Raw genomic sequence first — 121,896 nt, forward strand, 5'->3', positions numbered from 1 at the left:
CACAGAAGGACTGCATATGTCTGGGAAATGAGTACTACTTTCTGCTTGCGAACCCTGTATTTTGACAGGCCATATTGTCTTGAGATAAAACGTCGGAAAAAGAATGAATAATTTAATCAGAAATAAATGAGACAAATTGTATAAGGGACAGTACATGGATTTCCTTCTTGAAAGCTGAAGTCTAACCATGCTTCACATGACTGGACAACCATTCCACGCTAAACAGTGAGCTGATCAGAATGAGGTTTCTTCCTGCTAGTTTTTAAACCAAATAAATAAAATATTCAGATTGCTGGCAGATGCAGGGAGATATTCTGTGGATTTAAGGAGGCACACAGCTTTTAACGCCCTTACTAAACTCTGCAAGGTGATTTTAAAATTAAAACTATTACCCAACTGATTTGAAAAATTTTAAGAGTTTCTTTTTTATTCAACAAAACAATGAAAAGGATAGGTTTCACTTCTATAAAAATATTACAAGACTTACTTTTTGTATGCAAGTTTTTATCTGAAATAATATTCCATACAACTTGATATTCTGAAAAAATTGAATACTTCTGTACTTCATTAGACATCTCCCTTCTCTTCCTCAGCAGCATGAAAAGCTGTAGCACAGGATTATTTTTAGATGGAGTGAGCAGCATGACAAAATCTGTGCCTTATTTAGGAAAAAATACATATATTAAGAATTAAATGTGAATGGTCTCTTTTGATCAAAAGAGTTGGAATAAGCATGTGGGCCACAAATGTCTGATGTCGAGGCATGCTATTCCCGAATTTCCTAACTGTTCTTTCATATTTCAAACGCTGTTTTATTTCATCTTCACGTTAGGACATACTGAGTGATAGGGTTAGAGAGAACTAGTGGTTTTAAATTTGCACGTGTAAACCCTGTTTATTGATATTTTGCTGACATCTAGTGGTGACAAACCTGTTAGCCAGATTTCTGTCCTGTGCTGATGTAGCAGGATCATCGCTTTATGAAGAATGTTTATAACTGAGGGTTTAAAACTGGCATTTCATAAGCTGCAAACAAAAATGCTCAGCAACCATCCTCTTCTTTTACTGACTAATCAAAGGGAACTGCTAACTTCTGGTACTTTCAAATACAAAGGAACAGTTATTCTTGTAGATTGTTTTTGAATTTCAAAGTCAGGTTCCATTAACATTGTCCAAAGCAGTAGCAAAATAGAAAACTAGAACCGGGGTTAGATGGTGCCGTAGAGAAACCTTGATAGCCAGCCTGTTCTTCAGTCTCCACCTGCTGCCAACAAGTTAAAAATATTGTGTGCAAATTGGAAGTGTTTGCCTGCAATAAAGAAATACCTGGTGCTGACAGAGTCGCATGGTGGTTTGGGATGTGTCTAAATCAAAGAGAACAAATCTCAGCTGCCCTAGTTGTGAATACTAAACCAGTTACATATATTAGATAGCTGCCTTTGTTAGAATTCACATCCATATCTGCAAAATCAGTCTCAGGCCCAATGTATGCAATAAAATAAAAAAAGGAATCAAGCTGTGAGAATTCTCTTTTCTCTCCCTCAGAGAATTAGTGTTGAATAGAGATACTTTGGTTGAACAGCACTATTTTCTACAACACAAATGTTTTATTTTTAATAAATATTTATGAGGAGTTGGCAGGGGAGAAAGAGGTTATATTTTGATGATTAGAAAAAACAGTGATTCAGTAAATGACATTAAGCTACTGGCTTTTCTGCTTTTGTTTCAAAACTATGAATATGTAGTGAGAGAGCGTGTGAGTGAGTGTGTGTGTGTGTGTGTGTGTGTGTGTGTGTGTGTTTGAAAGAGAGTGTGTGAGACAGGTGGCAGCAGGGTTGCTATAGCAATTACTTGTCACTAATGATAGGAGGGTAATTACTGCAGCAAATTCCCACATAGCTATTCAGCATACAACTTAGACTATTTCCCATCCTAAAATATTCTTTCTGTATGTGCAAGATTACCTTTTTCACCAGATGGCTACCCAGCTACATTTCTAAAATTTATAATAGTGTAAAACCAGAAGTTCATTAATTATGGTCTGAATGGAATCAGAATATAGCCACCACCATCAATTTTGAAAGATGTAGTGTCTTTTGGGGTATACTTTTCTTTAGATGCAACACAAAATTTTGTTTGTTGGAACGCTTTTCATAAGTTCAATGTCAAAAGCATATTGAGGTCACCTTCAATGCTGCATTCAAGAAATTGAGATTAGTACGTGATTGAGGCTGACTCATTTAATTGCACAAGATGTAAATCAGGTTTTTCTGCAGTGAACTAATAAAATTAAACTATTAATAACTGTACAAACAACTCCAAATCGGGCCATGTTTGAAGGAAAATAGATTCAGGCACTGAGAGAGTCATTGGGAGAGTTTCTTTGCAACATCATCATTAGTATATTTTTCATTTCCTCTCTTTCCATTATTTGTAGCTTAACAGTGGCTTATCATCTCCTGCAAATCAGAAAAAACGCTACATTTCTCTTCATCTTTAGGCTGCTTCAATCTGCAGTGTTAGAAACATTTCCAAACTAATAGAACTGAAGCAACTTCTTTCCTAATATATATAATGAAAACACTTATGTTGTGTAATCAGCACTAATAAAATGGTCTCAAAGGTGTCTATCTAATTTACACAAAAATATGATGTTACCTGAGCCACAGTATTCCTTAATGATTCTCTTTTCTTTAATGATTCTCTTCATCCTTTTATTGCCTTTGAAATGAAAATATGGTTTACGGGCATTACCTCTTAATTAACTGCTGGCAAATATGTAGAATTACAAGCTACTGTAGGGAGTTCATTTTTGCCCCCCAGTTGGCTGGACTGTGATGACTTCAGAGAATACGTAATATTTTCTCTCTTTCCAAGATGAAGTAATGAATTTCAGAACTAGGAGCTGGAGAGACAGCACTTAGGCTTCCTAGGTGGATGAGATTATCTACTATGCCATAATTAACAACCATTTCATGCATTCCTAAAGTGTATTTCTCTTTGATTCACTTGTTATGAAAAAACTGTGCATCTCTGGCTATTCATATTAAAAACAGTACAAATCTGCTTACCTAGGCTTTGCTCATTTTCCATCCATCAAAAAAAGTATTGATAATTTTTTTGTATCTGCAACAGTTAATTTTATTAATGCAAAAAAAGATAACTTTCATTTGGTGTACTAAAATTGCTAGAAAAAACCCTTAAAAAATGCAACTGTTTTCAGATATTTTTTAGTACTATTGAGTTATTTCAATTCCTTGATAAAAGTAGGTGAATATGCTGAAAGTTAAAATCCACTTGTCAGCTGCTGACCTTGTACAGTAAGTAAAATAGTACTTGCTGTTACAATATAAATAATTGTATAAATAGGTATTGTTTAAATAGGGACTATCACAATTTTGTTTCTTTTATTTATGTCTCAGATGAAGGTTGATTTATAATCTGCTTCTGATGTGTAAATCAGTAAATCTTATGAATCATTTTATCCTCAAAGACAGCACTTGAATTCCAAGAATTTAATGAAAAGCATTTTCCATTTTTCTCACTAAAAATACATAGCTTGGTGCCAATTAAAATTCAGTGCACAGTGTATCCGGTAACCCTGATAATCAGTAAAAACATGTCAGAGAGCAAAATGGTTTCTCCAACTGAATGGAAATTTCAGTGAGCAGTTAAACTACAATAGGAAGAAATTCATTACTGGAATACCTTGCTGCCTTACAGCAGTTGAAAAGGTGATTAAAGAAATAAGGACACGAAACCATATAAAATCCTGGCAAAAGTGGCAGCGAGGACAATGACACATATTTCAGCTTGTACCAATACTTACTTTGGCTCAGAACATCAACACAACATATTGATCCAACTGCTACATGTTAGATCAGTGTACAAGAATGACAATTTCTCCCCTGAACCCCCACACTGGTTTTATTTTTTCAGCTCTTTGACTCTTGTGGACTTGAGTTCAAGTCCCAAATGGATTTCTGATCAGCAGGGTAGCTGATTTCAGAATACAGAGAGAGAGAAAATGTGTAAACTTCGTGAAGTACTCCACAAGCTCCAGCTTGCAAAGCTCACAGAGATTGCAGCCCATCCAGCTCACAAGCTCTCACCTAATACAACATGCTGTAAGTTGTGAAGAAATGTGTTTAAGTATAAATAGTCTCTACTGGCTTCAGGAAGTAAAACTGTTCCCTTAGTTTAGTCAACACATTGCTTGCTGGGGAAGCTGAGAGGCCGATGTCCTAGGCTCACCAGCAATTTCTCCCTGTAAAATGAAAGTTAGCAATAATTGTGTGTATAATATTGTCTATTAGGTGGTGCATAAGGGCTTGCATTGTATGTACATACTGTAATTGTATAGAAAACATTACAGAGTGAGCCTGCTTTTAGCTTGATGCCTCATACAGTGGTAATTAAGGAGAACAGTCTTTCGATTTGCTACTATTTGCAGTTCTGCAGGAAAACTAGGTTTAGGCTATCTTGTGCTGTGCATTGTTGCCATGTTTAATCTTCTGATTCTCTATGAACAATTACATGTGACACCTATGGGGAATTTAATTGCTCTGCTCCTGCCTCTATGGCAATTGTAATTATGGTGCAGTACTATTGGGGGGGGGAGGGGTGGAGCAGGGAGGAGAGAAAAAAATGGTGTTTTTTTAGAATATAGCACTGAATAATGCCAAGGTTATATTTATACAACAGCATAGCTCCAAGAATTAGCTTCCAGAATTAACCCTGTGTTTCTTTTCATGAGAGGCCAGACAAAATAAAAGCATTGGTTATTGCGGATATTCTCATGTAAAGCTTTCCATTCAAGCCTATCAAATGCGTGTATCCTCCCAACATATGTGGGAGTTATCACAGCTTCTTTTTTTCCCCCCTCCTTCTCCAGCTGAGGAAACTAAGGCACAGAAATGTTCTGCCTGATTTGTCTTTATGAAAAATCCAAAGGAGAGCAAATTAGTATGTGAGAAATTTTGAATTTCTAGCATTTCCAAGCTCCTTTTTCTTTTAGTGGATGCAGCTTTGAAGGAAACATAATGGGCAAAACACATGGCTTTTTAAGCTATAGGACCTTAAAAAAGTCTGTGAAATGGAACATTATAAATGCATAAATGTTGCTGTGCACTCTTCTGCGGATAAATCCTGTTGAGCAGAATTGAAGATGTCATTGTCTGAATCACACTGTATGATCCCAACCAAAGGAAGTTGTAGACAGTGTTATGCTATTGCATTCTGAAGGAAATTTTAAAGAGAATCCAAAAAGCAGTGCTGTATTAGAACTTCTTTTGTTCCTTATAAAAAAAGGAAAAAATTATCTCTGCTTCATTTGCAGCAAGGCCTTTTGATTTCTTTTATCATCTTGATGATTTTCAGAACTGATCTTGATGGCAATTCAGTTAGAAATTAAACTGTCATCGAGGAGTCCTCCAGTGGCTTTACAAGTTAACACTCTTGGAGAAGTGGTGTACAGATTAAATCAGGACAAATGCTCCACGGAATAGAGGCCATTCTGGCTAAAGACCTCATTTAATAATAATGCAGAGGCTTATTTGTCTTAAATAAACACTAACCATGCAGAAGTGAAATGCACTCACAATTCTTCATAAACCACCTGTTCACCTTCAGCACCTGTAATAGTCCCCCTAAAATGAAACAAAACATGGCCAAATGTAACCTATAGATAGCAAAAAGCCAACCCACAGCTTTGGTATAATTATACTGTACAAGAAATACAGATTTAAGATAACTACTAGGTTTTTCTCTTTGCAGTCTAACCAACATAAGTTTAGTCATGCCAGAGAAGGTATAATGCTATAATTGCCTGTATGAATCTTGGTAGACAATGTGCTGCAGAAGTGAAGGTGCACAGTACATACCCCTGCAGATCTGCTGCTGTGATTAACCTGAGAAATTTTTTATGAAAAAGAAAGTAACTAAGAGAAATGTGTTTTCTTCAGATAATTATCAACTTCTTTTGATACTGACATCAACAGAACTGACAAGATCTCTTTGAACATCAAGATTACCTTTCTGTGCATTCTTTCTTATCAAAAGAAAAAAATACCTACATTGACATGTTAAGCTTTTCCCAATTTTCCTCTTAAAGAAGCAAAGGAGTTGGTGGAAGATCTTTTCTAGACCAAAGGGAATGATTCTTTTACAAGAGCCAGTCTAATTTTTTCCACAAAATACCTTTTTTTTCTCTCAGTTATGAAAACAGCTAGCCTTTTCACTGAATAGTAGTTCCATGTGTGAACTACGCATATCCATTCTCCCCACTGTGTATTTAAGTTGTAAAAGACTTCTGGACTGGTACAAGACCAGTCAGGTTTTCCACTCAGAAAACAATCTGTGTGTTCACAGCCAATGTGATTATCTCCTTGAGAAGTCAGCACATGGGAACTGTCATTTGAAGACCTGCATTTTGCCACCATCTGGCCAAACAACATTGAATAAGTCACTTGCAGTCTTTGTTCTTTGAATTTCTCATTTATAAAGCTATTATCAACAAATATTTGCACAAATTCTATTGTGCTTCTGTTGTACATTTAAAGTCATTTTTGTCTTTAAAGTCATTAAATGCCTTAAAACCATTTTCTGGCCTTGTTTTCTCCAAATTTACATATCTAACCCTCAGTCTAGCCCGAACTGCATCCCTTGTTTTGCAATGCGAACAGCGCAGGTATAGTACAAAAGAGAAGAGACTCCAAACAGTGAATCTGAATGCACTTTTAAACATACTTTTCCATTGCAGATATTTACAAATGAAACCCTGTAATTCAGCATTTAATTCCCACAAGAAGTGTTATACTCATTATATCTTCTGTCCGTATACAAGCTTCTGCTGTGTTAGTTGTATTGCCATTTTCAGCAGGGACTCAGAAGAGAGAAAGGATAGGAACTCAGACAGAATTACTAAACTGAAACACAAAGATAATGAACTCTAATGCAACAGGACAGCAAATTAAAAGACTGGGAAGTTGTTAGCCCTTGCAAAAATAGGAAGAAAAAGAGCTTTATTCCATACTTTTGAAGCATTCTTCAAAGCTCAGAGAGCCTACTAAACGAAGCAGTCCAGTTAATCTGCCTAGAGCTCCTCAGTTTGGCTCTCTTTACAAAAGAAATTCAAGCAGACATTTTTAAGAGCAATTATTTTTTTATGAAAAGGAAATAACTAAGACCTAGAAAGGCACATTAGGGGCTACAAGACACACCAATCAGGAAATGGTTTAAGATGCCCATTCAGCTCAATTTGTTTTAAAGTATTTCAAACCCCCTGAATACAGCAAATTCTACAAATAACCAAGTGGCTGGGAGACATAGTGCATACTGCCAAGCAGATTTAAATGCAAAACCAAGACTCCTGTTTCCCAAAGCTGTGGAGGGTGATTATAACATTGTCTAGTCTTAAGGCAAAATTAGTCTCTCTGTTTCTCTGTATTTCCCTACCAGAGTCCTAATGTTCCCCTTCTGTGCAAATATATCTACAAAAGAACAAACTTATATAGAAAATTGGTAGTTCCAAAAATGGCATGGATTTGGCAAAATTGTGCCCTGGTTCACAACATTATCAGATAGAAATAGTCAAGCATTAAAAAACACCTCCTGTCCTTTCCTTTGGGATCAAAATTAAAAATACTTAAAATTATGCGTTTAATAACATTTTCCAATTTTATTTACTTTTCATTTTGAAAACCTTATGAAAATCTTTATAACACCTTAATTTTTTTTAGAAATATGGAGTCTATGAATCTGTCTTTTATTTTAAAAAATCCTCAGATTCCCTCTCTATCCAAATAATTTTAGCAGCTGAAATATACAGAAATGCATCATGTATCACAAGGCTGTGAAAAAAAAATGGAAGATGACAATATTGGATCCATTCCCTGCACTTTAGTTCCATTGTTCCAGAAGTTTATGGGTACTGTCATATGAAAGGGTACAAACCTATTATAATACTGACTTTTCAAGTAACTAGCGTTCTGAAAATGTTCTGACACTTACCTGGGACTGGGGGAATTTTCTTTTTATTCTGGAAAAAATAAATTCTCTAAATCTCTTAGTCTGGATAGGAACTTAAGAACTAAAAGAAATTAAGGCAATGTTTCCAGATTTTTGTAGGGGGAAAAAAAAAGAACTATCACTCAGAAAATCAGATACTCAGCTGTGTCTGCAGGTTATGGAAAGCTACAACATAATCTTTCTGCAGAATGAGAGTCCTTTGCAAGGCTTGCAAGACAGAATAATTCAGAATATTTCTAAGAGTATTGATTTTCTTTCCTATTACCCACATTTCTGATTTTAAAAGCCTACACAATAATGGTGAAATATATGAGGCTTAAAACCCAGTAAAAGCTGCATAAGGAATCCCTGATTTCTGATCAAAGGCAAGCTATTTGAGAAATGTCATGAGCAACCGCAACTATTTGAAAGATAAACTAAAACCGTCTATTGAGAGATAACATGTGAAATAACATCTTTTAAATAAAAAATACTAAATGGGCTTTAAAGCAGAATATGAATATAGTTAAATGACAAATATCAGATTTGTTTCTAAGACATAGGGAAACAATTCCAGCGATTTTCAGCGAAGAAGCACAGAGTGACACATAATAAAAGCAGTCAGCTTCCACATTTCAGCACAAGTTTCACCATATAATGCAAAGAATAGAAGGAATGTATTAATAAGCATGTAACTACAAGACAAAGCTGTTGTGATGACTGCAGTTGTGCAGAAAAAGATTCTTTATTGGATTTCATAAAAATCAAAAATAAAAAGTTGTTCTTCAGATCACATATGTGTGATATAGGAAGCAAATTAATATCAAAGATGGGTCAGGAAATATGATGATCTGGTGGAAAAAGGTAGAATTGTGCCTCTTTTATATGTCAGTGCATGTTGCAAATTCACAGTGGCCCTTTTCTAGAATACTGTCCATCCTTTTGATTGTGAGACAAAAGTTTCTGAGGGGAAAACCCAAAGTGCGTTCTCATTATCTGAAGAAAAATGTGAGGAAGAAAAACACCTTAACTAGCTTAATGACATCCAAAATTACAATATGTAGAATATGTATAATACTGAAAACCTTGTGAAACACCTGTATTACATGTAAGATTTCATAACCATTCACAGTACGTAAAAGCTCACCATGACTGAATTCTCAATCATGTGACTGGAATATCAGTGTTTGCCACAATAAAGTGAACTATTCAAGAAGAGCTCTAAGTGAACACTTTTCCTTACACAGAATAGCTGCTACCAAGGATAAGGGACTAAACTTTCCACCCCAACAGGTAGAACACAGTTACCAGACATGGGTGTGAAAACAGAACTACAGCAAGAATTATAATTGCGTGTAGAAGAAAAGTTGTGACTTTAACCTTTCAAAGTAATAGTGAAGTGATTCATTCCATGGTCATGATAGCTATTCTTGCATAACAGTATGGTCACACTCATTCCTGAGGATCAGTCCTGCAGAAAACACCAAAGCTAAAGAAAACTAAAGCTTACAATGTTTACAGATAAGTCAGGATACTCAAAATACTACAGCCCAAGTTCCTTCACTGAGAAATTGTTCCCTTATCACTAACAGCAAAAGTCATGGCACACACAGCAAAGAAACGCTACGATAGAAGCCTAGATGGTTTGGATTCAATATTTAAACCCTATGAACAAATGTACAGTGGAACATAGAATCACTTTGGCTACAAATATGCCTGTCTGCGGGATAGTTATATCGAAGTGATTTTATTGGGTATTTGTTGCTATTTCTATCTGGCATTATGTTTAGGTTTCACTTGCAGTAAATGGTAAGCAGAAAGAAGCCTCAACTTAAATGTTCAATTAGTTTTATTTAAGCATTAAAAGAATTTCCTGATTCATGGAATCTAGTTTCATTTGAGCCAGATTTTATATATATTTGTCATTATCTTTTCCCATCCTTCAAATAATGTTTCAAGAAAAATGTTTATAAAACCTCATTTTGTTCTGCTAACCCTGCAAACTAAATATGTTTCATTTATTTTTAAATTAAGTGAAAATTAGCCAGGTGTGATAGATAAGTTTTCTATACACAGGTCTAAATATTGACAAAAGGAGACGTGTCACTGGAAAAATCATCAGTCTAGCAATTATCACGTTATCATGTTAAGTGGAAAAAGATGTGAAACTTCCAAATGTGTCAATACAGATTATTTCATTTCTACCAGCTATCAGCTATACTGTGAACATCAGTGCCTTAGCGTCTACTCAGAAGCAAGTCGGTTTCTGCAAGTAAATATCTTAATGTGACATCAGGAATTGTCAAATCTCTGGCAAAACCATGCATATGCTCTTCAGAAATGGTCTGCCAAGCAAATATTAGACATTTCTAGAAGGTCAGACAGTACAGAGGTAGAGCCAGAGGCCCAGAACTGGAACATCCAGACTGCAAGAGCTGTCTTTCTCACGGGCATGGCAATGATTTTCAGCTCCAAATGTGAGTAGAGAGGGAACAGAGGAGAAGGAGCTGCTCACCATGTCCCCATAGAGGAAGTAGCAGCAAAAACGTGCTACAACTTCTTTTAATAGCAAGTCCAAAAGCCAGCTGTGATTTTGACAGCTGGTTCTTCCAAATTAAATTACAACTCCTTCAGCACAGTCTTGGCAGTTTTATATTTCCTTCCCTAAAACTTCAAATTTTGGCAGCCACAAAAGAAAGCCTTTCCTCACCTTCTTCCGATCTCTGCTACTCATTTCAGATTCCCTACACATTAATAATTTCTCCTATGTGGAATGTATTTGTCATTTTCATAATCTAGTTGAAATCACATTATTTGCAAGTCAGTTTAACCTTTTCTACCACTGCTGTCCATCAAAAAATGTTTCAAGAAGTTAAATTAAGGTGCATTGATTAAAGAGCAGCTGACAAAGCAAGGAAGATAGAATGACGATCCTTGTAGCTGAACAGGGTGCATTTAAAACACATAATTTTCTTTACAATGTAAATAATTAATTTCAAGAGCCCTGAGTAGACTAGTGTCTAAACTAGTGTTCAAGTTTCAACTCTTTCTCTTATCAATAATAGCACTGATAATTTCATAGCAGCTTATGAGAGCCACAACTCACAGAATTCATTATTTTGGAGGGAGGTCTTAGAGAAAGTTCTCAACCCAGTGAGAAAAAACAGCATGATAACAGGACACTTGAGACAAATAACACTTTCTTGCAAGGATCTTGCAATGTTGCAAAATGTTGGATCTTGAAAAAAACCTCTCTCAATGATTTTTGAGTGGTCTTGGAGAGGTCCCAGCTGACTGGAAGCTGGCAAATGTTACTCCAATTTTCAAGAAGGGCAAGAAGGAGGAGCCTAGAAAATACAGGCCTGTCAGTCTCATTTCAGAGCCTGGTAAAGTTAAGGAAACATTATTCTGGAGCCATTGAAAAACACTTGAAAGACAACACAGTCACTGGTCACAGCCAGCACAGCTTCATGAGAAGAAGGACCTGTTTATCAAGCCTGATTTCCTTTTATGACAAGGTAACCCACCCAGTTGATCAAGGGCAGCCAGTTGATGTAATCCTTTTGGATTTCAGTAAAGCTTTCAGTACAGTCTGTCACAGAATCCTTCTGGACAAAATGTCCAGCACACAGCTGGATAAACACATCATGGGATGGGTGAGCAGCTGGCTCATGGGTTGGGCACGAAGGGTTACAGTGAATGAGGTGACATCAGACTGTCACTAGTGGGGTTCCACAGGGCTCCATCCTCAGCCCTGTGCTCTTCAACATCTTCTTAAGTGATTTGGAAACAGGACTAGAAGGGATATTGAGCAAGTCTGCACAAAGTACAACACTGGGAGGGGGTGTTGACACCCTCAAGGAGAGGCCCTGCAGAGTGACTTTGACAAGTTAGAGAGCTGGGAAATCACCAACCATATGAAGATCAGCAAGGGAAAGTGCTGGATTCTGCACCTGAGACAGGGTAATCCTGGACGTACAGACAGGCTGGGGAATGAGATGCTGGAGAGCAGTGCCATGGAAAGGGACCTGGGGGTTCTGGTCAATGGCAAGTTGAACATGAGCCAGCAGTGCCCCGGCAGCCAGGAGGGCCAAGCGTGTCCTGGGGGGCATCAGGCACAGCATCACCAGCCGGGCAAGGGAGGGGATTGTCCCACTCTGCTCTGCACTGGGGCAGCCTCACCTCCAGTGCTGGGGACAGTTTTGGGTCCCACAATAAAAAAAAGGCATTAAGCTATTAGAGAGCATTCAAAGAAGGGCAACAGAGATGGTGAAGGGCCTGGAGGGGAAGCCGTATGGGGAGCAGCTGAGGTCACTTGTTCTGTTCAGCCTGGAGAAGAGGAGGCTGAGGGGAGACCTCACTGCAGTTACAACTTCCTCTTTAGGGGAAGAGGAGGGGCAGGCACTGATCTCTTCTCTGTGATGACCAGTGACAGGACCCAAGGGAATGGCCTGAAGCTGTGAATGGGGAAGGTTTAGGTTGGTTATTAGAAAAATGTTCTTCACCCAGAGGGTGGTTGGGCACTGGAAGAGGCTCCCCAGGGCAGTGGTCACAGCACCAGCCTGACAGAGCTCAAGAATCGTTTGAACAGTATTCTCAGGCACAGGGTGTGACTGTTAAGGTGTCCTGTGCAGGGATAAGAGTTGGATTTGACTATCTTTGTGGGACCCTTCCAACTCAGCATATTCTGTGATTCTGTAATCTCATATAATCTAAGAATTTTTAATACAACTTTTAAAAATTACTTTTAGAAATCCAGCGTTGCATTGATGTGTGCTGAAAACATCAGATATTCTTGGTAATAATTAATCCGGTAAGTATTAATATAAGGTAAGCAGAATGGGCAGTGCTTCAGACAAAGTCTGGGGACATCTATAGAGAGAACACCACCCATTTCAGTGACATTGGGCCAGACCATTACTGAATGACTCCAAGCCACAAGTTCAATTTGTATGGGTAGTTTTGTAAAGAGCTACAGTACACCAGTATTATTTTCTGGCTGAATTATGTCCCACCTTTGCAACTCCTTGAGGAGGCCTTCTAGAATGCATGTGGGCAAGACAGAATTTGTGACATAGTTAGATCACAGAAATCCAGTTACTGAAGTGCTGATCTTGCTTATAACAGCATTCATTATACCACGGTCTAATAGACCTTTTTAGGTGAAGAACAACAGTATCTTCTTAATTTTATTTGCACTGCTTTTTCCTTAGAAGCATCCTTATTTGATATTTTAAGCGTCTTTTGCATTAGAAGTGCATTATGCAGGCTGCTGGTGTGATAATGCAAGCATTATTCAAAGTTTTAAACTATTTGTCCAAGGAAATAAATCTGCATTTGCTAAGTTCTAATAAGCACTAACATTTTATTAAGATCTACTGCCTTCCCATTTATTTCCTTCAAAATTTACTATTCTTTGACTTCTAAGCAAGAATTCTCAAACACATAAAACAGTGACAGATTACTTTCATACAAATATCATAATTTTTATGTAAAATGCCTCAATGAACAAATAGGTTTTTCTTATTTTTAATGGCAAACAGTTTGCATGGTATTAAATTTAAGATATTGCAATCATCCCATTCTTCTCTTTTTCAATGTTCTCAGGAGTCCACGACTTGAAATCTCCTTTAGTATTGAATTTAAGATAAAATTTCAGTAGCCAACAAGAAAGATATTTTAGTATTTCATTTATATCATTTTTACTCTCCCTTGGTGCTCAGCATCAAGCAAGATTTGGCCCCAAGTTGTGGAGATTTTAGGCAATAGCTTCCCCATGCTTAAATTTTAAAAGTAGTTGCCATAGCAACTGCCAGACACGGCATATGGTGTGTCTGTTACCTCCAAGATAACAGAGCAAGTTCTAAAGAATTTTCTTTACAATATGTTATGAACCTTTGTACTTTTTACAATTTTTCAGAGTGCAGTATAAGGTACTGTTGTTCCCTGACATTCTCTTCAAGTTGAATGCTCATTTTGTAATTCTCTCTTTCATATTAGGGAAATATTTCCCCCTCTCACTTGTATTTTTATTCAGCAAAACAAGAAAGAATAAGGTGAGGAAATGGAGACATTTATTAAGTTTTATCTAAAGATTCTACTTAGTTTTGCTACCGTGTTCCCTTTCCTTCACAGTGACAATCCAAAAGACAAAAATACAGAAAAAGACAGAAATCTTGTTAAAAATTCTCTATTATATAGTTGCTGGGCATGCAAGCATTTTGCAGAACTCTATACAGCCTTTCAACCCTTTGACTCCCATACCCGTTCAGCTTTCATCTCAAATGAAGAATTAATATCTGTGCAAAGTGGCCTCAAACAAGAGGAACTCAGAAACACACCTGTCACGTCCTGTTTGGTAGTAGTACATATCCCTTGTATAGCAAAGATTTATGTCCACATCCCTTTCCAAAATGGTTTTTCACTGCTGTGTGTAGTTCCTAAAAAGAAAAACCCCTAGAACAGCTTGTGGGTGGGATGACACCACCTACCTTCCCCCACACACCAAGAAGATGCCTCTGTCCATCAGGGCTCCCAGAAGTTCAGCCTTTCAATGCCTGCCTTGCTTTGCAGAATCACATCTAGATTTGAGAAATAAGGGTAATAGGCCTTTATTCCTCCTTCTGCACCTCTGTGGTTGTATAGGCTGAAACAGGATTAAAAGAATAGTTACTAGGATACATAATAATGTTCTGCTCTATAATTTTCTGTCCCCCGAGTCCTTCATTCTGACAACTTTCTGCAATTCAGGCACCTTCTGCAAAAATCTTCTAAAAAATTAAAAAATAAAACTCCACCAAAACAAGATGTAAGAGTGCACATTTAATTCTCCCCCTGAGGAGAAGCTAAGGAAGGCAATGAACTATTCATTATACACTTAGTTTAATGCACAACTACAAGATGGTGACACTACTCTGATGAAGACACAAGATAGTGTAAGAGCAGAGTAAAATATTTTAAAGGGAACTTTGCATGTTTGTGGGTAGGTTTTTCCTTTATTTACTCTTATTTTACCATGGTTACTTCTCAAGGAAGGGGTAGTCATTCAGTAATTGGAACTGTGTGTTGTTACCTTCAAGAAATACTTGGTCAAATGTCTTGCAAAGAAATGTTGTATTTATTTAACAAGTTGCAAGGTTCATTACAGCAATTATTAGTGTAGATGTATTTTTTTTAAATCCTCTTTGCTGCCTGATCAAGGGGAGAAAGAGACTAAAGAGCATAGCAGCAGGTACTATTTCTGGACACTATCTTTCAGTGTAGCTTTCAGTAAAGGCTGAATGATTCTACTGTGGGAAAAAAAAAAAGAAGACATTTTTGCTGCTAAAAAGAGACTAGTGGAAGCATTTTTTTTTCCTAGTAATAGCAGTTGAAATTAACTAATAACCACAGTTTCAGGAAAAGCAATGGTAGAAACTTCAGGTTTTAGCTACTAAATGGCATGTAACAGAGAAGAAATATCATGTGAGTTTCACCTCATCTCGGTCATGCATTAACAGTTTATTAGTCTGGAGCATTTAGGAGAAGAAAATTACTCCTGATGTCCCAATGATAGAAGAATGGTGAGAAAATATGGTAAATATGTTAATTTTTGAAAATATTGTATTTATTATATATAATATAAAATATTATAAAAGTTACAACAGATTTTATTAAGATTATATTAAATATATGAATAATATATTTAAAATTATATAATATAAAAATCTTTATTACATGAATATTCTGTCATGTCGGAAGACATAGCTGTCACCCACCATGCCCCACTTTTATTTGTGCTGTAGGCAATATCAGAGTACATAGAATATCAGTTTAAATCACTTCAATACCCATGAATGCCATGTTTCTCCTAAATTTCAATTTCATAGATTCATATGGCTTAGTTTTCCTTGCCAGCTCATGGACAGCATTATTTTTTGCATTGGACATAAACTTGATATTAAGGTCTCCACAAGCTCCTAAGGGAACAGCTGATGTCTCATACTTATTGACTTCCTTCTTCTGAAACCACTTTCTTCCACTTAATCCTGAATTTTTCTAGTTCTGCTCTTAGCAACCAACCATTTCCATGGGCACTGGCAGTTTGTACCAGCCAGCCACCAGGCCACACAGTGTACAAGAAGGGGCTGAAAGAGGTGGGTTTGTTCCATCCTACGAAGAATAACCAAAGGGGAGATCTTAGTGATCTTCTTGCTGTTTACTGCTTACTAGGAGGGTCTGGAAGAACAGAGGCAAACTCCTTATAGGGAGCACAGTTACAGCATGAGAGTTGGTGAGCACAGATTGCAACATGGGAAATTCCAGCTAGATCCTAGGAAAAATGCTTTCATCATAGTCAAACAGTGGAACAGGTTTCCCAGAGAAGTTGTGGCATTGCCACCACTCAAAACTCAATCAGGCAAGGTATTGAGTAACCCAGTGAAGTTGATCCTGCTTTGAGTGAAGCCAGATGACCTCAAAAGTTCTCTTCCAACCTAAACTATGTGGTGATTCTGTGATTGTATTCAGTTCAGGAAAGCTCAGCAGGCAGTGTTTACTGCTGAAAAAACTACTTTAATTGAAAACCTGAGTATCCCTGAGAGTTTTAAGTGAAAGGGTGTGATTTATCCAAAGTAGTTTGTGCCACACAGGGAGAGGCTGTTATTGTTCTCTTTTGGATGGCTTTTTTCTTTATTACCATAGAGTATGTTGAATTTAGTAAAGTTATTCCTGGTGAAAACACAAATAGCAGAGAATCAACTCCTAAATACGAATGCACCAAAAATAAAATAACTGATAAGTTTCCTTTCAGCGTGGCTTATTCTATTTCAGGAAACATAGAACCCAATAAAATACATGCAAAGCCCCTCTGTAATTAAGTGTCACTGAAGTATATTGCTACAGTGTATTAGTGACTCCATATAAACATATTTCCTCCTGAATGGTTATAAACAGGCACACCATAACCTCGTTTTTAGCTTTTTTTCCACATTATAAATTCATTTTTCTCTTTGCAAAATGTCACTTTCTTTCCAGCAGGTTAATCCCAGGAGGTCTGGTAACTACAATTACTCCATTTAAATATTCCACAGATCTGTCAAGACTCAAAAGAATTCTGTAGTGTCAGTTTAAATATAAATATATATAATTCTAGTTAATAATCATCACTTCAAGTCTGTTATGAAAACTGTATTACTCATTCAGAGTGTGTGTGATGTTGTGTATGTATGCAGCATTTGTTGCAGCATTGTCATTGATTTAATTGTTAAAAAACCAACCATACTAATGGCAACACATCAATGACCTCATGCAGATAACAACATTGCTTTTAACGAGGTTAACTGGTCTATAAGCGTTTTTTTCTAATTACTTAAGGAAAAAACATGAGAAATTTTCTAGCTTTTCATTTAGAGTATGTACTATTGTAAAAGCAAATACCAGCAAAACATATTCTATGCTTTTAATTTCTATAATATTTCCATCTGAAGAAAATACTTTCATTTACCAGTTACCAGAACTCTTTTTTTTTTTCTTGATGGTGGGCAGAGAGGTTTGGAGAAGTCAACAATTTTCTGCTACCTTATAAATAGCCCAGAACACTACAGTTAGAAGAAAACCTTCTTAATGGCTTCAAAACAAAAACTGTTATGTTGATCAAAAATAGAAAACAGTTTATTTTTTTTAAGTCCCAATGTGCCCATTGGATCTTCATTTACTTGTCCTGCTAGAATAGCTCTTGCAATACAGGTAGAAATGTAGCTCTTTACAACAAAAGTTTCAGGGTAGCAGAACGAATATGCCCTTATGCCCAGCAAACTAATACCAACAAATAGCATTTTGAAGCTTTTAATCTCCATGACAACCCACCTCAGATTCTTCAATAAAATGTCACAAACATACTGATTTATGCACACCTACCATGTGTTCATAAATATCACCAGTGTTGTTCATCTTACAAACATATATAATGCCATTGATCTCTTACTCTTGGAAAACTCATCAATCAGCACTCCAGCTAAAACTTCATTTGTATCCTTCTATTTATATTAAGTGTTGAGTAAACAGTTCAGTTAAATAAAAAGACAAAGAGATACATACAAAATATGTCTCAAACATATAAGGACATTCCTTGAGTTTGACAATCATCAGGAAAAATACCTGATGTATAAATAAAGTGGAGGAATTACTTCAAATATCTACAAAACAGAATCAGAATTCATACAGCAGAACTTTTCAAAGTACTCCTTCTGCCTCAAAAAGGAAATAGTTGACTTAAATATTATAAGCAGAGTATTCACTAAGCTGTGTGAGTAAGGATCTAATTATTGATATTAGTCACATTCTGATGTAAATGCTGCTTATGCTAATGCTGGAAAAATCACGACAAATGTTCAAAGAAACTGTCCCAAGACCAAAGTTCAATTCAAGCCACTCTGGGAAATGGGACATTACAGACATCTACCTATGTAAAGAAAACAGATACTCGCTGCAATTTACTCAGCACTCACAAAATTCACCAATTACAGTCCATTATCCTCCATGTTTTCAGGACTGGTTCCCTGGACCAGCCCTGCTGCCCCAGCTGTAACATACCTGCCGGGGGCATGCACGGCATCGATGCAGAATTCAGTACTGTTGCAAACCAAAGAGCAATGTATGCTCAGGCCTGCACGCAAGCCTGCCACACTTGGCTATGCATGGCCTGAATGGCTCACCATAGCTGCCACCATACCTCCCTCCCAAAGCCTCTGCCCCCTGCCCCAATCCTCTGGAGCCTCTGCTCCAGCACATTTTGACAGCATTTCCACATAACCAGTTTTAACAATCTCTCATATCTAACACCTGACCCAACCACATAGACTTTATTATTCATGGTTGATTGAACATATTTCAAGTACAATTTATATCTGTTTAGTCATTCTGCAAGGTAATAACTGACAAACTGGGCAGATTTCTTTTTCCTCGCTTCTCCAGGGACTGTCAAAGGGTAGCCTACCATCAGTATCAATTTTGGGAAAAGCACTTTTCTCCACACACACCAAAAAAAAAAAAGAACCAATAGAAAAAGTCAGACATCAGCCTTCTCTGTGGCACCCCAGGCCATCCTTCACTTTGTCATGAGTCTGCTTATCACAAGGCCTTTTATCCCAATTGGAAGCACAGCTGATAAACTCAGGTGAGAGATCTCTGAAACACCATCAGGTATCTTTTGGGATAGACATGAACAAAAATTCTCAGCATTCTCCTCTTCTCCAATCCTTTCCACCATCCCTGCACTGAGCTCTACTACAGAACAATACCATACATCCATTTAGAGAGGAGCAAAGGCCACTTCAGCATACGTGTATTTCCATGGTATTTCACAGGCCCTGAAGGGCTTAGGATGGACTCAGGACATGTTGAAGACCTTCAGCATACATGTGCATGTCTTGATCCCAAAAAGAGTCTCAGAAAGCATCATGGATGCAGGCCGGTTGGTTCCTATTTCGCTAGACACGTAACAGCAATGTGCTTCAGAAAACGTGAGGGGGCAGAGCAGGAGGGCTTCTTTGCAGTCTTGGAGTAACCCATTCAGCACTGTCTGGCTATTCTGCAGACATCCTCCAGCAGTAACCCATCAGATATGTAGACTCTACCTTATTCACTTAAGATTAGCTGTGAACTCTGTAATAAAAGTGCCAGCTTTAATATCAGCAGAGAATTCTGCTTTTGCTCTACATGTCCATCCAAAAACAAAAGCTTCCTGCAGCCAAGTACATCCTATAATGTATCAATACTAACAACGCTGTCTGTCCCAAAAACCTCCAGTTTTGCCACCCCCCTTTGTATGACTATCAATAGTGAAGACATATTGTGCATTCTGAAATGGCATTGCATTATACTATAAAATAAAGGTAACTTTCTTAAGTTTCATGGATAAGTGCCAAATTATGTTTATTTTCAGATTTCAGCACAGGAAGTCTGCAGTCCATTTCACTGCAAGCCAACAAAATGAGTCTGTCAAGATGTATTCCTCAAAATTTGTTGCTCTGCTCTGTAACTGCTTCATATAATACTTTCCCTGCTTGAGAAACTGCAAAACAAGACAGAAACTCATCTGCCTTTTAATTAGCCATTTATGCTCAGCCTAAACCTGGAAAAGGGACAGAATGTCTGAAAAGCCAAAACCTAATATTTTCCCTAAGAAGACTTTAATATTTTCCCTAAAGAAGACTTCCAGTATTTTCTCATACTAAAAAGGTTCCAGGGTGACAGGGTTATATATAAGAGCATACAAGACAAAACGAAATGCTACTACAAAAAAGGTATCTTGAAATTCTTCCTCTTCTAGCCTTTCCTCGCTTACGGCCAGTTGCATCACTTCCAAGTTTTCATTATCTCCCTGCATTAAAATGACAATGTAAGTTACCAAAAGACAATGTATAACATACATAATCAGCTTTCATGTAAGTTGAATGCCACATGCAGCATCAAAATACTAATGCTTAATTGTCTAGATTTGTCTACCTGTCTAGATTGACCATCTAAATTTCATACTTAAGAGTTCCCTTGAAATGCTTTATTCCATAAACCAGTGCTGATGGTGCCAAAAGGGCTCAACAACATTATTTAGGTACTCATTACTTAAACACAACAAAAGGTAGGAGTTATCTTTTACCTGTAGACAGCCCAAGGTTGGAGAGCTAGAGCCACCGCTAGAGCATGAATCTTTGTAGAACATAAACCCATAGAGATTAGCCTTATTATTTTCTCACTATTTCTTTAAGGCATTGTTAAATTAAAAGACAGTGAGCTGGACTTCTCATGGCACCTGAATATAGATGAGAGTAGATTGAGAAAGTCACAAGTTCAGAGACACTAACCCTTATTAATCATAGTTATTTTTTACTTTACAGAAACCTCCTGGGTAACAACTTCATTTTAGATAAAAAACTTTCACTGCTCCATGTGTTTCTAAAGGAAATCTAATACAGGGAACTCAGGTTTTATATGGCTTTAGCAGAGCTTTTGAGCTGTCAAGACTCAATGCAGGCTATTAGAAGATTTAGCCAGGCAACTCATAGAAAAAATAAGCACCGTCTTCCAACTGAATAAGTTTAAGTTTTAAACCAATACTTCACTTTTTAAAAAAATGTTTTATCTGTTCATTTTATAACTACTGCACCACACAGTTAATTCTCAAGTCCAAAATACCACTTGTCTAGAATCCTAATGACATTTACAGGGTCTACAATTAAATAAACAAAAGATATGTTACCATCTCTCAGTGGCTTGTCCCTGTAAAAATTACATACTGCACTTCTATAGAAATGTATCATTTCTTCTATTTAGTTTATTAGCTACAGAGAAGAAGTTTTAGGTATTTTTATGTCTTGTAGCAGTAGTCTCTAAACTATATGCAAGTACTTTCAATGAAAAGAGAAAAAACTATAGTGGGAATAGCTTTATTGTCATATTTTTACTAGTGGGTGTGAAAAGTGATTTAACTTACAGGTACTGATTATTTAATTGTATTGATATAGAGCATAGAGCCTACCATGACTAGTGAATCATTCAGACTGACAAGAGGAGGTGTAAAAACTCTTCTTATTTCTATTCTGCCACATCCTTCCAGCTTTACAAAAGAAAAAGCTTTATTCACAGGTGGGGGTTAGTAAGCCATTAAAGTTCTTGATAACAGCTATGAATACATAAAACAAACAGGTCAAATCCACACAGTATAATTCTGTAATTCATTGGATAATGAAGCAAATTATTCCAAGAGATGACTATAACATCAGATGCACAATATAACTGACTCTGAGCCTACATATGGTTTAAAAATAATCTTTGTAAACTTTACAAAATTAAGCTTATATAGTGTGTTCCATTTCATTTGTTAGTGTGTGACCTTTATTCAACACAGTTTTATAAACCCATATACTTGTTTAGATGTGAAAAGATACCACAAACTATTAAAGTCTTAGCTGCATTGTATGAAAGATATTGTCCTTTGTATTTTTAAGCCTATAGGCCTGCAGCAGTAGTTGATTAAAAGAACATGAATTTAGTCTGTAAATAATTGTGCTTTCAACAATAGTTAACCAAAAATTAATCTGAGTCAGCAGTGCCCTGGCAGCCAGGAAAGCCACCTGTGTCCCGGGGGCATCAGGCACAGCATCACCAGCCGGGCAAGGGAGGGGATTGTCCCTCTCTGCTCTGCACTGGGACAGCCTCACCTCCAGTGCTGGGGACAGTTTTGGGTGCTGCAAAATAAGAAGGATGCAAAGTTGTTAGAGAGCATCCAAAGAAGGGCAACAGAGATGGCGAAGGGCCTGGAGGGGAAGCCGTATGGGGAGCAGCTGAGGTCACTTGTTCTGTTCAGCCTGGAGAAGAGGAGGCTGAGGGGAGACCTCACTGCAGTTACAGCTTCCTCTTTAGGGGAAGAGGAGGAGCAGGGACTGATCTCTTCACTCTGGTGACCAGTGACAGGACCCAAGGGAATGGCCTGCAGCTGTGTCAGGGGAGGTTTAGGTTGGATACTAGAAAAATGTTCTTCACTCAGAGAAGTGGTTGGGCACTGAAAGAGGTTCCCCAGGGCAGCGATAACAGCACCAGCCTAACAGAGTTCAAGAAGCATTTCAACAACGCACTCAGGAACATGGTCTTGGGGCTGTTCTGTGCAGGGCCAGGAGCTGGACTCAATGATCCTTGTAGGTCCATTTCCAACTCAGGGTATTCTATGATTCTATGCAAAATAATTAGCAGAATTTAGATAAATTCTCAGTCTGGCTTTCGGCAATATGAATAGAAAAAGCTACCTATAGATAGGTCTGAATATGACTATTTGTGTCAGATTTTAGAAGTATAACAAAGCACAGGTTTGGAATCAAAAAGTCTGTTTTTCTTTTCTTCCTCATCAGTTCTATGTTTTTCACTAAACTCAGGATGCTGAAAAGCAAGCAAGTAAGGGATTCAGATAAATCTCTTCATTTCTTTCCAATATCACTTTATGATGAGGATAATTTAAAAAAAAAAAAATGCAAGCTATCTGCTTTTCCTTAAATACTTATAATTTTGATTTTTTTTTTTACAGCCAGCAGTAGATTTTAAAATTATACTTTTCTCATTGTTTTTCCTATAGTATTTAAATAACACATACCTTTCTGTTTGTGTGGGTTTTTCACTATGTATTATACATATCCAAAATTTTTATCTTCTATTTTTGGTATCATTAATATTTCCTTTATTAGTATAAATGAATATTCTTGGAAGATGGGTAAAAGTAATACACTGAAGGCATTAACTAATTTGCCTAGTAACAGAAACATTAACTGTAAGGTGAGGTTTTTATTTTTATTACTTTTTTCCTTGCTATTATCAGAAGAAACAAAATAAGGTAAGAGCTGTATTAGATAAGATTCAGTGCTATTAAAAGAGTTCTGAATTAGTGATCATATTCACTAAAAGGTGGAAGAGTTCCTTTTAAGTACTGTCATGTATTTGTTTTGCAAGAAATTGTTTCTTCAACAAAACACTAAAAATCTGCCTGTTACTAGTAGTGCAATACTGAAGGGAAATCTTATCTCCGTTTTTCATTTTGTACAAAAGACAACTGCAATGAGTCTGAATGCAAGACAAAATCATACAAAAATGAAGTTGAGAATGGTTGTGTATCCCGCAAAATTTCAGAGACAACACATAAGTAATGGCCCATTGGAAGAAAGCTGGAACATCTGGACAACTCTTTAGTGAAAACAAGTTTTATTTTACAGAATAAAAGTTAATGACATTTCTGACTGGCTAGCTATCTTCAGATAAGGAAGACAGACTTTACTAAGTAATGCAACATGAAAAAAATATTACAGTAATCCTGGTCTGAGGTGAAGTTTGCAGGTCCTAACAGAATAATCTTTGTGCTTGTAAATTTAGCACAGCTTACTCTTAACAACTGACATCTCATGATTGTTGATGACATCCAAGCTGCTTTTCAGAACAATGCATAACAGTATTTTTATTTAAGCATGAACTAAAAATTATGTCTGGCAATTCACCCTACTTGTCAATTTCTAATTAATAAAAAGGATGAAACCACTAGAATTGAACTTACCCTGCGAAATGACAGGATTGAAGAGAATCATAAGAACAACTTAGAGACATGAATAGCAAAAGTGAGCACTGATACAGGATGTTGTAAGTCTGATAAAGAATCCTATTAAGATATTGTTATTCAGCACCAAATTGTAAAAAATCTTTTTAGATGAACTGAAAAATCATAGAATTGTAAAGTTCAAAGAACAGATAATGCAATTATAACAGGATACAGGTGAGCTACTTAAATTATCATATTCCACTTATCTCAGTGATCATAATCATTTTGCAACTCTATTATATTGAGCTATGTAGAATAATTTAGAAAATCATTGACTCCATCTAGTGGTAATTTTCTGCAATTTTTTACTTGCAACTGCATCAATAGAGAAATCAATTCCAAATTTTCATTTTAATTTGTTACAAGTCAAGAAACATCAACAGATGACAATTTTCTTGATATTTAACAATCAAGAAGATCGGCCTACACCTCTTGAAAGAACAGTGCTCAAAATATTCTGCAAAGAAAGTCAACATCATTTTTCATACATTATAATTTAGGAAGCTGAGACAGAGGGAAATGAGACAATTTTGGCCAGTGGCAGAATATGGACAAGAACTTCAGCTTCCCCAACCACAAGGCTGTCCCCCAGGGAACCAGGATGAGGGAGGCAATCTTTGTCCTTAGATATCTTTGCCTCAGATTACCAGTAGACTACTGGTGGCTGGTATTCGGAATGGAATGGAATGGAATGGTATTTTTCCTTTTCATAACTTAGAAGAGGGAGGCATATCACTGCAGCCAGCACCTTAGCCATGACAAGCAACCACATTTGCAGCACGCTGAGACAAAATAAAGAATCAGACCTCAGAACATGCTCTCCTTACTCAGCACCCACAATGTACAGTTTAATCAAAGTGGCAGCATGGTATGAAGAAATTTACACTGCAACTCCCTAATGATCTAGCTTATTCCATAAAATTAAAAAACAACAACAACAAAAAAAACCTACAACAGGTCAAGTCTCCAGGTCAATAGCTGTAATTTTTTTTTTTTTTTTTTTTTTTTTTTTTAGTTTTTCAAAAATTTTTCAAAAGCATTTAATCTAGATGAAGTAAATTTGGATCATCTTGTTTATGTAACTACTAAAATGTAAGTCTGCTGGAGAAGCCTGAGACATGGAAAGCCACATGTTTATTCAGGGTCATTGAAAGAAAAATTAAGTTCAAAGTGATCAGAATAAAAGGAACTATAGAGAAAAGTGATTTTAACATTGTGAAGCATTGGGGTTTGGGGGGAATGTGGATATCAAAAAAGGTCAATTTTTATTCCTTTTTTTACAAAAGTACTTCTAAATTCAAGCAATATAGTGGACCCCAGGAGGGAGACACAGTGTTCATCTCCAGAGTTTCCATGACAGGGCAACAAAAATGTCACTGTTCCAGTCTATGTAAAGTCAAACACATTACACTTCCCAATTAATAATTTGGAAAACTGTCAATAAATTCTGAACTGATCGACAGATATGAGGAAAATATCAACTACTGATAGGAATAAACATCATTCCATAAGCAGGATGAACGGAGTTCAACTCTAGCTTGAGCTGATTGACACTACCTTGTCAGCCACAGTCTGCACAGCCAAAAGAGCTATGACACTGAGCGACGGATTAACACTATAGTGACCTGGGCTTTCAGAGCTAAAATTTGAATGTTGAAAGCATTCACTGGTGAAATTATCCAAAGATTATTTTGAGGAAGTAAACTTGGCAAACACAGTGCTCTCCTAAAAGCAGTATAATTGTACATGTCAATGAAGAAGCTTACTTCCACTCCGCTGGTTTTAATCAACCACAGTTGATTCACAGAATTTCTACCACTAAACCCCATCCCACTCAAACCTATCTTCTCTTTGACAAGAGTACTAGTGAAAGTTCACTGGATTGAAGAAATTCTTAGCTACTAACACTTGTTCTCCCAAGCCATTATGTTCAGTGTTCAGTACACTTCTTCCAGGACAAAGTAGAAGTATTCTATATGCTGTCCTTATCAACACCTATGGACAAACAGAGCATTGTTAAATAATTCTCTAGAAAATCGAGTGATTCCATAGCTAGTCAGTTTAAAAATGCTGTAATTTCATAGAATAGTTATCTCTCAGACATGATTACCAAAACAAAACATGTGAGGAAAAGTTCTTTTCAAATTTTCAAGTAATGGAGATAGAAGGTGACTTCAGATCTTCATATGAGCTAATTGCAGCCTTGTAAGAGATCTGTCAGCTAGGATATATTACACCCTCCACAGCATCTGATTAATATTTTGGTATTCATAAATAAGATGTAGATCAACAAAATAAATGCAGTACTTGAAACAAATACAGTAACTGTATTTTTCGTTGTAAGCGATGCAGCAAACAGAGTTCTAAGTAACACAATAATGTGTTAAAAATAACAATCTCAGGTACTGGCACTTTTCTATTTCCCTTTAAAATTATACCATAGAGATGATCCCCAGTGCATAGCTCTAATACTGTGGTCTTATAGCTGCATATTAGAACTTTCTTCTCCTATTACAATCATACCTTAGAGAAAAGAAAAATGTCTGAACAGACTTTTTAATAGGAATAATTTTCCATGCTTCTAGTTTAAAAACTATCCATTTTATAATAAAATTCTTTATTTGTAACTATTTGTACTTTTGAAAAAATAAAGGCTGTTTTCCCTTGATAGTCATTCAAGTATTCCAGGAATTAAGTAATCACCTGCTATTTTTAATCTTTTGTCTAGCCAATTTTCAGATCCTGGGCAATTTGCAAAATGTGAGAAGTCTGGATAATCACAGATTGTGGTAGTGAATTTCAGCTCTAAATTTCTGCAATGAGATAACACTTAAGAGACAACATCTCAATCTAAATTGTTTCTGTTCTCCAAAGCAGGTCTTCCTCAAGAGGAAGAATTTGTAGAGGATAGTAGTATAAACACAGAACGCCTATGTAAGCATACCACAGATAAAGTCAGGTGCAGAATATATCATAATCATTAAAACAGTCAAGATTTCAGGTTGTCTAGCCATTTTAGAGCTGAGAATTTAATCTCATCTCAGCACTTGAGAAGAAATAATAGAGACGTTTATGATCAAATTTCCTTTCTCTGTAAATACATAAGAAATCACTGATAACGAATACAAAAATCAGGACTCAGACTCATTTGTCACCAGGAAATGATGCTTCCTTGGCTGTTTTTAGCTCATCTGGTATTTTCCTTACATCTATCTGTGAACTTTGTAAGAGCAGTGCATAAGTCTTTCCCCCCCAGACTCTTAATTGCGGCAAACAAAGTGTAGGTGTTGTGACCTCCCTGATACCTTCCTGCTTTTTACTTGTTGCGGGTCGGCCCTGGCTGCATGCCAGGTACTCATCAAAGCTGCTCTATCACTCTAGTCCCCTTTTCAACAGGACAGGGGAGGGAAAAAGTATAATAAAACGTGCGTGAGTTGTGATAAGGGTAGGGGAAATCACTTACCAAACACTGTCACAGGCAAAACAAACTCGACTTGGGGATATTAATTGAATTTATTACCAATCAAAAGCAGAGAAGGATAATGAGAATAAAACAAATCTTAAAAGCACCTTCCCACCACCCTCCCTCCTTCCTCAGGGTTCTATCTCCTTCCCCCCTCATACTCCCTGACATGACCCAGGGAGACAGGGAATTGGGGTTATGGTCAGTTCCTGCCACTGCTCAGGGAGAGGAGTCCTTCCCCTGCTCCAGTATGGGGTTCCTCCCACAGGAAACACCTCTCCACAAATTTCTCCAGTGTGAGTCCTTCCCAAAGGCTACGGTTCTTCACAAACTGCTCCAATGTGGGTACTTTCCCACGGGGTGCAGTCCTTCAAGAACAGCCTGCTCCAGTGTGGATCCTCCGAAGGGTCACAAGTCCTAACAGGAGACCTGCTCCAGCATGGGCTCCTCTTGATGTTGACATCTTCAAAAGTCACCAAAAAGGTTAACAATTTGCCCAGAGAGTTACAGGGAATGAGAAGGGTTTATGAAAGAGAGTCCTGCCTTATTCTTGCAAAATGTGGAATACGTAAAAATTTTCTTAAGAAAGGGTGTTCGTTGATGTTTGATCTTTGTATACTTTCAAGCCTAACCAACAACAAAGATTTAATCTGTGAAACAGATAGCAGCCAACAATCAAGCTCTAAGTGATGTCCAGGTGTTAGAAAAGCAAATTACTTGTTTGCCTTGTTACAGTTTAGGGCTTGACATGCTCTAATGATCTCAGACCCTAAAGGGAGGTTAAACAAAGCTTGGGAAGAAGGGTAAACTACAAAGAATGCATAATTTATGGGCCACAAGGACATTTGGCAGAACATCCAAGATAAGGAAGAAACTAATAAAACCAACCCAGCAACTGTGCTGAATCAGCTCCAACTGTGTAAAAGGTAATTCCGGCAGAGGGAACTCTGCAGCCACCAACGCACAGACCACCAACCCAGGAAACCCACTGATTCTAAAGAAGAGATAGACTGAGCATGCAGACTAATTAGCATGAGAAGCAAAAGAATCATTAACCAATAGAAAATAGGCTATTAATTAATAAGAGAATTATGTAATTAATAGCCAATAAATTATTGCCTTTGTTTGATGAAATATATAAATATTAAAAATATATATATAAATATTAAATATATAAATATTAATATTTATAAATATAATATATAATATATATTATATATTATATAATATAAATATAATATATAAAATATATATTAAATATTAAATATATAAATATTAAAAATTTTTGATAGTTGGTGTGCTTGATTTATGGAAACCTTGCACCCTCCACAGAATAAACAATTTCTCCTTTCTAAACTAGACTCTGTGTCTGTGTTTGGAGAGCTCCCAAAATTGGCAACACTCCCTCCACAGGTCTGCAGGTCCCTGCCAGCCCGCTGAAGTGCAGGCTTCCCAAGGATTCACAGTCCTCTCTTGGGCATCCACCTGCTCCAGTGTGGGTCTCCTCCATGGGCTGCAGGTGGATTTCTGCATTCCGGTGGTCCTCCATGGGCTGCAGGAGCACAGCCTGACTCACCATAGTCTTCACCATGGGCTGCAGGGGAATCTCAGCTGTGGCAGCTGGAACATCTGCCGTCCTGCCTTCTCCATTGACCTCGGTGTCTACAGAGTTGTTCCTCTCACATTTTCTCACTCCACTCTTCTCTGGCCGCAGAGATGTGTTACATCTGCACAATAACATTTTCTTCTTAAATATGTTATCACAGAGGTACTACTGCCATCACTGATGGACTTTTCCTCGGCCAGCAGCGGGTCCATCCTGGAGTCAGCTGGCATTGGCTCTGCCAGACATGGAGAAATTTCTGGCAGCTTCTCACAACCCTGTAGCCACCCCCAGCCCCAAAATCTGGCCACACAAACCCCATAAATACTTAAGTAAAATACATCAGCAGAGCAATCACTGAGGCCATCACCGTTTTTCTTCTGCTTTTGTCAGACTCCAGAACTAAGCTTTTGTGGCAAAATTCCTATATTAGTATCTAAATCTTTTTAAAGAGATTAACTGTTACAAATCAACAAAGTTGCCAACAGACATTCTGGATCTTGGAGCTGAGATCTTCATTCTTATGTAATTCAAAGGTATTTGTCCTGCAAAGGACAATTACACCCTCGGGGTGCACCAGTGGTTTCATGTGGGAGTGGACCTGTATTTCTGTCTTGTCTGGGTCTGATGGAAAAAAAATGTTTGCATAGTGCACTGAAGGATGATTCACCATTGCCCAAGAAGGCAAAATTAGCATCTTGATTGTCACAGTTAAACACAAAAGTCTTAAAAAGTACATATTTTTAAAAACCCTACCACTCATTTTTGTAAGGGCAGATTCCTTTTCAGATTTGTCCTTGTATCTGTAAAAATTTGTGAATGATATTCAGGGCATCATTATGAAAGGAAAAGAAAATATGATTGACTGGATACTAGATGAAAGGAATTTAGAGTCAACTCTGAATGATGGTCAGCCCTCAATGACAATTCCGGGGTATGTTTCTAAATGCTTCCATGCTTTCCAAACCCTGGGTCTCTTTCTGACATTTTCACTGAAGAGCAGCATAAGTCCTAGACTATTAAGAAAGAAAAACTAGTACTAATCACCTCTTCAGTAGGGGGTCTCCGTAAGATTTTGGCAGAAGTAACATGCGAAGGGGAAAACAGACAGAAACCTTCAAATTTAAGAAAAAAACCCATCATCTAACACGCACTTTTGATTGATTTCAAGGTTTGAATTTTGACTGATTTCTGTGTCCCCTGACTGCCCCCCCATCTGAGTCTTCTTGGATTGCTTAAGGTAAGCTCTTTCGCTCTGCTCGTTTAGTTACTACTGGATGAGTAAGCTGGCTACAGTCTATCCAACTGAAAAGCTTTGGTTCAGCAGATTTCAGCTAAGTTTGCTCACTTCTGCTTATTTATAAAACCTATAAGATTTCCACAATAAATTAAACAGAAAATACCAGCCCTTAAAGGAACAACCCCTGTCCACCTTTAAAATAAATATTTATTTAAATGCTCAAAGAAAATGTGTTATATTCTACTTTACCTTTATAAGATTCTTGCCTGAGGTGGATTAGGAATTTCATAAACAAGCCTACTTATCTCCCAAATTATGCTAAGTATCTGTATGCTCAAACAAACATCTCAAGAAACATTAACCTATTTTAAAGGTTTAAGAAATACTGGAAGGCTTCAACATTCAGAGAACTAAGTGGCAATAGAATATCAAAACATTTTCCCAACTAACTATTTTCCCTAAAGCTACTTACCATGCAAAAATAGTATTATTTTCTTTTGGAATATTTTATAAGTGTCTGAATCAAAAGTATTTCATCAGCCTCACCCACAATCGACTCTACAAAATGCTTTCTACAAGGCAAGTATTAGCTGATACTTAAATATAACTTTCAAACATAAAACAAAACATGAACTATTGAAGTAAACCAGCACATTCGCATCTACAGACTAGAGTTTGTTCATTTGGATTGGGAGAAGTGGAAGTTTTTCTGACTCTTACTTACAGGAAGAAAAAGGAAAAACTTTTAAAGTTTTTTTTACTGAATCTAAAAATATCCACAAACTATCATGTAAAAAATCAGATATATATAAACTATAGCTGGTCATCACATGTAGAAGGATAATTTTAAAGTGCTTTGTCAGCTTCAGGAAGGATAACTGATACGGTGTGTGCAATCACTTTCACTCAGTAAATGCAGTTGTTTTCCCCCACCCCGGTTCTTATAAGTGTCCAGATACAAAAAGACCCATTTATAGTTTTAGCTTGGGGAGGGAAAATTGTAAGCAATTTTTCTTAGGTCCCATCTGAAAAGCCAAGGAGTGGAACAGTGCTGTTGCATTTGTACAGGCCCATCAGGCTGCTGACCCGGAATGAACACAGCAATGAAGGCAGCAGATGATCTCTGCGGGGTGAAGCCCCGCTGTCTCACAGCAGGAGAAATATCACCCCAACCACTGCTGTTCACACACCTGCCTGTTACCAGAGCAACCCAGGACCAGGAGATCTGAAACTGCTTTTTTGTGAGGAAATTTCTGCTGCCAAGAGGTTGTATGCTTGAGTTTAACAGACCCCAAGAACAGTGAGAAGTGATTTCAGATCAAACATTCAAACAAGAATGAGAAAATATAATGGGGAGAACTAGGAAAACAAAACACTTGTGTTTTGTGGTAAATAGTAAGCTAGTACTTTTTAAAGGGTTATGTGAGAACAAAAGAATAAGGCAGTCCATGATTAAAAAACACATATATATATATAAATTTTATGGTAACCTGGCCACCTTTCTTTTAAAAACAATTAAAGAATAAGGACTTTATTAGTTATTATGTTAATTTTATTATTATATTGATTATAACATGCTGAAATAACATGTAAATTGATTATAACATGCTGCCATCATGATTAGGTCCTGAATACCTTTTAAGCTAGGACATGATTACTGAGTGTCTCCATATGTGATTTGGAGTTTTAGACAGCTTACCGTACTTCAGTACATTTAGAGGATGTACTGCTTGTCAGAGTTTTACATAAATATAGAAATACGTTTGAGGCTGTCTCATTAAATAAAAAAAAAATAATTCATAAAACCCAGCAAAACACACAGATATATTCAAATGTTAATTCTTCCTTTAGAGCTCTTTCTCCCTTATGGGTAGGACTACCTGACTGATAAAGACTGAACAAAAACAAAAATGTTCCGGTTTTTTTCTGACTGAGAATAATAACAATAATAATAATAATAATTTTCATAACTAACAGAACTTAACAGCTGAACCAAAATGAAATATTCTGTATTTGGAATCATATAGCATACATAACTGTATACTGTATAGGTATACGTATACTGTATTCTGTAATATAGACCAGAAATAGTGCTATCTATTACAAAAGATGGAGGTAGTATAATAATAACATCCTTTATTCAGCAGACCGTTACTTGGGACACATATATCAACAATGTGGCAGACTGGGATCAGCCTCTCCAAAGACAACATTAAGGCTTATCATTCCCATTGGCAGTGTGACAATTCCTTTTATATATTTGAATAGTCAGCAAGCCGGACAGGGTACGGACAAGAATGATACTGTACACTTCTTGAAAATGTGCATTTGAATCCATGTAGGAGAATGGAAGCTCTTCTGGGTACCAGGTAGGTCATCAGTTATCGGATAAAATGGGATACCCCCCATACTGAGGTACATTTAGGAAAATCAACATAATTTGTCAAAAATAATTTAACATGCAAGACTTGGGCAACACACAGAAGAAGTAGGTAAGCCCCAGATACACAAACCCAGGAGATAACAGACTAAGACAAAGACCAGGCCTCTGATAGGAGCCATTGAAGGAACCATTCCATCCTCTGGAGATTAAACTGGAACTTTCTAACTGATGAGGGGGAAAGATGATCACAAATTTGTCAGGAAAGAACGCACTCATTATGGGGTATTTTAGGTTATTTATATGATTGCGCAAAATGTGTTACGCGATGTTTAGGGGAACGGGTGTGATGAAGGTACATGACAAGCAAACAAGCACAGGAAAATTGAGAGGTAGTGGGACAATGGGGCCAGTTGTGTGGAAACAAGCTGCCGGTCAGCACACCTGCCTAACCAACTCCAGATCCCAGATAACCTCTCTGTTCCGTCTCTGTGTGCCGCTAGAGAACTTCCAGCCACGGCCAGTGACCGGGGATGTAGCTTGGCTCTGGGAGTTCTTCAGAGACTCCGGGCTCAACAGCCAAGTTACCAGGGGGAATAAAGGTCTGGACCAGGTGTTGGAGAGACCAGCCTGGGTAGCGCGGGGATGAGCGGCTCTGCAGAGGGTGGGTGTTGACCTGATACCCGCTCAGCATTCCCACCGCATGGACCTCGGGACTGCAGCATTCCAGCTCTACTGGACAGGGAACGAGCACTCGCCTGCATCCTAAAGCCGCTGGAATGAGCTCCCTTGTGACACAGTGCACCACCAGTGGCGTTCCAATGGAAAAACATCAGCACAAACATCAAATACAGAGCTTTATTGAGAAACTCCATTTTATTGCAGCTATGGGGGGGAAAGGGTCAGCACTGCTGCCTTACACTGTGACACCTTAGGCCCCTCGAGAACAAGCTGCAGAAGATAGAAATTTAAAAAAAAAAAAAAAAAAAAAAAAAAAAAAAGTGGTTTTCCTACAAAAGCCTCAACTTCCTGTTTCCTCAGGTAAATCCCCCCAAAGGGGCTTGTGGGGAGGCTGCCCGCTGTTCCGGGGCCGCAGGGCCGCTGGGCGGGGCGGGCCGGGCCGCGCTTCCGGCAGGGGGCGGATGTTGGGGTTTGAATCGGCCGTCGGTTGGCGCGCGGCGCGGCCTGAGCGGTGAGTGCCGCCCCCGGGCTCCGCGGCGTGCGGAGGCGAGTGCCGCCCGGCCAGGGGCCGCGAGGGGCGGTGGGGCGCTCCGGGGGCTGTGTGGGCTGCCGGGGCAGGGAGGCGGGAGCCCCTTTCTGCGCCGTGCCGGGAGCGACGTGCGGCAGCCTCCCAGCCCGTGCTTTGGGGAGCCGCCGCTGCTTGGCTCCCGCCGCTCGGAGGGGCAGGAGCTCCGGGAGTCGCTGACCAAAGCGAACGTGCTCCCTTTCAGCTCCACGCGAGCGGGAGACGGGCGGCATGCCGGGGAGACGCGGCAGTGCGGCCGCGGGAGGGGAGCGGGCGGCGTCGCGCACAGGACCTGCCGTGGCCCCTGTGCCGGGCGGGGGTGGCGGCTGAGCCCTGCGGGGCGCGGGGGGGCGCGGCCGCCTGAGCCCCATCACGGGGCTCCTCGGGACGTGCCGGGGGCTGGATGCCGAGGGACGGCTCTTTTCTCGGGACACGGAGCCGGGCAGTAACCGCGGGGTGACCTGGAGGCCCCGCCGTGTGGAAATTCAGGACACACAGCGTGCACAAATGAATCCGGGAGGGTTCCTTTGTTCCTGTGCTGGGGGAACGTGTGCCTGATACCGTGCCTCTTGGGGCTGGCTTCGTTTTTTCTTTTTTCAACATATAGTTAAAACAATCCTAAAATGCCTTACGTTCTGGAGCAGTAAAAAATTACAGAATTTTGCAAAATCTAAACACCCACTCTGAGGACTTTTCTAGCCTGTTTAGGCAAAGTAGGTACATTTTATTTACACCAGTTTTCTAGACACTGGGCGATGATGTGTTCGTTCCTGTCTTGCAAACAGACTGATGGGAATTGCTTTGTTCTGTGAAAAGCCCTATAGGACTTATGCAGGGAGCCTCAATGGTTGATCCGTGTATCTTTTAACTTGTAAATTTGAACTTTGGATTCACTTCCCTGAAAGAATTTGAGAAAAGTAGAAGGAATTAGGGGTGGGGGTGGTGTAGCTGTTTGTTTTTTCCTTTCTTTTTTACTAGAGCCAAGGAAAGGTGGGAAGGTGGTTTTCTTGTTTGCAGCCACATATGTGCTTTGTCGACCTGTAGGGCTTTCTACCAAAACGGCTTGTGTGGCCGTGTATAGGTAGCTTCTTTGTTGTAGTACCGCAGGAGCTTGAGAATGGTGAAACTGACAGTGACCATCCTGGGGAAATCCTGAAGAAAGGGAATGTGTGTGAGCTCTGTGCTTGTCTTTTGCTCCCTTTGAATATTTATTCCTTTAGGAAAAGGGAAGTGTGTTTCTGGGAAAACAGTAATCACTTATTTCATTTGACTGTCAGTTCGGTGTGTCTTTAGAAGCCTCATCACCTAATTTAGTGGCGGTGCTTTTTGGTTTGTTTTCCTTTTAGATTGTTTTCTGGCCAAGGTCTTTCGTGCAGCTACTCAGGTTCTTAGTGGTATAGGCAATTGCCTTGTGCCTGAGACTTCTGCCTCTCTTTCTTTTCCTTTCTCAATACAGTTCTCCTTCCCTAAATCTCCAGTAAAATTGCTACAGTGCTTTATTTGCAATAGTTTGGATTAGCCTCAAGTTTGTTCCTGAAGCTGATATCTGGCAGTCATCAAAACTGTAAATACCAGACCGCATAGCTCGCAGTCTGACAGGCATCTGGTATGGACCTTGGATTTGTTACTGGTTGCTCCCCTGTTTGCTTCAGCATGTGAGAGGGAGTTGTTTGCCTACCTGAGATATAGCCTGGAGATTCAGGCAATCACCCATGATTCTTGGCTTGCAGAACTTAGGTAATGCCTTCTTCAGCTTCCTAAGGGAAGGCAAGTCAGAGATCTACAGATGTGTTCCTAGAAGGATTCTGAGAAAGAATAATCATCTTGGTGCTGTGGTGAAGAAACTGGGGATTATTTGGTTTGGGTTGGGTTTTTTTTGTCCAGGGTGGGATAGGGTGCATGGCATGGCACACAGTGGAGGGCAGTTCACATGATGTTTGAAAGAAATGCAAGTTAGATCAGTGTTTCTAAATAAATTACTTTGCACTTCAGAATTTAAAATACATAGTCCTACATGGTGTAAATTCCCTTGTATGCATGTCCCAGTTTTGGATTCCTCACCCTTTTTGGGGTGGGGTTTTTTCTGTTTGGCTTTTTTGTGGATCGGGATTTCTCTGATTAGGCCAGGATCCTGCATTTTCTCCAAAGAGTGGAGACTATATTCATAGTTACATCACTACTCTACACAGCTAGTTTTTGTTTCCAACTTCTTTGTATTAGTATAACCTTTATTTGAGCAGAAGTCACAGCTACTCCATAGATGGTCTGTGGGCCATTATTTCTGACAAGTAAGAACTCTTCTGTACAGTTAAGTTTGTACATAACTAGGTGTTTCATTGGACTTTATTTTCTCTTCTGAAAATAAAATACATTGTTTGTTAGTTTGGGGAGATAGGTAAAAGTTGCTGTATCTTTCATTGGTCTAGGAATTTTTTTTCTGGACATTTCCATCCTGCTTTCTGAACCCCTATCTCTCACAATAACAGTTGAATTATAATTCAATTATAATTCAATTATAATTATAATTCAAGTCCTAATCCTGCTTTTAGTTTATTGAGTTTATGTGCTTTTTTTTTCAGGTTTAAATAAAACATAAAAGAGGTATATAATGTTCATTAATGTACTGGATGTATTTAATACCTCATTTCTTTTGCATGACAGCCAGAAGAACTCAGGATGAGTAAACCAAATAATTTTGATGTTCAAAGTACATGTGAGTAAAGTTTTTATTAAATCATTTCAGAAATACTTAATCTGCATATATAATGCTAGTTATAACTTGTTTTATTTAGGCTCAAAGAGCAGGTGAGTTTCCAAGAATCAAATTACTGTGTCCATTTTGAGGCTCTTCAGTACAAAAAAGACAAAGACCTCCTGAGAGGGTTCAGCAGAGGCCACAGAGATGATTTGGGGTCTGAAGCATCTCAGTCTGAAGGAGAGACTGAGGGGGATTGGCCTGTTTAGTCTGGAGAGGAGAAGACAGAGGGAATCTCATTAACACATATAAATATCTCAGAGGCAGGTGCCAAGAGCATGGTGCCAGACTCTTCAGTGGTGCCCAGCAACAGGATGAGGAGCAATGGTCATGAACTAAAACACAAGAAGTTCCCCCTCAACATGAGGAAGAGCTTCTTTACGTTGAGGGTGGCAGAGCACTGGAAGAGGCTGCCCAGGGAGGTTGTGGACTCACCCTCTTTGGAGACATTCAAAACCCACTTGCACAAGTTCCCTGTGTTGCCTGCTCTAGGTGACCCTGCCTTGGCAGGGGGTTGGACCAGATGATCTCCAGAGGTCCCTACCAACCCTAACCATTCTGTGAAATTGTGTTGGAACCACCACTTGTCTCAGGAAATGAAAAAGAAATAAATAACTTACAAACTTCCTTGCATTTGTTTGCTGTGATTAGAATATTTTAAAATAGTATTTTCTGCAGATGTTTTAAGAAAGTAACCTTGTGACTTTAGCAGCAAAATAACACAGCTGTGTTTGAGAAGTACCACTCAGGACTTTCTTAGGCTGAAGCAGTTAACCCTATTCTTGTCACTACTGTGACTGTTCTTGATCTTAGAATATTTTAAATGTATTTTATATGTCTCCTGGGAATTGAAGGGAAGCTGTTAAATGTCCATGGAACTATGTTAGTGGGCTAGAAACTTCAGTAAGTGGTAAATCCTCAAGGTTTTAGTTGAATGCAGTGTTGTCTCAAATTGTTAAGTGTTTTTGAAAACTGTGGTAGCATATGGCTTGGCACTATTCACACGCTTTTCACCAATGTTATCCCATAGGTAGACAAAGAAATGGTTGATTCATGGATTCTAATATGGGGATAACTTTATGTATTGTACTAAAAACAACTAGGTGACATTTCACATGCACCTGGACATTGTTGGCCATTTGACAATTCTCTTTGGGTGTTTTGGGAAGAATATTTCAATTGGGAGCACAGTCTGCTTTGTGAATTCAGCTTGGCTGATAGACCTCTCCTGAATCAGCAGGCTGGTTAAGTATTTTCTTTCTAGTAACTAGAGGAGGAACAAATAGTACATTTTTCTGTATCTACTATAAAATTCAACATTAAGGAAAGGGATATCTACTGTCCTTTATCCAGTAATCTACTTGAAGATTGCATGTGATTAAAAGAGGTGAAAGCTACTGCTCTATAGCTGATCCATAGTAATTCCAGTACACTCACTGTGGTTATAAACATGATTCTACATTTTAGTCTGTGTTCTCTGTGGACGGACAGATGACTGCCCTGAAAAGTATGGAGAAAAAAGGATCTATGTGGAATACAATCTCACTGTTCATTATTACTGTTTGGTAAGTGTGTGGTGTTGATCTTGGAGTTTTCTGTTTTACCTGGAAAAAAAAAATGTGCAGTAAGTATTTAATAGTGATAACCTGTCCAGTTGTTGTAACGATTTTCTTGTTGTAAAGCTTGAACTGTGAGCTTTAACTCACAGCCTTGAAGGCTTGTACTTGTCAGGTGCAGCAGATAAAATAAGTAAATCCCAACAAGCCTTTATTCAAAGCTGAATTCTGTTTGTGGCCCATTTAAAGGAATTCATTAATTCTCCCAAACTATCATAGCAAATAGCAATGAAGGTACATGTTAAGACAAGGGGAACAGTTTGCACCTACTTCCATAACAACAGTGGAGTTTCAAAATTTGAAATGTGAAAATTCCACCCCTTGTGGAAAACGTACAGAAATGTTTTCTTTTTTCCTCATTTCTTATTCTTGTTGGCTGTGAGCTGTTCTCTGACATTACATAGGACATTGTAACACTTTTAAGTCCTAATTTTCAGTTAAGTTATATGTACTCTGCTGATCATGTTAGTACAGTATCACTAATTAGTAGAAGCTTATAATTTAAACAAAGCTGTGGATATAACCTGCAGCTTTTGTTACCAGCCTTGACATTTTCCAAAACTCACATTCTTAAAGGTATACTTAAACTACCTTTCAAGCTCTAAATTTTCACAGGTCTTTAGAATAATATGGCTACTTTACCAAAAAAAGGTTTTTGTTTGTTAATAAATAAAATTTGAATTTTCTCCCCAAATTTTAAACTTAAGTGTCTAGTATCAGAAGAAATGTAGGGGGTATGTTTTCTTAACAAGTTCTTCAAAGAGTGTTGATTGCAAATGGTTTAATAGTTTAGATACTGAATCCTTTAAAAACTAAGGAGAGTGGAGGTTTTCTGAAGTTGCATAAAGATAGAAATATTTGTTTTTAAAGAAATTTTAAGCAGCTGGAAGGAAATATAGGTCATTATACTATTTTAGTGGTAATTTTGTCTCCTATATAAGGCCATATCAAATTATAGGAAAAAGTCCTATCCTGATGAAAAGCTAGGAAAAGGCATGCATGCAACACTGAGCCTTATGACTTACAAGATATTTTAACTGCAGGAAGCTCATCACAATATCTTTTACATCTTGTTGTCTCTACTTTGAAAAATGAGCAAAGCCCTGTGATTTTACTTAAATATAGTATATGTTATATAAGAAAAGAGTTCTACAACGAAACCCATTAGTGATAGTTTAATTATCTTTGCCAAATGTCTCACAGTTGGAAAAATATATTTAATATGTTTGAGTATATAATCTTACATTTATTTGACTAAAATATTGATAAAGCTAGTTAAAATGGTGCTATGTTGAAATTAGAGATTGTAAAGAACATAGATGGCATTAAGTTGTGAAACTCTTCAGTTATTTGAAGATTGTAATGTAGCTGCCTAACTTTAAATTATCATCAGGCTCTTCTGATTTGCCTAGTTACTTGATTCTGTGTTTATTTAAATCTCCTCTAAAGTGAATTACTTTTCCTCTTAGGTGACACTTCAGTACAGTTACTTCCTACTGTGTTTCATTATCTCCACAGCACAATTGTCATTCATATTAACTAAGCTAATTTAATTTTACTTCCTCTGAAGATTTATATGCTGAAAGTAATTGTTTGACAATTATCTGAATAGTCTGTATACTTCAAAAAGGAAGGCAAAATACACTGTCTCGGACCATACAGTATTATACAATACATTGATGTTATGAAATATTTCTTTTCATGTTACTGGTTATTGTCATGTCAGACAAAAATACCTAGATGTTTTGTATCAGCTTTTTAATCATTAAAATGTTTCCATATGAGCTTTTTTAGACTAAACTTCTCTCTTGACAAGCATAGTGTATGTAACTTTAAATCTTTAGGTAGGTGAATGTTTTAAATTGAATTGTTTTCTTAGTTGATGTCAAGTGGCATTTGGCAGAGAGGGGAAGAAGATGAAGGTGTGGATGGATTTTTAATCACAGATATTAGAAAAGAAGTAAACAGAGCTGCAAAACTGGTAAGAATGATGTCTTTGGTATTTACAAGGGGGAAAAAAGTTACTTTTAAGTGCTCTTAGTACTGCCCGTGGGGTTTGTTTTCTTTCTCCAATGGACAATGTGCTGAGCCCATTCTAACATCTAAATTTTACGTTTAAGTAACAAGTATATTGTATTTGTGGAAGCCACAAGGAAAAAGCCCTGCAGAAATTTTAACAATCCACCCTTAAGGGGAAGGAAGCACCTAAGATTCGTAAATGCTCATTGGGCAAAAGGAATAACGAATATCAGATGGTTGACAAGAGATCAGAAGGTTTTATTAGTAAATTACACACTTGGCATGGAAACTAGCCTGGGGTTTTTGGGGGGTACCTTTTTAGGGATAGGTTTTTCCACCCCGAAGGTAGATTTCTTGCCTTCTATGTAAATTAGTTGTCATGAGCAGTGTTCTTTCAGGCCTTTCTGAAAATGGGTTGGAGGGCTTTGGGGGTCTTAGTCCCACCCTATAGTCCATGCCCACTTCCTGCCACACATTCCTGTGCTTGCACTGTGCTGTGTTGTGGTTCTCTCTCACAAAAAAGTGAATCTCTGCCTGGCCCTCAGTTCCAGTTAAATCTTGTTCTTTCTCACAGTGTGCTAATATCGATAGTCCTTGGTTTATCACCAGCAGTTCTTGTTTGTTACTGCCAGCAGTCCCTGGCTGGCTCCAGAGCCATGTGGTTATCAGTGCTTGAGACATGCACACTAGCCCCTTGTCTTCTGGGAATCGAGAGCTCTTAAGGTCTCACTTAGGACCACTGTTTATAGGGTCACAGAGAGTGGGCTTTAGTTACAGTAATTTTCCATCCTTGTTGCGGTGAACCATGGCCAAAGCCAGGTTCAGCTGAACCACAGCCTAAAATCCCTGAAATTACAGGGAGCACCCCAAAAGCTGCAATCCGTGCCTTACCTTTAGCTGCAGCTTTCCCTTTCCCATATTTCTCATATCTGGCTGCTTTTCCAGAAAGATCTAGGTTCTTCCGTTGCTAATTGGTCTCTGTTACTTCTCCCCGCCTACCCCTTCCCCATTTGCTGTAATCCCTTCTCCCCGCCTCTGTAACACCCCCTGATTGATGTATCATTGGTTACTGTGCATTTTCCACACCCCTTTGGCAGGGCTACAAAGCGCCCCCGCAAGCCACGTGGCTTCAGCTTGCTCAATGGATTTTGCTCCTCCTCCTCACAAGGAGTCCTTCCGCTTTATCCTACCTCCTTCGGGCGCGCTAGACATGGGAGAGCGAGGCGAACCCGTGCGGGCGATTCGCCCACTCCCCCGCGCGCCGGGATCAGTCTCCATCTGCCCCGCTCGGGCAGGCAGAAGTTTGCTCGGTGCCAGCACCTCGTGCTAGCCCGGGAAGGCACCGTTAGCACATCCTGGCTGCAGTTCGGGTTGGTAACTTTCTTTGAAGTTTCAGTAACAAAAATACTACTCCGCCTGGGTTGTTATTCAGGCAAGAAAAATAAGTTTCCAAGGCTGTTTGTTATAAAACAGGAGCTCATGAGATGCGTGTTAGTTCCTGGGAACATACAGTGTTTCTGATGAACCTCAAGAGAGGCTTAGTCCAGTACAGTTTGTCCAGGCTGAAGCCTACCGAGCATTTCTGAGATCACGGTGTGGCCTGGGGGGCAGGGATGCTCCATTACAATCCATCCCAGAACTGAAGTCAGCTTCCCTGGGTCTCTACAGTTTGCAACTATTTTTATTCCCTGGGTATGTTGCAGATAAATAAGAGTGAATTAAATTTTCATAATACCTCATGACATTGTGCTGAGCTTGAAGCTGACGGTAAATAATTTATAGATGCAACTAAACTATTGGTACTGATAAAATAGCTCGTATTTTAGCTTACATGTCACAAGACAATATGCATATAAACCAATACATAAAGTCTGTGAAATAACTGCATATGTTTGCTCTTGGTAACAGAGCTAAACCACATTAGTCTTGTCACAGTTATAATCTATGAGCTGCTATTCTTTCTTACACACTTTCGGTAATTTTTCTATTGGTTTAATTCCTGTAATTTTACTTGTATTTAAGGTGTTAATATTCTGTCCCAAAAAAATTATTTCTAGAAATGTAATATCTGTAAGAAAAAGGGTGCTTCGATTGGATGTGTAGCTCCTAAATGCAAACGAAGTTACCATTTTCCTTGTGGGTTACAAAGGGAATGCATTTTCCAGTTTATGGAAGACTTCAGGTGAGTTGTTTTTCCATTTTCAATTTATTATATTTATACCGGACGTAACTTGGGTTTCTTTCATGGCTTATTATTGGATAGGCTGCTAGTTACAAATGACATCAGGTTATCTAGGAACAAAATACCCTATTTGTGGAAGACATGGAAGTCAAACAGTTACGTTGCATACCTAATACTTATAAACTGAATTCTCAACACTTTTAAATATGACTTTATGCTTACACAAGTAGTTGAGTTGTTTATAAAATTGAGCAGTAAATTCTGAACTGTGGAATAAACTGCATAATGGTTGATTTGGTTTTTTTGTTTGCCTCTCTCCTGTGCCTTTGTTGAAATGGCAGAGGTTTGCCTACCTGTGCATCTCAGCAGTAAAAACACACTGTCTGCCATTTTGTTGTGTTTCCAAGTTTATTAGAGATGGACTGCAGGAGAAATGGGCTTAATATCAAATGTCTAAAAAATGTTTTCTTTTACTGTCATCTGTCTAGCATCTTGGCTGTAGTCAAAATACTCTTGAGTGCATTTTCCTTATTATGAGCTGAGTTTTAGGGTGGATGAAGTTCAGCAGGCACTTAATAAAAATGGCTCACATTACCTCAAGTGCATGTAAAGATAAGGCATTTTCAGAAAAGTTTCTTCTCGAGCTACATTTCTTGGATGTATGGTATGGAATATCCCCTAGGTCAGTTGGGGTTAACCGCCCCAGCTGTCTCACCTCCCAATTCCTTGTGCACCCCTAGCCTGCTCACTGGTGGGAAGGAGTGAGAAACAGAAAAGGTCTGGTCTCTGTTCAAGGTCTGCTTGGCAATAATTAGAATATCACTGTGTTTTCAACACTGATTTCATCACAAATCCAAAACACAGCACCATACAAGCTATTATTAAGAAACTTAACTCTAGCCTAGCCAAAACCAGTATGTCTACATTTTTAGCTTGTTGCATAGCACTTATTCATAAAAAATAGAGTAATGAATTAATTTTACTGTCCTCAAATTTTATGAAGAAGGTTCTTAAAATGTTATTTTGTTAAGGGAATCATAAATTATTATTTTTAGATCTTACTGTTGGGAACATAGACCAGTCCAAAAGTTTACGGACAAAGAACCTAGAGGAGCTTCACAGTGCACAATATGCCTGGATTTGGTTGAACATCTTCCAGTGTATACTGTATTGAAAAGTCCTTGCTGTAAAAATGCTTGGTTTCATCGAGAATGCTTGCAGGTAATACAGGTTCTCCCTTTCATTCTTTTTGCATCCATGGAGATCACATTTCTGTTTAAAAAGTAATGGAACAATTGCTTAGTGTTAAGTGTAGATAGTAGGTATGAAACATACTAGGTTTGAAGAACAGTGCTGAAATTGTGTTATGGACACAAAAGGATTTTGGGGTTTTAATGCTGTTAGCTTTTTCTCCCTCAATGGCCCCTCCATGTTTCTGCATGTATGATATATACTGTATGCCTTTACTACTTTTAGGAACTGAAGTTCAGCCTATGTCGTTGCTTTCTTGCAAGTTGTTATGTGCAGAATCTGAGTGCCAAAACTATATCCATCATCAGTTCTCTTTGACTAAATCCAGGACTAGAAAAAGTTACAACATTCTTTTTGTAAACTTACTCTGGATCTGGGGAGGTTGACTGAAAAGGATGGCGCTTTCATTTATGAACCTTATTCTAGCGTATGAGCCCTTTCCTTTAAAGGAAGAGAAAATCCATTCCATTTGCTTTATTGTCAAGTCATATCACAATTTGATACTAGCTTAAACACCCGTGTCAGGACAGTATCCGTGAATGTAATGCTTCTCAATATTAAGACGCAATTTATTGGCATCTTAAGGATGGTAGTAATTCAATAATTGGTCTGGTTTTTTTTGTTGTGTTTTTTTTTTCTTGACACAGTATCAAGCTTTGAGTGCTGGGATATTTTTCTTTAGGTGCACAGTATGTAATAACAAGGACAAATTTCAAAAAGAAATGTTGAGAATGGGCATACACATTCCAGAAAGGTAAGTAATTTTGTTAATAATCACTCTTGTATGAAAACTTTGACAGGCTGTTATAAACATTTTAATTTATTCTACAGAACTTCAACTATTAATATGTGAAATGTTAGTTCTACCTTCAGTTGTGGGATTGTTCAGTTTGGTAAGGAGTGGCCTGTGTCCTTTTAGATAGGCATAAAAATTGGCAAAGGTCAAATTAGTTATCTCAAACATAAAGCAGGAAGCTCTGAAAAGTCATTTTTAATGCCATCATTCAACTTAAACGCTAAACCCAATTAAAAGATAAAAGCACTTCTTAAATACAATAATTTTTCCTTAACATAGGGATTGTTGAGAAGTGTATTTTCTGTGCCCAAGTTTAATTATCTGAATTTCTGTCAAGACAGAATTGTAACTGACTGATTACTCAGCCATACAGCTTCTATCTTCTGCCAAGGGATTGCAAAGGTTATGTTTGCTATAATACCTGCTTCCAAAATTCCGAGCCGTTTTTCCTGTTTCTATAACCTGATGAGGCTCAAAATATGATAGAAAGAGATCAGAATGATGCTTCTTTGTTAGAAGTAATATTCCTTAATAACTATTAGTCTTTTCAGAGAGCACTATTAATTCCCTCTTGAGGCAGAAGCTTAAGATTCTGGAGAGGAAGAAGAGTCAAAATATTTGATGAACTTTGCTGTACTGGTTTGGAACATTCTGAGTTACCATTCATGAAACCAGTTTCGGCGGTAACTTGAGTAGGCTGCCTAAACAAATATCCTTGTTTTCTGTGAGAGAAAAAAGGGAATAATATGAGACAGGGAAAATGTGCACTGAGGTCATGTGAAAAATAATAAATACTTGAAATCAAAGTAACTGTGCAAGAAGAAGTCCGTCTGTGTGTTTTATAGTATTATTTTAGTTACTAGACTTTTCTTCCCCCTCTCTGTTGTCTGTTACATAGAACATGACATGATTGAAATATATTCGTGTGTTTATTGCATATATATTTTTCAAAATATAGTTAACCCATTGAAACGATCATAAATCCGTTCTAATATCCAATCTTCTGCCTTGTTTATAGGGATGCATCTTGGGAACTTGAAGAAAATGCATATCAAGACTTACTGCATTGTTATCAACACTGTGATGTTAAAAGATGTCTCTGTAAGAAAGGAAGAGACTATAATGAACCTGATAGGTATGATACTTTAGCAGGAAAGTATAATTTAGGATGGAATCATTTTTTGATGTGTTTTTCATTGTTGTTATTTATTATTATTTTTAGTTACTTAAATGCTTTGATGTTTTTCGGCATCAGGTTTTAATATCAAGCCAGCACACTGTCTAGATAATGTGTTTGTTTTACTCATTACAATCATATTTCAATAGTAAACTTCTCTAACTTAATCTGGTTATAAAAGCCACGACAGCCAAAGTTAATGGATTATCAGTTACCTTGTCCTTGTCCTCATTTTATACAGGCTGAAGCAGAATTTGTGCATCAACATAGCATGTGTGTAAATGAATGTTGTGTATGTATCATTTGGAGTTTAATTCAGCAATTTCAGAAGTGTTAAAATACTTAGAGCCTTTACAAGAAATTATTGTTAAAGTAGTAGACTTAGGTCAGTAGTTTGAATGTTTCTGTAGAGAGCTCTCCTTTAAAAGAATTACCATTTGGAAAAGCTGATTGATGGATACCCATAGAACACAGAGGATTTTGCTGACTAGCAGCATGAGAAGAAAATAGTGCCCACAAACTATGGACTTCAGGGCAGGGGAGTACCCTAATACCCTCATTCAGTGCAAGGTGCTGGAACATAAGTAGCTTTTTTTTCTTGTTGCGGCCAGGTATGAGTACATCTTGTGTGAAGAAAGTCTCCCTGATTAGAATCTGTTCTACCAGACTGATAAAGTTATGCTTTGTTGGTTTAGTGTCTGGATTGCGCTTACTTTTGAATATTCTTTGTTTTAATTAGCCTCGTTCTTCTGTCTAATTCTAAATACCTAAGTTTTTAATTTTAGTAAATGGGAAATAAAGCGTTGTCAGTATTGCGGTTCTCGTGGGACTCATTTGGCCTGTTCGTCTATGAAGTCATGGGAGCAAAACTGGGAGTGCATAGAATGCAGAAGTATCTTTGCAAAATCAGGTAAAGTTATGGATGTGACAGTGATTTCTTAAATGATAACTTTAAGTTATGTAAGTATACTTTACAATGAGCAAATTCATTAAATTAATATAATGTAATCATACAGGAAAGTATAGCAAACGGAAAAAGCGTGCTTTGGCTACCTCTGAAAAGACAAATGGGACGACTTGTTTGCTGGAAGAGCCACCTCCAAAGTCCCCTCGGCAATCATCTGGATCTCCACGCAATTTTCTACTCCAGTGTGTAATTTTCTGTTTTCTCGCAGAAACTGATTATTGCATAAAATAATACTTAAACATGAGGAAATGGTGGCTTATTCTGTAGCAGAAACTTACATTTAATTGCAAATCAAATTAAATTGGAGTAAAGTTTAATAATTGAAGTTTTCTGAGTAAGCCATGAGCTCTGGAAATTTGCTGTAGTTATTTGGATTTGGTGGCATGTAAACCACTTTTTAGTTGGTAAGGATAGATCCTTGTTAAAGGAATTTCAACAATTTAGTGGTAACTTAGATTATACAAATGGCAAAGCATTGTTTGCTTATTGGTATTTTTTCCATTTTAAGAGTGTTCTAGAAGTCTGACTTAGAGATGTTCATATTAATGTTTTCCTCTGCTGTAATAAAAACTTCTCAAGTTTGTAGAAACTAATACTTTTAGCTTTTGCTTACTGTATCAGTCAGGACTTTCATCTAATGTATGAGATGCAACTAAAAACAGATCCTAAGGCCACCAAGGAATAAAATACAGAATTGTTATTTTTAAAATAGTTGTTCAGGTGCTGGTGGACTTCATGGAAATGAAGATACAAATGAGATTCGGTGCTGAAGTAGGGGGAAACTATACTGCTACCTTGAAATAGGAAGTGTTCATGTATTCTTTAGTTGTATCTCTTCTTAAAATACTGGTTTGTCTTACAGATCATCAAAGATAATGTGCCAGAACTTGTCACCTTGCTCACACCTAGAACTTCCAGCATCTGACAGAATGACAACGTCCTTATCTCCAGTGAAGTCACACAGGAGCTGGTCCCTGACGCAAAAGTATTTTCTTCTATTTTTCTTATTTTGAAGACTAATCTAGCACATGGCTTTATAATATATTTCCTACAGAACATGCAGGGGGGAGGGTCTCTGTGTGTGTTTGTGTATATACAGTGTGCATATGTATTTCTCTGTGTGAGTATATATAGTATCCCTATATATTTGTGTGTGTGTATGTTTATAGTCACTGCAAAAATGAGATCGATATACACTTACAACCTGAAGTCATAGCTTGAGAGAGACTTCTGCTGTTTCTAAATGCTAGAGGGGCACGAGGAGAAAAGAATGAAACCTAGTGAGAATTTGTAGGTTAGGTAATGAGGGGATCCAAACCCAGAAATGCATACTTGCCCTTACTGATGCATGGCTAAACGTTCTTTAGAAAATAGGGAATAAAAATAATCCTAATTGCTTTCTTCTAATTAGACGTCCTAAATTTTAAATGTGTTTGTATTTGTACCGTATGAATAGTTCATGACTGTACTAAAGTCAGTGCTAAAACAACATGTTTTAATATAAAATACTCAGTTTAAGGACATAAAATTCATTATCTTCTTGTGAGTAGTTAATTTATGGATTCTGCCTTATGTGCTAAAAATTCTGATGAGGGAGTAAGTTATTTCTAGTAGATATGGTATTTGAGATAGTTTTGGTTGGAAGTTAGACAACAAAGGAAACATCTTGTTTTTTTAAATGAGAACTTTCTTCCTACTCAAATATATTTTTTATTATAGTGACAAAGATTATTCTAATTTGGTTGCAAAACATCTTTAATGTAAAATGGTAAACTCTTAATTTCTCACTTGTTTCATTCAGATTGTTTAAATGTCGAATCATTGTATGAGAATTGTTTGGCACTGTACTAAGAAAATCACTATTTTCTTTATGCCAGGGTAATTATTTCTGCCTCCTTTTTTTGGTTCTTAAGAGATACTTAAACTTACCACTACAGTGTTAAAATTTTTTAATTCTATACTAAATGTTTTAATAATTAATAATTTAGGCAATACCTGAATGTGCCACAGTGTTTAAAGAAGTGTTCTCCTTAATAGACCGTTAAAATGTTTTTTGTAGAACTGTTGCTGATTATGAATCATAGATTTCATCTGAAAATACATGCAATTTTCTTATAGGCATTTAAGAGAGCAAAGAAGGGAAGTTTGTAATATACTGAAGGAGTTAAAGGTACAAGTTAAAACAAAAACAACAAGACTTAACATCAATGCAGAAAGTATTTGGAGTAATGCTTTAAAAGGATTTAGACAGCGCAACTTCAGTCCCACAAACACCATTGAAGTAAATTTCTCAAACTGCAAAAATAGATCAAAGACAAATACTTCTGCTGCATCAAAATACCATTTCTTCCAATTATTAATTCTTCACCTTCAGAATTCATCATTGTTTGAGGGCTCTTCTGGAAAGAACTTGGCCCTTGATTTTCAAGGTAATTGGTTGCTTGGTTGAAAAACATATTGAGAAGTATATAACTTAATTTTTAATCTTCAGCCAGTAGGAGTGTCAGTTCACAAGTGTAGTCCTGAAGGATAAAAATTGGGGTTTGATTTTTTTTTTTTTACTTTTTCAATTCTGAAGGGGGATGGTGTGTGGATTTGTAATTAAAAATTTTGGGTTCGTTGGAGAAGTTGATGACAACCTTGGAAAAAATACAGCATATAACTAGACTTGGAACTTTTTAATTAGGGTATTTGTTCTCTTTAAGTGAATTTCTTTCTTCCGGACTCACTTTCTCTGCTAATTATTTTTCTTTCCTCAAATTTCTAGAACATTATTTCTCATAGCATGCTTCCCAAAGACCCCAAGTTAGCTTCTTTGAGTTCTTATGTTTCAGAATTAAATATGCATTGGGTGTAAAGTAGAAGAGGAAGTTACATCTTCCAAACCTTGATAGTGGGTGAAGAGTTGGTGTAAAAGAATGTGATACTCCTATGTAAAAATGTCATCTTAGAGTTTGAACTATCAGGAGACAGCAAAAGTCATTAAGAAAAAAAAGCACTATGACATTTTCTATTATGAAATGAGGATCAGAAATCATTTCTATGCATATAAAGTAAACATTTTTCTATTTGCAGCTGTAAAAGAAAATCTTTATTTTGAAGCTGGTAAAATGATTGCGGTTTCTCTGGTTCATGGTGGTCCATCTCCTGGTTTCTTTTCCAAAACACTGTTCGATTGCCTTGTCTACGGTCCAGAGAATGTGAAGCCAGCTTTGGAAGATGTTGCTGATGTTGATGTAGCACAAACAATACAAATGGTAACATGCAATAAGTTTCATTTTATTTCTTGCTCAAGACTATATTTGGAGATAAAGAAGAACTTACTGAGTATAAATTTTGTTGAAATCAAAAAGCTTATTTTTCACATATATGTGTGCACACGTGGTAAACAACGGCCTGACTTATCTTTTTATGCAGATAAAATATGCAAATAGTCTGTCCAGCCTACAGTCTACACTACAGGACTGCTGTGAATTCCTCACTGCTGCTGGATGTTTAAGACCTGTAACAGCTTTGTGTGATAAGAACATGCTGGTGAATGACATATTGATCTATCATGTAATCAAGAGAATTACTTTACCCTTAGAAAGGTTTGTTTTGTTTGAGTTTTCAAACTTCTTGGTTCTTTTCCTCACTGAAATACTAATTAATATGTTGCTAAAACTAACTTTCACATGTTCTCACTTATTCTCAATGAAGTGTACTGTAATTTTCAGTTGATTAAGTAGCAACTGTTAACTAGGTAGTTAAACTGAAAGACTGAAATTATTTCTCTGCATATCTGCTCTGTTCCACTTCTCCTTGGTCACATTCCGTTTTCAACCTTATGAAGGAGGCAGATTCACAGTTTTTAAACTACAGCATCACAAAGACCTTTGCACTATAAAATTTCTCTAGCTTATGTTCATTTCTAATTCAGAATTGCTCAAATTTAGAATCTTTACATTTTAGAAATGTTTAACATATGTTTAGAATTCAAATGAGTTTTCCAGAGTTCTAATTAGGGAGTTTGTCTGTGCCATTAGGAGTGCAATACTGTCAACAAGTGTAAGTTGGCCTGCTTAGAACATAGGCATTGCATTGATGTTTCTGTGAGGTAGTGATGACCTCATTAGCTGGAAAAGTTGCAGCTCTTGACTGTTCTTTGATTGGTCTCTGCCCTTACTTCCAATTCGCATTCTTCGTCTGCTTGGTAAAATGTATTGGATGCTAATTTTTCCAACAAGCATAGCTTGATTTAAACTTCAAATATAGTGTTATCTTTGAGAAATTTCAATCAACTCAATCTCCAAGAGCTATGAAAACTAATTGTTAATGTGAGGATTTTTTTTTAATGAAGGTCAGAGCAATTATTCTTTCCGCCAAGGTCCTCTGTCATGATTGAACAATCTATATCTTATTTTAAAACTAGTGAGCTAAAAAGTAAAACTTAATAATTAGCCCATTTGTTTATGCGGTAATGTGGTTTTGTGCATTTTGGGAGATGGACATAAGATGTGCATAAGTGAGTAGAACAAGAAATCACTTGTCACTATCAAGGACTGAGAGTAACTAGAGTGTTGGTTATTTTAGCTGTTAAATGTTCTAGGCCACTGGGCACCACTGAAAAGAGCCTGTCTCTGACTTCCTTGCACATTCCCTTCAGATACCTCTACATGTTGAGATTCCACCTGAACCTTCTCTTCTCCAGGCTGAAGAGTTCCAGCTCTCTCAGCCTCTCCTCTTAGGATTATGCTGTAGTCCCTTAATCATCCTAGTCATCCTTTGCCAGGCTTTCTCCAGTATGTCCATATCTCTCTTGTACTGGGCAGTCTGGCACTGAACACAGCACTCAAGTGTGGCCTTACTGCTGCTAAGCAGAGGAAAAAGATCACCTCCCTTGAACTGCTGGCAACACAATTCCTAGTACAGCCCAGGATGTTGCTTGTCTGCATTCGGCACAGGGAGAAATAATAGCATGTAAGCACAAGCAGACTGCAAAAGCCAAGCAAAGGCTATCTTTTAAGACAACTCATTTTGTCTATGGACAAGAAATTTAAACTGTTTTCCAAAGAGCTATTTGTAAGAAAGAGATTTGCTATGTTCCCATATAAAAGTAAACCTTGCACAATCAAGTACCAGGAAATAAGGTTAATTTCTACATATCACTGGTATTTCTTTCATCTCCACAAAAAGCTCCACAGAAACATTTAGATTGTTAAAATGAAAGTTAAATGCATTTTCCGAGATAAAATGGGAGTACTGTGTAACTTTACTGAGAAGGTACAGAGACTGCAGATGGGGAAGATTTATTATATCCCATCTTGCAGCTTTATAAAATGCAGAGTTCTGATGCATGGTCTTTTTTTTTCCTCCCCTCCTAGTTTTAGGCAGGGTTTGAAAACTCTTGGCGTTCTAGAGAAAATGCAAATGCACCCAGATGCATTCTCTAGCATATTGTGCCACAAACCCGAAAGACTTTCAGCGGAAACTATTTGTGATCTCTTTACAATCCATTCCTCATCAGATGTAAATAAACTTAAAGGTGCTGGTTTTTGGATGGGCTATTTGCGAGATGTGGAAAGTAAGTAATTTTTAATTTTTTTTTTTAATTTCAAAATCCTCCCCTTTCATGTGCAGGCTATTTAGTTGCTGGTGTACATACAGAATTTGATTTTTTTTTTTTAGAGTTCAGTAGGGTAAATAAATCAAGGTTTTGTAGTCACTATCAGTTCCTAATTGTTCCTTCTTCCCCCTCTTTCTTACTAGTTAGAATTTCTGAAACTGTTGCCCAAAACTTTAGAGGGGTAAATACCTGAAAGATTGGATCTAGGACTGCTGTGAATTAAAAAAATAATCCAACACACAACCTAAGTGATACAGAAAAATCCTTTATTAAATAGTTTGTGTAAAGTCTTAAAGACCACTGTTTTCTATCTTTTTCTTGCAGAAGAGGATTTTGTATTCACTTAAGATTTTTCAGAATTAACTGAAGTGGGTTTTTCTTGCTAAACTTTTTCTTAGGTGGCCATATAACTGCATGTTTATTCAGCATATTGATTTGATTTCATGTGGGGTTTTTTTTCCTCTTAGCACTTAACATGCAAGCTAATGGTTTATGTGTAATAGACAATCAATGATAAAAACTTATTCCGTTTTTTTAGGTGGTGAGTCTGTAGTGACATTGGAGGATATTCTGCTCTTCGTAACAGGCTCCTGTTACATACCATCCATTGGTTTTGATCCTGAACCTACTATTAAATTTTTGCATATAAGGTATCCCATTGGAAAGAGACTTCTTAATTGCTTAGAGCTTCCTATAACAAAGACATATCAGCAGTTCAAAAATAAAATGGAGCTCACCATCAGAAACACACTAAGAGTTGAAGGGGAGTAAGTATTTTTGCTGTTAAACTGAATGTTGGAAACTTGAGTTTTCTGCAGGAACATCTGCTTTCAGTTCGCTACTGTATTTTTGGACAACATACTTTTAGTATTTTCTGACCCTTCCCCCAGAATTATGCTAAAAGTTGTAATGTTATGAGATAGAATACAATTTCCAAATTAAAAAAAACTTTTATTTTTTCAGTAATTTTCCTTTTGAAGTCAACTTTAAGAGTCAGCCATCTCTTGCAGAAGTAGTTTAAATGTCAGCTTTTGCTGTAGACAGGTATGAAATGTTACCAAACTCTGTAACAGGTAAGTATATGGATTGTATCAAATACTTAGGTAACTTATTTATCAAAAACAAATCAGGTACATTTTGAAGATAATTGCTACAGAGCATTGTCTTGCATAAAGCTGTGATGCAGTTCTTTAATTCCATGTATATTTTTTCAGTAATTGTTTTGTATTGATTCATTTACAGTCCAATGGTTCATAGAAACCTAGGAAATTCAAAATACTTTTAGTTTTACAGTCGTTTTGGCTAGTGCTTTAAAGGTCTGGAGAAAACATAGGCAAAATAATGCAGCGCAAGAACACAATCAGATTGAACTTGTCTCTGTTCAACAAAATCTTTGACATTCGCACATTTCTGCATTCTACTTCCATACATTTTTAATTACTCATAGAGCCAAAATAGTAAAAATCAGAATAAAATCTTGAACATGCAACAATAACTGGTCTTTCAAGGCGAAATATAGGAGTTAATGTTGTTGAGTATGAAAAGAAGTTTGTCACTCATTCGAATATGTAAACTCGTCTTCCATTAAAGTCAATATTTTCCTACAACCATGCTCTAAAGCTCTTAGTTAAACTAAAGGCAGTCTACCATCAATCTTGTCTGGGCCTGATACTTTTCTAGCTTCTGTTCTAAACTCTTCCTGTTCAATCTTAGATGAATTCTGAGCACTGTATAAAATATATGTTAGTGCTGTAGTAATTTGTATAAATGGCTGGGCCATTAAGCTGTAAAAGTTAAGTAGTGAAGTTCCTACACAGCAACACTTTAATGTTACTAATGCTAAAACTATGAAATTAAAAGGACACTTAAGTACGTTCTTTTTAAATGTATGCTGCTCTCTGTTTTGAAATTACTATTTCCCTCTGTCAGTTTTGACCACCTGTACTATGTGTCCTGAACATCAGTTGTGCTATAGATGTAATATAGATACATATGTATCTGTATATATCTGTATGTATCCACATTCTTCAAAATACTGAAAAGTAATCATATACTTTGTTATTTAATATAGCTTGGTTTGAATTGAAAATATAAGCAGGATTGCTTTATATTTGAATACCTTCGCAAGAAAGTACATCCACAGTAATTACAAATGGATAGGTGCTTCTGAAAAAATAATAGAAAGTCTAAGGAAATTATTGCAAGTATTAAATCAAACATTTCTCACTACTTCTAATGGCTAGAACAATCTAATCTCATCAGTCTTGTCATTAAAAATTTAAGAGTATGAGAAATTAAGACAGCATTAGCAGTGGGTTTTGCTTATTGGCCAAAAGCATATTCAAGTCTCCTTTAAAATAAGTGCATGATCTCTTGGAGAATGTAATTTGACTGTTTATATACTCAGCATTTTCTCAGTGTCTTCTCTCCAATAATATTCTGTGTTTCTGATCTTTGCATAATTTTTGACTCTCATTCTGCCAATAAATGCTTTGTATTCTTAGCCTTCAGAATGGTTTATTACCATTATAGGGAGTGGTTTGGCACAAATTTGTTTACATAATAAGGATTCATATTGTATGTTTGTATTTTTAAAATGTAATGAGTTTCCTGCAGATATAATATTATACTTTAAAAATGAGTAGTGTACTCAGTGCAGTATTTGTTTTTCTTGCCTAGTTAGAGATAAATGTGTTCTGTAATGTTATTCTTCCATGTGAAAAATACAGAAATTACAAAAGTAGCAAGCAGAATGTGAGTAATTTTGAAGGACAGTTCTTGGACTTTTGGTACCTGCAGTGACAAGAGAAATTGTTCAGAACCTGGAACTAAATAAACTGCATTTTAAGACCTTCAATGGAAAAAGAAATAATAAAATAATGTGAATATAAGCCTTCAAAACATACCTGAGATTACAAAAATAGAGTTCACACCTTTTTTGCTTATTACTTTTGAACTCAACAGTTGAAAGGTTTTTATATAAAGGCAGAATTAACCTATATGTTGGGTGTAAAAAATGTTAACTTTTAAAACTATCTGCTATACAATGCTATATCCAAACACTGAATTTGTAAAATCACACAATGTGTAATATTGCTTGAAAGAGTTTTTCTTCCACAGAATTTGCTCCCATTTTCTAATACTGACATGTACCCATTCAGGACAAGTTGTCTTTCCTTTTCTGTTGTTTGATCAGCTCTATCTAGACACTCCAGCATAATACTTAATATATTCAAGTTGTATTCCTGGAATATGGAAAGGAATTTCCTCATTTTCAGCATTAATTTATATAGACCCATCATAAATTTATTTGAACTGTTCATTAGAATTCCACTGAATAAGCTAACTTCCAAATACAGAATGGTCTCCCTTGTCTTGAAATTGTAAGAGCAATTTATGTAGCTATAAGGGCCATAGGTTTTTTTATAGCAGATCACTGAAGTGCAATATTATGGGGTAGTTTTCATTTTACATAAACATAACCTGAGGCACACCTGGCAACTAGGTAGATTGCTTACTTTCAGTATTTCTGTAACACAGGGAGAATAATTGATATGCATCAGTTGTGTATTAAATATATTCTTATAGAAGCTGCATCTTTTACAAGATTTGTCAGCACCACTAAAGAACTATTGCAGTCCTTTTTGTGTTTGGCCAAAGAACTTCACCCCACAGTTTGTGCATCAAACCCTTAGCTTCCATCTGGAATTAGCACATCAAATAAGCTATTTATTTTCTAGAGTGATAATTTTCTACTAAATAATTAGTGGGTTTAGTACGGTCTCCTTAACAATGCACATATAATTAAAAAAACACCCTGAAGTATTTTAGCTCTATGTTTGAAAAGCCAAGGAATAAGAAATTTCTGTGACTTGCTTTTTTACTCATTCAGAGGATGCTCACAGAAAAGCTGTTAGCCTTTTAAACTGGTTTAAGAGTTAAATATATTCCAAAGGAGAAAAATATTTGTTCATAGTAAAAGTCTAAACCATTGCGTGCTGCAGCTTTGATTTTTTTCATTAAGATGTTAAGTCCTGGGATTTGAAAACAGAGGATTTTGAGAGTATTAGTTAATTATTCACACTCACATTCTGCATATGCATTTTGAAAATAGTATCAGAAAAAATCTGATTTTAATTGAAGGAATTGCAACTTTGAAGCCTGCAAAATAAATTTGAAAATCGTATCTTGAATCTGTATTATATAGTAAAACGTGTTTAAAGCTCAAACTTTACCGTTTCTTACCTAAGGCAATTTCTAGTTGGACAAAAGAAAAATTAACATGCAAAAACTTCTAAAGTGTCAAATCATATGTATACAGAAGATCATTTTCCAAATGGTGATATTTGTTAAAAAGCTACAATGTAACCCTCTGATTTTTGTATTACATAAACAATGTTCTTTTTTAAAGTTACAGTATGTAGAATGTTATGCAAGAAAATGTAATTTTGTAAATATTTTTCGCTCTAACTTGAACTGCAGGAGCAGTGCCTGAACTGTTGCATCTTCAAGCAACATTTTACATGGCAGGTGTAGCATCAGTGTTCAAATAATTTGTAATTGTGGGAAATACTATGTATATATTCAAAGTGCAATAAAAGGTTAAATATGTAGCTTCCGTGGTTTTATTTTGTTGATTTAATAGGGTTTAGCCCTACAAGTGTTATCACTATTTTCTGCAGTTTGTGTACCTATAGATTTATATAAAGGTGTATATGGCATGTTTACCCAGGTACCTTTGTATCGAAAGCTGAGCTAGGGCGAGTGGGGCTCTTCCCCGGCAGGATTGCTGTAAGGGCATGAAGGGAGGCGGGCCTGTGGGCTTGTGCGTCCTGAGGCAGAGGAAAGCAAACTCGTGACTATATTCCGTTGTGATAACTCACTAAAATTTCACTACTTTTTTTGTAGCTAGATGCCTGGTTTTGAAACATCACTCCTTTCAGTTAGTTATGAGGTGGTCGTATTAAAGCTCTTTCTTGAAACTTCAGTCCGAGAGCATAAACTACCACCTACTCAATAGAAAAAAAGATGGAAAAGGCCGTCCCCGCCCTGTTCTCAGCCAGGGCAAAGCACAGGCCCGTGTTTTCAATCGTAGGCGGGCGTTCCCGGCTCGCCGCTGCCGAGGAGCCGGGCCGGGCCCGCCCCCGGCCTCAGGGTCCGCCACGTGTCGCGGCGGCTGCGCAGGCGGCGGGCGGGGCGGGGCGGGGCGGGGCGGCCGGGCCGGCGGCGCGGGAAGATGGCGGCCGGGATCCGGGAGAAGCAGACAGGTGAGCGCCTGCCCGCGGTCCCGCCGCGCGGGCGGCACCGGCCCCTCCCGGCGCTCGGGCGGGGAGCGGAGCCGGCCGAACGCTGCCGCTGCGGCGCCTGCCTCTGTCCCCCGGGGCGGGCTGCGGGCGCCGCCGCGCCTCCGCCGGGGATTCGCGCCCTCTCACCCGGCTTGGGTCTCCCGGCAACGGGGTGGCGGCCCCTCTACCGCCTTCTCTTCGCCTCTGCAGCGGCGGGCCCGGGACGGCGGGGCTCCGGAGCCTCGGGCCGCAGTTCTCGCAGAGGGACCCCGGCCCCGCTTGGGCCCCAGGCCCCGGGGACGTGGCCATAGGTGCCGCCGAGGTATGGAAGGCGCCCCCGGGGCGGGACTTGGCCGGGCCCGGGCCGTGAGCGGTGCCTTCCCCAGCGGCCGTGGGAGCGCACCCTCCGTTTCGGCTTCCTTCTGCCGGTGGGAAGGATCGACGGAAAACAGCGTTTAATGGTGCAAAAATAAAGCTGCTGTTATTATGCCCTTGTTAAGACAATACAGCAGCATGCGAGCGTGTGCTGACCCTCAAGAAACTGAGAATACGATATTAACAACTAAACTGATTGTGCATTAGGATTTCTGCGAGTAAAGGATTTGTTATTCCATCCCTTCTTACACATGGGTGAGAATCCTTAATTGATTCTTCTCTACCTTGATGCTGTTTTGTAAAGCCTTGAACGTACTCCTAAAGCACAGGGGATGTCAACTCTGTAGTCCTCTACTTCCCTTGCTTGCAAAAGTTGTAGTCAGTAGTTGAGCTGTAATCATGTCACTTTCTCCTTGACAACTGTCACAGTCTCTGTGGACCTTAAATATTTACTAGTATGCTTCACTTTTTGGTACCAGTCTGTTTTGTAATCTCATTCCTGTGGCATCTACCATTGATAGTGCTATTTGATGTTACTCTGCAGTCCTTTGCTTATCTTCTCTTTGCTGTCTTTCTGATAAAGCCCATTTTCTTTGAGCTCATATTCTGTACAGCTTTATTCTTTTCTATTCTCTTTCACCACGTTCATGGAGTGGTTTGGGTTGAAAGGGACCTTGAAGATCATCTCATTCTAATTCACTGCCTGCTATGGGCAGGAACGCCTTTCACTAGATCAGGTCGCTTAAAGCGCCATCCAGCCTGTCCTTGAACACTTCCAGGTATGGGGTATCCACAGGTCTCTGTACAACCAGTTCCAGAGCCTCACCAACCTCATAGGGAAGAATTTTTACCTTGTATCTAATCTAAAGCTACTCTCTTAGCTTAAGGCCATTCCCCCTTGTGCTGTCCCTACATGCTCTTGTGAAAAGTCCCTCTCCAGGATTCTTGTTAACTCCATTTAGATACTGGCAGATGCTATAAGGTCTCCCTGGAGCCTTCTCTTCTGCAGGCTGAACAAACCTACCTCTCTCAGCCTTTCCTCACAGAAGAGGTACTCCAGCCCTCTGATCATCTTAGTGGTCCTCGTCTGCACTTAATCCAACAAGTTCAAGTTCTTCTTATACTGGGCCCAAATGTGGACACGGCACTCCAAGTAGGATCTCACCAGAGGAAAACAGAGGGGGAGAATCCCCTCCCTCACCCTGCTGGCCACACTGCTTTGGATGCAGCCCAGAGTACAGTTGGCTCTCTGGGCTGTAAGTGCACATTGCCAGGTCATGTCATGCTTCTCCTCCACCAACACCCCCAGGTCCTCCCCAGGGTTGCTGTAAATCCATTCTCTGCCCAGCCTGTATTTGTGCTTGGGATTGCCCTGCCCTAGCTGCAGGAACTTGGAGTTGGCCTTGCTGAACTTCCTGAGGTTTGCACAGGCCCACTTTTCAAGCCTGTCAGGGTGCCTCTGGATGGCTTCTCTTCTCTCCAGCTTATTGAGGAGGAATTTCTTCATGGAAGGGGTTAAACATTGGAATGGACTGCCCATGGAGGTGGTAGAGTCACCATCCCTGGAGGTGTTCAGCTGGACATATCACCTGGTGCTGTGATCTGGTTGACAAGGTGGTGATCAGTCAAAGGTTGGACTCACTGATCTTGGAGGTCTTTTCCAACCTAAATGACTCTGTGATTTTGTGACCACACACAGCTTGATGTTGTTGGCAAACTTGCTGCAGGTGCACTCAGTCCCACTGTCCATGTCACCAACAGTTGTTACTTGATTATTTCAGTCAGCCTTTACACATGAATCCATGTTGTCTTCTGTTGGGAGCTAGATTCAACAACTAAAAGATATTCAGAAAAATGTTTCTTATCATTTAGTGATGGTATTACCATGCATGTGCACCATCTGTTGTGACCTTTATGCTGGTTCATAACCAGGATTGGTTTCATAACCAAAGCATATCATTGTGCAAGCACAGTAAAAACATGATCCTTGCCCCAGAGAACATTTAGCATTAATGTAAATGAAATGGCAGTGTGAATACAAAAAAAGAAACTTGGACACTTGCTGAATGTTAACATGATTGTCACAGCACATTACTAGTCTGATTACTCTTTCTTAGCAGAGAGCTTATGCCAAGTTTTACTTTAGATGATAAACTCTGCAATGTAGCTGCTTCAGCTCCAGTAGTTCCAAAGTACATAGCCATACAGCTTTATATAAAATTGTTCATATGACTGAAGATGTCACCAGCAGTGAGGTGCCAAAGAATCCAGGAGCAGCCTGTAATCAACTTTCAGGGCTGCCTCCATGGTCTTTAAAAAACAAGAAAAAAGTATGAAGCAAGTGGAAGGCTGGAGTGCAGCAAGACTCAGAACTCAGTGCTAGCTTGGATTTTCCTACATTCGTGTTTCCCTGCTAGTAATGTCATTTGAAAGGGCAGTACACAGGAGGAAGCAGGACATCAGAAACACTGCCTGGCCATGGATAGAGGTGGTGTTAGGAAAGCCAAAGTTCTACTGAGGCTGAGCTGTGCAGCATGTATCTAAAGAAAGGAGAAGTGCTTCTGATGTAGCATTAGTAGCAGAAATGTGAGTAAGAAAAAATGTTGGATCATTGCTAAATGGAGCTGGTCTTTTAGTGGTGATAGACACAGATAGGGCTGAGGTAACCAGTGCTGCTTTTGCTTCAATCTTCACCTACAAATGCTTCCAGGCCTTAGTGTCACTTTGGAGTCAATCACTGAGTGAATCCTATTGGAAGATACTTCACATCACATAAAGGAAAACGCATGCATGAATTTATGTATGGTAAATCATGCCTGACCAGCCTAATTACCTTCAGTGATAGAATGACTGGATTTGTAGGCAACAGGACAGTAGAGTATGTGATTTACCTTGACTTCAGCGAAGCTTTTGACACTGTGGTGTTACAGCCAAGTTAGGGTATCATGGACTACATGAACGAACAACCAGCTACATTAAAAAAAACCGGTTGGATGGTCAGGCTCAGAGAGTTGTAATTAATCAGACATAATTACCTAGAGGCTGGTAACAACTGGAGCACTGCATGAGTGTATTCTGTGACCTCTCCTGTTTAAAATGTCTGTCAGTCACCTGGAGGACAAGTCAGAGTGTAGTCTGATTAAGTATGCAGGCGACAGCAAACTAGGGAAATCTCTTCTACTTGAGGGCAGAGCTGCCATTTAGAGGCACCTAGATTGGCAAGAGGAATGGGCAAGCAGAGATCTTACGAAATTTAACAATGACAAATGTAAATTCCTGCACTTGTAAAGGAAGAACCCCTTGCATGTACAGGCAGCAGTGTAGGGGGTTGCCAGACCAGAGAGCATCTCTGTCGAAAAGGCTTGTGAGGGGTCCCAGTGGACCATTAGCTGGAGGGAGTCAGCAGGACTACCAAGGTGGTCAGGGTCTCTGGTGAGGCTGTAGCACTAAAGCTTGTTCTGTCTGGAGTTTTGTCCAGGTGGCTTCAGGGTGGACGCTACAGCAGCTCCCCAAGACCTATGGGCAGCACTGAGAAGATGGAACCACGCCCCTTTGTAATGGTGTATGGCAGTAGGGTGAAGCACAACAGGCATAAATTGCATAACATAAACAAGGTGTTCAAACTGGATGTCCGGAAAAGCTTTTTCTCCTCAAGGACAATCAGTGCCACAGATTGCATAGTGTGGTTGTGGCATCTCCATCCCTGGAGACTTGACTGGATAAAGCCCTGAGCAGCCTGGCCTAGCCTCAGAGGTGAGCCTCCTTGGGCAGGAGGTTAGACTGGAGGTCTTCCAAGGTCTTCTCCAGCCTGACATGACCTGTGATGCTGTAGATCCCAAGAACTGCACTGAGTATGTTCATTCAGCCAGAGTCAAAAGTTAATAGTTTCTGCACTCTCCATTTATGAGCTAAGTGGTATACATCGCTCTAATCTCTGCAGGTTTTTCCTCTTTGCAAAACTCTGTGATGATTTTGTTACGAGTTTTAAGAGAATAGCCACTATAGCACATATAGTCTGCTGCTGCTAGTCAAAAGTTGGGAGATCAGCACATACTGTGTTGTTTAATCAGATAAATGAGGAAGGATTCATTATATAATAGATTTATAAATTAGTGGTAGGTGAAGCAATCTGCTTTGGTCTGTATGGTGAATGGAAAGTTTAGTTAAAAGTTCATTCCTGTTTCAAAGTTTTCCTGCTGCAAACTAAGGCTATTTTTGTACCCCTTAAACTAGCAATTTCTTCATGTGAGTGAGTTCTCAAAATCTTTCAAACTGTGTACTGATTTTAGTCAGGCATAAAGGTATTTTTTGTTTGGTGTGTACAGTGTTGTTCCTGTGGGGTAGGAAAAGCAGATCGGGGAATAAAGCAAACTAGTTCCCACTGGACAGAATGCACCTTCAGGAAGATACTGGAATTATTTTTAAGGCAAACCATGTTAGAATGTAGCTTGTGTAACTAAGAAGAGTTAGTGTTTTAGAACTTGCTTATTTTCTTTTTGCAGTGTCTTCTGGAGCCCATAAATTCTAGCTGATGTGAGCCACCTGTCAGTCAAAGCTGCATAAAAATAATGAAAATGTGATTTCTTGCATTTATATTTTGTGATGGTTTTCCTCTCAAATGAAATGTATAATAAAATCCTGCTAACGTGTTTAATCGCTGTTGGTCAAGTGTAAAGAGATTAAAGCATTATTTGGCTTTATTTTCCAGTGGCTTTGAAACGTATGCTGAACTTCAATGTTCCTCCTGTTAAAAACAGCACAGGAGAACCAGTGTGGAAGGTAAGAACTTTTGGAACCAGAGTAAGAGAATTTTATAGTGTTCAGAAAAGTTCCAAGTTGCAGATTTTAGCTAAATCAAGTTCATCTGTCTTACGTTATTAACTTGTGCAAAATTTTTTTTCCTGTATTGTAAATACACAAAATTGAATATCAGAACTGCTGAAAAAATACCTGAGTCAGAAAGAAGCCCAATGGAAGAACTATTGATAGCTTGAAAAAGCTGAGCTCAAGCTAGCTTTATTACCTTTAAAATTACTTGTAGTTCATGAGGAGTTGACATTCTGTCTCTTCATCTGTTTTCTTTTTTCACTAATTCCTTTTTTCTCTTACCTGATTTTCCTGTTGTTCTCTCCCAAATGCAGTCAGAAAAACTGCACATACAATAACAAATTTCTGACAGCAAACTCTTGTTTGACAAGACATTTTTCAGGAGATGGAAGTGATGATTCTTTTTCCCCCTTTATCACTGAGGGTTTTTTTGGGTTTTTTCATATTTTATTTATTTGTAAGCACAAATGGAAGTCCTTGACAAATGAATGATTTATTATAAATTGGTAGATGTTTATTTCTTGAAGCACTTTTCAGGTTAGGATAGTAGTTCCCTAAACCTGAATTCCTGTATCTACTGTATTCTACAGCATCCACTTTTTACAGCACTTTATAAGATGATGTGTATCTGTTCAGGTTCTCATTTATGACAGATTTGGCCAAGATATCATCTCACCTTTGCTGTCAGTGAAAGAGCTAAGAGATATGGGGATCACTTTGCATCTGTAAGTACTTTTAAAAAATTGGGAATACTTTTCTAAAAAGAACATTTTTTAATGTTCCCTAAAATAATGAACAAATCAGTGAAAAATCATTTACTAAATAACTGCTAAAATAAAGATTATACACTGACTTGTTCCTAAAATCAGATGGCATTATTCAGAATCAGGGAGTGAAGATATAATTCCAAACACTGTTCAGTAGGATTTCTTGCTCGGTTCAGGAGGCCCTTGTTCAAAAATAAAAATTATCCAGTAGGTGTTCTTTTGGAATTTGTCTGTACAAATCCTTCTCTAATAATACATGTTAAAATTATATTGGCACAAACTGTTTCATGAGACTGTGTATGTTCTTTGTGTATCTTTTTACACATAGATTTTACTTGTCTGCTGTCAAACATATGAAATCTATAAGTATTATTTTAAGAGATTTCTCATTTCTTTTTCACCAGATTCCATTTACCTAGTCCACTGTCATTCCTTAGCTGTGGTAATAGTAGTGAAGAAACTTTGAACATACATTTATTTTTTTACAAGTTTATTAACTTTTGCTAAGTGAAGACTAGAAATGGAAGCACAGTTTAATATGCTGACACATCAGCAGAAACGTGAGAAAAACATCTAAGCACCTTGCCTTTGAGCAGGAAAGGCAAGTTTAATAGAATGAAATATACAGTGGTTTTTTACCATGTCAACAGTTCACATATGAACTTTGTGGATGCAGTATTTTAGCTTCCTCTTGAAGATTTTTAAAGCCTTTTTTCAAGCTTTGAATAAACTTTGAAAACATCTATTAATATATTCAGCCAAAATATATACAAATGTGATTTTCTTTCTTGCTAAAACTCTGGCTAAATATAGAAAGAAATTGTAGGAAATTATATTTGTCTGTACAAATAAATAGTTACTTTAACTTGTATAATTTTACACATATCAGAGAAACAGCACGTTAGAGATGTCTTTTTTCTTACTGTCAGGCTTTTGCATTCAGATCGGGATGCTATTCCAGATGTTCCAGCTGTTTACTTTGTAATGCCAACAGAAGAAAATATTGACCGAATGTGCCAGGTAACTTGCATGTGTAATGTTTCAAAGGAGTCCACACAACAGGGTGTGTGAAGGAATCCTGCACTCACCAGAGTGTGACTGTTATTAGCACATACTTTTCAGAAAAATATTACCCAAAATATTATGCAAAACTTCAATTTCCCAGTGAGTAGAAGGGTGAATATATCAGGAGGCAGTGGGTACAAATACTCCATTTAACATTAGAAAAAGTTATTTTAATGAGGGTGGCTGAACACTGGAACAGATTGCCTGGACAGTTTGTGGAGTCTCTGTCCTTGGAGAGGTTCACAACCTGACTGGACACAATCCTAAATCACCTGCACAGTTTGATACTGCTTTGAGTGGGAAGACTGGATTAGGCTAATCTCAAATTTTCACATTCCTGGGAAGGAGATGGAAGGTTGACATCTTTGCCAAAGGAAGGAGAAGAGCAAAGGATATTTTTTGGTCAGCAGTAAGGTGTGGAATAGTAATTGCTGTCTTTCAGCTTAAATGTCATTTCCTGTTGTTTTGCAGTTCTGTGTTAGGTTGTTTATATCTGGACATGTAATCAAAACACTGTGTAAAGAGCTGTATGAAGAGACAGCTAAGCACTTCTGAAGATTTAGTTTGACTGTGGATAACTTTAACATCACATAGTAAAAGTATGATTTCTTCTTTTAATTAGTCAGGAATGTATTAGTACTTATTCAGGAAAAGTGTTGTGATTTTTCTTTCTTTTAGGATCTTCGAAACCAGCTTTATGAATCTTACTATTTAAACTTCATTTCTGCCATTTCGAGAAGTAAACTGGAAGATATTGCAAATGCTGCTATAGGTGCTAATGCAGTAACTCAAGTGGCTAAGGTAAGAAAGTCCCCCAGTCCCTAATGTTAATACCATTACAGGTGTTACTGCATTCTTATCTTCAGGCATGCTGGGGAAAAAACAGAACCTACAGGCATCCCAGTAATGCAGCTTAGTACCATACTTCAGCTGTCATTACTCCAAATGCTGCAGGACTTTTGTGCTGAATGATAAGAGGAGAAATAACAGTGGTTTCAGAGTATTCCTGATCTCATCAGCTGAATGAGTGCTTTCAGTGCATATATCTTGGGGTGGGGTTTTAGCTCCTAAATACACAAAAAAAGCAGTGTGAGTGCAGTTCTCATTTGAAATAATATTTCATATATACACACTTTTTTACACTCCTATACCTCTGTGATTTAACGGCATGTTTTAGGGATTTACTTTTATTTTTGTTGAATGGCTGTACCGAAACCTGGAAATTATTAAGTAATAAATACATTCACTTTTTCTCACTCTGATAAGTACTAGTGGCATGAGAGAAAGAACCCATTGTGAAATAAAATGAACACTACTAGTTTTGTTTAAGCCTTAGGTCGTCAGCAGCAGGAAATTGCTGTAGCACTGAAAATTAACTTTCCTAAATCTGTTTTTTGGCTGTGATGTCTCATTAATAGTTTGTGCTATAGAGAAGTTTAACTTTTTCCCGAATGTACAGGTGTGTTACAGAAAAGTTAGAAGTCATGAGTTGTAATATCTTACTGTTCAGATATTGCCCTCTTTCCTCTCTCTTGCCTGAGAGCTCAGTGCTGATCATGTTGTAGTCCTTTGTATTCATAAAAAGTGAACCTACAATAATGAAATGTCCTCCATATGCGTTTTTTCAGTCATACTTGGCTACTAGAACTTTGTCCACGGAAACAGTTGGACAGTTCTGGCACTTTTCAGTCCTCTTAATATTTTGTGTTAATCATTGAATCCTTACACAAGCTTTTTAATTCATAAATTATATCTTGCATTTATTTCTTTGAATAGGTATTCCTGTAAAATGTTCAAAATTAAATATCAGTTAATCACATATTTTTTTGTTATGCTTCACGCTGGACTATTCTGACCATTATTCCTTGATTTCTAGGTGTTTGATCAATATCTTAATTTTATTACTTTAGAAGATGATATGTTTGTATTGTGTAACCAAAACAAAGAACTTGTTTCATATCGTGGTAAGTAAATTTATATGGAAATTATACCAGAATGTCTGAAGTTGAAATTTACTTTTGAATTTGTAGCTAATAACCAGCAATTACTTCATTTTGCTTTGATCTGCTCAGAATTCAGGATAACCTGTTAGATGTATAAAGTCATGAAAGAAGCAGTTCTTAGATACTCATTTCAGCATCTTTATCACATGGTGATTGGGATACTGAAAAATAAATACGTATTTTTAAATAACAAAGGAAAACTGTGGATAATAACACTTTTTATACAAGGAATAATGTTGGAAAAATTACATATTGTTTTCACATTAGATAGTCACTATGGATGGGAAAGGGCATTCTAGACGATAAGCAATGCTGATTGCTTCTGCAAGCATGTGAGCCAAGCATGTCAGCTTCTTCACAAAGTTTCAGAGTTGCAAGTGAAGTCAGCCTCCTGGAACTCTTTTTCTTCTCAAGACTTCTGTTCAACTTGATTTGGAACCTAGCGGGAAAAGCAAGTGGCTGCCTTAGGTCAGTTGCTTTGGTGCTATGGCAGCTCAAGTCAACATACATACTAGTTGTCATTATTATCCACGTGATCTTCCTCCCTCCATTGTGCTGATTTTATGTACTCCTCTGACCCATTAATTGTGATAAATGTACAGGGAACTACCACTCCACCACTCCTGCCCCTTACTCTGGATGTTACAGGGTATGTTGTCTTGCTGCCTCTGCTGTAGTTTCGTTCTTCCTCTCCTCCAGAGAACCAGTAATTTCAGAGCTGCAGTGTGTGTTTAATTGACTCTTTCCTTAGAAAATACCAACTCCTTTGTGTGATGTACAAATGCAATGCAACAGAAGAAGCAAAAGTTAAGATAGTCCTATTTTTGCAGCAGCTCCTCATTACTTTAGTATAGTCACAGTGTCACACAGCTAATTCTTGGTGCGTGGAATACTCCCTAGTGACCAGGTAGAGATGAGAAGTCTCTGTATGTATAATATTTGGCAGTGAGATTTTTCTCCTCTCTTGCCCAATATTCAAAGTCAGTACCTTTCTTTAAAACCGGATCAATAATACTGAGTTGTGTCTCCCACTGGGGATTGATTCCATTGGCAGAGTGAAGGGCATTTTTGTTTGAAAAGCAGACTTTATTTTTTTCACTAAAACCTGATGTTAAGAGTTTTAAAAATAATTGTTTTGTGATGCGTTCCTGTGTATATAAAGATACTTAATTGACTGTCATAAGATTGCTTGTGCTAACAAGGAATTTGAATTTAAATGACTGAAAACGTTTTGCACCCATCAGTTTCTATCTGGCTTGTTTTCCTCTCTGGGGCCGCTGAAATTTGCCACCATGTTTAAACCAATGTAGAAGTGGGCTGTTTCCAAAAGCTCATGGAACAGAAACCTGATCTCCCACAGAGAGTGATGAGTTTTCCATTAGAGCTCAGTGGCTGATCTGTCTTATTGTGTGAGTTCTAGATCTGACACAGACAGTCAGTAGGAGTGCAGAGGTGAGGAAGAAGTGGGCTTTTTTGCCTGTGGAGAGTATAGCAGGAGACTGCCGGTTTCATCATCTACAAAAGTCAGTGTAAATCTGAGGGTACTGAGTGATGGCTGCTGTTCTTGGAGCAGCACTGCCGCGTGCCCACGAATGTATCTGAATGGGTGAACCAAGAGCAGATATAACAAAACAGGTTAAATTTCAGTTCTGTGATTTCTTGGCTATATGACTGCTTTTACAGAGAGGTAATGTCAGGACAAATAAGCATGATAAAATCCTTCAATTATGTGCAAGACTTTCGTAGACAGAAGGGGCATAATACATGCCCTTTGTTTAGTAAGGGACAAGAAGTGATGAGTTTAAATGCAACGAGAAAGTTTCTGACCAGATATTAGGGCACTTTCTAATTTTAAAAATAGTGAAATATTAGATTACCTGTAAATGTTATGGTATTTTTATGTCTGGGAAGCTATTTGAATTGGTTTAGATGCAGAAATTACATGGGTTTAACTCATCTTTGGAAAGGAGGACCAACTAGATAGTCCCTCAGGCTCTCTCTGGTTCTGTTTCTCTAAGACTGTGTAGAAGAAAGAATAAATGAGTAATATTGGTATAAAGTTGATATTTGAGATATGCTGTTTCATGCTATTTAAATGCTTCTTTACCATTCTTTACAATTTGATTGAATTTTGCAGTACAACAGAAAAATGTAGGAGACCTATGCTTTCTTTTCTGTAATAGATGCATTCCCCATAACCTTCTTAGAGTGGAGAGAGAGAAATGTATAGAAAACATGGTAGAACATTTTACCAAAAGATTCTTAATGAAGTTTCCCAAAGGTTGATCTAAGGAGCAGTAATACTGAGTATCTGTGTTGGTTGCTATGGTACAAGAAAAGGAATGTGCTCATAAAATGTGCATGTTAGACAAAATCAGAAGGCACTGACAGTGTGCAGATTACAGGAACATCAGAAATGAGTACTTTAAACATAATAACAGGATGGGAATTAAATTTTAGAATCGGAAAAGGCAAGAGAGTAAAAGTAAGGTTTTTTCACCCCTATAAACTGGGAGACCATTAGTTGGAGATAAGTACAGAATTATAGCCCCAGTGAATTTCAAAGCTTTGTCATTACAGAAAAATACAGATTTTGGGAATGGTCTGCCTTTCTTGGTGCTGGTATTTCAGAAACTTGAAACTTCTATTGCTGCTGTCAGCCTAGTCAAAACTTTGGCTTGCTAAGTATAGTTGCTGAAATATAATCCACATCTCTAAAGTTCTTAGAGGAGAAAAGATGGGGGGGGGGAAAAAGCACCTTTAAAGTTAGAGAATGGTTATGGCTGGCCATGCATAAATTTAGAATGGAAGGCTTATTAATGTTTAGAGCTTTGAAATTAATTTTTGAAGAAAGAGGATATGACATAATTATGAGAAAAATTTTTAAAGGTAAAGTAAAACAAACAAGGATAGAATTTATGGCATGAATCCTGAGATAGTGCTTGACTTGAGGTCTGTGATAAGATTTGGTTTGATGTTGCCTGTTGGCTCTTATATTCTTGTCAGGGTTAGTTACTTAAGAGAAATGTTGCTGCATGTCTTCTGTTCTGACGTAAATGTGGGAGGGAAATCTCTTTCCTGTCAAGTAAAATGTTTTATAACTTGGGAATTACCCCTAATCTAGAGACTGACAGTAAATTTATGAGAAAAAAAAGGAATCTCAATACAAGAGGTGGGATTTAGAAATTCTGAATATAGATAACTACATACTATAATTAAACTACACAGGTAATTTTTGAGGATTTTTTTCCTGAAAAATGTTTGTCAAGTGGATGGCCATTTCTCTTCTAGAACATGTTTCTTAGTAGGTTTTTTGTTAATGCAATACTAACACAATCCAAAAGATAACATATGCAGTCAGAGAGACTTGGAAATGATTGTGTAGTGTTTGACCTTATACAGCAAGCATTAATTAAGTTCTCCCAATTTTTTTCTCAAAAAAAAAAAAAAGGGGGTGGAAACTAATAGATGTGCTAAGAGGGGCATTTCAGGATGTAATCTCTTCTGCACCAAAATCTGTTGACTACTAACAGCCATCAGATTAAAAGAGGTTTGCCTTCTCAGTATTAAAGTGGCATGAACTTATTTAACCCTATTTTTTTTTTCCACACTGTTTTAGCCATTAACCGACCAGATATAACAGACACAGAAATGGAAACTATAATGGACACTATTGTTGATAGTCTCTTCTGTTTTTTTGTTACACTTGGTAAGTTTCCAAATTCTAGCATATTTTCCGTATTCAGTGAGATAACTAGAAGTCTAGTGATTTCATATAGAAAATTAAATGCAGAATTCAATCTGTGACCAAAATCTCAATAATTCACAGAGTGGGATAATGATCTTGCTCAAATTATTGCTTTATATCACTGTAAAGTACAATAAGGGCTGTCCTTCATGGGATTTGAGTCTTAGTCTTCAGTATGAATGGGAAAAGAATACAGAAATGCAAAGGTTTGGGTTCACTGTTTTAACAAAATCCTAGTTTGCAGTGAAGATAATAGTGCTTTGAGTTTGGATTTGTCATTCTTAAAAAAAAAAAAACAAAACCAAAGTTTTTAAAAAAAACCCACTGCAGAATTAGAAGAAAAAAAGCTCCTCTCACAGACCCTGCAAAGATCTAACTGAAATAACTCCAGGAACAGGAAGATATATTAAGTTTGCTTATTTTATTGTGAGTTTCCTTGATGCTTAGCTGATACATTTTTCATGTGATGACATTTAACTTAAGCTCTAACTGAAACTGGTCTGTCTGAGATAGCTGGCCTACAAGGGGAGTTGGGGATTGCTGTGGGGCAGTCTGTTCAAGAGAGATTTCCTTGGACCTATTCAGTTCTTTCAAGTGTTAGTTGATACAAATTGAATGTTTTTCCTCCGTCACTTAAACTGTATGGTTTTGGAATTTTCCTATTTGTATAGATAAGTGAGAAACAGTAGCTAAATATTTCAAAACCTGAAAGCCAATGGAAAATGTGCTTTTGAAAATAGCATTACCATGCAGTGAGTTGTAACAGATATATTGTGCTGGTGGTGGTGGCATAATACTTACTACTGTGTTCAAGGGACTTCTAACCTTTTGAAAAATAACTTTTAATGCATCTGTACAAGATAGTTTGTCCCCTCCACAGTACATTAGCTTTCTTTCTAGTATACACTGTATTTCTCATAAATTGCTGTCTGGGGTATTCACTTACTTTTGTAAAACTCTATTTAATATTTGTATATAGCATTTTTTGTTTCATAGATAAAGACTGAAAGAGAAAAGTTTGTATTTAATCTCAGAATGTTAGTAAAAATTATTTATAAAAAGTAAAGTAATACAGAATCTGAAAATTACAATGCATGTAGAAGTCAATGTATCTTTTATTAGGCGCTATTCCTATAATCAGATGCTCAAGAGGAACTGCAGCTGAAATGGTGGCAGTGGTAAGAACTGTTTTTCTAAACACCTGTCATTGCTTTAAAACTTTCCAAACATTACTTTGACTTTTCTCGGTACTAGGCAGAGATCTAGTGTCATTGTATCCTTTTCCTTGTAGAGGAAATAAAACTGGAAAAGAGATACATCCATTTTCCTTTCTCGGATTTCAGTTCCATGGAACTTCTGTAGAAACTGTAATGTTAGGGAATCAAATTATGAGAAACTTAAATAATAATTCCTAAGCTAGAGTTTATCAAGATTTTCTGACAGACATTATAATTAAGATGCATCTACACAGTTTAAAAAGTGGCTGTCAGGCCTGTGTTACTCTCTGTGTATCAGTAAGACATTTTTACCTATCTTGCTGGGAAACCCTGTAAGTACAAGAGGTTTTTAGTATATCAAATTAAACTGACATTGAATTTGATCATCAAATAGGGATAAAATGACTAAAAGAAATCACAATTAGCAATCTCTACAGAACTGTCTTCATTAGGAGTCACTGTGGTTCATTTCTTCCATCTTCTTTGCATCTTCTTTGTCAGTGAAATGATAATACTGATTAAACCTAAGCATACAGTGTGCATACACTCATATTGAGGATAATCTCATTTTTATAAAACAATTGTGGGGCAGTGTCTGACAGCCCAATTTACTGCTTCTGCTGTGGTTCCCTCTTGATGCCTCCTACTGGTGTTTTCTACTTGCATGTTTAGGGAAAAGGTGCTAATTGTCTGGCAGGAGATTAGTAGGCATAGAGGAAACATCTTCAGTGTAGTCCTGGACAGAGATATAAATGCTGGAGGGAGAAAATAGATGTAAGATTTCATTCTTTCCCATGTGCACTGGACCTAATCTTCCTGCAGTGAAGACATTTATAAACTACAAAAACAGCACAATAAGTCTTTTAATGTTGATCATGTAGAGAGGTTAGGAAGCCATTGGTTTGTTAAAAGTGGTTCTGTTTTTCCCCTCCTTAGAAATTGGATAAGAAGCTCAGAGAGAATCTAAGAGATGCCAGAAACAGTCTTTTTACAGGTGACACACTTGGAGCTGGCCAGTTCAGGTATTGTGTTAGTAATTTTATTTTTCATATTTCAGTTGTCTTGGTAAGTCACCACTGTATTGAAAACTGTATTGACATGGATGTGGTTCAAATTCTGTATTAAAGGAATTTACATACTTTTAAGGGAGTTTTCCCGTCTCACAGCATAACCCATTTTAAAACTTCTATAACTAATAAGAGTATGGTCCTAGGACAGTAAGTCAAAAATTATGTTATGAACCAGTTAATTTTGTTCAGCCTCTAAACCCAGCAAGAGCCAAACTTCTGCAAATACACTCTGTTTACAGGACCATGAAATGCCGTCGCGTGCCTGAACATATCTCTTAGCAAAAGAACGTATCTCCTTTGAAAGAAAGAAGGACCCATTTTCTTGTCTGTGAACAGTGTTACCAGTTTAGTTATGTCAAAAGCAAGTGTTTCTCAGCTGATCCCCCTCTTGACCAGAGGAGGACTGCTTGAGGACTACCACTGGGATAATTAAGGTCTGTTAAAGTCTTGACCATTTGAATCCTTTAAAGATGCTTGTGTGCATCTGATAATGTGTTCTCAGTAGCATCCCTGTATACTGTTGCCCCCAGATAGCTGAATACTCCACAGGCTGCCTTAGGAAGGTGTATTATAGGAGTTTATACTGTACATGGAAAAGAGGACATGTATTGGCAAGACTGTAGCTGAAGGAAGTTTATAATCTCCTAACTGGGTATAAAACAGTCATCATACTTTTATCTCAGATTAAAATCAGAACTTGGATAAAAGGCACAAAAACATCAAAGCTGGCAAAAGGAATGAGCTTGAAAGGAGAGAGAATAGTTGTGAAATACCAGTTTCTTCATTTTCATGGGAAGTGAACTGTAAGCACTGCTTTTCCTTCAGAGGCGTGGCTTGTTTTCCTGGTAGTGTAGCATCATTGCCCTCAAAATTAAAATGCAAGGTAAAGGAAGCATAGGAAAGTTTAAGCAGTTGAATGGCTTCAGGTCTCTAGTTTGGTTTTTCAGAATCAGGTGACTAAGGTTTTTGAGATTATATATTTAAGTGAATATACTTTAAGGAAATCCAGAGCATGGAATTTAAATGCTTTTACTCTGTTCAAAGGCACTTTAACTGGCATGTTTGCAGAAATAATGTACTTAAGAGAAATATATGTAATAATGTTCTGTCAGCTCACAGTCTTGCTATCTTCACTATAAATTTTTCATGTAGCTGTAACTCAAGACCTTTAGGCATGAATGCATTCTTTTACCACAAAATTGGGTACTGATGGAATTACCACAGTGCGTCTCAGAAGTTCATAATTTATTTTTTTATGGACTTTATATACAAGCAAAGAGAAAAATTAACTTAAAAACCCTTGGAAGTGAGATTTTATGTTTGAAGATTGTAATGGGAATTAAATATTACCACTGAAACGGTTGTTTGGAACTCAAATGTGTATCCACACAAAGGTGTATTGGTTAATACCTAAAAAGCTAGTTGCTGTTCAGTGTTTTGACTTCTGCTCAGTATTTATATAGTGGTAATTTCACTTAGTACAAAATAAAATAATATTTTTATCATTACTAAGATTTGATTTGTGTAATTTATCATAGTGATCAGACCCAGTGACTTTGGGGCAGGCTGGAGTAGCTCAGCAGTAGGCAGTTTTGCTTTTGTCTTGAAATATGATAGAGGAGGTGGCTGGTATCACTCAGGATGTTACTGGGATGTTTTAACCATGTTTAAAGAAGTACTAACAAAGTGTCATCTTTTCAGCTTCCAAAGGCCCCTATTAGTCCTTGTTGACAGAAACATAGATTTAGCAACTCCTCTACATCATACTTGGACATACCAAGCTTTAGTTCATGATGTTCTGGTAAGGATAAATCTGATTTTGTTACCAAAACTATTTTTTCACTCAGTTTGTTGTTAAACTTATTACCAGATTCTCTCTTAATCCAAAATCTGTTTTGTCTTTTTTATTTGGAAGTTGTTTTAGTAAAGAACAACTTGGAAGATTTTCTCTAGAAGTTTTATTTAGCAATAATTTCTAAAATATTTAAGAAGTTGAAATCTTGGTATCATCTAAAGATAGCTAATTCAGCAATCCTGCCTTTTTCTTCAGTAGCTCATGATCTGTATGTTATGTAATAGCCAAGCTCCATTAAGTGCAATTCAGCTTTGAAAAAGAAGTGCTTTTAATGTGTTTTAAAACCAATTTTGGTTTTAGTTTGAACTTCTAAAAATACTTTTTCTGGTTTTTCTCCACAAGATGGTGTAGGTGTTCAGTGCAGAGTGGTATATGATCCTACTGTAAGGAATCTAAAACAGATTTTTAAAAAACTTTTTTTAAATATTTAGATAGCCTTAAGTTGCCTTTATTTCCTCAAGTTTATTTTATAAAACCAATATTAGAAATGTACTTGAATGATAGCTCATTCTGTTTACCTCAGATTTGTGCATTTTGTCTATAGGTGTGGAGTAAATAATAATTAAAAAAAAAAAAGTAAGAGTAATTAGTATCTGGAGGCTTTTTTTGTACTGAGACCTATTTTTGGGAATAATTTCAAAATCTACCTTTGAGAATTATTTTGGATTTATTATTGAGACTGTTAGAGGCATACATGAAATATGCACGTGCATGTATGCGCTCATCTGCAAAGTTGATGGTGAACTGTATAGCCACACACAGAGTGCATTGCTATGATGAAAATATTTCATCACTAATGGAATGCTTTAGGGCACTTGTAAATTTTATTTTATGTAATTAATTCCTTATCACAAGTCCTTTCCTCTTAAACTTAAGGGTGCTTTATACAAATAAACAATTTTTGGCCTAGTTTCTTCAGGAAAGGCATATCTGAAAAAACCACAGTTTGCACCGAGTTTTTTCCAGTAAGTGTTGAACTGGCTAGAGACTTGCAGGTAGAAGTACTGAATTTCTACAGGTTTCTTTCTGAAGTAGTGTTGGGTGGCCTCAGGCGTGAGTTGGGATAGGACTTCAGTTCATCAGGATGCAGATCAAAGGTACTGGAGGCTGAGGACAACTAGTGCTACAAACAGGGTGGGGTATTAAAACGACACTAGAAGACTTGCTCAAAGATCATTGGATATTTATCTCTACTGCATCAGGTTTCAATAGTTCTCTGGACCAACTTGTTAAATGCTGCATCTTAAAAATGAACAGGATTATGTTATTTTTAGTGAAATTGTAACCAAGTGGTCTGTGGTTCCATGAAAAGGGCAAAAGTTTAATTTCAAAACCAGTCAAGTTATTCATCTTAAAGGCAAGCCTGCAAAACTCTTCACATGCTGAGCATAATATTTCATGAAATACCTGCAGTAGTCTTTTAAGAAGCCATAAATTGTAACCATGAAAGTGTTACCAAGATGTTGATTATGTCAAGTATACTTTCAAGCAAATTGGTTTTTGTTTAAGGTCTCAGTTACAATAGTCCAGGAATGCTGTGCAGTGTTGAACTACCCAGGCACAAAGTTGAGTGCTGCGTCCATTGAGATTATAACCGTGCTGTTTCTACACTTAAACAGGCTTACATAAAGAGATTCCTATTTCTAAATAAAAAACCTTTCATCAGTGGATACAGAAAAATGGGAGGCATGGATAGAAAGCCTTAAAAGGACAAAATGAGGAGTTGAAAGGAGGAACACTAATTAATAAGAATTATTTTAGGAAAACTTGTAAATGCCAAAACTAACTTGAAAACCCAGGTCACTGGTGAGTTAAGCTGAGCCAAAACATAGATCTCCATTAAAAATTACAGCTAAATTTCCAATCACATTAATTCTTTTGAAGTTTTTATCGAATATGTGTACTTGAAAAATACTATTTTTTTGCTAAAACATTAAACATCTCTTGTAAGATGAGGTCTGTGCTCATCAACTGCATGTGTTTCCTTTGAGTAGCTACTTGGTTTTGTTTCTATTCTGGCCTGGGTCATTTGTAGTGCTTAAGTCCCTGCCAAGGCATAACTAGGAACATTTTAAAACTTTATTTGACAGTTTCACTCACAGTGATCCATTTCTGTATACTTTAATGAAAATAATAAAGTGAAGTTTTATTTCTGGAAAAAATATCTATTCTAAAAGGTTCTAACAGATTCTGTGTAGTCGGAAGATTTGACTCTATCATTATTTGCCAAGCAAAGAGCACCTCTGAAATTTTAAATGTTCTTGAAAAGGGCTAGGACAAAGTCAGCAAGTGGAATACTTATTAATACTCTGTTGAAAACCAGAGAGGTAAGCTGCAGAAAATACAGAGCAGTCTTTGGCAGTGGGGGAAAGAACTAGAAGACCCACAGGGAGGGAGCTGTGTGGTGACATGTGAGCATAACTGTGTCTTCTAGCAAAGCGATGTAGTTTCTGTGTTCATACATCTGTGGAAGAAGAAAAACTATATGGAAAAATAGCAGCTTTGTTGCAAAGTTTTGCTTTATCATGCATTCACTATTTTACTAGTGCTTAAAAAATTAGGGAAAGAGCTGTGAAGGTGTAGCTAAATAGTCCTCACAGTGAATAATCCTGTTGCTGATGTCATCAGCTTCTTGGCAGCTTTGACATACATGTTGTAGTTACGTGAGTGAACTTAAGCCTTATAAACACTTTTTCTGCAATATAGAAGCTTTTCTATTTCAAAGATTTGGAGTGTTTTAGAGCACAGTCTTTGCTAAGTAATTTATTTTCTATGCAGAAAACAGTGTTCAAAGTTCAGTGTCAGAAGACTGCTTGCGTATGAGATAATCAAAAGTCTTTGCTTAACATTTGTTGCCTTGTTTGGTGTTGGACTGGTCACAGTTCAGTAATTGTGAGTAATTTTGGAGTTCTTATATTTCTGTTTCTATTATCTAGTGAACTAGTAAACTGTTTCCTGCCTACTTATGAAGCTCTAATAAATAGCTGTGTTAATATTTTTTTAGAAAATATTCTCAAAGGTATTTCGTTGAGTATAAAAGACTGAATAAACAAACCGTCAAATATTTACATAAGTCTCTTCTTTATTTTAGGATTTCCATTTGAATAGAGTTAACTTGGAAGAATCAACAGGAATGGAAAGTACTCCAGCAGGTGCTAGACCTAAGAAAAAAAATAAGAAGTCCTATGATTTAACTGCATCTGATAAATTTTGGCAAAAGCATAAGGGCAGGTAAGCTGTAAAGATACACAGTTTATATTAATTTAGTCAATATAAATTCTAAGTATTCTTCATATATGGTAGTTCTGCTTTTAATTGTATTTGAAAATATCTTCTAGTTTGGGGGCTTTTTTTAAGGTGTACTGGGTCTGTCTGAAATGGTGTTCATTTCCCCACAGCAGCCCTCCCAGTGCTGTGCTTTGCATTGTTGCTAGAAGAGTGTTGATAACGCACCAGTGTTTTGGCTACTGCTGAGCAGTGCTCACACAGCATCAGCGCTGTCTCCCCGACATTCCCCCTCACCAGTGGGCTGAGGGTGGGCAAGATCTTGGGAGGGGGCATTGCCAGGACAGTTCACCCAAACTGACCAAAAATATACTCCATACGACACCAAACCACACCACACCAATAGCATTCCATACCACTGTTCAGCAATAAAATCTAAGAGAAAGGAGGAGGAAGGATGCAGCCTTCAATGGGGTTTTTTAAATGTTTGTCTTCTGGAGCAACCGCTCTGCCTACTGAAGCCCTGTTTCCTGAGAAATGGCCAGACATCATCTGCTGATGGGAAGTAGAGAATAAAACCTTTTGTTTTCCTTTGCTTTCACACATAAGCTTTCCTTTTTTCAACTGCCTGTATCTTGACCCATGACTTTGGGAGTTTTTTCTACCTTGCTTTCTCCCTGCCCAGTCTTGCTGAGGAGTGAAGTGATAGAGTCACCTGGTGAGCACATAGCATCCAGCCAGGGTCAACCCACCACATAAGGAATGATCATGGCCAGTATTCATTGTCCATTATTTTTGTCTCTTAGCTCTTTGTTACAGAGCTCAAAATTGTTCTTACCAAAATTACATAAAATTATTGAAAGCAGTGAATATATCTTAGAAAGTTTAAGTAAACCTACAGTAAGATGTCATTATTTTCAGTGATTTGATACTGCTGCATGATTTGCATGTTGTTATTTCCAAAAAAGGTTTTCATTGTCTGGTTCTAGTATTTCAGTTTATTGATTTAACTGAGCCTAATGCAGACTATTGCATTAGTCCTTTTCCAGAGGTGGCTGAGTCTGTTCAGGAAGAACTGGAATCTTACAGAGCCCAAGAAGATGAAGTCAAAAGACTTAAAAGTATCATGGTAAGTTTTATCACCTGTATGTGTTCTATGTAAAGCGTAACAGGGCTTGTAGAGATGCTCAGCCCACCCTGTCATCCCACGGACAAAAATTTTCAGTGCATGCTGAATTTTAGGCATAATACGATCTTAAAAGTAGGACTAGAAACACCATATTTCATGAGAAGTTTGAATTTCTTCTTCATTGGTGTTGCAGTTATATAGCTTCCATACTAACTGAAAAATGAAATACAGACGTTAACACCACTATGAGAAAGTAGTTTCTAAATGTATTGACTATCTGCATGTGTGGTATTTGTATTTATTATGACTATTTTTATTCCTCTTTTCAAACCCTTCCTCAAAACCCAGGGTATAGAAGGGGAGGATGAAAGAGCAATAAGTATGCTTTCAGATAATACAGCTAAGCTAACTTCAGCTGTCAGGTAAGTAGTCAGTAATGCATTATTGTTTATTACCTGTGAACCATTTCTAGTTTTTTCTGTCATTGTACTTTCTGTATTCTTTGAAATCAACATCTTTAAATGTAGGCTATTCAGCTTTATAATATAGTTTAAATGCTTTATAATTCTGGTAAAGTTTTATGTGATGTCCTAAGCCAGTGCTTGCATATGTGACTTCCACAATGTGTGTGACTTTGGAGTGTTTCCTCAGCAAAGACAAGAGTAATCTAAGTGCATCATAGATTTGCTTGCACTCTTCCACCAAAACCCCCAAACTCTGCATTCTTTCGTAAAAAAAAATAACTGAAATCCCCCTTCTTCATGTCTTTGCTTGCTTTGCACAGTGTGTAATCAATTACATTTTGATTCATGTATTTTCTGTAACATCTGTTTGCGAGATTATAGTCATTCAGAACTCTGAGAAATTTACCCCCCCACTTTTGAAGACCAAACCACCAGTGACAGTGGTTTCATGACAGTGAAAGTCTTAGATTTAGGCTTCTTTCTCATTGTAAATTTGTTTTTCATTCCACTGATGCCTTCAAGAAGGGAGATACATAGTTTGCTGCCTTAATCACTAAGACCCAATCAGAAGGAAGAAGAAACATTCATTATCCAGAGGATAAATGGGGTGATATGCCCAGTATCCTGTGAAATCCAGCATGCCTGTATTAGTTAGTTATCTCTTAGTGAGTTTGAAAAGTTGCTTTGTATGCTATGCCCTGGTTAGAATTTCATTGGAATTACAAAGGATGTGTGATCAGACAGTTTCCAAAAAGCAAGCAGGTATTTTCAAGCTCGCCCTATAAAGTTTTCAAGTTTTGTACTTCTCAAGATGCTGGTTTTCAGGTCAAGGCATTGGTTTTTGGCTCTAATCTGTAGAATTTTGCTGAGAAGTCCTGATACCATTAAGATCATCCATTTAGGCAGGTTTCTGCTGTAAGAATTGAAATAGGTTCACTTGCTGTTCTGTTGCCCATTTTCTGAAGGTTATCTTTTTCCTGGCTTTACAGCTGCTAGAAAACTTTGGAATATCTTAGAAATTAGAAATCAGAGGTTCTAACATTGAGGATCTCCTGTTGTTTGCTTTTTCTGGTTTTTTTTGGTTTGCTTTTTTTTTTTTTCAAAAACACAGTCCTTTACAAAGGCAGTTCTAGTCACCTTCTCACATTCCAGCTGTCATTAATGGTCAATCATCATAGGTAACATTGATTTTATAGTTGCTTAAAGGAGGAAATAAAGTATGGCTACTTAACTTCCTGGTTCTTCAGGACATGCAGTCAGTTGTCATTAAATGCCTGATCATCTGCCTACTGTAAAACTGAGTAAGACACTGGTTGTCCAGGGTGCTTTTGGTTCTGAATGTATATAGATGCTGAGAAGTCTTTTGTAAATGTGATTTTCACATGCCAGCAGTGAAAATCATGTAGATCCTAACACCTTAAGTAACAATTTTTCCATAAAGTAAACTTAACCATTCAGTTTCCCATTTCACAAAAGAAAATTTTTCAATTGTGAATCCTGAATAGAGAATTGTGTTCTATGCAGAAGCACCTGACAAATTCCAGGACATCCAGAAGTTCTGTATTTATTTGACAGATACTGTTATTTACTATAATTTTGTAATTGTTTGATATTCTTTGACAGGTATTATTATTTGGCAGATATTGACACTTCTGTATATATCAGAATAGACTAAATGTAGTAGATCATTTGTTCAGGTTAGCAGGGCACATATCTGTTGTTGATCACAAGCTTTCAGTGGGAATATTGAATTACCCACATAATGTACGTTTTTTGCTAGTCAAGGTAGAAACCTGGTTTACTACATTACATGTGACTAATGTTCTTCTCTTATGTATTCTGTTTCAGTTATGAGAATCATTACATCTATACTTGTCATTTTTTAGTTCCAATCCTATTCTGTAATTTTAGATTTTAATAGCCTTTAAAGGTCTTTTCCAGCCCAGACTGTTCTATAATTCTATAAATGTTTTAGTATCTACTATATGCAGTTCACAATTCAACTAACAGTGCAAATCAGCAGGTTAGTTTGTATTTAATCTCTTCAGCTCTCTTCCAGAACTTCTGGAAAAGAAGAGACTCATTGATCTTCATACCAATGTTGCAACAGCCGTTTTGGAGCACATAAAGGTACAATTGCTCTCTAATTTGAGTTTTGTGTCAGTAGTACTCTTTAACTGAAGGAATATATTTGAGGCTGTGAAGATAAGAAAGTGAGCCTTCTCAATGGTGCTACCTTTTCAGAATTCACTCTGTAGCATTACTTAGTGTTGAAGGGTGAGAGAGAATGAATTTTGAATGCCTCTGCATGGAAAACAAGGAAGACCAGGTTTTTTCTTATCGGAATTTACTAGTATACTCTCATTTTTTTAATGGTGGCCACAAATGTTATTGTGGGTTGAAGTCTTTCTAAAAATAAGTTTATGATGGAAGTGTTTTGTTTCTTTTAGAGATGTGTCATGGCAATTCATGACTTCAGTCTAAGCAATCTTCTGTTCATATGCGTTTATCAGAAGGGCACTGTTGACTGCTCACCAATGAAAGTGATACCCAGAGATGTCGTAATAATGATGCAAGTTACTGAAGTGGTGTTTCCAGCAGGGTCTGTGTTAGATGTCTTGTGCATAATTTGAGCACTTCAGAAGGGTGTTCGTCCCCTTTTCTGTTTTACATCTCCTGCTCTTGTGTCAGAGACCTTGCAGAGGGTTTAGTGTCAAGTGAAGGCCATGGTTACTGCTAGGATAACTTGGAAAATGGATTTGTTTTCACAGTATGAAAACAGAAATTGTAGATGAGGCTTTCAGAAACACTGAAATTCTTTTAAGTTTTGGAAAGTGGTTCAAGCACCACATCTCACTGAAAATCAATAATTAGAAAGTTTTACGCCAAGCTACTTATAATTCATGGAAGGCAATGTATTTTGAAGCTAGCTTTAACATTTGTAAGGCATGTAAGATCTGTCTTCAGTTATTATTGCTACTGAATTTTTTAAAGTACTATATATGTACAAAGGATTAGTTCTGCAATTTAATGGATAAATTAAATTTACATATTTAAGTTGGAGAAGAGATAGTAAGTGTCTCTCTGTGCTTAGCTCATTAGTGTAGGGGCTAGTTTATGGGCTTTTGCACTATTAGGTACATCAGTTTTCATATCTGACAATTTAAAAGCAGTACATTAATACCACTGAAAAAAATTTAACTCAACAATATTGATATTTTGATGCCTTGTCTGCAAATTCACTTTTCTAAGAAAGATACTGGCTTGATAATGGCAGGCCTAGACCAGTAGTATTCTGTATATGATTTATTGGTTGGAAAACAAGTTTCAGAGTAAGATGTAGAATGGCAGTAACATCAGTTTTGCTTTCCAGTGTCTTGTTGGCACTGGGCTGGAGTCAGATTCATCAGATGATAGCAACACACTTAGTTACCTAGAGGTGGAAGGAATTGCCTTATATAGGCACTCAACCAGCCCTTGCCTTGCTGCTCTGACAGGGAGCCTGCTATTAGGGAGTTCCCTAGGCATGGTGATCCATTCCTCCATGATTCGTAATTCTGGTACTGCAGAGTGCTCAGGCTCTTTACCTTCTTATTGTATAGCTGAGACAAATGGCCATGCAGTTTCTTCAATATATTGGTATGTGCATCTCTATCATCTTTTCTTTTGATATAGAAAGCATCACTTCATCTCCAGATATTTAGAAAACTGTCTTAAACTAATGCAGATGCATGTGGTTTTTTCTGTTGAAATTTGCCTATGGTAAAGCCTTTTAACTGAATGAATGTAAAGTTTATTCCAACTGCTTTCTCTTGACCATTTTCTCCTCTCTTTCCACCCTCCAGTGTTAGAAAAAGTATCTTTCTATCTTGAGCTGTGGAATTCTAGTATGCAGGACGTTATGCTACCTAATGGATTCCTCAAAAATACTCTCAAAAAGAGCCATGTCTCAGCCAGTACTTTTAAAAGAAATTCTGATGACACCTTGACTCTGTGGTTAATAGGTTTTATATACAGTAAATAATGAAACCAGATTAGGATAAGACAGAATTTTTTTTGCAAGTGCTGAGATGATGAGGAGCTAGTGAGGCACCATGCTCTTCTTCAGGTTACTATATTTTCCCTTCTAAAATAATCAGGAAGTGCATTCATACTTTAAAATAGACTATTTGCATGATCCATTATGGTTTTTTTACTATATTAATTATTTGAGCGTTTTTCTTCACTACATATATAAGCATCTATGCAAAGAATGCAATGAGACCTGCTTTAGATATACTAAGTGAATTTAATTTTTCTTGCAGTCATATTTTAATGTTCAGATTACAGCTGCTTTCCACATTCTCTTGGATCGTTTTCTAAGACACAGCAAGAGGAAACCAGAAATTAATCACATACTTAGGGGTCCTGGCAGTTTTTTGGCTTAAGTGTTTAGTTAAATAATGGAAAGTATGCATCACTTTTTCATGAAGCAAACCATCAAGTATTTATTGTCAGTGCTTAGAACAAATGCATCCTTGTTTTGCATTTATTGGTTTTTCTTCTGCTGAAGCTGGTGATTGAAGGTCTGGACCCAACAGATAACAGATATAGAGCTAGAATTACCTATCTAGCTGCTTTAGAGTTTCAAGTAATGCTTATCTTTGCATGTGATTGTAATATGAATAGGATTACTGACGTATGTTGAATCAGGAATATAAAAAGATGTGCACATATACTTTTCTAAAATGACAGTTGGGGGGGGTAGATTACATAACCTCTTGCTAGAATTCTACACATATGAATTTAAGTGGCAGATTTTTATGTGAATTGTTTTCTGTCTTAAATTACTTATATTTGTTTACTTTAGGGTTTTGTTTAATTCCTACATAATTTTATTATGTATCTCTACTTTTGCTTGATCTCAAGGTCTAATACTTTGAATGATCCCTTAATTGGGATTGACAATAGCCTTTCAAATTTTCAAATTCATATTTTGTAAAGGAATTCTGCTATTTTAACTACTCTGTTTTAAATAAGGTTACATTTTTGTCTTACACTGTGTGAAGAGAAATGGTATGTGTTTGTGAAGTATATATGTCACAGTGGGCCAGGCTGGTTTTCTGTAGCCCAGAACTGATAATTCAGTAACCTTCTAGTAAAAACAGCTTTTTCTGAGTTCAGTTACAGTGACCTTGCTATCATCATTCTGTACAGTTCAGTGAAAGGGAATTGGCTATGGCTGCCACTTCCAGCCTTCTTCCAGAGTTTCTCTTCCTCTTGATTGGAGCACACTATAATTACCTGACCAACCTCCCTTGTTCTGGAGGCAGTTATTTCTGCTTGTTTTCTGTCAGCATCTTTGAGAAAGACCTCAAATAGTTTCTTAGAAAACATGTCATCTGCGTAAATTCTCTCTCTCTAAAATTAAGAACTTTTGTAGTGTAAAGAGGATAGAAGAGCTTCCAGCAAGTCTTTACAAAAATAACCCTCTAAGAGATTTTAATGGGTCCTGCTTCCACTTACTTGCTTTAAGAAGAAGGAACTTTGTGTTCATTTTGGAGTACAGTGCTCAATAGACTTTCCCATGCACTTCAGTAATTTTCCCTAAAATAAGTTTTGGCTTACAAACAGCCTGTTTCTAAAGATGATAAGTTGAAAGCTTTCACAAATACATTTTTTTTAAAAAGCAAGCTGAAGTGTGGCACTTTAACTGCATTACAGAATCCTGTCCCTGAAGTGGCAGCCAGAAAGGTCTCTTGAATGAGATTGGTGTGGAACAAGATGTCATAGTAGAATAGCAAGAGCAGGAGGCAGAAAAGGAAAAACTGTAAATGTAAATGCATCTTTATTGTATTATTTTTTATTATTATTGATTTTCTTCACATTGCTTGCCAGTTTGGCACCCATAAGAACCTCTTCTTTGCTGTGTTTTTTATTGAATCTACAGGACTGTTTAGCTCCTATTCCCCAGCTTTTCCTCTTGGCATGTCTGTGAGTTTGCCATTGAGTGAACAAAATTGCACTTACTTAAATTAAATGGGACATCTGCTTCTTATCAGCACCTCTTAGACAAGTTGGCTCTTCAAGAAGTAACTGTCTCATTGATGTGGCATATCTGGGATATCTATCAAAAGGTAACTAGTAGTGTTTAAGGCTATTCAGTAACCCATATGAAATTTGATTAGGTGTCCACCTAATTCCAAGCAAACCAGTGTAAGAAAAATATTGCCCTAATTAGCATCTTTGCTAGTAACTTTCATTAGTTATCTAGTGAAGAAGCCACTGAATAGACTTACTATATTGATCCATCTCTTTGGTTTGTTGCATCAGAAACAGTCTCAAAAGTTTTATATTGCTGCTTACCTCTGATGTCCCTATTGTGGATAGGAAAAAAACAGACAAAGTGGATAGAAAAAAAATGTGGACCTGAAGTTTCAGGATTTTCGGTTTGGGGTTTTTTCCCCAAAGAATGCTAAGTTCACACTTCAGAATTAATTGTGCAAAGTTTTTGAAGAGAGTGAGCGTACTTGTATCATTAATGTTTCAGTTTAGGCTCAAAGTATAGCACATACATGTAACCAGTGAATTTTCTTTGCTGCTGTTGATCTGTTTTGTTCAGCAGTCACAGTCAAACAGTCATAAAGTTGCACATGGCTGAGAAGAATTTTACCTAGCCTGTGCTCCAAGTAAGTCAACAATTGTGAATCTGTTCTTAAAATTGAAAGTAATTGATGTTTGAATTACATAATTTTATTTAGCAGTTGATCTGTAAACAAATACAAGGAATTAGGGAATCTTTTTATATTGTACATTTTTACATGCCATCTGAATAAATTTCTTGTAAACAGATCACCAGCTAAGATAATACTGGCTTTGCCAAATTCAACAGTATTGTATTTGACTTTATAAGATCAAGTGTCCACATTTCAAGACAATCCCTTTTTTCCTGGATGCCTGTTGTCTGGGAAAAATATTTTAAACTCAAAAACATTGAATTTAGTTTCACATAACAAGATACAAATGTACTTAAAACAGAAAAAGCAAGTGTATGTAATGGAAAGACTAAAAAAATTGTAGTCATTTCTTTGCAGTTGCTTTATGTCTCTAGAGAGATCTAAGGAAACTATAACACAGAAGATCTCCAAGATGCTGTAGAATTGAGGTCTCAGATGGTTTACCAGATACCAAATTGCATCTGAAGTAAGGACTTGGAAAAAGGCTGGTAGTTCAGTTCTATTCAGACTTTAAACTATTCTTCTAACATAAGCTCAAGGTAAATACAGCTTGAAAGAAGCTCTAGCTTTTTTTTTTCATTCATGCACTTTCTATGTAGTCATAGTCACTATGACAATCAACAGAAGACATTCTTCTGCCCCTAAAAGTAGCAGGGGGTCATTTTTGAGCACTCTCGATGGTAATTTACTTTATAAGCTGTAATTACAAGCATCCGCAAAAGCTTTAAATTAAGTTGTTACTCTGCAAGTAACTGATCTTCTCGAGGAGTTCTGTAAGTGGTGACTGAGAAATGGAAGCATTGTATAGCTGCCTGCATCATAAGCTGATCACCAAATGCTTTCAATACAAAAATATCCTTGTAATTCATACCATTTTACTTTGTTTTCTCCTCTCTAGCTCTTTTTTTGAGGAACTCACAGTACTCAGAAGGTGAAATATCCTAATATCCCTAGGCTAGAGAAGTACTTTGTGGGGGGGTGAGGGGCAGGTAAACTAACTTTTATAAAATTAATTTTCTTATTTGTGATCTCAAGAATAATTTTAGTAGAATTCAGAAATATGTGAAAACCAGACTTTGTAAGTTTTTACGGTCTGTCATTGCAAGAACTACTTCACTGGATAAAAGGTGCCATTGCAGTTTTAAATGCTTTGGCATTATCAGGCAAAATTTCTCAAATTGTTTAACCCAAGAAAAGCAAGGTGACTCTTGCCTCACTCTGGCAATATCATTTCAGTCTCACAGGGGGTACGATGTGGAGCTGACACACTTCCAAAGAAGCAAGATGGAGGTCCACTCTGCCCGTCTCCTTTTTGAGCCAATACATAGCTGAATGTGTTCAAACATAAGGATTTAATTAGTTACCAAATACTAAAACTTACAGGTTTTGTAAGCTGAGTAGCTGTAACATTTGTTCTGATGCTGCATTTTAATGTTCAAACACGCATAATGATCTGCATTGTAATGGAACATTTTAAAATAAGTTCTGGACTGCATTTTTCTGTTTTTAGCTTGTAAGATCTTGATCAATAAGTGTAAAACTTGTCTGTTTGTGCAGATGTGCTGCAATGCAGTCATTACTTGCATGGCCATGTTATGTCTTCCATAAAGCTTTTGCCTCAACAATTTTCTATAGTCTCTGTGCCATCCTCCATAAAAAGGATTTTCACAACATCTAGATGTGTCATTGTATAATGAGAGACTTCTTTTCCAGTGTTAACAAGATAATCTAATTATAAACTTCTCCATCTTTGGTGTGAGTGAACTACTGCAAGCCTTTGATCTGAGGTAGTATTTCAGTACCAACCCAAGTTGGCAGTTGCCAACATTTCCTTGGGATGATGCCTTAACGTATAAAGGAATTTCCCACATTTATCTGCATTGAATAATTGTCTTGTGGTCTGAGAGCCTGGAGGTTCAGAATAAATTTGACATAATATTCACTTGACCATTACTTTTTCCTTTTACAGCATAGCAATGTATATGATGGCATGTAGTTTTCAGCTGTGTCAAAGCCATAGTTGAAAACAAAGCTTCTCTTCCAGTTCAATATTCACATCAGACACCCCTTGCTTAACTTGCATTTTCATTTTTAGTATGATAATTAAATAACCATCAACTTTTTGAGAGCTGATTATAATGCAAGCATTAGTTACTTTTACTGATAATTTATTTTAAAATAAAGTTTTTAAAACGGTCTTTGTAACTAAAACTTCATACCTTTTAAAAGAGGAAATAAATATTCTTTCACAGTTTTAAGATGTTAACCCTAACACTTACTCTTAAACAGAGTCGAAAGCTGGATGTGTATTTTGAATATGAGGAAAAAATAATGAGCAAATCCACTCTGGATAAATCTCTTCTGGACATGATTTCTGACCCAGATGGTGAGTACTTTAAATTTGAACTTGGTGTAAAATTTATTAAGATACACAATAAATCTACGCCTGCTTAGATTTCAGGGTTGGTAAAGAGCAACCTGTGCAAGACTTGTAAAGAAAACAGTTTTTGATTGATCTTCAGCAATCAACTGAAGTACTAAACTCTAGAGAGTTTAGTACTTCAGTTGAGTAATATCCAAAATATTAGCAACTTCTGCTGCTCCACTAAAATCCTTTCCTAACTCCTTATTTTTTAGGGTCAAAATATTTTTTGTGCTTTTCCAGGATTTAGGAGTATAGCATGGCATTCTGTGGTCTGAACAATACTAATTTTAAATCCTACTGCACGTTTTGTAACATATACATACCTCACGAACACGATGAAAATTTCATAGAGTTTGATGAGATCAAAGGGCTGTAATGTAGGGAGCTCCTGCTTGTGCGAGGAAAAAAATGAATGGGACAAAGTGGAGAGAAGGGACGCAAGATGTAAATTGGCCAATTCACTGGGACTCACCTCAAGCTTTGCATGTGTTGATTCAGCTGTGGCATGTCTGTTTTCATCATCTAAGGGCACGAGCAATGCATCCCAGCTTCTGTGTCACATAGGGGTCATGCATATCAGAGCATTGCACAGCAGGAGTACTCAGGTTCTCTATTAGCAGGAGTCACTGAGGGTCTTTCTGTGAAAGGCTAAGACCCAAATGACTTCCCAGCTTTTTGTAGTATTGTAACATCAGCTCTCCTTTCACTCTGTCACAGCCTGACATGTCATAACCCTCTGACAGATTTCAGTATGATCTGATACCAGTTGGCTGGAGCAAAATAATGTGCAGAGCAAAAGTGTAAAACTTAAATTATCTCTGACTTGTCAGCATACTGGCAATTATATTGGCAAACCTCAAACATTTAGAGACCCAGGGTTCCTGCTCTTTTTCCAGTGTGCTCTTTAGTTTTGTTACTGCATGATTATGTGTGTAGTCTTACAGCTACATACTGGGTTTAATGCCTGCTTGGAGTTTGTATAATGATTCATATTTATAGAAAGAGTATCTATACGTCCTGCTGACTTTCTACAAAAATCTTTTAATAGTGTCCATGCTATATAATCAAAAGGCAATAGAAGAAATAGTGCACAGTTGGTAGAAATTTGAGCTAAAATTTTAAACATCTCATAATGGGTCATGTCTAGAAATTAATAAACTTTCAGAAAATCTAATGTTAGGCGTCAATCTGTATATCAGTACATACATTCATTTTTTTATATGAAGCTAATAAGAATATGTATAATCTGTACTTTCTTTAAGCATCAATACAAACTAGTCCTTTTCCATGTTCAGAATTAATGTTTCATGTACTATTTTGATTTCAGCTTTTATGTTTGCATAAAATTAGATATGAAAACAAATTTTATGCTTGCTTGTATATCCTACTGGATCAATTACTTTTTACCTGAATCCACATTTTCTATGCCTTTTTAGATTGCAGTGTAAAGCAAATTGTTTTCCAAGCCTGATGTATCATATCAACATTCCTATTAGCAAGGTTCCTGGTTTTTACACAAGATTAGATTTACAAGCTAGAGTTTTTCTTCATAAGCCAAGTATTCAGGTTTTCACACTAGTATGTTAGCATTTTATATGCATTGCCTAGGTTTAAGTTTATATAAGAAAAAGATTTAAGTTAAATCAGAATGATTATTTCCAGGCATGCTGTCTTGTAAAACTGTCCAGCCTCATACTGTGTGATTCACTGAGAAGCACCAGCAGAAAACAATTTGAAGGAATAATAATACATCAAGTCTTCCAGCGCTTCCACCGGTGAACTATTTATTGGCATTATGTGTGGGGATATTTGTCATGTGGACGATGAGATCTGCAGAGCTCTTCATGAAAGCACTTAGATGTGTCCACTTAACAGCTTCAGGATTCAACCTCCCATTTGTTACCGTATTGCACTAATCTACCACTCAGGACTATTAGCTGCCTCCCAGTTTCGTGGATATTATTGTATCCTGGAGTGGTGATAAAATGGGAACTAAAGGCTGCCTGCTGGTTTTTCAATTGAAAATAAAATAGGTATGTTCTAGGTTTGCCAAGTTTTCTTCTTCAGAATGTTTAGCAGTTTGCTTCAGACTGTAGTCTAGAAAAAAGTAGTGAATATTTGACAGGCACTTGGCCTGAGTTTTGCAGCTGTTTATCACAGCTTTTTTTGCCTAAGTGAATTCCAGGTGGATCTCTACCTTGAAAGCTGGCTTTTGGTTTAGATAATACAAAGTGTCTTCAGTTCTTGATCTTCTGATTTACTGGTATTTGGTAAGGGTTAGTAAAACCTACTTTCCAGAGAAGATTGTATCAAGTCATAAATGTTCGTTATGACAGCGCTTACTCTTAACTTCTGCCAGACTAAATATATGCTGACTTTTAAATAACAGTTGAAGATTAGATCAGATGGTCTCCTGCTGACATGATCCACATTCCATAGTAGAGGAAAAAAACCCAAAACAAACTAAACAGAAAAAGAAAAACAGGGAAAAAAGTCGTTTTCTTGCCCCCAAGTGCAAGAAAGTTCATTCTTGTACGACATTGCACTAAAATTATCAGACTTTTGTAATTAATTTTAAGTGTTTGTTTTGAGATGTTGTACTTCTGAAAACTTCATTTGAAACTATTGTCTTTACTAACAGTGATTCTCTTCTAGAAAAAAAAGATGGTGTTCAAAATCTGGTGTAGTAGTTTATAGTCTAAGTAATGGCTACATCAACCTTTTGATCTGGAGAGATGAATTTTGATTGCATATCAATAGTGCTTCCCAAGAACGGGAAGTGTTTTTCTTCAACAAAAGAGGATTTAGGAAGTAAAATCCTTTTTGAAGGCAAGTTGGAAGTTCGGGGCTTTTTCCCTGACCAGCAGTTCATATAAGTGCTTTTGCAGTCCTCAAGTGTTTCAGTACAGTGAACCATAGAACTGTGTAAGCAAGTTGTAGAGCTAAAAAATAATGTGCTATGGCTTTTACTTCTATGATTTTTCTTTAGTCTGCTTTTTCATGGACCCACTCCCAGATAATGCTTGCAATCTCCACATAAAATAAGTCATAATTTCTCTACATAACTTATTGAGGATGTTATATCAATAATAATATTTACTACAAACAAAAGGAGAAAGTGTAAAACTTTCAGAAAGAATGACACATCTAACCCAACTCTTCATAAAATTGCTGTATGTCTTTCTTTTTTATATTGAAGAAGGCCATGGTTATAGGTAACATTTATTGTCATAACTAAAGGTCTGCATGTACATATATGTGGCTGCTGAAGGGCAATTAATGTGGCAGCATAGTTACAATTGTAGTTTTTAATTTTTCTTTTTTTTTATTGCAGCGGGAACTCCAGAAGATAAAATGCGATTATTTCTCATCTATTACATAAGCTCAGCTCAGGCACCTTCAGAGGTACCTATGTTCTTTACAGCTTCCAACACCAGAATGTACCACGAGGGATTTTTCTGTGGCATTTCAGCACTAAGTAGATACTTCTGTTTCTTTGCAAAAGGAAGTACGAAATGCCAGGAAATACTAAAACTTTAAATAAATTTTGTAGTATCGCCCGGAAATCTGCTCACAAAGCTTTAGCCACCATTTCAAAGGATACGATTGACTAATAAGAAGGAATATTATATTGTGACATATTTAGATCAGAGTTACTGCAAGACACATCTTAGCATGCTTTCTATTATTCTGCTCCACTGCTCAATAGAAGTAGATAAAGCAGAATGAAAATACGACTCATTTCACTCTATCTTCATATATTCAAGAATGATTGAGTCGGTTGACTAGCAGGTGAACAAAGGAGAAGTGCATCTCCCAATATCTGAATAATTCAGGAAACAATTTCTTCGTATTTCTTTTGAACTTAGGATGATTAATTTCAAGGAAAATTCTTACATTGTAGAAACATTATCTGATGGAAAAAATGTTTGATTAGATGAATAGAAATTATCTGTATAAATGTATACTAACTCGTTTGTTTATTGTTTACTGTTTTGACATTGTACAGAAACCAGCATTCTGTTGGTGCTAGTATAAAAGACTGTTCCCGTATCTGAAAGTCCCCAGGATTTAATTCCACACACACTGTTCAGTTTAATGAGATCTACTCATGGCAAATTTTATTTCAAGTTATATTTCCATACTTGGTAGGCAATGAGATTAAGACTCATAATTACTTTTTAACTTGGGTCAATGCTGTAACTTTGCACTGGTTATTTAATATTTAGATAAGAATATCTTGTCTTTCCACATGGATTTAAGAGTAGCTTCAACCTTTTGTAATTTTCCACTTTATGATTTCAGATTGATTTGGAGCAGTACAAAAAAGCATTGATGGATGCAGGTTGTAATTTCGCACCTTTGAGCTACATAAAACAATGGAAGTAAGTAATTTCTTTTTTGTCCTTTATGAGGCTAATTGGGTAATTTCACAGAATCTAGCATTGTATTCAGGACTTATGTGTTACTTCTCTTACATTTTAAATTATCCTTAAACATTCATTTGAGATAAGTTTTTCCTTTCATTGTTATGGTAATACATGCAAATCTTATTTTGAAACTAACCTCCAGTAGTGCCAGAACTCTATAGAATATGACATTTAGTAGTGCCCTTAATGAGCCAGGACAGAAACAACTTACTGAATTAAATGAAAAGTTGTGCTAGCTCAGACTCCAAAGTTTTTTTTGCTCATACCAAAGAGTTGTATATCAGTTATTCTAGTTTTACATGGTATCTGAATGAAATCTTTGTCTTTTAACTATAAAATCTAATTCCTATTGTATTTGTAGGCAAGAGGGATGCATTTAATAAATAGTTACTTCCTGAAAGAGTTTGAAATGCAGAGGTTTTTTCACTTTCAGATGACTAGAGTGGAACGTTCTACAGCAGTGTGTGCCATGAGATAAATTCTTGATTTCTATCCCTGCGTTCACAGGGCTTTCACTAAGATGGCTTCAGCTCCAACCAGCTACGGAAACACTACACCTAAACCTTTGGGGTAGGCTTTTGATTAATTTTCTGTTAGCCTTTGGGTTCTTCTATCTTATTTTAGTAGTGCTGAAAGTGTGTTTAGTGCTATACATGGCCCAGAGCAAAATATCTCCCTATTTGTAAAATTTTTAAGTTACAGACGATTACAAGCACTTATCTTCCCTTAAAAGTGTATAGTACACACAGAAAGGAAAATAAAAGGATTGGGACTAAATTCACAAACTATCTTAATACAGTGCTCTCTGCACCTGCATATTAAATGCACTCTCACAGGAGAAGAATTCAGCACCAGGAACTGGATCTATGACAGCCATCACTTTGAGCCTTAAGCAGTCAATGGCAGAAGATAAGCACAGCCCTGTATATTCAAAATGAGTTCTCTCCTGGATTTGGAGACTGTCAGGGATGCAAGAAGACAGTGCTATTTCCTTGGAGACTCCTGGACTGAGTGTCTGCCTGCTTTTTGAAAGGTGTAGTTATTTATTTCAAGACACAAGAACTGTGCTACAGTTGCATATATCCCATACAGGATATCGGACTTGGGTCTTTCCATTCTTCGGAGGATTTCAGTCCTCATTACCAGCTCTGCTTTCAGGAATGCACCATCACTGTCATAAGGAATCTGTGGTGTGGTATGGTTACAGAGAATTCCAGTGCTGTTTCACTTGGAAAAATTGCTGCTTGGTTTGTTGGAGATGCTCAGCATCTCTGTTAACTCTGGTGATTAGACCCACTTGAAAGGAGCACTCCAATCCTTACATTACTGAAGTATTAAAATAAACTGTTCAGTGGATTAAAGACTAGAATCCAAGACTCCCACTGATAGGTGAGGATCTATCTGGTAGATTACAGGTGTATTCCCATACACTTGCTTGCCATGTGATGTGAGGAATATATTTTATGACAAACTGAGTTATTTAGTGCTTAGGTCCTATTGACTTTATTGGGAATTGGATGTCAGTATAAAGCTTAAGAATACAAATTTTTTTAAAAAGGTCCTACACATCGTCTTTATTTTGGTTTTTCAGTCTGTTTTCACGTGTTATGAATACAGGATCACAGTTTGTAATGGAAGGAGTGAAGAACTTGGTACTGAAGCAACAAGTAAGTTTAAAAAAACAATTAAAAAGTCTATCATGAGTATTGTGAAGATTTGGAAATTTCAGTACCTTTGTTATATTAATAAAATTCATTGTACAGTAAACAAGTAAACATAAATCTCTGCTTATGGATAGATCTATCACTTTGTAACTTCCAGTTTTCAGATAAGTGACAAATAATGTTCACATTTTCTTTGAAGACCTCTTTGTAGCAATTAAGACTGATTCCAGCATTATAAAAAGAACAGCTTTGGAATATTCAAAGTAGACTAGACCTTCATAAACAAAAAAATATTAACTATCTGTATCTTCACTTAGAACTACATGTATTAAGTTAATCTATTCTGGAGTGATTAAGAGGCTGAAAGTGTTAGTTCTCTGTTTAGTTACAATTCAAACATTTCTTGTTTTCCCATATAAGTGTAATGTACAGCAACCATAATCTTGTAATGTGCAGGAAAATACAAGTATGTTTATAATGACATGACCACCTTCAAATATTCACCTAAGTTTTTAAAATATTTTTGAGCATAACTTGCATGTAAATGTACACCCCCCAAAGAAAACAAACAACAACAACAAAAAAGAAACTGGTTGTGTAACTTGTAGCTGGAATTTTGAGTTGTGCTTCCCAGAAACCTGCTTCTCTGTAGAGGATGCATCATTTTCCCAATATGTACTTTCATCAGATGGCAATAAATAAATTTCTATCTGACTCTGAAGAGTCAGAATTTAAATTAGAAATACAACATATCAGAACTAGATAAAATGAAATCTTAACTAAAGGTTTGTCTTTTTGACCTACTTAATCTTATCATTGTCACTGTTTGTTTATTCAGCCTGTTATAGACATAACATGAAAGGTATCAGCTATCACATAAAAGTTTAAAAATGGGGTCTCACTTTTGTAGGGTAGTTAATGAAGTTAATTCTGCAGGAATTTCATTATGTGTAGATATGATAAGCTATCTGCATTGCAGAGTTACAACTCAGTGGTATATCATGAAATGTGATTGAGGAAAATTTAAATATGCAGCTTGCCTGTGTGTTATATATTATGAGAACTCTTCAGATAAACTGTTCCTTGTAATAATAGAAAATAATTATATTCTCAAGGAGACTTTCTCCTCTTCTTGTGTTAAACATTTTGTCATTTCTTTAAATGTGTGGCTTTAAAGAGTTAATATTATTCTGTACAAAATGGCTTGCATTGTTTTCCATTCTGAGTGAGCAAGAAGTCGATTTGCCAATGTTTCCAGGATACGCCTTTTCTGGCTTTTAATTTCTTCTCCAGGTATTTTAGGGTAGCCAGATGAAAAGCCATTCTTCCTCATATTTGTAAGCCTAATGTAGGTCTGTGGTATTTCTATTAAAGCTAACTTTTTATTTTTCCTTCATTAATTCAGGGATTCACGTGGGTTTTTCAGTGTAATATGTAGATCATCCTTTGGAATGTCCTCTTTTGATACATTCTGTCAAGACCCATTTCCAATCCTGTTGCTATGTAAACTCACCCTCAGTTTATTATAACTGAAGTAGTTTAACTCTTTAATATGCAGGTATTTCGTGCAGGGTGACATGTTTCGTGTTAAATAAGAACAGTAATCTTGAATTTCACCAGTTTATTCCTTTGCAGTTTATCCAAGCATTTGTTGCCAGGGTTGTTTTATTTACCCATTTCTTTGACAACATTAGTTCTATTTTAGAATTACACCCTTAATTATTAGCATCAGCTTTAAAATTCTTTCCTTAACTGCAAAGTATTTTTTTAATAAGAATTCATATTTGATCACGTCTGCATATGTTGGTAATAGCTAAATACAGCTCTGTTCTTACCGTCACACTTTTTTTGCACTTTATGTCTTATCTTTGTCCCCTAGCTATATGCACCTTAGATGTTTGCATTTTCTTTACAGAAAAGTAATTCAGGTGATAATAATAAGCTTAACCTTTACAGAACATAAGAGGAAAACTGTTTAAAATAGTATTTCAAATGCTCTGTAAACTCTTCCGTAAGTAATAATGTGACTGGGAATAGTTCTTAGTAAGCATTTCAGCATTCCATTAATTACACATTATGTTTTACAGAATCTGCCAGTCACACGTATTTTGGACAACCTTATGGAGATGAAGTCAAACCCTGTGAGTACAATTGCCTTCATACAGAGAGAGGTGGAACAAACGAAATCTTAAAGCTGTGATATGTAATATGCTATGGCTAATTTTTTTCATGGTAGTGCAGTTGAATCCAATCATGCTGTATTCAAGAACAGAACCATTTTCATAACTATTTAATAAGACTTTTTTCACTAGTCTCTAAACAATGGCAATTTATGGTGTCTCATTTGAACTAATATTTTTTAGCTTTTTCCTATTCTGTGCTTCTATTAGACTTGTGTTGTACTGAGCTTCTGTTGCTCCTAAATTTCTGCATTAGCCTGTGGACTGAAATTTTCTTTGTGTCAAGGTGTTTGGTTTTTTTTTAAAGAGCACAATTTCAGAAGTGAAGTATTTACAGAGAGGTGTATTAGGGAAAATTACATTTCCCGCATCTTTAAACTTTGCTATGCAGAGGAAAATATTTTACTACTGATTCAGTCATTCTGTTTGCAAGCAGAGGTGGTTTTTGTCAGAAAAGTCCTCTTCTTGCCTTGTTTCTGTGAAAATTTACCCAGACTATTTTAAATTCATATGTTACAAATTTTTGAAATGCTTACATGTTACTGACACAATCAAGGCATTTACTAGAACTTACAACTAAAAGTAGGCCTGAGTGTTTATGCATGAAGGCATTCTTCTTGCCATGTATTTTGTTCCTTATATACAACCAACCTGTGCACATACTTGTCCTGAAAAAGTCACCTCTTAGAGAAAATCTCCTCATTTAGAAAGCTTTAATGTTTGCCACATCGTATCAGTCTTCCTATTTTAATGCCATCAGCATCAGTCAGAGACATACAATTGTAATATCTCACACTGGTTAGTAGATTTAAAACATTCTTCTTAGTCCACTTTCACCTTCAGGTATTAACTGTATGTACAGAGAAAAATAATGGTAAAATATGAAAATTATCAACATGCAAGTAATCCTTTATTTTCTTAAACTGTACTTCATAGATGATATACGTCATGATTCTTAGCAGATAATTTACTTCCTCATAACAAACAAAGGCATTTACACTGTTTCCAGTGTTAGTGGATTGTTTTTCCTGTTTGAAAGACTTGGAGAATGTACAGGGCTTACTTTATTTAGTCAACCAGCAGAGGTCACCCACAACACTTACCATAGAAAGCTGAAATTAAAACTATAGATAACTTACAAGAAGGTGAAAAATTAAACAGTTTTTTAAAAAGTAAACATTAGCTTCCTCAGGCTACAAGTTTAGGAGTTGAATTAGAAAAGTTTACAAGTCATAGGAGGTTTTTTTCGGACTCGATTTTTTCACATTTTGCTTAGTAGAAAACAGCTACCAGCGCTTTGATAATTTGGAGAGAACACTGATCTTCTCGCTTAAAAAAGCAGTGATTGGGCCATCTGTCAGTCAGCAGCTTCCTCTTCCACTGCCATGGCAGAGACTGATACTCAATGGCAAAAAACAGGGAGTCCCACTTTTCAAGTCATAGGAGACCAGGCAATCCCTAAAGACTGATTCTCCTAACCTGCAGGAAAACTGACAGCAAGTTTGGGAGTAAGTTTCAGCTAAAAGAAGCAAGCCAGAGAATCATTGTGGAATGTGTTTAGATTTGCTGTACCATCAACAGAAGTGAAATTGTATCTGGAAAAGGTCAATGTGTGGAAATACACCATTGTGGCTTCTGTTCATCTTCTGATGTGTGGGATTCTTTTCTATTCCCCAGAATAGAAAACTGCTGCACTGCAGGCAAAACACAAAGAGAGAGTAAAAAAGTTCAAGATTTTATTTTTTTACAACACAGAAAAAAATCTCCTTTGTAGTTCTAGGAATCTTATTAGCCACAGTAATCAGTGTATGAAATGTACATACAGATAAAAGGCCTAATGCAAAATTAGAGCAGATTATTGAGAAGTCAAACAATTATTACAATGAATGTAAGTAATGTAAATTATTTTCTAGATATTAACTACAACAGTAAAGGAAATAGATTAAATGTAAATACAACTTGTACCACAAACATTCACATATATTATTGTTAGTTGAAATCTTAAACCTATTTAGAATGGTATCCTGTGCAAAACTCTGTGGGGCTGTCTGTAAATTACTTTGTGTGTTGCTTGTCTCTGCTGTTTCTTTTGTCTCCCCAGCAAGGACAAATAAGTCTACACCCTTGCCACCCATGCTTTTCAAGTTTTTCAGAAGCAGGAAATGCTAGAACAGTTCTTAGGGGCCATAATGCCATCTTGCAATTTTTTAAATTTTCCTAGATTAACTATAGTTAACCTTGTCTTGAAAAATGTATTCAGAAACATTCCTTGATGACCGTAAAAGTAATCAGTTACTTGTGGATATTTTAAATAATAATATTTATTGTTAAAAGCACGATTTTAAGCAATTGCTTTTAAGGTTGTATTTTAATAATATGTTCATAATTGATGAAAAATAATATGTTCAAATGTTCATAAAACTAATAACATACTTGCTTTGTTCTGGTGTCATTAAATAGAGCTTGATTAAAACCTTAAATCTTCCTAAACAAACAAAAAAAATCTTATTGTCAAGTATACACAAATTTTAATCCATAGTTATGAAATTGACCATCATTTGCTATAGAGTTACGGAGATTATTCTGAGGATCTTCTAGAAAATGGTTTGATTACTGAGTGAGGACAGTCTTCGAAAAGTAAACCTTTACAAAGTGGTTTAGCCTCTGTCAGTACAGTGTGTACATTTGTATTGACTTAAGAAGTAGATAGATCTTATTTGTGATGTATATTAATGAATCTGTATTTTGGTTAATACTGTCCCTTTCAGTGTATATGGGACCTTTCAAACTTAGGTAGGATTTATTGTAGGATTACCTTTCATGCATTACAAAGAAAAATTCTGAAAGCAGGTTTCCTTAATCCAAACTAGTCCTGTTAGGTTCTGCAGAAAAACAAATACAGACTGAAAGTCAATGACATTTCCATGGGTCTTTTCCTATTATAATTTGAAATACTGAAAACTAAGTTTATAATCTCAGAAGTATTCATTTTCTTCTGGAATTGCTTAGGGAAGTCACCAATTCAGTTGTGTGTGAGGAAAGCGCCATACAGTTGTTTTTACTGGCAGAGTAGGTATCTTAAAGAAAATAAAATTTAGTGGGGCTTCTTTTCCCTGCCCCCTCAGCACTGATTTCAGCAGGAATAGTGTAGTGTGTTTAAACAAAAACAACAAAAAATCCCTAGGTTATCACATTTCTATTGCTTTACCACATGGCGTGTGTCTACTTATACAAGCCCACAGTGAAAAAACACAGCAGTAATATGTTCAGGAGTAAATGTTTGTCATGTGTTTATTAACTCTGATTTTTAGTTCTGTTATTAATCTGCAATTCATTCTAATAAGCAGAAAAAGTGCATCTCTTTATCCCAGGTAAAGGTTTCTCAAATACCTCTCAATTTTAGTCAATCAATATCTGTCCATTCCCAGCTCTCTCATTACCCCAGAGTCGCTATACCACCTTTAGGTATGAAGCTGCCAAATCATGAATGCTGGCAGACTCCAGTAGTTGAAATTCCCAGTGGAGCAAATAAAAGCTTTTTACGGAGATTCAGTGTGAAATTAGATCTAAATTATTTTTTTTAAAAAGCCAAACTTCAAGATAAGAGAGTTATTTTCTGTAATTACATAAAAGTTTGTAATATCAAATAGATTTATTTTCTGTGTGTGTAACCACCACATGTATGTTAAATACTTTTTAGTATTAGAGGTAGTCATGCTTTGTGAGCTCTAGTAAATTCCCCAGACAATATGTCTACTACTCAAGAAGTATTATTTCTGCTCTACAGAATCATCAAAACTCAGAGGTCTTTGCATGTAAGCACACAGATGAAATCAACTTAGTTCTGCATGCAGTTTACTGACAAACTGAACTTCACAGTACCTGGATAAAAATGTAGTCTAGAAACAGGAGAAAGCCAAGAAGTTGTCAGAAGGAGTTACTAAGGAGTTTGTTTTTCATCCATACTGATTGGCAAAAATCCTGCTTGTTGCCAGTAAAAATATTGGAAGGGCCTCTCTGTTCTGTGTGAAGAAATTTTTTGCGTAGTTTAGACAGTAAAACTTTTCAAATTCTTGTGGAAGTCATTTCTTCTTCAAGAGCTTAATTTTGGTTTAATAGTAGTCATAAATCATGAAATGAGAAGGATAAGTTACATAACAGTAGCAGATTTTGATCTGTCTTGTCTTTAGCACTCATTGCCACAGAAGTGTTTTGTTTTGTAATGGTAAATCAGTAGCAGATCTCCGTAACCTGGAAAATTTTAGTGTTTATAACTAACCATCAGTGTTCCTCTAAAGCTGGTAACAACTTAATTTTTCTTTCTGCATACTGTCTTTCTGTTGGGATTTATTATGTAACCAGTGTATTTTTTGGAAAGTGTGTGATAGTCAATTTTAGATGAACCAGAAATAAAAAGCTCAATAGCACCCTTCATAGCTTCTCACTGTTGTTTATTCTGTACTGGTTCAGTTGTGTACAAACTTTATAAATACTAGTGGATACCACAATTAACGTAGAATGATGTGATGGAAAATGATACTGGTTTGAACAATTAATGTAATGTTTAATGTAATATATACAAGCAAAAATTCATAAGCCAAAATTCCAATCTTTTGAGATAAAATCATACTTTTTAATAGGAGACAGATGACTACCGATATTTTGACCCCAAGATGCTACGAGGCAGTGACAGGTGAGTTTTGCTTCTTTCATTTTACTCCATGAAAAGACTAACTTAACAAAATCTATTTTTATTTTACTTGCTGACTACTAGTAATTCATTTTAGTCATTAATTCCAAGTCAAAACAGTTGGTGTTGAAGGAATTCACAATTGGGAACTTGGATCAACCAGATAAATTTTTATAACACTGAAAAAAAGAATCTAAAAAAACAAATGCTAACATGTACATCAGTTTAGTCACAGGAATGTGCATCAATATTTAGCAATAATAGATGTTAGAGTTCTTCACAGTTGTACTTCTTGGTTTCTTTGAAACTCTGTGAGTTCTCACTGTTAAGTTAAATAGTCATTGGATAGTGCATAGAAATTTCTTTGTCACTTTTTAAACAGTTACTATTTTGATTTGAATACAACCCTTCTTTAATAATTTTGTTAATATGTTTAAAAAAAATGATTAAAAGTTGACTTCATTCACTTTTGTATAGGATGGGGCGCATTTTATATTCATGTGCATGTGAAGGGAGACTTGGATATAATTTATTTTGCCAGTAAAAGAGAGGAAGAGGAATTACACCAGTAATCTTTATTTTTGCTTTGTATCTTTAAACAATAACTGTCTGATAGTCTCACCTAATTTAATATCCTAGAAACAGAGAAGATACTTGATTTTAATATACCTTCTAAAAATAACTGTCATCGAACCTGTGAGAAAACAATCATCTCATTTAGTTGCACCAGTTTATTACAGGATCAATGTGGATAAAGTAGGTTCAGGCTTGGTTTTAGTTATTTGCATGAAAATTCTGTCTCTGCTTTTGTTCTTGAAACATGGAAAGTAAGTGGACATGTATGTTTTATTGAAAAGTATTACAGATTATATCATTTCAAAGATAAGCAAATTTTGAAATTATCAGAAAAGTGCTAGTATTTTATGTTTCATTTTGATTTCAACTGTCATTGTTTTGTTGTGCTTTTATAGCATTTTTGGTGGATGTTTTGCAGAAGTGCAAAGATTTATTTCACTCAAGCCAAAGGGTTTTCTCACTTTTTTTCTCCACTCTGTATAGTTCTTACATTGCTTTAAACAATGTAGAAATATTCATTTACAGCAGTTTATAAATGTGGCATTCTGTGTAGCTATAATAATCGTCATAGGGAAGAGCTTTTAATTTCTTGTTTGGGATTTTTATGTAAACTCAAGTTATATTCCTTAAATCATATTTGAGCAAAACTCATAGTGGTCTGTCTAATTCTCCCTTCAAATATTACGTAGACAATAAAAACATAGGTTAGTTGTCTTGACAAAGTGCTATAAAATAGTATAATTAATGGATTTAATTAAAAAGTGACTAATTTTATTTTCTAATCTACTCCCATTTTAAGAAATACTGGCATTTCCACTTACTGTGTTTTAAATAGAGTAGGAACTGCATTGCTGTAATTCAGTCTTAGCAAAACAGTATCTTTCTATCCTGTGTAAAGCCTATCTCAAGTATAAACAGGCCTTGTCCTCTGAGAGGATGACCCAAAATGTATGTGGATTTGTCATATCATACTCAAAAGATGCAAGAATTGGGGTAACAGTTTTACTTACGGGAAGTCTGTAGTATTCCTGACAGACAAAGCAACACATTAGAGAGAGCCATTCCTTTTTGAAACCTATTTTTCTGATACACTGGAATCTGTGTTGAGTCAGTCGATCGTGGTCATTCAGAGAAAATGTCTTGAAATAGGGGAAAATGCAGTTTTTAATCTATGTTAGAACATAAGATGTATTTGACTACCTGGGGCTGCAGGCCAGTACAGGGCAGGAGGGCAGTGGTATTGTGAGAGCAAAGGGCAGGAGAGCAGACTGACCCTTCACAGCTTTTTCTTCACTTTCCCCTTCCCTCTGAAGCTGCAAGGTGATGCAGGAAGGAAGGTTTCTCCCACTCTCCCTTCTACCTGCCTGTGTACTCAAATGGAGAAGTCTGTACCACACAAACTTGTGATTTTCCTCTTCCTCCTTTAATCAATCTAATCCTTACATAACTGCTGCCTATAGTAGTTTTTGAGATTTGTAAGCATTAGTAAGTGTGTCTGCAGGCACTGCAAACTGACTGGCTTACCTAGCTAGGACTCCAGGAGGCAGGATTTCTAAGTGCCATGAATTGTGCTAATGCTGGTGACATTTTTTACTCATTGTATTTGCTCCTAACAGCACTGTAGTTAGAGCTTTTAAACTATGGAAGATTGTTGTCATTTAAATCAAATACCTGGAGGATGAATGCAGAAAGGCAGTTATTGTTCTATTTTATATTTTTGTCCAATATTACGTAGTAGTCCGTAAACACAATGGGTACATGATGCGTATTTTGCATATTTCTATTAATGTGTAATGAAATTTGTGTTGGGGTTTTTTTGTGTTTCTTTTTATAGCTCAGTTCCAAGAAATAAAAATCCATTCCAGGAGGTAAGTCATGTAGAAATTATTTTTCAATGTTCATGTGTTAAAAATAAATAAATCCTGAAGTGCAGTCATTTTTGATGATCATGATTAAGAAAATGAGAGGTCTTATTTGCAAAAAAGAACTTAGACTAATTATATCTGGTATAAATTATCATTAGCTGTTATTCTGAAGCTTTTCATCTTCAAAGGACTATGTAAGCATTAACTAATACTGGAGAAAAAAATACAGAAAATTCTTCTGAAGGTAATTAACAGGGATTTACTAATATTGTAATTGAGTGAGCAATTTAAACCCCCCATCTTTAGACCAGGTTTTCAGAATGCTGATTTAATGTAGATTTAATCCTTTGTCCAGCCTTAAACTACAGTGTTGACCACTAGGTGACTAAGTGACTATTTTAAAGAGTCTCTGCAATTAAACGAAAAAAGCAAAATAATGAATGTTACCATTTCATATAAATGCTTGTAACTTTCAGTATTTTTCTACATAAGTATTTACAAATAGTAAAGGTCATATCTGATCTTATTACCAAGTTTCATAAGCAAAATATTTGCCTTGGCAATATACAAATGTCTCGGATTTCTCATGAAACGTCCTAATTATCTTCCATAACTAAAGAAATACCATGTGGTATCATAAATATATGTATGGCTACAGATGGTCGTACCAAAAATGTCAGTAGTAACATAAAGTCTATACAAAAGTCATATAGTATGGTCAAACAACTTTGGATAATGTATGCTAACAACAATAATACAACTATTAAGTCCCCTTTTTCTAGTAATGAATTGTTCTCTTTTAAACACAGCCCAGAAAATAATGGTGGTCTTTACCTGTAATATTATAAATTATTGCTGGTAGTAGGTGGGAAGGGAAAAAATAATGAAAAAGTGTATTTCTTTATGACAGAACTATTTTATTTACAGCCCAAATGATTTCTTAAGCATCCATGGAAATATTTTAACTCTTCCTGTGGTCACATCTCCAGACAAAAAAAGGAACATGTTGAAACTGTATACGTATCAAGTATGTCTTAATAGAAGAGAGTAACACGCTAAAAGCTCTCAGCTTGCTATTCTGCATCCTACCAAAACTTCAAATATCTTCTTTCGGATAGGAAGCAGTGGTTCTGTATCCAGTTCTTATGAGACTGCAGTGTGATAGTGATGATTTTTGTTGTAGGTTTAACAATCTGATGTATCACTACTGAAATTGAAGAACTTGAATGCATACTCTAATAATGTGTCTGTTGTCTTTTAGGCCATAGTATTTGTAGTTGGAGGAGGCAACTATATTGAATATCAAAATCTTATTGACTACATAAAGGTATGTGTACTTCTCTCAGTTGTAGTCCTTAACTTACTGATAGAAACCAGATAGAGCATGTTTTCTGTAATATTTAGTATTTAGAAGACAAAGTCTATGAAATTAGCCTTAACATCCTTATTCTATACCGAGTCTGGGAAAAAAAGAATGTAAGTAGAAATTGTGGATTACTAGTTCAGACCAACAAAAACTTACTGTTTCTTGTATTTTGTTCATGTTGCTCTTTGGAGTTGAGTAAACAAACTGCATTCTCTTTTATTTTGTGTTCATACACACCAACATTGTTGAAAACTGTCAGCAGATGTAGCAAACTGAATTAACCTGTTTTAGGGTCCTGTCAGTAGTTTTCCTGTGCTGGTGTTAAATAAAGCAACTGTAGCATATCATAACCTTGAAAGTAAGGAACTAGAATTCTCTAGTTTTCATAAATCTTGCAAAGAAATACCCCAGTGTTTTTTCATATGCATCTTGGCAATATGGAGTCAGTTCAAACTCAGACCTGCAGATAATAGCATTTGATTGTATGACAGTCTTACTTGAGCATAAAGTATGTTGTTTCAGAAGCCAACATAATGCAAATACTGTGCTATCTGTTACAGCAAATATCAGATTGGCATCAATATCTAAGCATTTATTACTTACCCACATTTAGAAGTTTTCAGTACTGATTTAATAGAAGCTCATTCTTGTTAAACTGCATCATTTGATTCTGTGTAGAAATCATACAAGGTGTCATATACACAAGGAATAAAGTATGTAACCAACTGTGTAATGCTGATGTAACAATTTAATTTCTCTGGTTCCAACTGGCCAGACTAGCAGAACACATGTATACCAAAAATCAGTGGATGGAGACAAATACCTAAATCATTACAGTTCCTGGGAGGCAGGAGTGGAATTTAAGCACTTTCCAGGAATTAAATTATTTAAGCACTTTTCCAGGAGTAACCTTAGTAAAATTCTGAAGAAGGTAATAAATTATTTACCAGCAGCAGCCTACCATTCTTTCTTCCTGATCTTAACCTTGTTCATGGTACAGTTGTCCTGTCCTCTGGTAGACAGGATTGAGGCTTTTCACACAAAAGAATAAATATGGAGCATTAATCATTGAAAAACATTTATTCTACAAAGCACATGAGAGCTTTATGTCCAGGTAAATCTTGAAGAATGCAAAGTCAGAACATGTGTGCTGAGTTTCTCCCTGTAACAGGCAGCCATTTTGGAACAGAGCTGGTCTGGAGAGGGGAAAGGATAGGAAGAGGAATGTAAATTAAAGAAATCATTTAGATTTGGCTTAGCACTCATCACTATCCTTGATAATTAATTCAGTGAGGTATCTGCCTGTGGCAGAGTGCTTTGTCAAATGTTTAGCTTGCTCCTTAGTCTACCCAAAGCCACTTTAGGTACTATATCAATCCAAAAGATGCCCAGTAGCATGAGTATTTGTTACTTCCTACTAAAAAAATCTCTGAATTCCCTAGAGGTTAGTTCACTTCTCTGGTTCTAGCTGCATGCTGACAGAGCTGAGGTTTGCTGTGTATGTGTATATACAGGGCACTTGAGTGATGACAAGTTAAACACTCAGCACTTCATATAAAGTGGCAGGAAGCTGAAGTTTCAGAGGAGTAAGAGGGCAAACAGGAGGTCATTTCATAGATGGAGAGGACAGAAGGAACTGAAAACTGTGGAAATGGTAATGTTAGATCTTATGGAGAGTGAGAAGTTGAACATACTCTTTCTTCTTCTGGAGCCTGTGAACAGAGGTTTTTCATCACAGTTGTCACAGCTGAGGGGTGCTGTATGTTTCTCCACTCAGACTGTGTACTTGAGCAATGGGAGATGACCTGCCAAGGGGGAAGACTCCTTTATTCCACATAGCCCTTTGCTCTTCAAAAAACAAGGAAGGTTAATGAAAACCTTCATTCTCCCTCCCAGCACCTGGAAACCTGTGTGCCTCTCCCAGGTGACACAGTCTTATCCAACAAAATTTGCTTTTCCATGTGGTAGACTTCCAGCATCTCTTGTTTCCACAGATGTAGCTTATTAATTATTCTCAAATTCAATCAGTCTTTCTCCAGAATAAAAAAGAGAAAAATCAACAGCTCTGTTCTTGCAAGCAGATACCACAGAGATTTTATTCACTGCTTTGTTTTTCTAAGCACTGTCCGTTTTGCCAGTTTGCCTCTGAAACCACAGAGAAAGTATTTTAAAACTTTCTAAAACAGGAAGCAATGTTCATTCAGCTTTGACATTCGGGGGATTTTTTGTAGAAGAATTAAGAGGAGCCCTCAAATCCAATTATTTGTAGTTCTGTGCTAGAATGGACTATCTCACAATGTCAAAAAGCAAATATTTATAATGTCATTAAGGTAGATTGTGCCTTAAAATAAATGTATTGTCCAAGTTCAATTCAACATGCTGAAAATGTGTCATCAAAATTGCAAGCCATAGGGAGCCTCCAAGAGGAGACTAGCATACTGCTTTGTGCAAAAGAATTTAGTATATCCCTTAATTTCCTTCTGTAGATGCTTAAAAAAGTACCACTTGTTAATTTTCTGCTATTCTGTTAAATAATTGATTTCTTATGGACTTCTCTTTTGTAGAGTAAACAAGGCAAACATGTCCTGTATGGCTGCAGTGAACTTTTTAATGCTACACAGTTTATGAAACAGGTAGATAACTTTGATAATCTCTACAATATTTATTACTTCTTTATCTGTAAATCAATTTATATAACTCTATGTCTCCATGGATTTTTACCAAAAAAAACCCCAGATTAATCTGTGAGAGATTAATACATGTTCTTGTTACCTATTTTCATTTGCTTGAAGTGGAGTTTTCAAGTCATTATTTATAATTCTCTCTTGAAGGCCTGTTATCAATGTGAGTTCACAGGTAATGCAGGTGAACAAGTTCATAATAATTGCCTTTACATAAATTCTACTGAAAAAAAATCAGTCAGTTCTTGGAACTTTCACAAACAGCATGTCTTTCCAGGGTATTCTTGCAACTTTTTCAAGTTACAAGATCTTTAAACCTTTGTCCTGGTGTATAAATATCTATAGATATACAGATATAAAAGTACTGGCCTAGTGGGAGGTTGGTGTCCATACCTATACTAAAATCTGTCTTTTAGTGATGTTAAAAACATCATTACTTCTCTATGCCTCATTGCAATACAGATACAAAATAAAAATTACTCATGGTGGTCAGCAAATAGCAGCCCTTCAGTAGCTGTCACCACCTATGGTTTTATGTCCTAGTAAGATGAGAACAAGTGATTATTCAAAACTACATTTTAAAGAACTAAATTAATTGTTGTTGCACTTCGAGGACACGAATGGTACTTGCTAGCTTTTAACTCCTCATTCAGCTTAATTAACTTTTTTTTTTGTCTTGACTGTGTACACTGTACCTTTACTTCATGAGATGCATTCAAATCTGAAGATTTGAAGCTCAGGTCTTCTCCTCTGAGGGTATGCATTAAATATTCTATTACCAGCAGACTTTTGATTCTCAGAGACAAACAAAGTTTATAGGACAGAAATATTTGCTGTATAAACTGGATATTAGTTTGTCTGAAAGAATAAGATTAGCAATCTAATGACTTTTTGTCTCTTCATGTTTAGCTATCCCAGCTTGGCCAGAAATAAGACTGAAACACCATTACCTGGATGGCAGCGTGACAACTGAGAATTGTTACAACATTCAGATTATCTTCCTACCTTTAATTTTGTCATTATATTAAAACTTAAACCCATTTCATTAATATGATAACTTTTAAAAAAAAAAACTGTAATTAATACGGTGTATATCAGCATTTCAGAAATAAAACTTAAAACCTGCTGTGTTTCTGGTGGGGGTCAGTTTCACTATTATTCTATTTTAATTGCAGTATTAGCTGTGGTATATGACAGAACTGGCTGAAAAGTATGGCATTTTCAAGTTCTTATATGTAAGTTTCTGATACAGTAAACAGCTTTAAGAAAAGGTCAAGTCTGTCTTTAGGAGTTATGTTCTTCTTGATGGCCAGAGTATCTTTATTTAACAAAATTCAAAAGAACAGAACTGCCTTTCAGGGCCACAGACAAACAGCCTTAGTGCAAGAGAACTCCTTCTAGTTCTTACCTTTTTATTTTACCTAAGTCATTATTTGATTTGTCCAGTCTTTGCATTATGGTCGAAAGATGTACTGGAAGATACCTTCAGTACAAGTTTCAGGTACAGTAATTTAGCTTTTCTATTAAGCTTAAGAGAAAATTGCTTGCCAACACAGTCAGTTTCAAACTGTAAAATTGAAATCTTTAATAGTTTTCTTCTGCACTTTTTATTGTAACTGCTTTGACTGTTATGTTTGGGAAGAACCCAAGTCATACTCACAAAACAGCTCTTAACTGTTTTATAAGCACATATTTAAAATACAGTTTTTAACAATTCCATTAGGTAGGACCAGGTTAGTAGTTTAAAGAATCCAGTAATGATATCTCTGGAGAAGGCATACAGGAATTAAGAGAGCATAACAAAATTCTTTTTTATAGATGGAGGTCTCTGCCTTTCTAACTTCTCTGGAAACAGCACTGCTACTGGTGAAGCAATAATATGACTTCAAAACAAGGCCTAACACACTCAAAAAGTGAAAAAAAAATTTGTGGGTTTATTAGCAAACTGTGAGAATTACTGGCTTACTGTAAATTTTTCAGTAGTGCTTTTTGCACTGTTTTTCAATGTTGAATGTTAGTTTTGCACTAAATGCCCTTTCCCCAACTAGATTGTTTTTCAGAACATCTGTACAAGATATGCAGTTGATCTATTCTGTAAAAGTATCACAAGAAAAATGTGTAATCTAGACCATGTTATCAAAAAGTAATAATGTTATTTAATTATCTAAGTGTTGTAAGCTACTCTACAATACTGCTATAAATTTCTAATTTTACCAAGTCAATAAATATATTTACTATGGTGTTCATTGTAGTTGTTGCATGTGAGCGCTGTCCCAGATTTCAATAAGCAAGGGCTCACTGTCAAATGCAGTTTGTTATTCTAATTCCCCATATATATATATATATATATATATATATATGCTATATTTGTTAGCAAAAACAAGGTCAAAGTGTGTCAGGAAAAGAAAATTATATTTAAAGTGTTTATTGCTTCTTGTGGGAGTTTGTTCCAGGCTCTTGAAATAATCCCTCCTCAACTGTGCTTCCTGTGCAAAGAGTTTTAACCTTGCAGCTGACAACCAGCTTATGAAAAATCTGCCGATTGGTTTTTGTCCAGATCTTGGCACTGCGCACTTGAATGAGAAGCACTCCTAAATCCTAGCTTACAGAATTTGCTTTTGCAGTAAACTGTGTAAAGATAGAAGAATTTACTTTGGTGGCTACATTCAAAAATCTGTTTTCTGTCTTTACAGTGCCTCTGGAGACAGGCTGCTTTTGTGCCCAGCTTTATAGCTGGATCTTCAGGTCTGCTGTGTAAGCAGGCACTGGTCAGTTTGGGAGTTGGGATTTTTAAAAAAAATTAATAAATACAGTTTTTGTACTTGAAGCATTCTTCTCCTTCATCTCCAAAATAGTTTTCTGGGTTTGTTGTAGTAGTAGTCCTGAAGCTCTCTGTTACCTCTAAGTCAGGCATGTACTGCTCTGTACCTCTAACTGTGTGCCTACCTCGTGCTTCCTCCTTGCTAATGCAACCTGAATTGTGGCATGCTGGTTTTTGTTACATGGCCCTTTTCCCAAGTACTTCTGTGGATTTAGGAATGTGGAAGGTTGTACAAGAAGTCTCTGGTTAATCTAGAGGCAAACAGTGTTAAAAATAAGCTCTCTCTTTGGTAAACTGGTTGAGTTTATGGTTGTCATGGTGCCTTTTGTATCTTCAAAGGTCCCTCAAAGGCCTGTGCTTAAAGGAGAGATTATGCCTGGCTCAGTGAGTCTTTTAAGTAAAGTTGCAGCATTCATGTTGCATGGAAGACCAGTGAGGTTTGGAACTTTTCTAGCCCCTTCTCTGTTCATAAAGCTCTGACAGGGCCAGCTGGTGAGGCAGCATCAACGGCCGTGCTGGCTTCTGGCACAGCTGCTTCAGCTTCCACATCTCAGGACAGGCAATTCTTCATTGGGATCTACCGTCCTGTTTAGGTAAGTAAAGACAGCAAAAGGCTGAGTGTCAAGTGCTGTACCTGTTCTCAGGAAGAAAATTAGCAAATTAGCAGTCTAGTCTTCATCTGTGGAAAATTGACAATTGATCTTCCAGGAAGTATGGACAGACCTTATAAATAGTTGCACATACTTCAGAATACATTCACATTTTGACATTTTAATTTGAAGGTTTTAGAATATTTAGGTGGATATTTTGTGACTTAATGGTGAATTTAGTGAAAATTCTGGTTTTTTCAGAATTAGACACTAAAAAAGTAACAATAAAAAAAATGTAACAATCAGAATAAAGGAAAAAAGCTTCTGGAGACCAGCACTTCATTTATATGCTCTTTATTTGTATGATGCTCTCTGGTGCAAATCAGATAAAAATCTTTCTTAAGCTAGAAGTAAATTTTGCTGTTGATTGATGGTGTTTACATCAATCTGAATGGAATGTAAAATAGCAGGTTTTTCCCTAAATCCACAGGTTCTACAGAGAATGGGAACAATGCTATCAGTCACAGTTACAGAGCCAACACAGCTGTGCATGCATGGCTCCAGGACTAGAGCTGAACAAAGGGCAGCATTTCTCTTTCCACATAAATTCTATACTCCAAAATGGAATTGCTTAATGATTAGTTCAGTGTGTTGACTAGAGCAATCCTATGACATTTAGGAGGTAAAAGGTTTATAAGTGGGTACATGGGAACTTCCTTCCAAACTACCACGGCTGCATTCTTCATATCTGAAGTAAAAGGTGTTGGGCTGGAACTATGTCATATCCTGTATTTACTGACAGTGGAGACACCCGCTCCCTCTCTTTGGATCATTCATTAGTTGTGACTCGTTGCTGACAGATGGCTCTGGCTCAGAGAAAGCCAAGCCTGGCCAGTGTTCTAGTGGTACAGAAAAGTTAGCTGCAGTGTCAGTGAATTCTATGTAGCTTCAGAGATCAGAGAAGATGTTAATATTTCTTACTGCAGATCAGTGGATGAATTGACCCACTTCTGTTTTATTTGGAAGTGGCTTAGTAACCCTGTTCTGTGCAGCAGTCACAGTTGTTTTCAACAATATTCAGATACATTCTGCTCCTTAATATGGTCACGTCGTTGCAACATGTACCATCCTTCAACGGCATACAAAAATCTGCATATTGAATCCACCAATGCATCATTTTTTTTTTCTACAATTATAAACCATTATAAACCAGGTAGTTCAATTGCTACTAGAATTTTAAATTCAGATTATAAACTTTGTATCTTTCCCTTTATCTGCTCGTGTCTTTCCCCTTAAGCAAACCAAGTAGGACTAAGTTTTACATTCCTAAAATGTTATATTATTCCAGCTCCTCCTTATAATTGCATAGGTTGACTGGTTTGATTTGGTAACGGAGGAGTGATCTTTATCCTGTGAAACCAGACTCATATGCCCAAAAGCCTTTATCTGTCTCTTCCAGATCCTCCTTCAGTCTCCCCATCTCATGTGTACATTCCTATTTCTGGCAATGTAAAAGGGGTAGATCACAGACGTAATGCTTTAACAGAAAACTGATTTTAGCACCTCACCATAGACACGTAATACAACTTTCATTTACTGCTCTGAATTCTTACCTGTGTTATGCATGTATCATGAAAATCGATGGATGAAAATCAATGGATGAAAATGAAGTCCCAGAAGGGGTATATAGCTTTCCTTAACAATAATTGGTGTGGATTATTTCAGTACTTTCTGGGAGGTTTTGATTTGGTTCTAATAGCAGTGGCCTGATAGGAATACAGTTCTCCATAGTGTTTCCTACAGCTAAAACCATTCCCCTACCTTTTTCTCCCTGCCCAAATAAATTTGTATCTTCTTTCTGCATATAGACCTTCAAAGGCTTTCAAATCATACTGAAGATAAAGTTTTAACAAATAATAGGATTGTTCCTATTTCACTTTGGAGAGTAAAACTACACAGGTCAGCTCGAATAATTTTTTGTGTTAGACTTAATTGAGCTGTTTAATTTACTCCCTGAAATGACCTAGGACCATTTGTACATTCAGCTACAATGGCAAGTCTTCCTATGTTCTTTCTGCATCTCTAAACCAAGACAATAATTGTTACACCTTGTATAAGTTTCCAAATGACAATGGGAACTCTTGTTCTGAAATGTTTTTGACATTCAATCTGATACATGCTCTCAAAAGACCTTTTAAACCATAAATCAACACATACGTATTTTATCTGTTTCAAGTGCAAGTATCTATGTACACTTTTTCTAGAGCACAATACTCATCATATGAAATAGATTGAATAAGATCAACATTTTCTTCCATCTACAAATCCCTTGTGATCAGTGCTTGGTTTGTTCATTCTTTTATGTAGCGTGTTCTCTGTTATGTGTCCATAACAAAGACTCTCAGATCGGGTGACAAAACCAAAAGAAATGAGGGAGAGATGATGGATTATGACACGAAATGTTTCACAGGCAAGCACACTTGTCTTGTGTAGAGCTTGTGTAATAGCAAAGCTAATTGTATTGCCAGTTTTGCTAGCACTGAAATAAACCCTCTCTTTTTAGATATCAATGAAGTGAAACACAGCTGGTGCAATTTTTTCTTCAGATTCCCTTACCAGTATGTTCCAGTCGTCTTGGAGGATGTCTATTGCTTCATTTTCTTGGGATTGTTGACAGCTAAACTGCTGAGCTTCAGCTGGGATGTAAATTCACTTTTAAACCGGAACATGAGGCTGTTCCCATAGATAACTAATCAGCCATGGGCCCCATTCAGATACAGTTTGAATTGGTAACTCACAAGGAAGTAGGATGTCATTTAGGATGACCTACTCCTAAATGTCATAGTCTGTCCAGCTGCAGTACTGAGGATATTTTTTGTCTTCCCAGGGAAAAAAGCTTTGGCTAGCCAGCCTTCCCTCACTGTAACCATGCTTTGATGAGCTCTTTGAAAGCAAACAATGTGAAGATAAACACTACAACACAGGGAAGGGAACTATATAAGTCTACTTTCTGTGAGTTTTATATCTCTGTCAGGCAGGAAATCACCTTTATCATACGAGAGGTAAGTGATAGTTTGAAGGAGAATGGGGAGGAAAAACCCCCACATTATGCTGTGGGACTGTTCTGAAATTCTTACAGGGAAATTGTACAAGTCTTTGCTGACCACATCACCAGCTTTCTGATGTTTCTGCAGACCACACTTCTTCCCAGGGAGGCATCTGTCTGTCAGCCTTGCCTTGCATAGGACAAGGAGCCGCACTGAGGTTACCAGCCCAGGGCTCTCAGGTAGGAGAATGGTACCATACTCACTCCTCACTGGAAAGGTTGAATTTGTGCCTGCTCAGGGCCCAGTGTGAAAACAGGTGAACCTAAAAGAGGTCACTCTTCTGCAGAGCCACTTTAGGGGGGATTTTAATGATAATACCTCTCACTTATTAGTTAGAATTAATTTTCTTTTTCTTATCTCTCCCTCTCAACTTTAATATCAATAATCAAAAGCACAGTCCCCATACTGTAGGATAGGACACTGCTTAGTCAAACAGTCAGTGAAAACTTCATGAAGACTGGTGTTTTATAATCATGGCAGTCAAATCATGAACAGCAAATCAAACAGTGATGTTTTCCAAATTGTTTTTCCTCCTTTAGGTGTCATTAGTAATTTGTTCTGCTACTCTCCTGGCCGGCCTCCCTATGTGCAGTCTCTGTCTGGTCAGGATCTGGGCTTCAAGTGCCAAGCTCACCTGTATCCAAGCCAGGCTCCAGTGTCCCAGCAGAGACAAGGATTTAGCCCCAGAATACTTGTAGTGATACCTCAAAGGAAATGACTAGTTCCCTTCCCAAACCCACAGAAATATTTGTACAGCTAAAGTTCCTGAAGCAAAAACACATCACATTTAGAAGAATCCTTTGGCACAAGATGACCTTGCTTTCTGTTACCTATTTCTAATAAACACGCATTTTGGGAACAAAAACAGTGCTAAGAAAATAAGTGCAACTCTGGCTACAGAAAGGATGAGATCTGGATGGCATTCTTTGGAAATCTTCACAGTAAGATATTAAGGACAAATATCTCTATAATTTAGTTAATATGCCACATTTCGATGCTGTTCATATAATATATATTTACTTTTTCTACAATGACAATAGAAAAGCTAGGAGACCTTTAAGTGTATTCACTGAAAGGCAATTTTCTTTGTTCAGTGTGATGAGGATTGGTAACTGAAGCGATTTCAGCCTATTTTACAGAAGGAAAATGGAGAGCAAGGCCATTCCCAAGGCATCAAGGTGTAGCAATCACTGAGGCAGCAGTGTGTGAAGGGGGAGGGATCATAAAAAGACTCCACCACAAGTCCAAGGGGATTTGGATTCTCCCCTAAAATGGAAGTAAAGGAGAGAAAGTAATCCTACCAGTCAGCAAACCTACAGCGACACTACACAGGCTCCCATGCCCTTCCCACAACTGTCATGAGTAGGGGACCAAGAAATAACAGTGGGCTCCATCCCAGGGGTGGTCCCAGGATACAGAACTTCTCTCTCCCTTCCTTCTCTCTCCTTCACAGGAGGATGGCCGGGGAAAGAGCAAAGCACTAAGTCATGAACCTCAAGTGACCACATATGGTTGGTAACATCTGTCACCAAACAGAGCCAGGAGGGAAACCCCAGCATCTAAAAATGACACCCTGCTGGGCCAGGTGTGAGACCAGGTCTACGCTGGCATTCTTCATGAGAAGAATTGTCTACCAAGGAACTGGTGAAAAAGTTCACATATCTAGGCACAGTACCGAATACCAGGAAAAGATGAATGCTGCCTATACAAAGAGTATTTGTTGTCAGCAGAAGATGTAAGCACAAAGAAAATGCAGTTCAAGTGACTGCAGGTGCCTCTGAAATCTTGCATGCTGTTTGGTGCCACAGCTCCAGTTCCACTCTACAAAACTTTGTGGGTATACAAAATAAAGGTGGAGACAAAACACATTAGGTTGATCCTACTGTTGTTTTATTGGAAAGACTGGACTGGAAAGGAAACAGAATCTCAGCCAGGTCAACATATCAGGCAAAAGCTGGATATAAACTAAAGTCATCTTTTGCTACGAATACCACTGCAGCTATTCTGAAAGAAAGCACAAGAAAACATCGGTTTATGCCAGTGGACTGCCTTGCAATGCACACAATCAGGTTCCCAAGTCTTTTGGAGCGACTGGTACTCCTACAGGGTTATGCAACTCTGTGAGGATCCAATTCTTGAAAAATAATGGAATACCTAACTGCAGCATCTTATGCTGTTTTGTGTGTTCTTTTGTTCATCCCCAAATTCATCAAAACTCATAAAAAACATCAGTATTTTATGTACTACAACGGCAGACCTGCAATATATATTTCCACACACAAATTTCATTATTAAATACAAAACATGGTTTTAAGAATCTTAACATTTTCCATACCACAGTTATACTTAGATTAATGTGTTGTCTTCCTTATGAAGTGCTTTTATTTCATTACATGTTTGAAAGATTCCCCACATCTAAATTTAAGAAGTCGGTAGTCAGTTGTTTCGAAATGGGAAGAGTTGACATGATGATATGAATTAAAATAAAATTATTACTCATCAAATTACATCAAGTTCTTTTGCTGGCTATTTAATTTAAACCTGACTGGTAGGTCGATATCATAAGCTATACTTTAAATGGAATGCAATTAACTTGAAATAGATTTTTTTGTTATTATTTTGATAGAAGTGTTTTTCATAACTCAGTGTTCCTTTTTCCTTCCCCCACTGCGATCAAAATGTAACTGTCTGAAAGTTCATCTGGCAGCGGAAATGTTGTTTCCAGTTTGCCTACAGATACAGTCATTTCTCAGGGGCTGGCTCATAGCAGACGCTTTTGTAGACAGTCTTTAAACTTTGCCATTTCAGGGGCAAGCACTCTTGATCAAAGGATGAATAAAAAGAAAGGCCTCAGGAGATTCCTTCTCGGCTGACTACCTCCAAAGGGTCTTCTTGGGTTATGAGCTCTCTGAATCCCAAATCTACCTTTAGTTGCTATTTTTATCTTCTAAATTTCTAGACCTGTAGACCTAAAAGCAACTACAAATCTTCCTTGTAGATTAAGCATACTCCATCTCATTTCACACACTACTTTTGAGGAAAGAGGGAAGGGGAATCATGGATGGAAGCCAATGCTGTAGTGTAAATACCCAGCTGATCCGGACATCTCCTCCACAGGACGGTGTTGTCCCATGGACCACAGAAGAGGTTACGTTTGTGGAAAAATGCACATTACTTGTTTTGAGGGCTGTGGATGTGGCACAGAACCCAGAGAGCAGCAGATATTTAGCAAAGAGCAAAGGGAAAATGCACCACAGCCACCCGTGTGAACACTGCCCTTTTTTAGGCAGTGAGGCAACAGCAGTGGTTCAACGGGGGAATGGGAATGAAGGAGAGAGACATATGCACGGTAGGAAAGAAACAGCTAAGAGGAGTAAACAGCCACTGTTTGAGTTAGAAAAGCTCTTAACTGGAAACTGTAAAAAGAAAAGATGTAAAAGAAAGAACTGGCACGCACGCATACAGAATTATCCTTGTAGAAGGAAAATTTTTCCTACTTCAAGAGAAAAGGGCCCTATTCTACTGAAATGAAATACTGGCTACTTAATAGGACTTAACAAAAAAAAAAGAAAAAAGGGTCTGAGAACAATGTATCTATTATAGCCTTGTTTTCCAGCAGATGTTTTGAGGTGACACAGAACATTTAGTGGCTGGGTGTTCTGTTTTAAAGACCATGCTGTGAGTCGTTCCGGAACAGAGCAATTTTGGCTGTACAGGGCTCTGAAATTACCATTTTTAAAGTGTACTTAAGCTAGTAAGCTATGTGTAGCTAAAGACTTTTGTTTGAGGAATAGGGGCAGGAGGCCAAGAAAGGTACCTCCAAAAGGAAAATGGGCTTTATCAATAAATCAAAGTATACAAAAAATACTAATTTTATCTGGTTTTTAACACATCACTCTGCAGCCTTAGTAAAATAGCATATTTTACTTGAATTCAAAACTAACATTTCTAGCACGTAGAAAAAGAGCTTTTGCCTTGCAAAAATATTTTTGCAACAATCAGGTGTCTGAATGCCCTTCCCAAAGAATGAGCACATGAAGAGAATAATGATGCTATAAACTATGTTTGACCTTTAAACAGCTTTAATTTTGAAACCAGGCTTCACTGAAGCAATGGCACTATTCGCAACGAAAAAAATTAAGCAAGGTCACTCAGCATGAACTTACCTTCCAGAAGTTTGAGTAAATGAACTGTTATTTAAGTAGAAAAATTTGAGAAATGCTCCAACTTCATTAGTTCTTCCTATGTGACAGAGGCCTGGGAGAAGTTGCACTCAGTTTGTCTGAAGCCCTGAGTTAATGCCGTGAGCTTTTGAATGCATCACGTTTCTAGTAAGAAGTCCAAACATTTGAGAAAAATCAGCTGAGCTAAATCAGCTGAGTTAAATTACTGCACCTATTAAAACCTATGATGGTCAGCTTAACTATTTCCACCAATATCGAAGAAATTACAGTTGCCACCACTACGAAACAAAATTCCAAACTATTGGTATCTTTGCAAATAGTTCACTAAGAAAATTTTAACAACCTTAAATGCTTAGTAATAGCAAAGAGCACTTAAAACTCAGCCAAGTCTGTTGCAGGTTTGTGTTCATTGTCATCAGGTATCATGTATTCTAAAGGCTTGTAAGTTGAGAGGCATTTGGAAATTACTTTGATTTTACTAAAACATGCACAGGCTTTAAATAAAAACAGATTTTTCAAAAGGGCTCGTTATTATCTTAATTCTACTGCAAGTGAAGTCAGAAAAACACAGGAAACAGCAACAGCTATATTATAAAGATCAGGTATCCATCCAGTCTGGCACCTCCAACCAGGTCAGTACCAGCAGTTTCAGAGATAAAACATTTCTGCAGCCCAGAACTTGGTTCTAATGCAGGTTCACATCCACTGTTGACTGGTGGCAACAAATTAGTCCAAGCTACCTGTATTTCATACAACATACTCAATAATCTTAGGGTCTTTTCCAGCCTTAGCGATTCTATGCTTTATAGCCAAAAAACCTTGTCATTATGATTATTCTGTTTGAACATTTGATCTCACTGACATTTTGCAGAGAGGACAGCTGTGTCCTAGCTTGCTTGAAATTTTTTTTAATCACAGGTTTAATGGTAACAGTCAAACTATAGTCCAACTTAAGTCCTTCTTGGAAATTTGTAATATACATGCATAAAACACACAGTCATTTTCTCCAAGGAAAATTACAACACCAACTGCGAGTTCAGAGCTATGCATTTGCAAACACTGAGGGCAGCAAAAATCCCTGCCCATGAGACAAGGTAGTGGGAGATCAACACTACAATATTGCAATCACCTCTCTCACTTCCTCACAATTGAATAAAAGAACAGAAATAATATTAGTCTTCTAAAAATCAAATGCATTGGCAGCTGTGGGAAACAAACCCAAAATTTAAAAGGATGCTGCCTCTGATAATGGGTCACTCAGGTATTGTTCACAAAAACAACAGAAAAAATATGCAATTTAAATGCTAGGAAATTCTTAGTGCCTTTATTTCCTGGAAGGTGCAAGTTGTATATGCGTAGTAATCCTAAATGTGACTTTTATAATTTCAGCTCTTATTATGCTGCTTCTAGGAAACCAGATCATAGAATTTTTTGGACTGGAAGGGATCTTAAAGATCATCTAGTTCCAACCCCCCTGCCATGGGCAGAAATGTCTTTCACTAGACCAGATTGCTCAGAGCCTTGAACACTTCCAGGAATGGGACATTCACAGCTTCTCTGGGCAACTCATTTCAGTGCCTCACCACCCTCATATTAGAGAAGTTTTTCCTAATCTAATCTAAGCCTACCCTCTTTCAGTTAGTCCTTGTCCTGTCTCCTGTCACTACCTGCTCTTGTAAAAAGTGCCTCTCCACACTTCTTGTAGGCTCCTTCAGGTACTGGAAGGCTGCAATTAGGTCACCCCAAAGCCTCCTCTGAGGCTGAACAGCCCCAGCGCTTTAGCATTTCCTTACAGGAGAGGTGCTCCCTCCCTCTAATCATCTTGTGGCCCTTTGAACTCACCCCAGCAGGCCCATGACCTAAGAACTAAAATTATTTCCCTATTAATGCTAAAGGTATCACCCATTGCTGACTTGCTAATTTTCTCCAGACAAATGACTCTATCAATTTCTCTTCTCTCTTTTCTCTGCTCACTCACCAGGCATTTTTCACACACATGTTTTCTTTCTCACTCAGTTGTGACAATGAATGCCACTTGACATTCACTAAAATAGTACAGGGCATAGTCAAAAGCCAAAGGATGAAAATCTATTTAAATCAATTTGATAGAAAAGCAAGAACCAGAAGGGGTGGGGAAGATAATGAACTGTTTACTACTGATCTGATGGCAAGTGTCTCCCCCTGAGATTTCAGGGTAGAAAATCCTCCCCAACCCCCCGCACCCTCAAAAATCAGCATCCATGTAAGGGAACATTTTTATTTAGATCTCTACTAGTGTCTTAATTCAATCACATGAAATAAGAACCATCAGATATGGCAATCTTAAAATACATCCTCTGCCTTCAAACACCTCTCTCAGGCAAGCAAGGGTAACGATGCATTTTTCTGCCCCTCTTCTTTGCACAGCCATCCATAGAGATACCCACCTACTCTCAGGCAAGGGGACCAGTCCATGCCACACCAACCCAATTTGTTTCAATGAAATTTTCACTACAGTTAAAGCACAAATGGTTTGAGACTCTTAAGTTTGAAGAGTGCCAGGAGAGTAAGAATTTTTTTAATTTCTAAAGCCTGAAAATCAGTAACATAATGAGACCATAAAGATGGAAAGGCCAAGGGAACACTTTGAATTTTTTTTCTTCCCCAAACCACTTAAATATTGAAACGGCCAAGTGATTCTCTTTGAAGTCACACTTGAAAACATTAAACATAAGAAGGTAAAATTCTAGTGGTAAAAACTGTTTTGTTTCTTCCTGACCTTCAAGTAATCCTGCCCTTAATTTAAAGTTAGGATAATATTCACAAGTTCTAATCAGAAGATAAAGGTTCACAATCTAGACTGAAACTAATAATAGTAATAAAAAACCACATGGATTTATTTGACATTTCTACAGAATTTCCAGAATTTCTAAATAGCGCCGCAAAACTGAGAGTCCGATCGCTGTACTACCCACAGCTTTGTTCATGAGCCTTTCTGAGCCTTTTACATATGTGGAAACTGTTCTATCAACAAAGTCCTTTTAACCACAACTGCTTAACCATTATCAGTGAAAAGAGAATCTCGTCAACACTACTAATAGTTGCCAAAGCTAACAGATTATGCCAATGTACTCATCTGGAAGTGCTATGTCAAGCTATTTTGGAGATACGATG

General features: G+C 37.0%; 2 protein-coding genes and 1 long non-coding RNA gene across 5 annotated transcripts; 2 read left to right on the forward strand and 1 right to left on the reverse strand.

Annotated features, from left to right (window-relative positions):
• Nucleotides 1–33,918: 33,918 nt before the first annotated feature.
• Nucleotides 33,919–57,031, forward strand: G2E3 (G2/M-phase specific E3 ubiquitin protein ligase). Of its 3 annotated transcripts, XM_042047264.1 has the most exons (16): nt 33,919–33,996; nt 36,712–36,763; nt 38,273–38,370; nt 40,301–40,402; nt 42,498–42,622; nt 43,678–43,843; nt 44,521–44,627; nt 45,688–45,804; nt 46,632–46,756; nt 46,863–46,995; nt 47,676–47,798; nt 48,932–49,242; nt 49,889–50,070; nt 50,231–50,403; nt 52,177–52,376; nt 52,957–57,031. In XM_042047264.1, the coding sequence occupies exons 2-16, from the start codon at nt 36,727–36,729 to the stop codon at nt 53,187–53,189; spliced, it is 2,232 nt and encodes a 743-aa protein (XP_041903198.1). In that variant the 5' UTR covers nt 33,919–33,996; nt 36,712–36,726; the 3' UTR covers nt 53,190–57,031. The 3 variants fall into 3 exon arrangements, with proteins under 3 accessions (XP_041903198.1, XP_041903200.1, XP_041903201.1); XM_042047266.1 differs by lacking the exon at nt 33,919–33,996 and having other exon boundaries at nt 34,396–36,763; XM_042047267.1 differs by lacking the exons at nt 33,919–33,996; nt 36,712–36,763; nt 38,273–38,370; nt 40,301–40,402 and adding an exon at nt 40,409–41,810.
• A 586-nt stretch (nt 57,032–57,617) lies between these two features.
• Nucleotides 57,618–110,292, forward strand: SCFD1 (sec1 family domain containing 1). The gene is made up of 25 exons (XM_042047315.1): nt 57,618–57,685; nt 62,787–62,857; nt 63,542–63,630; nt 64,602–64,692; nt 65,416–65,538; nt 66,614–66,701; nt 70,360–70,449; nt 71,611–71,666; nt 72,642–72,727; nt 74,477–74,576; nt 77,722–77,861; nt 78,894–78,984; nt 79,333–79,406; nt 81,497–81,578; nt 88,454–88,550; nt 91,924–91,994; nt 92,895–92,974; nt 93,527–93,589; nt 94,611–94,686; nt 96,771–96,824; nt 101,504–101,556; nt 103,964–103,997; nt 105,256–105,321; nt 107,925–107,993; nt 108,951–110,292. The coding sequence occupies exons 1-25, from the start codon at nt 57,655–57,657 to the stop codon at nt 108,972–108,974; spliced, it is 1,899 nt and encodes a 632-aa protein (XP_041903249.1). The 5' UTR covers nt 57,618–57,654; the 3' UTR covers nt 108,975–110,292.
• Nucleotides 97,752–118,899, reverse strand: LOC121673712. Its single transcript, XR_006019290.1, has 4 exons — nt 118,726–118,899; nt 105,964–106,030; nt 99,679–99,745; nt 97,752–98,557 (listed from the first exon to the last, which is right to left on the reverse strand). It is a non-coding gene; the product is annotated as an uncharacterized LOC121673712 (long non-coding RNA).
• Nucleotides 118,900–121,896: the final 2,997 nt, after the last annotated feature.

This window comes from Corvus kubaryi, unplaced genomic scaffold, assembly GCF_017639235.1.
Source record: "Corvus kubaryi isolate FWS band 111438036 unplaced genomic scaffold, C.kubaryi_AGA036_p1.0 66, whole genome shotgun sequence".
Lineage (NCBI taxonomy): Eukaryota > Metazoa > Chordata > Aves > Passeriformes > Corvidae > Corvus > Corvus kubaryi.

What these genes read in the sequence shown, in the direction of transcription:
- G2E3 (XM_042047264.1), top strand. Translation starts at nt 36,727, where the DNA reads ATGAGTAAACCAAATAATTTTGATGTTCAAAGTACAT. An exon ending in TTCATCGAGAATGCTTGCAG is followed by an intron (nt 43,844 to 44,520) that starts GTAATACAGGTT and finishes TTCTTGACACAG; the next exon opens with TATCAAGCTTTGAGTGCTGG. An exon ending in GGCATACACATTCCAGAAAG is followed by an intron (nt 44,628 to 45,687) that starts GTAAGTAATTTT and finishes CCTTGTTTATAG; the next exon opens with GGATGCATCTTGGGAACTTG.
- SCFD1 (XM_042047315.1), top strand. Translation starts at nt 57,655, where the DNA reads ATGGCGGCCGGGATCCGGGAGAAGCAGACAG. An exon ending in CCGTTTTGGAGCACATAAAG is followed by an intron (nt 81,579 to 88,453) that starts GTACAATTGCTC and finishes ACTCTTAAACAG; the next exon opens with AGTCGAAAGCTGGATGTGTA. An exon ending in CTACACAGTTTATGAAACAG is followed by an intron (nt 107,994 to 108,950) that starts GTAGATAACTTT and finishes CTTCATGTTTAG; the next exon opens with CTATCCCAGCTTGGCCAGAA.